General features: G+C 46.1%; 6 protein-coding genes and 3 long non-coding RNA genes across 13 annotated transcripts; 5 read left to right on the top strand and 4 right to left on the bottom strand.

Annotated features, from left to right (window-relative positions):
* Positions 1–5,519: 5,519 nt before the first annotated feature.
* On the top strand, positions 5,520–10,401 carry LOC120654926 (alpha/beta hydrolase domain-containing protein 17C-like). The gene is made up of 6 exons (XM_039932605.1): positions 5,520–6,057; positions 8,088–8,124; positions 8,200–8,436; positions 8,507–8,554; positions 9,516–9,958; positions 10,091–10,401. Exons 1-6 carry the CDS (start codon positions 5,660–5,662, stop codon positions 10,164–10,166), a joined length of 1,239 nt encoding a protein of 412 aa, XP_039788539.1. The 5' UTR covers positions 5,520–5,659; the 3' UTR covers positions 10,167–10,401.
* Positions 10,402–24,722: 14,321 nt separating this feature from the next.
* On the top strand, positions 24,723–26,598 carry LOC120654925 (lycopene beta cyclase, chloroplastic-like). The gene has a single exon (XM_039932604.1). The coding sequence runs from the start codon at positions 24,727–24,729 to the stop codon at positions 26,284–26,286; it is 1,560 nt and encodes a 519-aa protein (XP_039788538.1). The 5' UTR covers positions 24,723–24,726; the 3' UTR covers positions 26,287–26,598.
* Positions 26,599–26,689: 91 nt separating this feature from the next.
* Positions 26,690–33,775, bottom strand: LOC120654924 (protein STRUBBELIG-RECEPTOR FAMILY 8-like). The gene is made up of 16 exons (XM_039932603.1): positions 33,027–33,775; positions 32,780–32,912; positions 32,185–32,256; positions 32,039–32,104; positions 31,895–31,966; positions 31,728–31,799; positions 30,352–30,423; positions 30,190–30,261; positions 30,043–30,108; positions 29,629–29,957; positions 28,882–29,138; positions 28,258–28,529; positions 28,039–28,174; positions 27,789–27,928; positions 27,552–27,708; positions 26,690–27,208 (listed from the first exon to the last, which is right to left on the bottom strand). Exons 1-16 carry the CDS (start codon positions 33,112–33,114, stop codon positions 27,050–27,052), a joined length of 2,163 nt encoding a protein of 720 aa, XP_039788537.1. The 5' UTR covers positions 33,115–33,775; the 3' UTR covers positions 26,690–27,049.
* A 15,715-nt stretch (positions 33,776–49,490) lies between these two features.
* Positions 49,491–58,998, top strand: LOC120654923 (putative multidrug resistance protein). Its single transcript, XM_039932601.1, has 6 exons — positions 49,491–49,973; positions 50,068–50,122; positions 50,232–50,868; positions 50,978–51,518; positions 56,304–57,179; positions 57,249–58,998. Exons 1-6 carry the CDS (start codon positions 49,734–49,736, stop codon positions 58,617–58,619), a joined length of 3,720 nt encoding a protein of 1,239 aa, XP_039788535.1. The 5' UTR covers positions 49,491–49,733; the 3' UTR covers positions 58,620–58,998.
* Positions 58,999–77,058: 18,060 nt separating this feature from the next.
* Positions 77,059–82,114, top strand: LOC120654921 (putative multidrug resistance protein). Its single transcript, XM_039932600.1, has 6 exons — positions 77,059–77,328; positions 77,408–77,462; positions 77,547–78,183; positions 78,279–78,819; positions 79,502–80,401; positions 80,475–82,114. The coding sequence occupies exons 1-6, from the start codon at positions 77,089–77,091 to the stop codon at positions 81,855–81,857; spliced, it is 3,756 nt and encodes a 1,251-aa protein (XP_039788534.1). The 5' UTR covers positions 77,059–77,088; the 3' UTR covers positions 81,858–82,114.
* LOC120654922 lies at positions 77,330–83,659 on the bottom strand. 2 transcript variants are annotated; one of them, XR_005667222.1, is made up of 3 exons: positions 83,318–83,659; positions 82,112–82,440; positions 77,330–78,828 (listed from the first exon to the last, which is right to left on the bottom strand). It is a non-coding gene; the product is annotated as an uncharacterized LOC120654922 (long non-coding RNA). The 2 variants fall into 2 exon arrangements; XR_005667221.1 differs by having other exon boundaries at positions 82,112–83,659.
* Positions 83,660–85,226: 1,567 nt separating this feature from the next.
* Positions 85,227–88,408, bottom strand: LOC120654919. 4 transcript variants are annotated; one of them, XR_005667219.1, is made up of 5 exons: positions 88,103–88,408; positions 87,920–88,022; positions 86,582–86,852; positions 86,368–86,497; positions 85,227–86,142 (listed from the first exon to the last, which is right to left on the bottom strand). It is a non-coding gene; the product is annotated as an uncharacterized LOC120654919 (long non-coding RNA). The 4 variants fall into 4 exon arrangements; XR_005667220.1 differs by having other exon boundaries at positions 87,953–88,022; XR_005667218.1 differs by lacking the exons at positions 87,920–88,022; positions 88,103–88,408 and having other exon boundaries at positions 86,368–86,508; positions 86,582–87,014.
* A 10,656-nt stretch (positions 88,409–99,064) lies between these two features.
* Positions 99,065–103,831, top strand: LOC120654917 (putative multidrug resistance protein). Its single transcript, XM_039932599.1, has 5 exons — positions 99,065–99,140; positions 99,225–99,861; positions 99,949–100,489; positions 101,378–102,277; positions 102,351–103,831. The coding sequence occupies exons 1-5, from the start codon at positions 99,065–99,067 to the stop codon at positions 103,731–103,733; spliced, it is 3,537 nt and encodes a 1,178-aa protein (XP_039788533.1). The 3' UTR covers positions 103,734–103,831.
* On the bottom strand, positions 101,094–105,514 carry LOC120654918. Its single transcript, XR_005667216.1, has 2 exons — positions 105,215–105,514; positions 101,094–104,172 (listed from the first exon to the last, which is right to left on the bottom strand). It is a non-coding gene; the product is annotated as an uncharacterized LOC120654918 (long non-coding RNA).
* Positions 105,515–107,889: the final 2,375 nt, after the last annotated feature.

The raw sequence follows: 107,889 nt of genomic DNA, 5'->3' as shown, positions 1-107,889 counted from the left end.
ATGGAGTCTGATCCCCTGTCGGAACATGCCTGGGTTGTGTTGATTTCTTGGCATTAGTCAACGATGGTGGGTCCAGTTTGCAAAAAAAAAATGTCCTTCCTGTGATGGAAAACTCTTCTTGACACTCAGATCAGTGTAAGGGCAGCCGCAATGTATGAAAAAGCTGACCTTAAGATAATGTTTGCATCTATAAAATTAGCTATAAACATTGTGGAAATTAGCATTAGCTCGCGGTGCACCTCAGGCGGTCAAGCCTAAGGTCGACCACAAGCAATAAATAAAGCATTTCTCTCTCCTCCCTCTGATCATCTCGTCCTCTTGCAGTTGAATCCTAATCATACCATTGTGTGCATTGCTTTAACTATAGCCAACTATTTATGGACCCCAACCCTAAGATCACAATACACCAGAACGTCCTCTTGCCCTAAAGGGTTTAGAAGCAGCCAAGATCAATGAAATGGAATTATTTTTTAGATAAAGAAATAAACCTGTCTCTATATCCATCTGGTGGATATATACAACCAAGAGTTACATGAATTTTTAGACTCTAAACCTCGAAAGATGACATCAAAATACAAGAAAAAAGCTTTAAAATAAAGGAAGAAAACTAAAGACTAGCTTCAATTTTTTTCTACGCTCCAGTTTCATCCTTGTAAAGCGTAACACCAAACCAGTATATCTCTCGTCTTCTTAGAAATTTGATATCCAATCACTGATGCCGTTAATCAGACTAAAGGATCTCCAAGGCGAAGTTTCACGAAGAAAATGACATCGAAGGTGCAGCCGCCTCATAATCCAGCAAGCCAGGAAATGATCACTTCTCTAGATGCTTGCTGAATTCAACATGGCAGATGTTTCCATTTGCTGTGCTCCCATTTGTGCTAACCCTTGGGTTGAACCTAAGCCTCCAAACTTCTCGATCACCTGTTGCAAATGGAAGTATTTAAAGTTTATGTGCTAAAGAGGCTATTGCTAGTTGCAGTGCTGGTATGTCTAAATGAAATGAATTCCCAATTAGTGAATTTCGTTGGACTGGTAGATGTGATGTAGCAGCTAGTTGTGATCCCTGATTACTGAGTTGCATGAGTAGTTTCCAGTATCGCTTCATATTTACAGTTAACAAGCATGGCTCAATTTTCTTACCCTCCATTTTGCTGGACCCTGACAAGAAAATGATACGAGCTGGGGGGTGAGTACGAGTTTGAATTTGAGGTTTGGGAACCTAGGATATGTGGTCCGCACTCAGCTTTTGTAGGCTGAAGTTGCAACGGACCCCTACCTTGACCTAGCTCAATAGTTACAACTTTAGTACTTTGCACAGTAGGAGTTAATCATTTCACTTGACTTGGCAAGGAATGGCTATTAAGTGTGTAAGCCGTTGAGTGCCGAAGCATAAACTAGATTGTTATCGTTCACAAATATTGATTTTATCTTCTTTGGCATACTGGATCCGTAGTCCAAAACAACAAAAGGGGATGTACAGTGTTATTAGAATCAAGATCATTAATTGTTGTCATGGCATGTTCTGTTATTTGCAAGACTACTGCTCTTTATATGATGCGTGTTTTTGCTGCTACCAAGCACTGATATTTTTTTTGGTTTCATTAGGCTCGTGACTGGGAAGTGCTTTGAGATATAGAGTAATATTAGTTTCAGTTTTATTAAAAAAATGTTAGTACCACATGTTGAGTAACAACTAACACATGCTTGGCGGCTTGCAATATACTCTGACGGATAAGGGTAATAATTACTTGAAAAGAATGAATATATTTGTTAAAATTACGAGAACCATTTCCCCCCTAATCTGGCCTTTGAAATGAAAGGCGGATTATTTTCCTTTGTTGTATGGGAGTTGAACCCTCAGCAATGTTCCTTGGTTGGATTATATGGTTATTGGTTAACTTGTGTTGATATGCTGTATGCTGGCATTTGCGTTTACAAGCATCTTCCTATCTCAATTTATTTATAGAACAGTACTTAGTTTTCTTGCATGGTTCTCGATTTCAGGGGACTAACAATCAGCTAGCTCTGCTTGAGAAGATGAATGACCGCGTAGCACAGGAATACAGCAACTATGGTGATGTTGCTTCTGGTCTGCGAGTCTTTGTGGAGCAGCTGAACAAGAAAAGCCGAGGCTTTGACGAGTACGTATCGCAGATTGATGCTATTGATCAACAGGTGACTGAGTTCGAGGCGGTAGTGTCCATGCTCGACAAGCATGTTGCCCTCTTGGAAAAGAAAGTAAAATCTGCCTACCACATTTCTTCTTCTACCCAATGATTCCTAATCCAGAACTCTGGTTCTTTTGCCAGCACTTGAGCTTATCCAAGATATGTATATTATATTCTGGAGATGCTGATTTTCCAGCATTGCAATGATGCTGTCAGATCCCAAGTTGTGCACTTGTGCTGCAGTAACTTTCGGGCATTTGTTGCCATTACCACAATATAGTGGCAAGTAGCCAGCAGTTGGATTTTTGTCAGGAGCTTGATGCATGGGATCTACATACGGGTCCTGATCATTAGGCTAGTCTCAGTGGGAGTTTCATGAATACAGATATCTAGACTGGAAATTAGGTAACCGTGCCAGATAAGTTTCATGGTGATGAAACTCTCCTCACATCCCATGAAACTCCATCCTTCTCTCTTCTTGCCACGTCAGTAAAATTAATAATATTTAATGTCATGAAACTCTCAATGAAACCTCCACTGAGACTAACCTTATTGCCTACTGTTTCCACGAGAAACCTGCCCCTGTCGTGTAGTGATTTCTGAAGGACCGGGCGAGCTGCAGTTTGCAGTGTACATGCATGCTACCAAAGATTCCTCCAGATTTTTCAATCCGTGGAATCGGCTGCACGGGACCGGTCAAAATGACATGTGGAGGCCCTGGAATTGAATCCCGTGGCTCTGAAATTCTTGAGCTGGATGATTTCACATGCAGCTCGGCATCTCGGCCCTGTTTGGTTTAGGTTAGCACAAGTAGCACAAAAATTTTGACCAATAATTAAGAGTAATAAATAAAGGTAATTTACAAAATTAACTCCACAGCTGTGTTCTACTTCGCGAGACGAACCTAATGAGGCATTTGACAGCACGATTCGAGGATGGTTACTGTAGCATCACTGTAGCCAATCATCGATTAATTACTATCATTAGATTCGTCGTGAAAAATTACACTCATCCGTGAAAAGGTTTTGCAAATAAACTTCATTTAGTTCTCCATGCATTGAAGATTCTTTTCTCGGGAAATGTGTGCTAGTAGTACTAGCAGTAAACCAAACAGGGCCCTTATGCTTCTTCTATCATTGCAGATTGTGCTGGAACTTGGACCGATTACCAATTGCAAGTTTTGTCCATGTCCTCGACTAGTTTGTGATACCATACGATAGACATCATTGCTGCTGAATTTTTTTTTCTTTTTGAAACGACTCATTGCTAACGATCAAACCCGTTGTGCAACGAACTCGATTCTATCGTTTGAATCTCTTGGAGACCGTATGAATTCGAGTGAAATTTGGTCATCTCTCGCCTAGATCGGATCAAGGCCCGTACCGAGACGTCTCGGTGCCCTCCAGCACAGGCAGGTTTGACCTCCATTTGCCCCGGGGAACCCGTCGTTTTGACCTCGTGTTCGCTGCCCCAAATGTCACCAGTAGATGCAGGAGCTCAGGCCGTGTTTAGTTCTTTACGTGTAAAAATTTTGCGTTGGAATTTTGTTAATTTGAAGTACTAAACGAAGTCTATTTATAAATTTTTTTGCATAGATGAGTTGTAAATCGTGAGACGAATCTAATGATGTTAAGTAATCTATGGGTAATCTATAATTAGCGGATGGTACTGTAGCATCACTGTTGCAAATCATAGATTAAGTAGGCTCATTAGATTCGTCTCGCGATTTACAGTCCATCTATGTAAAAAAATTTATAAATAGACTTCATTTAGTACTCCATACATATGTACCAATATTCGATGTGACTTTTTTTTTTACGAGTAAAGATTTAAACATGGCCTTATTCAAACAAGCAGGTTCCTTCAGACACACAGCGAGCGAGACTCTTCTCCCAAAAGCGACACTTGCCCGCTCGACAAGTTAAATTATTAGCGAGGTGACAGCGATCGGCTTAGCCTACTAATGTAACGTGGCAGCGCCGTCGGCACATGACACGCTGGATCCCGGGTCCAGCGGCCCCTGAAACTGGGCGGTGGGACCGGGCTCAGTGTGGCCCGGTTGTCAGAGGGTGGAGTCCAGAACAATGGCGTGTCATCGTGGGGCATGACCTAAGCTGGGTTAGGCTTGCAGCTTATTATCCAGCGCGTCGACGTCGAGCTCAAGGCTGTGGGTTGCTCGCTGCAGCTGAGCATTGGTCCCTGGACTTTTGGGATATTGCGTGATGGTGTCGGCTTTTCTTCTGATGGGCATGGTCACATAAATGACTTTTCCAAAATGTGACATGATTTGTCCCCTTTTTTCCTGATGTCGAGAAATGATTGTACGTGTTAATGGTGGTACTACTAGTTTAGGACTTGCTTAGGTGTTATAGCGACTCAGTTTTTTGTTCTGAGGTTTCTCTGAGCTTTGCTAGCCTAGCATCATGGCATTGTTTTGGTTGGCATCTTTGGTTTCTGATGCTGTTTATTCGGGTATACTTTCGATAATGCCAAAGACAAAGGCATTGGTACTATGGCAGATGGCACATAAGGATATATTGCTCATAAAATAAGCAATGGATCAGCGCTCAAGTTCAACTTAAGAAGCAAAGCATGTTGGAGTAACTAGAGGTTTGATAATTCACATCTCACATATTTAAACCAACTTCATTGTACTGAAATGATTGTACTAAAAATAGTTTTCTCAAATATTAAGACTTAAGATAATGTATGTTCCATAGCATATGTTCCCTTTTTGTACTCAGTATGTATTAAAAAATCATCTTAAATCTAATGGTTTCATATTATTTCATATGGATTAATCTCTGAATGCCTTACACCCATGTACCCCACGTAAATCGAATTGTTACTATAAGATTGACGCTTTTATGTCCATGATTATAGTTAAAACAGTGCAAAGTGCATTTACCATTCGTTGAGTTATCCCCACAAATACACAAGTTAGGTGCTCTACCGAGCAACCAAAAACCATCAGTAAATACTAGGGGGCGAAAAGGGAAGTTATATAGAGTCCACTATTACTAAAGTTATACTAAAGATGAAATTAAGATCACCTTTCATCTAAACGAATAGCAGTTACAATTCTCATGCAGTTACAATTATCATGTAGATATTGTATGTGTATGTATATACCATCTCTAAGGTCTTTAGACTATAATTCGCTCCAAAATGTTACAAATCTCATTTGCACGTCATTTTCGTTCTTTTTTTTTTCCTAAACTGCTCTGGCTCTGCTGAGGTTGTTGAATTGGAGACCCGTTCTGCTTCAAACTGCCGGGCCTCTCCTGTCCTGCAAAAAAAAAAACTGGAGCAAAGATCACACACAATTGCGAGAGAACACTCTCTCTCTACAGCGGAGAGCGCCGTCTCTCTCTCTTTCCCTTCCATTCAACGACGCCAAGCGAAACCGAAAAACATCCACGCGCTCCGCCCTCCCTCTCCCCCGGCGCCCCTCCGCCCTCCGGCCCGGCCGCAAACCCTAACCCTAGATGGGCGCCGTCACCTCGACGGTCGCGGCCCGCTTCGCCTTCTTCCCGCCGAACCCGCCGTCGTACGGGGTGGAGCTACCGCCGCCGCCCCCTGCCGCCGCCGCGGCGCCGGCGGCGGGGGCGGCGGCAGCGGAGGGGGAGGAGGTGAAGGAGAAGGGAGGCGGAGGCGGAGGCGGAGGCGGCAGCAGGGTGGTGGAGCTCACCGGCGTGCCGCGGAGGGGCAACGTGGAGGCGCGGCGGCTGCGGACCAAGCGGGGCACGGAGGTGGTCGCGATGCACGTGCGCCAGGCGGGCGCCAAGCTCACGCTGCTCTACTCCCACGGCAACGCCGCCGACCTCGGCCAGATGTACGAGCTCTTCGTCGAGCTCAGCTCGCACCTCAACGTCAACCTCATGGGGTACGCCACTCGCCCGCCGCTCCGGCGCTCTCCCCCTGATTCCGATTGGGCTTGGTCTGGCCAGATTGGGACGCGATGCTTCCGCCCATGCGATTATGTGCTGTTGGGACGGTGGATTCCGTTGTTGCCCTGGATCTTCCTGATCGTGCGTCTCTGGATCGGAGCTACAATCTCGTCTCAAGTTAGGAATGAGGCTCGTATGCATAATGTTGGAACTCGGCGGATCAGTAGGGTTGCTGCCTCCTAGCTTAACTAACTGATGCAAGCTTACAATTGCCTCGAAGCATTCATCAACTGAGTATGAACTGTGCTAATGCTGGGATAGGGCTCTATCTTGTTGGATTTGCTTTCTGTAGTTTTAGTAGAAGTTCCTATTTTTTCCGCACGAGCCTCATCTGATTTCCGGGGAAGAGTTGATCACTGGCATATCTGCTTGAGGCGAGTGCTTGAAACCTATGGAATTTATTCAATCTTAGATAGCACAGTGATCTTGATTTTTAGTATCTTATTGTCATAGCCTCATAGGTTATTTCGCGATTCACTGGACTCTGCGTAGTGGCTGGGAGCCTGGTTTTGTTTGTTTGCTTACTTTTGGGGTTTTCTTTCCGCATAATTTTGTTGATTTGTTTGATGTTATAAATTGTACCTGTGTTTTCCTGGTTTACTTAGAATGGTTCGCCAGTGGAGTGCGGTGCAAACAAAGTAATTTTTTTACAATGCTGATATGACGTGCATATAGTAGTATGAAATTAATTCATACATGCATGCAGTTTTCTGTCTGGTAGTGCTTGCAAAGTTCCAATGGTGAAATTGCTAGTCAAAAGTACCATTTGAGGAATAGTTTTGCAAATCTTCAGCCATGCGCTATCTGAGGACATGTTCAAGCAGTTGAATTACTTATTGATAACTGGTAACTCTCCATAAGTGGAAAGTAGGAGACACAAATCTTAGTATTTTTGTTCTTTAAGTAGAAATGGCACATCTTTCTGGTTGGACCATTCCACGCTTTATGTTGAGCATACTTTGTTAAAGATTCTGGCTTTTAGCCCATTTGTTTTATTCTTCTGTTTTGGTGAAATAGCTCAGGTTGAGGAACCATTGTTTTTAAATTTTTATTCAACTCTACTTTAGGTCCATGTTTTAGGGGAGGAAAACAAACAAGTAAAGCAATCTTTGTCTAATGTGCCTGATGATTGGTGTCTGGTGGTTGATTGCCGATGTGAACCATTGATTGATTCCGTGAATCTAGCAGCTGTAGCTAATATAAAACTCTGTGGTTAGGAGGAATCGTCTGTTGCCTTGTCCTCCTTTTCTTTAATTCAAGCTTTTTGTTGCTTTATTATCTGGTTTATTAATACAATCAACATTTTGTTTCATCTTTTTGTTACTGTTGTCTTTTGAACCTACTTGTGTCCTCTCTATGCCCATAATTTTTGCAACAGAACATCATGTTGTGTGGTTACTTAAACTAGATGCTTGTGCTGACTGAGTAATATAAGTTCAACATCAGGACTGTTGCTGACATGGTCCGTAGGGCTTTTGTTGCTAGCCTGGGACACTAATAAGGGCCTTCGCTAAGTGCAATTCAGCAAACTGAAATGTCTTTGCATGAACTTATTTAGATGCTATCTGCTGTGAGGTTTAATTTTTCATGAAATGAAGTTTTTTTTTGAAGATTAGCTATGATTCTGAAAGAAGCATCTTAAACAAAAATGAACATGACCTTTATAAAGTTTTATTTTATCATCCCAGATCTAAGTAGAATTATTTTATATTGATTAATGACAGCATTAAAGGATCGGCATTTCTTACAGGGAAATGTGTTCATGCATAGCTTCTTAAGTGTCATACCATTAATGGTTGGATAACACTAGGCTATGCAGAATTGAAGTGATTCTATGTTGCCAATTTTACGTAGTTAAGTGTCATTCTTTGTTATTGGCGCCTTATGTTTTGGAAACCACGGGATGAACTTCTTTTCGAGCCTATTTGGATGAAATATTAATACCTCACCTATTGTTTGTTTGCAGCTATGACTATTCTGGTTATGGGCAATCCTCTGGGAAGGTACACACCTTTATGGTTCTAACTTGATCTTGATGTGCATGATGTTAATCCTTTATGTTCTTCCTAATACTGCAGCCTAGTGAGCAGAACACTTATGCTGATATAGAAGCTGTATACAGATGCCTCATAGAAACCTATGGAGCTTCTGAGGATAATATCATTCTTTATGGCCAATCGGTGGGCAGTGGTCCTACTTTGGATTTAGCATCCCGATTAACTCGTTTGAGAGCAGTTGTCCTGCATAGCCCGATTTTGTCTGGCTTAAGAGTGATGTATCCTGTAAAACATACATACTGGTTTGACATATACAAGGTAACTAATTTAGACTTGTTTTGAATCTTATTTATCACTTAATCAATCTAAATTTAATTTGTATTTGCAGAATATCGACAAAATTCCATTAGTCAGGTGTCCTGTGCTAGTGATACATGTGAGTATTCTTCAGTCTTACTCTTACAGCAATTCCTTGTCATATAGAGTTGGACTGTACTTTCAAGGACATACATGTTTTTACTCTTTCTTGATTTTTTTAACGCATGCATATGATTATGGCGATTAGGCTTCTCAGAAAAGAGTGACAATCAAGTGCCATCATTAGAAATATCTAGTGGTTAATTTATTGGCAAGCTGTGGACTATGCAGTATTTGAATGATATAGGTCCAGGGGCTTCTAGTAAGAATTCTATCCAAACAGGCCCCACTTGTTTATTTTGGAACCTAAATTTCTGGTCTTGGTGTTAGGTGATCTTTTTTTAAGACCTATTTTAAAAAACTTGCATCAGAACTTGTTACATACTTACATTTACTAGCTTCTGAAAACACTTCATTAATATGTATTTGTTGACACCAAAATTTATAGGATAATACATTATCCTCTACTTAAATAACCCCATAACTGTCCCTCCGCAAGCAAAGATCTGTTCATAAAGATCCAACCGAGCCTTTATAAGAGGAATAGAATTGTTACACTGTGACCCCTCATGGTTATTTTTGTTAATGAATTGCAACCCATAAATGTATGCTTGCTTGCCACTGTCCTCATGCAATGAAATATAGGACTATCAATGCTACTTCTTGGCTCAAAGACTTAATAATGCAGATAAAAAGTTTCTAGGTTTGGTGAGCTAAAAAGATAGTGTCCTGTACCTGGGACAATTATCGTTGTAGGTAGCAGGCTAAAATTTCCAGTGCGCAGCCTGTTCATTGTATTATGGCTGTAAACATGGAAACCTAGGCCTTTATTATGACTATTAATGGTTTGTTATTTCAGTAGTCATCTATTGAAGTAGTTTTGCTAGAATTTCCTTATGATGTACAACCTGTTCATTCCAGTCAAGATGTAGGAAAACTATGCACATGCTCGGTGGTTTTAATACAATATCTTGTCTCAGGGTACAGCGGATGAGGTTGTTGACTGTTCCCACGGGAGGGCTCTGTGGGAACTTGCTAAGGTGAAGTACGAGCCGCTATGGATCAAAGGCGGAAACCACTGTAACCTTGAACTGTACCCGGAGTACATCAAGCACCTGAAGAAATTTGTGGGGGCCATCGAGAAATCACCGCCCCCGCCTCCGATCGACGAGTCTACGGAGGCCTCGGGCCCGTCGGACCGTGCCCCGACGGAGCCCGAATGCGCAGCGGATGATTCGAGGAAAAGCATAGACTGCCGGGACAAGGCGAGGCCGAGCGTAGATCAGAGACACAGCACGGATCGGCGGGAGAAGGCAAGGGGCAGCACGGATCGGCGGGACAAGGGCAGGAAGAGCGTGGACCACCCCGAGAAGCCCCGGGTCAGTGTCGACCAGCCTGATCGGCCGAGGAAAAGCATCGACCGGTACGCCTCACCTTGCAAGCATTCCAAAATATCCTTTGCATAGCATGCTGTACAAACCTATGTCGCACGAAATACATTTCCTTTGTTTCTTGACTGTTGTGATGAACTGGTGTTTGTGTGTGTGTAAAACAGGTTTGGGGGCATGATGAAGTCGGTGAGGCTGTGCAATATCGATTGTTTCAAGGTGACAGCAACTTCCGGGAGCTGATGGGAGGAGGTAGGGAGGGGAGGGGGGCGGATAGCGACAGAGAGGAAAAAAAGGGTAGTCTTGGGAGCGTCTGTATGTATTTTCCCGTCGTGTAACTTATTCAATTGGGTGATTGGTTTGGGCTGTAGCGGGAGGTGTGCGTGCGCCTGTGTTTTTTGCATACAATGGGGGCTTGTATTGTTTCCGTTGGATTGTTCTTTCTTTTCTTTAAGGTGAAATAATAATTTGTTGATAAGTGAGGCGTCCACTGCCAAGTGATGTGACGACCCTGGTTGTCAGGTCCCAAAAATCCCATATGTTTTCCACTCGCTGGTTGGTTCTTGCGGAGGATCCTGGTAAGGCTGGTCTTTTGCAGGCCGTGGGCTTTGTCGACGCTTCTTGCCCGGCGGCCACCGCCACCAGGTGTGGGCGCGGCGACCGACGGCGAGGACGTGGGGCCCGGGAGGGAGGAAACCGGACGGACTTTTGGATCGCCGCGCGCGCCCTCGTGTCCCCCCAGCGCGTTGGTTGAACCAAGGGCGAACACGCACGCACGCGCACTCCCTCCCGGGCAAGGCACGTTCGAGTTGCGGCGGTCCCGCCCGCGCCTCACGATTCCCGCTCGGGGTTGGGGGCGGGCGCGGCGTGCGAGTGCGCGAGCGCCAGCCGCCGCCCGGGCTGCCGGACTGTTCGTGTAGTCCGTGTAGGACGTCGGGCGCGGTGCCCGCCGGCCGGCCGGCCGGCGCCAGCCGACTCACCGCCTGGCCCGCCCGCTGCCTCCTCCCCGGGTCGTCGGTGGCCGCGCCGCTGTGGCGCGGCGGGCACGTGCCGTTGCTGTGCTGCTGGACGACTCTGTGCTCCCGTGGACTGCACGCACGGCGTCTTCCTAACCTCTGTCTTCTATCCGGGTAGGTAGCAAACATTATGCACCTAGAAATATCAAAACGATCTATAATTTGAAATGGAATGGCGTACAAACTATCGGTTCTGCAAGTAGTTAAGCAAGTAGAGTACGACTAGGCATTAACGCACCGTCGCACCCAAGTGCTGCAGCAGCAGCATGTACTCGACTACTCGTGGAAGTGGAACTCCTAGCACGTACCTCTGTCGTCCCCTGTTCCCTCCTGCGGCCAGTTGAAGGCCGTCCGTCCCGGACCATCTGTCCGTCGTTATCAAGGACAAAACCATGCTCCCCTGTTGCCAATTAATCGATCAAAGGAAGATCTTTGATTGTGTACACAATCACATCATGCTACTGTCAGTGCTATCGTACGTGTTACGGGTACAAGTGATTGGCAACACGAGGCGAACGTGCACGTGCTGCTGCGGGCCTCCGGCGCCGCCTATGCACGGCCGGGGAAGACCACTGGGCGCACTTGCACGGCCAGGAAGAGGCACGGCACCACGTCGCCCATCTCGCGCTCGCGGTCGCGGCGTGCTCGTGCTTCCGGAATCATGCCGCCATGATTGGCGCGGGCAGCCACGCCCGCGTGTCCCTCTCCCGGCCGAACACCACCACCGCGTCCTCGCGCCGACCGCCCTCCCCTCGCCTCGCGCAGTCGAACTCGAACCCACGGGTTCCCTTTCAGAACCCGGCGACGGCGGCGCTCACAGCTGAAAGTGCACGCGAGCTGCGCTGGCCCCCCACGGCATCAGGATCTTCGTCCTCGGGGCTCTTTTACAACTCTGAACCCGGCCATCGGAAGACGCAGCTTGCCAAATGACAAGCGACAAGGGACAGACTTACCATCGGGCCAATGACCAACTGGCGAGCAAAGGGTTTAAAATTACAGGCGCACACCATGATGCATGGAGGAACCCGAAGCTTTGACCAATGGCGTCCGTGCTCAGTCCCCCCTTTTTAAAGCCGTCTCCGCATGCCTCTCCGCTCCTGATCGACCTCCCTCTCGCTCGCTCGCTTCCGTTGTTCAGAGCTCAGATTCGTGCAGCTAGCTAGCCAGTGTCATCAGTCATATTCAGAGGAAGAGGTTGGTACGTAGTTACAGTTACAGTTAGGGTAGTTATGCGGCGGTTGGGCTGCGCCGGCCTGATGATGCTCCTGCTCGTCGGCGTCCTGCTGGCCGCGGTCGGCCCCGCCGTCGTCGTCGCCACCGCACGCGGAGGTAAACGCCGGCCTCCATACTCATTTCAGGGTGCTTTGCCAGTTCAGACAGCTTTGTTTTTGCGTGTGATCTGAATGAAGATCGATCAAATGATTCTTGGTACCTGCTACCGTTGTGGCGTTGTGTCTGATCACTGATGCAACTTTTTTTTCAGAGATGCTAACGGCGGTGAGCCGCGAAGACGAAGGGAGAGGACGTGCCGGAGCCGTGAACGCCTTAGGAAATGCGCCGGAGCCGGCGGCGAGCGGTGGGGAAGATGTGATCGGGAGGAGGAACGGTGAGGCGGCGGTGGTGAGGAGCCACCGCCGCTTCAGGACCAGGAGGATCCCTGTCTCCTCGACGTCGCAGGTTCATTTCGGCGGCCGAATGCCCTTCACCGCCGACTACCACTCTGTCCACAGGCACCCGCCCACGCACAACTAGAACAACCAGCTCGCAATGTGCCTTTCTTTCAGTACTAAGCCAAGCCCGTCTCTGAATGTTTCTACTAAATAGGATCTTCTTCAGTTCTTTTCTTTTTTCTGTAGCTTTTATTTAGGTTTGGATCTTCAGTAGTGATATATACATACTGCCTGTGCAACTCTTCTTTTCCTTTTGCTTAGGTTTAGAATTTAGATCCTTATTGGTAACGATATATACTAGCAGTATGCAAGCAGCTGTACGTTGGGGCCATTTTGTCTGAAAACATGCAGTCTGACTGACCAGTGTTCTCTTCGGCTCTCCTCTTTTGTATGTGTGTACTGAGTACTGACTTGTGGGTTCTGACGTGAGCCCATCACCGACTGGAATACTGGAAGCAGTCGAGGTATAGTTCACTATTTAACAGGGAAAAGAACTGTAACAAAAGTGGCAAATACACCCTCTCGGGGCATAATAATAACTAGAAATTCTTTATTGGCCGTCCATGCTACTGACAACCTTTCATAATGACCTCACATAAGCCCAGTCAGATCTCCCTGTCAAAGGCCTGGATAAACATTAAGGTTGTGTTTAGATCCCTAAAATAGTGGTAAAAAAAATGACACTGTAGCACACTGTAGCACTTTTCGTTTGTTTGTGGTAATTATTGTCGTACCACGACCTAACTATGCTCAAAAGATTCGTCTCGTCGTGTACATCAAAACTATGCAATTAATTTTTTTTATTTATCTACATTTAATGCTTCATGCATGAGGCAAAAGATTTGATATGATAGGTAAAGAGTGAAGTTTGGAGAGAGAAATTTTGGAACTAAGCACAACAATGGATGGGAGCCTTGGTATCTATTATATTATTAAAGGAGTGTTAAAAGAAGTCACCACGTTCGCCGAGAGGGTCTAGAAATTCCCACATTAATCTAAAAAATAGAAGAATTTGCACCGTTGGATTTTATGAAGATCTAACGGTTCAAAATAACTCAAAAGTTCATATCAAATACGATTAATAAATAGCTAATTTCGGATTTAAAAAATTAAGGAAAATTAAGACATGGCAAAGAGTCCATGCTGAATACTATTAGTACATAGTTTAATTTGGAATTAAAAAAATAAGGAAATTAGGGCTTAATCAAAGAGTCCATGTTGAATACAAAGAGTCCATGTTGAATACAAAGAGTCCATACCAAATACGATTAGTAAATATAGCTTAATTTGGAATTAAAAAAATAAGGAAATTAGGACTTGACCAAAGAGTCTGTGTTGAATACTCAAGAGTTCATATCAAATACGATTAATAAATAGCTAATTTCAGATTTAAAAAATTAAGGAAAATTAAGACATGGCAAAGAGTTCATGCTGAATACTATTAGTAAATAGTTTAATTCGGAATTAAAAAAATAAGGAAATTAGGGCTTAATCAAAGAGTCCATGTTGAATACAATTACTAAATAGGAAAATTCTGAATTATCAAATTAAAAAATAGCATTACCACTAGATAAAAATTAAAAAATTTAAAAAAAAGACATGACAAAGAGTCCATACCAAATACGATTAGGAAATATAGCTTAATTTGGAATTAAAAAAATAAAGAAATTAGGACTTAACCAAAGAGTCCATGTTGAATACAATTACTAAATAAGCAAATTCGGAATTATAAAATTAAAAAAATTAGCATTGGCACACGACAAAAAAATTATTATTATCCAAATAGCTAAATTAAAAATTAAAAGTATAAAAAAATTTGGCATCAAATATGATTAATAAATAGATAAATGCGAGAACTAGAATAAAAAAATTATTGTTGATATGTGATGACTGTCCAACTGTTGTCAGTTGACTAATTTTTTAGTATGTCATATTGTTAGTACCTGTTAAAAGTTTTGCAAACGGATTATGCGTTCTGGACGATTGAAGAAGAGGGGGGCATGGGTAATACGTGAGCTTGATGGAAAAACATATGTTTTAGAATTAATCTGGACTGTTAATACCTCTTTGCAAAGATATAATGTTGACTTGAATTCCTAGCAACTACTGGTAGCTAGCAGCACGGTGGTCGCAGGCAACAGGCTGGCAGAGGGAGCCTCCGACGCGATGTGCCCCCGGTGTCGTGGCACTGCCCCGACGTGAAGGGATGTCGAAGATGGATGGACGGACGATTTCGTGATGATGATGGAGTAAAGAAACGCGATGAGATGTCAAATACGATTAATAAATAGCTAATTTCGAATTTAAAAAAAAAACATGACAAAGAGTCCATACCAAATACGATTAGTAAATATAGCTTAATTTGGAATTAAAAAATAAGGAAATTAGGACTTAACCAAAGAGTCCATGTTGAATACAATTACTAAATAAGCAAATTCGGAATTAAAAAATTAAAAAAATTAGCATTGGCACACGACAAAAAATTATTATTAGCCAAATAGCTAAATTAAAAATTAAAAGTATAAAAAAATTGGCATCAAATATGATTAATAAATAGATAAATGCAAGAACTAGAATAAAAAAAATTATTGTTGATATGTGTAGTGATTATGAATCATATTAAGAAGAAAAATAGCTAAATAAATAGTATCAAATGCAATAATAAAAATCCAAGTTTGAGTTTCATGGCAAATAAAGTTAATAAATAGATGTATGGGAAAAATCAGAGAGTTAGTCATGTGAGGAATCAAATAGCATAGATAATTATTAACATTATTATCCCCATCTAATCTTCTATAAGTACACACTAGGCATGGAACACAAATGTGATCGATACCTCTAAAGAAGTATAGAGAAAGAGAAGATAAAAAGATAAAGAAGCACCAAGATTGAATGGGTAAGGAAAGTAGAAAAAGGAGAATAGAAAAAGAAGGCAGGAAAAATGAGAAAATGAGGGCAAAAGAAAAGGACAAAAGTGAATTTATTAGTTTAGTCTATAAATAATATCATTAGAATGAGAAAAATATTAAATTATAGCCATGTCCTGTTGGACATTTGACATCTTTCATATATTCATGAAAAAATAGAAGAAGCGGTTCTACCGAACGGTTTTCAAAACAGCTCTATATCCATAAAAAAGTTGCTACATCAAAGAAGCCACAACTGAAATTATTTTAGCCACAGATACAGGCCTGAAGCCCTGCTAATCTATCTCAAAGTCGATTGCCTACAGTACAAAATCAAATGATTCAAACAAATGTACGTTGTCGATGCTCCTCTTCGCTCAGAAAAAAAAACTCCGAGGCACAATACTAAACAGGAAACTTCTCCATTAGATGCATCGGATGCGATACACACTAATCGATTTCAAATATACTGAGGAACAAAATAGAAGACAGAGAAATCAATAAAAATTGCTAGAGAAAATGAAAAATAAAGAAAAGAGTTAGAAACAACAACAAAGATATATATGGAACTATCTATCACCGAGATGACAAAACTCTAAAGTAGACTAATATATGCAGTCATATGGGCTAAAAACAAATAAATTGTGCAGTAACCAAAGTGGGAAAAATAATAATAGGTTCGGTTAAATAAAAAATTTAAAACATATATGCATTAACATAGCACACATATATATAAGTTTTGCATAATATTTATTTACCAAAGCCAGCAGGAGGCCTCAACTTATTTTTTAACATAACTTTTTTTTGTCTAATCCATGATCATTTTTATTTCGCTCCGATGATGAGTCAGGTCTAGATCTGCTAGATGCTACTTAAGTGCTCTAACAACTACACTAGATATATTTTCGCTAAATATTAATCAAAATATTGCAAGATACAAATCGAACTCCAACTTCTAAGTTACAGATTGTTGGCAAACATAACTATCAAATACATATAAATGTATTTCATAATTATAAAAAAAAATATATGAATATAATTATGTACAATTTGCTCCGTATTCAAGGTGATCCAAAATTGAATTCAATCCTCAAATTTAGATTTTGCAAGTTTAAGTACTAAAATATGCAACTATAATATGGAATAAAGCAACATAAAAAGTGATGATTGATATGAACTCCTATGCATAGAAAGCTGCAAGTAGTATAATATTCAACAAGTGCGAATGAGAGGTAAATAAATTACAAAATACATCTCTTCTGTCAATGTAAATATTTTTAAAGAATTAAATAAAAAACTAGCTACCCGCGCTATTAGCGCGGGCCACCTTGCTAGTTGCTACCAATTTGGACGGTTTGAAAAGTGACAGGTAGTATTCTCGAAAAAAAAAGTGACAGGTAGTGGGGGTATCCTTCGACGCTGTGCTCGTGGTGGCTGCGGAACCCATGTCTTCCCTCCACCTGTTGTCTCCTACCTCAAGAGGCCGGCGCAGGATCTACCGGGTGGAATCAGCAGCAACGTTTTCGCAAGCATACCCTTCCTCTTTCCTTGTATCGTGTCCCAGGCCAATTAGGCGCAGGATCTACCTAGAATGATTGATTTTGATCGGCTATAACGTGATGCGTCTTGGATTGAGATATTTATCCAAAAATAAAATTAAAAATTAAAACCCTAGAAAAAAAGACATTCTAAGCCACCATTTTTCACTATCCTTCACGTCCGCCACATTATACTTGTTGATCGATTGCTAACAAAACCCATCTGAACTAGCAATCAACGCTACTATGAACTTAATTGTCACACCCTGAAATTTTTGAATTTCAGGATGTGATTAAAATTAAAAATAAAACAACAATTTTCTCAAAATTTTAAAATTTTCTCAACATTTAATTTTCTTCACAGAGAATTTAGTGTAAAAGAAAATAAATATTGGTTGTTTTTCAAATTAAATGATGTTGTTCTTCTGGTGATGCATTCATGTCACATGCATAGTGTTGTTGAGTGTAACAACCTTTCAAAACGTGTTCTATCATCAAAAATTCTTCCCGGGAATTTTCCGGATTTTTCTGGATTCTTTTCTCATTTTCCCTAGAGCAAACTCTAATTTTTAGAGGCTCTTCCAAATCTTCTCATGAGCTCCAAATATTTTATTTGAGCTCGTTAGGTCCCAATATATTTCTAGGATTTTTCCTAGAATTTTCGGGCCATTTGGAATATTTTTCGGACTTTAAATATGAATTCTAGATTTTTCTAGAATTATTTTAATTTCGAAAATAATTAATTCCGAAATTTTAAATGGGCTAAGTCTATCAAAAGTGCATAAATCCCTAATGGACCTCAAGGGCCCATTCATGTGTTCCCTAATGGGCTAAAGGCACGTAAAGCCCATTAGCATGGGAGGGAGGTTTAGTACCACATTGCTAGTTGATGTGGGATGGCGAGACTTTTCTCTCTATATATTAAACCAACCTCTCATGGCAATTCCACACAAAAATATAGACTACCCGTAGGGAGGCTCCTTGTTTGGGAATCCCTAAAATAATCTTTTCCCCAGAATCCCACCATCCTCCGCATCCGTGCATCTCCGGTGAAATCCGACGCCACCCCAGTTCTCAGCTCGTTGTCCTCTTCGTCGTGGTGTCTTCCTTCTCGTGAGTCGTCGCCATTTCGCCGTCGACCCCGTGCCTTCTTCCTCGACTCCGACGATTTCCTTCTTCTCCGGTGAGCAACTTCCTCCGTCTTTTCTTCCCTCTCTCTCTCGCTCTGCTCCGCTCGGTCTTGTTCGCCGTCGCCGCCATCCGCCATGCGCCGCCGCGAGCTCCGCTCCGCCCGCTCTAGCTCTGCGCCGCCGCTAGCCCACCCCAATCCACTCCCGCCGTCCGATTTAGATCCAGCGGCCCAGATCTAATATGACCCGAGTCAACTAAACCAAATACCGTTCAACCGTGGTCATTTTTGCAAATAAACCCCTCCGTTTTTCCAAAATCAACCCTCCGTGCATCGCAGTTCAAAACTATTTCTGTTTTAGTCCAAATCTTTACGGAAAACACCCTGAGCTTTTCCAAAATAGAACCCGCCATCCTTAGTGCGTTGTTTTGCAAGCTAGCCCCTGTATCTTAGGTTAAATCTCGTTTTAGTCCCTAGTTTCTTTAGAGCTAGCCCCTGAAAGTTTAAATCTATTGCAAACAAGTCCCTAGAATCTTGTTTTAGCCATATCTTCTTCGTTTTAGCTCCATTTTTTATCGATTCTTGCGCTCACGTGATCCTTGCAACGTGTGCGATAGCTTTGTGACCTTGTTATCCTCTGTGAGCACAGTTTTCTGTGTCTTGCAAATCTTTCCGCTAGCTCTTAACTCTTTAGTTAATCGCGACTAGATCTCTGAAGCACCGTATATTCTGAAGAATCGCCGTTTTAGTTCCGTTTTCTGCGTTTCTTGCGCTCTCGTAACCATAGCAACGAGCCCTATCCTTTAGTGCGTTCTTTCAAAGCTTTTATCTTGTTTGGTGTATTGTTCTTAGTTGTATCTTTTTGTTTGCTTTGTATGGTTGCTCGTTGATTGCTCCGAGTAGAAGTATCGATGTTCGAAGTTTGAAGGTCAAGTTTTCCATGCAAGCAAAAGCTGAAGAGCAGTAAGAGTAGCTTTTCGTTGGAGAAAGGCAAGTGACCCTAACCATACTTCTATCTATGCTTTATTTACAAGAGTATATTGATGATTTAATTGGAACATGGAGAACCACCCAAGAAAACAGTACAACCACAATACTAATGGGCTCTGGTCTTGGCTAAGTAATTAGATGAACTATATGTTGTGTTGGGGTTGTTCCGCTTGGTGGTTATGAGTTTGTGTTGTGGAGCGGGTGAAGGAAGCTGCGTCTTCTGAGGGACCGCACGGCAGGGACCAACATATACATATAGGAATTCTTTGTAAAGGCCTCGTAGCGTCCCTATGCAATCACACCTCGGAAGTGTGGTATTGTGCCTGATCAGCACATATGCGTGGTTGGGTTCAAAGTTCTTCGGAACTTTTACGCGAATTGTGGTGAAAGTGTACAACCTCTGCAGAGTTAAAACTAACCGGTTAGCCGTGCTCACGGTCAAGAGCGGCTTGGACCCTCACATGATTAATAAACTTAAAGATGGATATAAATCACATTCTGGTTATTTCTTGTGGCCTTGCTGAGTACCAACCATAAGTGTACTCACCCTTGCTTACTGCTGCTCAGAAGAAGAAGGTGTGAGAAGTATTTTGAAGATGATGCTGAGTTCTAGGCGTACGCAACCCCCAGTCGATTGCCTGTGAAGTTTGGAGTCTCCGTTTCCAGGATAAGCTGTAAACTCTGATAGTCTTTTAATTGTTTTAGTTTTTCTTTTTTGTGATACTGTACTGATTATTCACTTATGATGTCTCTATATGTATGAAACTTGATCCTGGCATACATATAGTTATGCATTCGGTTTTGTCCTTAAAACCGGGTGTGACAGAAGTGGTATCAGAGCTGTATCGACTGTAGGACGTAAGCCTAGATAGCAATGGCCGTGTTCTAAGGTTTCTTTTGATATCAAATCTATTCCTACTTGTTCTTTGACCCCCTCCATTGAATATTCTCTCTCCTTAACTATTATCTTCCCTTAATCAGCATTGATAACTCACCTTCCTCACCCGACTCTCTTTTTATTTGCATGTCATTATTTTGCAAATGTTAGATCTTCAATCCTTGTCTATTTATTTTCCTGTATCAATTCTTGATTTTGATCATACCTCCATCTTGATGTATGATTTTCCAATTTCATCCAGCTCACCTATTTTTGATGTGCTGGTGAAAGGGGCTCCTTGAATTTTTTTACTTACCTTTTTGGATCTATCTTTCCTTTACTTTATTCACAATGTGCTTAGTGCCTCTCCTTTCTTTCCAAATAAATACCGCTCTGGAATCATCCTTTAATTTCTGATTCCAAAGTACCTCTTCTGATTCAAAAATACTTAGATGAACCGCGCCATGTATACTAATGCCTGTCCAAGTCATCTGAGATCCAAGTCATCTTAAGAATAGAGCTGCTAGTTCATCATAAGGAGTCGAGTTGAATTGGAAATAATACCACCTGCTCACCTTCCTGCTCATGTTGGATGGAAAATTCAAAGCACTACCAAAGAATCAAGCTTGAGCCACATGGTGACACTATCACTACTACTGCAATCACGATGGTGAAGCCAACGCTGGACAAGTTGAAGGAGGCACGTGTCATCCATGATGAAGCTGGAAGATATAATCAAGTTTAGGAGTACCCCTTCTAACTCTATTAACAACGTTTAGCATCGTTTTGACTATATTGACTGGTGGAATTCAGTGTTTGCATGATGATGTTGTCTTTATGACCTTGTCTGTTTCGTTTCTTTGTAATGATTGTCGGTGTATTGTGGGTCTTCTACCTACAATAACATCGGTTGCCTAGATGGGTTCTTATGTACCTCCCACCTCCTTGTTATCTTCTATCTTTCTACCTAATCATTTAAAGGATGTCAAGAAAGAAGTTCATGGCAACACTAGTCTACAATGATCAACAAATGAAAGAAACTGAAGACAAGAATGCTCTCTTTCCCTTTTTGTTACCCCCATGTCTTTCCCCCCTCTACCTTGATTTATTTAAGTTGCGACCACCAAGAGTTGGTGAAAAGGATGATGATGATCAACCCAAGAACCGAAGCTCCAATAGCCATACACTCGGTCAGACATCATCAGTTGATCCCCTTGCCAAGACGGATGATCAGGATATCTCTGCCAAATGAGAATGTCGTCAGTCTCCAATTCTCATGCCACCACGAGTCGCCAAGATACTAAACCAAGAAAATCATGTTTCTACAACGCAGTGGCTGCCTGAGGATGTATGAAAAGATCTGAACTATATGGTTGGCTTATCTTCGTCACTTTACTTGAATGTTATGAGATGTGTTTGTGGACTTGAGAAGTGATACCATATACTCAAGCCAGAAAGAAGCAATCAAGCTCTATTCAAATCACTTTATCAAGGTGCGAAGGAACCTCTTCGACAGATGGGTCAACGAAGTCGAGAAAAGAATGGGTAGTTACAAATGGAGTTAGACTGAGTATCCATAAAGTGATTTGTGAGTTACCATGAATCCAGGATTATGTTTGAGGAGACATTGTAAGGATGAAAGACCAGGAAGACAGTTAATGTGTGTTGGATGCTACCCACCTAAACCTTTGTCTCTTGCTAGCTTTGTGAATCTCGGGACGAGATTCCTTTTAAGGGGGGTAGTTCTGTCACACCCTGAAATTTTTGAATTTCAGGATGTGATTAAAATTAAAAATAAAACAACAATTTTCTCAAAATTTTAAAATTTTCTCAACATTTAATTTTCTTCACAGAGAATTTAGTGTAAAAGAAAATAAATATTGGTTGTTTTTCAAATTAAATGATGTTGTTCTTCTGGTGATGCATTCATGTCACATGCATAGTGTTGTTGAGTGTAACAACCTTTCAAAACGTGTTCTATCATCAAAAATTCTTCCCGGGAATTTTCCGGATTTTTCTGGATTCTTTTCCCATTTTCCCTAGAGCAAACTCTAATTTTTAGAGGCTCTTCCAAATCTTCTCATGAGCTCCAAATATTTTATTTGAGCTCGTTAGGTCCCAATATATTTCTAGGATTTTTCCTAGAATTTTCGGGCCATTTGGAATATTTTTCGGACTTTAAATATGAATTCTAGATTTTTCTAGAATTATTTTAATTTCGAAAATAATTAATTCCGAAATTTTAAATGGGCTAAGTCTATCAAAAGTGCATAAATCCCTAATGGACCTCAAGGGCCCATTCATGTGTTCCCTAATGGGCTAAAGGCACGTAAAGCCCATTAGCATGGGAGGGAGGTTTAGTACCACATTGCTAGTTGATGTGGGATGGCGAGACTTTTCTCTCTATATATTAAACCAACCTCTCATGGCAATTCCACACAAAAATATAGACTACCCGTAGGGAGGCTCCTTGTTTGGGAATCCCTAAAATAATCTTTTCCCCAGAATCCCACCATCCTCCGCATCCGTGCATCTCCGGTGAAATCCGACGCCACCCCAGTTCTCAGCTCGTTGTCCTCTTCGTCGTGGTGTCTTCCTTCTCGTGAGTCGTCGCCATTTCGCCGTCGACCCCGTGCCTTCTTCCTCGACTCCGACGATTTCCTTCTTCTCCGGTGAGCAACTTCCTCCGTCTTTTCTTCCCTCTCTCTCTCGCTCTGCTCCGCTCGGTCTTGTTCGCCGTCGCCGCCATCCGCCATGCGCCGCCGCGAGCTCCGCTCCGCCCGCTCTAGCTCTGCGCCGCCGCTAGCCCACCCCAATCCACTCCCGCCGTCCGATTTAGATCCAGCGGCCCAGATCTAATATGACCCGAGTCAACTAAACCAAATACCGTTCAACCGTGGTCATTTTTGCAAATAAACCCCTCCGTTTTTCCAAAATCAACCCTCCGTGCATCGCAGTTCAAAACTATTTCTGTTTTAGTCCAAATCTTTACGGAAAACACCCTGAGCTTTTCCAAAATAGAACCCGCCATCCTTAGTGCGTTGTTTTGCAAGCTAGCCCCTGTATCTTAGGTTAAATCTCGTTTTAGTCCCTAGTTTCTTTAGAGCTAGCCCCTGAAAGTTTAAATCTATTGCAAACAAGTCCCTAGAATCTTGTTTTAGCCATATCTTCTTCGTTTTAGCTCCATTTTTTATCGATTCTTGCGCTCACGTGATCCTTGCAACGTGTGCGATAGCTTTGTGACCTTGTTATCCTCTGTGAGCACAGTTTTCTGTGTCTTGCAAATCTTTCCGCTAGCTCTTAACTCTTTAGTTAATCGCGACTAGATCTCTGAAGCACCGTATATTCTGAAGAATCGCCGTTTTAGTTCCGTTTTCTGCGTTTCTTGCGCTCTCGTAACCATAGCAACGAGCCCTATCCTTTAGTGCGTTCTTTCAAAGCTTTTATCTTGTTTGGTGTATTGTTCTTAGTTGTATCTTTTTGTTTGCTTTGTATGGTTGCTCGTTGATTGCTCCGAGTAGAAGTATCGATGTTCGAAGTTTGAAGGTCAAGTTTTCCATGCAAGCAAAAGCTGAAGAGCAGTAAGAGTAGCTTTTCGTTGGAGAAAGGCAAGTGACCCTAACCATACTTCTATCTATGCTTTATTTACAAGAGTATATTGATGATTTAATTGGAACATGGAGAACCACCCAAGAAAACAGTACAACCACAATACTAATGGGCTCTGGTCTTGGCTAAGTAATTAGATGAACTATATGTTGTGTTGGGGTTGTTCCGCTTAGTGGTTATGAGTTTGTGTTGTGGAGCGGGTGAAGGAAGCTGCGTCTTCTGAGGGACCGCACGGCAGGGACCAACACATACATATAGGAATTCTTTGTAAAGGCCTCGTAGCGTCCCTATGCAATCACACCTCGGAAGTGTGGTATTGTGCCTGATCAGCACATATGCGTGGTTGGGTTCAAAGTTCTTCGGAACTTTTACGCGAATTGTGGTGAAAGTGTACAACCTCTGCAGAGTTAAAACTAACCGGTTAGCCGTGCTCACGGTCAAGAGCGGCTTGGACCCTCACATGATTAATAAACTTAAAGATGGATATAAATCACATTCTGGTTATTTCTTGTGGCCTTGCTGAGTACCAACCATAAGTGTACTCACCCTTGCTTACTGCTGCTCAGAAGAAGAAGATGTGAGAAGTATTTTGAAGATGATGCTGAGTTCTAGGCGTACGCAACCCCCAGTCGATTGCCTGTGAAGTTTGGAGTCTCCGTTTCCAGGATAAGCTGTAAACTCTGATAGTCTTTTAATTGTTTTAGTTTTTCTTTTTTGTGATACTGTACTGATTATTCACTTATGATGTCTCTATATGTATGAAATTTGATCCTGGCATACATATAGTTATGCATTCGGTTTTGTCCTTAAAACCGGGTGTGACATTAATCCTTCAAACATACGATAAAATCAACATAATTGTCCAACACTCTCTCTTCAAATAGATACATGCTCACTCTACTAATCCGGACTGGACTCACGTGTCAGTGACTCTACTTCTCGCACTTTTCCTAACCCAAAAGGAGCGAAAAAAAATTGGTTGAACTTGCCAGTCTTCTTTGCAAAATGCTAACATTTGAGGTGCTCGAGGTGAAGAATGCCACATTCGCCAGTGGTTCCCCCACTCAAATGAGCCGGCAGCTTATCACCACCACCTCAGGCTCAGGATTGCCCGGCTCCACCGCGCCCGAATTCCCCACCTCCCACCGCCCCATGGCCGCCGCCGCCCTCCTCCTCCGCACCCACCACCACCCCTGCAAGCCGCCGCCGCCCGCGGCGCGCGCGCCCGCCCTCTGCCGCGCCGCGGCGGGGACGTCGGCCGGGCCGGCGTCGGCCGCGGCGCTGCGGTCGCTGGCCCCGCCCACGCGGCCGGAGCTGCTGTCCCTCGACCTGCCCCGCTACGACCCGTCGCGCGCCCGCCCCGTGGACCTCGCCGTGGTGGGCGGCGGGCCCGCGGGCCTCGCCGTGGCGCAGCGCGTGGCGGAGGCCGGCCTGTCGGTGTGCGCCGTCGACCCGTCCCCGGCGCTCGTGTGGCCCAACAACTACGGCGTGTGGGTGGACGAGTTCGAGGCCATGGGCCTCTCCCACTGCCTCGACACCGTCTGGCCGTCGGCCTCCGTCTTCATCGACGACGGCCGCGCCAAGTCGCTCGACCGCCCCTACGCCCGCGTCGCGCGCCGCGAGCTCAAGTCCGCCATGATGGACCGCTGCGTCGCCAACGGCGTCCTCTTCCACCAGGCCAAGGTCGCCAAGGCCGTCCACTACGACGCCTCCTCCATCCTCATCTGCGACGACGGCGTCTCCATCCCGGCCACCATCGTGCTCGACGCCACGGGGTTCTCGCGCTGCCTCGTGCAGTACGACAAGCCCTACAACCCCGGGTACCAGGTCGCCTACGGCATCCTCGCCGAGGTGGACGGCCACCCGTTCGACATCGACAAGATGCTCTTCATGGACTGGCGCGACTCGCACCTCGCCGAGGGCTCGGAGATCAAGGAGCGCAACCGCCGCATCCCCACGTTCCTCTACGCCATGCCCTTCTCGCCCACGAGGATCTTCCTCGAGGAGACGTCGCTCGTCGCGCGCCCGGGCCTCGCCATGGACGACATCCAGGAGCGCATGGCGGCGCGGCTCAGGCACCTGCGGATACGCGTCCGGAGCGTCGAGGAGGACGAGCGCTGCGTCATCCCCATGGGCGGGCCGCTGCCCGTGCTGCCGCAGAGGGTGGTCGGCATCGGCGGCACGGCCGGGATGGTGCACCCGTCCACGGGGTACATGGTGGCGCGCACGCTGGCGACCGCGCCCATCGTGGCGGACGCCATCGTGCGGTTCCTCGACACCGGCGACGGCACGGCCGGCCTCGCCGGGGACGCGCTCTCCGCCGAGGTGTGGAAGCAGCTGTGGCCGGCCAACAGGCGGCGGCAGAGGGAGTTCTTCTGCTTCGGCATGGACGTCCTGCTCAAGCTGGACCTCGAGGGAACGCGGCGCTTCTTCGACGCCTTCTTCAACCTCGAGCCGCACTACTGGCACGGCTTCCTGTCGTCCAGGCTGTTCCTGCCGGAGCTCTTGATGTTCGGGCTAGCGCTGTTCGGGAACGCCTCCAACACGTCGAGGCTGGAGATCATGGCCAAGGGCACCTTGCCTCTGGGCAAGATGATTGGCAACTTGATACAGGACAGAGATGGGTGAGGGTATGTATGCCTGCATTTCTCACCTGAAGATCTCCATTGGATCTCTGATTTTGGCATTGCTGATGCTCAGTGTATTTGAGATTTGCAAAGAAAGATTCACGAAACACCAGTCTAGGAGCTTCTGTCAGATATAGGAATTGCTGCTGCAACGTTATTTTAATATTGGTGAGCACAATTTACAGTCACAATTCGATGACGAGAGCTGTATAGTTGCAAACTGAGGGATGTTACGACAATCCACGTATCAGATATCATGGTCTTCAAATAGAAGACCGATTTCCCACAAAATATGAAACTGATAGTTGTGTTAGGAACCATGTTCTTCATATTTCAAGAACAGGAGGTAAGAATTAGAACGAACTGAGGATAATAGGGATAAAAAACCGAAGAAATTTATCCTGTATATGTGAATGGCTCCAGTGAGGTCAACTTGATTAGAGATTAAAACTCAAAAGAGCCGAGCAGGAATCAATTTACATTTCTTTTCCTTCGTCTCTACCAATAACCAGCTATACACCGCCATCGATTTGAGCCTCAGTTTAGATCCAGCAGCAGTACACTAACTGTAAAATGGAAGGAACATAGAAGAATGAACAAAGTTGATCGATAAGTATCAAAATTATCTTCTCAAACTCATCCGGTTCTGAGTTCTCGTCATCAGCTCAACTTCTCCAATTCATATGCACGTTCCAGATCTTGCCCAAGCAAATTGAGCCTCGGAGCTGATTCGCGCTTGTATCATGGAAGGATTTGCTTCGAACTCAGAATGATATGTCTCTCAGGTCTCCTTCGCGTTCCGGGGCTCTGTATGAGAATCCTAGCTCCTCTCCTGATTGCCGCCTCACTATGCTAGCCCTCTGCATCAGGCGCACAAGTTGCTGAACCACCTCTGACATAGGCGGACGGAACTCTGGCTCAGGCTGCAGAAACAAATGATACATTCTTAGTATATGGCTCCAGGAAATAAAGATAAGCGCCAAAATGGTCCAATTAAATTTACAGCAAATGATTTTGTGGTGGTTAAGCACCCAACACATGTTAGAGTGAGCATTTGTAAAATTGGCAAATTAGTGGTACAGTGAGCATTTGAAAAATTAGCAAATTAGTGGTAGAGTGAGCATTTGAAAAATTAGCAAATCAGTCATTACTCTACATGACAGTTTACCCACACATGATTTTTTTAGATTTCTTTAAAGTCATCATGAGTACTCAATGGCCATTACAGATCAATAACTGAACATGTGTCACAAAGCAAGAATATACCTGAACGCAGAGCGCAATTATGTCTGCAAAACGGGAGAGTGATTTAGCTGGGTACATTCCATTTAATGCTGGATCAACCATCTTAGCAAGTGCATCAATATCGTGAAGCTGCGGAGTGGCCCATCTAACAAGGGACTGTTCTGACCTCTCTCTAGAACTGCCATAACCATCCAAGGGTCATTTCAACTTACTATAGGATGCAATGCACCAGGATCAGATATATGCTAGATAACATACCTGTCTAGTGGCTTCCGCCCTGTCAATAGCTCTAACATCACTACTCCAAAACTGTACACGTCACTCTTTACAGTATAAATTCCGGACATAGCAAACTCAGGGGCACTGTATCCAAATGATCCAAATACTTCAGTCGAAACCTGCAACAACAAGCTAATTAGTTAATCCATGGACAAAGTAAAAAACCACAGATTCCAAGCATGGCTATTTGCAAACAACTTCAGTAAAAGAGATGTGGTGTACTACTTACTTGTCTTTCAGTATTAGGTGTCAAGGCAGCAAGTCCACAGTCAGATAGATGTGGATTATGCTCCTCGTCTAATAGGATGTTTGAAGACTTAAAGTTTCTATGAACAACAGATGGCAAGCACACCTCATGCAGGTATCTACAAGAAGATATGGAAGACATTATATGCATCCTCTGCCATAACCTTGGAGTACACAGTGTTGTAAGATTTAAATAACTTACTCCAGTGCCCGAGCAGTGCCTAGTGCTATCCTTACACGGATGTTCCATGTAAGCTTCCTGCTCATCTCATCAGTGAAGTGCAACATATCATGCAGCGTCCCATTTCCAATGTACTCGTAAACAAGAAGCCTTTGCCCATGTTCAACACAATATCCCGTTAGTGGCACGATATTTGGATGCCTTAGTCGGGACATGCTTGATACAGCCTCAAGGAAGTTGTCTTCTTCCTGTAAAGAAAGGGCAGCGCTGTCTATCTTCTTAACAGCAAGAACCTGTAATCATGGCACACAGCTAAGGTGTAGTGCAGAGCATGAGTAAGAAAAAATAGTGGTGTACAGGGTCTAAAAATGTATAAAACACCACTACCTCAACAAACAACAAAAGCATAAGGATTTGGCTTCATAATGCATTGAATGAAGTAACAAGTCTGATATTGAACAATGATAATAAACAGATTAATAATGCATTAAATAGTTTGTAGTTGAGTATTAGCAGCAAGGGTTTTGATATTTTGATACAATAAACCCACTGTATATATTTGATTCTTCCCCCTTTTTTCTGCAAGGATTAAGGAGTATAGATTTGATTTCTTGTTACGGCAAAATTACAAAACGCACATTGTACCTTTCCATTTGGGAAATCAGCCTTGTAAACTCGACCAAGAGAACCCTCTCCTAGAAGAGAATCTTGACAGAAGCTATTAGTAGCAACTTGGAGAGAAGCAACAGCATAAGGCGTTGCAGTTATGGGGACCTTCGTCTTTCTCATAGAACCATTTTTACCATAAACCCTCTCAGGAGTCATTTTCTCAGGATGTGGCAGTTTCACAGCTGCTATGGAGGAATCTTGAAGACTCTGCTCTGGGATTTCCCTGCTGGAAGCTACAAAGCCAAAACATAGACAATAATTGAATAACAATCATCAAGGGACCGGCACATCAGGGTTCCGCGGTTCTGCAATTGTGCTGGTTATATCTTTAGAACAAGAAACTTAGCATCATTATAGCTCAATCAGACCATTAAATCTAAATAAAATTCCAAGTTTTCCAGTTTTCTGCTACTGAATTATGTCTCTCCTAACTACAAACCCATAATACACAATTATACCGATCTTGAGATCGAGCACATGCATGCAAAGGGAGCAAATTCCGATTGTTCAAGCTCGTGCCATAACTCAATTACAATAAGTGCATTAACAGCACCAATGCCTTATGTGGTTTCCAGATCAATCAAGCAGTAGTCCAATCAAAGTTACCTTTATTTACCTCTTTAACAAATAAGATCCTAGCTAACCGAACAATATCTATTTCTCTAGCATCAACCAAGAAGAGTACCGCAACATGAAGGCATGACAGCATAAGAAGTGCCATACCTCTCTCTATGTTCACTGTTAGTGGACCTACAAAATCTTTTGTTTCACTGCTGGCATCATCCTTTCTTTTCCGAACATTACGCATGCAGCATACCAAAAGCAGAAGCACACATAAGGCAGCAACTATCGATCCAGCAATTATCCCCACAAGCAGACCTGTCCCAAGGCCTTGCTTCTTGTCACTTTGAATGGTGGGGCTTTGGGACCCTTTTGGAGTATCTTCTTGCCCCTGAGGATGCTTAGGGCGATTCCGTGGCCTTTGAGGGGGTGATGGCATAAAAGGTGGTGGCGGGGGAGCAGGTCCATTGGCAAATGAGTTTCCTCCAAGTCTACGATTGCATTTACAGAAAGTCAATACAATATGTCAACGACAATTTCCACAGAAAAGTTAAATTAAACATGTTTGGAACATACGTTAGATCGGGGATTGAGCTGAATTCTTTTGGTATCCAACCACTGAAATTGTTGTTTGCAATGTTTCTGTTTTTTTTTTAAAAAAAGGCTATTAGATATCAAGCAAGTAAGAATAGAAGTCAAACTATAGTCTGAAAATCCACTTACAATGTAGTAAGGGCAGCGCTTAGGCCACGGAGAACATTGACAGAACCTGTGAACTGATTGTTCTGCATATAACTGCAAAGTGGGTAAGCATGAATCTATCATGCCGAAAAGCTAACACAGAAAAACTAGAACCTTTCTTTAAAGAGATTGTTTGATACTTACAGGCTTGAAAGATTTGATAAAGAACCAATAGAATTGGGAAGGTCCCCTGTCAATTTGTTGAAAGACGCATCTCTGTCAAGGAGTACAAAAGGCATAAGATGGATTCAAGAAACCAAATGGACAGTAATTTTGTTAGCGTCATGTAAAAAGCAATATCTCGTGACCATTATAAAGATTATATTTGTCAAGGAAGAATTGCATGAAACGCACACATCAAGTTCTCACTTAATCTATCATGGCTCACTAGTCTTTACTGGGGCCGGAAGGGATACTGGAAGTATTACTCTTATATAAATAAGATCCTGTAAAGATTTAGGTTATGCAAAAAATGCACGATCCATCCAATATATGGAGGTAGATTTTGTACAGTACAAAGACACAAGAAACTATCTAAAACTCCAATTGCAACCATCAAGCACATTGGCCATGCATTTCATCTTCTGGTCAGCTTATACATTACAGTGCTACATATCGACTATGAATCAAACTGGCACTCTATGGAGTTTTACATGAAGCATTTAAAGAAGTAATGAAGTGGATGGTTTACATGAAATTGAGTCAAAGTAGTGTTGCAAAAGGTATCCGAAAGGTGTGACAACGGCAAGATTACCTAATGACACATTCAGTTCTTTTTCATTCTGTGTTTTCCAAGGGGAAACACGTTCATCCTTATTCGATGTCATACAGCCATACGATTTCAAGAGAAGGCAACTGCATCTTCCTAATGCTTCCCTATATCATGGCCATGTTTGGTTCATTCTAATCTATTCTCTTCTAGGAGAGAATCTTGCATGCATGGAGGGTTAAATGAAGTCTATTTGCAAAACCTCTTCAGGGATGGATGTAACTTTTCGCGATAAATCTAATGACGGTAATTAATTGATGATTGGCCACAGTGATGCTACAGTAACCATTCTCTAATCACGTGGTCACAGGTCTCATTAGATTCTTCAGGGTTCCTAGCGCATGGGTTCTGGAGTTGTTTTGTAAACTCTAAACTGGCTTTGTTTGACACCGTAATTAGCGGTCAAAGTCCGTTCTAGGGACTTCTAGAAAGTAACCAAACGGGGCCCATGTGCACGCTACATTTTACAAAATACAATCTACTCCCTCCATCCCACAATATAAGCATTCCTAGCTATGTTTTTGGATGTCCAAATTCATAGCATCTCTAATGTATCTGGACAAGTATTAGTCCAGATACATAGAAGATGCTTTGAATCTGCTGAATAGCTAGGAGTGCTTATATTCTGGGACGGAGGTAGTATATGTTTGTTGGTCATTGCCTCATTGGGATGAAAGTGGGACGGTGTATGAGACAGAAATTAACGAGATAAAGATAAATTTTGCAATGAATAAGGCTTGAAGATTCTTACAGTTCTGAAAGTGAATTGAGGTTTCCAAATAGATCACCCATTTGACTGGAAAGTGAGTTGTGGCTGAGATTGCTGGATCAGAAGTTTCAGTGAATCAATACTTTGCCAGCATAAAAATACACTAGTGCAAATAAATGTAGCAAGGTTTGCCCCAGGTAGCAGCTTACAGGTACTCAATTGAAGCCATGTTTGTTATAGAGTATGGAAGATTGCCAGAGAAATTGTTGCTAGCCAGATTCCTGCATTACCATCACTATGAAACTGCAAACACTACAGAAGAAATCATATCAGGATTGACACAAGACACTTACAGATATGTGAGATTCGGGGGCAACTGATAAGGGACCAAACCATGCAAGTTGTTGTTGCTCAAATCCCTGCATGTTGTGAAATTGTGGATCAAGATAGTGCATAAAAGTATATAACTGAAGAATAAAAGGCAGGTTGAAGTTCTCACAATGTCTTCAACGAAAACAGGTTGGAGAGTTCATATCCCAGAGAACCATCCAGCCCTATCCCTGGAAGCTTGCTGTATAAGATGGGTAGAACCGTAGAAGAATGTGTTAGTGTGGTAGTTTTGCTTCAGGAATTTGAATTTCCATGGCCAGAAAGTAAATGAAGGAGCTGGCAAACCAATGAACAGAAGAACTACAAAGAACAAAGCAAGAGAAATAGGAAATGAGCTGAGAAATATCAAATTCATAGTAACCCCAAATAGTTAATACTCATTACAAAGAATGAATGCAAAGATCAAATAAATTTATACAAGATGCAAATGTGATGAGCTTGCAATACGGTCTCAGCTTGAGGCTGCACAGACAATATTACAGCAGGTGCTTCCAAACAGCAATTCCTACCAACTCCCACAAGCCACGAACTCAAATCCAACAAGGATCAAACACCGGAAACCAGACAAAAAAGCACGGGTCATCTCCATCACTGAACCCACCTAGTCGTAAGAGGAATTATGGAACTCAAAAGGCAATCAATCTACACGTTTGTGCAAGATGTCAAGATGGTTCCTTTGATGCGGGCGGGGATCTTAATCTTACATTTCGGTGACGCCAGCGCCGGAGCAGGTGACGCCCTGCCACGCCGCGCCGCAGGGGTCGCCGCCGCCGGCCGACCAGCCGGCCAACTGCGACGGGCTGTTCCAGGAAGTGTAAAGATTCCCCAGCGCCGCAGCTGCAAGGAACGAATCATCAATCACACGCATGGGGAAAAAGAAAAGAAAACCCACACCATCCCAAGAAACCAAGAACCCCAGCCGGAACCCAAAGCGCCACGCAAGGCTCTTACCGTCAGCCGAGTCGGTGTCGGCTCCCGCCGGCGCCGCCGCGAGAGCAAGGAGGAGGCCGGCGGCCAATGCTGCAGCCAGCGCCTCCATGTTTGGTCCCCACACTCTCGCTCTTGATCCTTCTCCGCGACAGAGATCGCTGCTTTCCTCGGCCACTTGCTCCCCTACTAGGACACAGCCATGGTGGCCAGCACGAGGATCACCACGGGCGCGGCCAATGGGCTCCCTTCTCTCTCCTGCTCCCTCACCAAGGATGACAGCTAACTCGCGCTACCAAGAAATGGCGGATGCCACGGCTGCCTCCGGCAGGGAGATTGGACGCGGCGTGGTAGAGATGGTGCTGGTAAAAGACTGCAATTTTTTAGCTCCCCCCTCTTAAATTTTTGTTGGGTTCTGGGCTGCTTGCAGTTCTTGAATCTTGACTCTCTCCCTCTCTCCTATGCACACACTCTTTCTCTTTCCTCCTCGAAGGAGAGGAAGGAAAGCTTTTGATCCGGTAAATTAAATCGGGGAGCAATGGGAGTAGGTGAAAGGTGATGAAAGTCCGAAGTGAGGCGGCAGAGACTAGCAGGAAGAAAAGCTGGAGTGATTGATGCTCTGCTAATGGTGACTATATATGGGCAATGGTTTATACCAGTACAGTCAACCATGAGCTGTGGTTTGACTGAGCAGGACGACACTTTCACCATCCATGTTCCATCTTCTTTCTAATCACACTTCGCCTGATACCCCAACTTTCCACACCTTTGATGCATCTACTAATCCAGCTTACATTCCTTATTATATTGCTGGGTGCCATGAGCACAGATCTGCCGGAGTCACGTTTAGACGCGTTCCCTTCTGCATGAAACTGTTCTAGAATCAGTGGTGCAATATGCATCACTATAATTACTGTACCATTTTATCTTAGAGAAATATAGCTATAATGTCGATTATTCATAAGCATCTTTCATCAGATCAGAAAAACACTTCGTTACATGACACATCTGCTCACTTCGAATTGGAATGACCCGGAAACCTGCTGCTGCGCTACATCTGCAAATCATCAAATTACATGGCTGAGAGTTCGGCACAAAAGAAAGAAAGAAAGAAACAAAAGAAAGAAAAATGAGAGCTGACACTGATGCTGTTGCTCAAAACATGTCTTCTGCTAGATTCCAAACTATGTTTGGTAGATCATGGTCCATGCCCAGCTGCCCACGTCAAGTTGGGCGTTGACCGTTGACCAACACGCAGCTTAGCGAATAGTAATCGAGCTGTCCGTTACAACTTCGAAGTACAACAATTCAACAGCATTATTCTGTTCTACAATCTACTGTTAGGCGTGTTCCCTTGCACTTAACTACTAACATGTGTGTGTGTGTGTGCTGCTGCCAAACTATATTCAGGCGAGTTCATCAACTTGCGTTTAACTATATATAGAGAGAGACTTAAAAGCCTGCCAGGAGGATGCCGTGCCGGCTCATGAAATGCGAAGTACTACTCCGTTGGATTTTGCACAGAATCTTGGCTCGTCCTCTCAGCGGGTCAACAGGAGATCAATGGGCATTCTGAAACTCCTCATGAACGGAGATGCATGATACGGCATCGACAGCTCCAAGGGGGAGAAGAAAGTCAAGAACGAACTGGGCAAGTCAAGGCTGCAGCAACATGGTTCTCATTCACGGTTGACGTACGATGTTCAGAACGACGATTGGACGAATCATGATGCATGGACAACATTTTTCTAATCTTGCAATTGCAGGCCAAACTGGGACTGAGAGGGGTCAAATTTTGGGCAAATTTGACCTTGCAAACCCCCATCTCAGCCTGACCTAAAAGTGTAGCCTTGATCCCTCACTCAGCGATCACGAACATCATGTGATCTCGTGGCAGCAGGATGTGTCGTGGCTGGTGATCCAGCAGAGGCCCAAACTGCCCACCAACCACGGTCGTTGAGCCAGCTGCTCCCGTGCTCTTTCCGCTCGAGATCTGCAGCTGCGTCCCCCCATGATCGCTGGCCTCGTGCATCCAGCCGTGCTGCTGTCCGGGACCCTGCAAATCAATTCAGATATGAAGTGGACGATCCAACTGACTCGCCTCCAAAACTTAAGCCCAGAATCATTGCTAGCTGCTGCTGCTGCATTGGATTCTTGAAGCTGGTGCTGCTGTTCAGCACTGTTGTTCAGTGCTGCATTGTGGTTGTACCAGCACTCCAGCAGGCTCAGGTGACGGTTTCTGAATGAATCCACTCATGTTCAGTCTAGCTGGGGCAGGAAAGGGGGCATGAGATTGAAGCTCATGATGGTACATTGGTTAGTTTGGTACCGGCAGATGGGTCATTGGGATGAACATGGATCCAGTCAGGCAGCAACATGGATACGCATGGATGGATCATGGATGGTGGATGCAGCTTGGGATCTGGGATGGATGGGATCCACGAAATTGCAGGCTTGCTGTTTCTGGTCCCTCTGCTGATCCAATGATCGAGACATGGCACATTGTTGGTGCTGTACCAATGTACCATCATGGAACATTGGGCCTTCAGAAACACTAGCAGCGTGTGGAAATCCCCTCGCCGGATCCAAGAACACAACAGGATGTCCCATCATTTTCTCACGGTGGCGACATGTGGTAGAAACTGGGATCTTTCCTGATTTGCTGAACACAGTTCATACTTCATAATGAGACCATTTCAATCCTGCCTGAATTTGGCGCCAGGCTAAATTTTCAGCAAAGAGGATCACGCACGGGACGGCCGTTGATCAAGATGGGTGAGAACCGCATGCCCGCCTGTGGTTAGAGACAGCCAGACAGGTGGCCCCAAGCCCAAAGGATATGTTTCTTACACATGGATTTTGGTCACTAGTGTGAGTGAGGGCAAGGGTGTCCAGCCAAACTCTGAATCCATTCGCATCAGAGCACATGCACCTTATTTTTAAGGGCTAATGCTATTTTTTGTTTTTGTAATTTCGAATTTAGCTATTTAGTGACTGTGACGTTTGGGCCTTGACTTTTGCGGGCCGAATTGGGATGAGCGATTGTAGCAATGGGCCTTCGTTCCTGTATAAAAACGAGGAGGAAGTCGTCGACTATGAAGCACCACCACCAGCCCAGGCCCGTCGTCGTGAGCGGCGGGCGCTTTTTTCTTTTTTATATTTAAAAAAAATTAAAATTTTAAAAATATATGTCGGTTTTGGAAAATTTCAAAAATATACCTCGGTCGCCCTATGGGGGGCGACAGGGCTCAAATGTAATTTTTTTTCTTCAAATTTGCAACGAAGTCCTTGGAGGAAAAAAAAAAAGGGGGGCCTGTCGCCCCCCACGGGCGACAGGCCCCTGTCGCCCGGGGGCGACAAGCCAGTGGGCCCGATAGGGGGGGGCCGGTCGCCCCTCCTGCGGGCGACAGGGGGGCCTGTCGCCCCCCCACGGGCGACCGGGTCAACGCACCTATATAAGGCCTCCCCCTCATTCCCTCCTCTCATTTGACCTCAAAAAATCCAAAAAAATCCAGAAAAAAGAGAGGGGTGAGAAGAAGGGAAGCGGCGAAGCTCTGCCGAATTCCGCACTTGTGGTCTACCGGTAACTTTCGTATAAATTCGTTGATATTGTATAACAATTTAATTTAATTAGCAGATTAGCTGAATTAGATTTGGTGCTTTAGAACACCGGTTTAGTATTACAATTTGAGTACTATTACAGACTTTTTCAAATAAAATAATTATACATTACAATAGAATTATGATAGTACCTTATTGATATTGCAGTATAAGACAATAGAATTATAACAGTACCTATATTTTCACGCATCGATTTGGTATACGATATGTGCATTGCTTAAATTATGGTTTGTTATTTGGCGCACCACACTATAGCGCCAATGTCTTCGTCAGGATCAACCTACATTCCGTGGAGCAAGTGTAAAGCCACCGTACCCAAAGGAATTGATGTGCCAATGTGCTTCTGCGGTTCGTTATGCAAGTTCATGCAATCTGAGGTTTTAGGAGATGACTACGGCATGAGGTTCTTTATGTGTGAGAACTACGAATATGATCCACCTAAGCGATATGGCAAAGACCGGGCCAAGGTAGCAGGACAACATACGCTATTTTTCTATATGACCTAACATTGAGTTATGATTCTAACTTGTGTTGGACAAAGTCTCCTCCGCCTCTTTGTGATTTTATGCAGTGGTTCGACACCGTGCAGTCGCAGCAGGCAAATGACATTGTGGAACAAAAAGCAAGATGGGCTGCAGAACGTTGGTGCCGAATGAAGCACGAGGAACAGCAAGAGGAGAAGCGCAGCAAAGAGCAAGAAGAGATCCACAAGAGGATGGAGGAGGTGGATCGTAAGGCGGCGGCCGAACGTGAAGCTGACAGGGAGAGAAAGCGAGAGAGGGCACGCCGTGCGAAGGAAGCCGGGCTCGAAGCAATTAGGAAGGGCAAATATCCTAGGTGCACTCAGTAGAGTAGTACCATGTAATCCCGGCATTTTACATTCCATAAGGCATGGTAGGTTTAGATGCAACAAGAAATTATCTTGTCGCGTGCACATGCCACTGCAATTAGTTGTTTATATTTTAAGTTGAGAGCTTAACTCTGTGTGTTGTAGTCTTTACCATTAATTTGCAGTTGTAGCCGGGAGTCTATGAAATCTTTGAACTTTTCCTTAATATTTTCGGAGCTTTTCATGTCACTAGAATACTAAAAATACACATTAATATAACGATAAGAATTAAGACTAAGAAATATATCAGGGTCTGCTGCTAAAAAGCTCGAATAGCTCAAAATAGGAACCATAGTGTATCTAGCTGCGAGTATGAGATCACAGGTTGCCACTGCTCAGCACGGCGATCACGGGTTTCCCAAATGTCGCATTCTTTGCCCAGACATACGTGACATGTTTAGCAGTGCCCTTCCACCATTTCAAAAAGATGTGACAACACGGCAACCACTCCAGCTCACCTTCAAAGCAGTCTCTCTGGCGAGGACGACGGACCTGTCATTCTACAGCGAAGGTCTGTGGCGTGTAGTGGGGAAGGCGGCATCTAGGCGCGATCGACCGAGCGGCAGTAATGCAGTGCTGTGAGTCTGCATGCACAGAGATGCATCGAGTAGTCATTTCGAGAATCGAATCTAGCCTTTTCAGTGTTAGGTCAGCTAGCCTCTTCACTGTATTGTCATGTAGGTTTTTTAGGTGCATTTACACTCCACACTCCGGGTATCAGACCTTTGTGCGCCTATAAATACTCCCAAGTTTGTGAACTCCCAGCACAACTCAAACATCAAACCTCATTGTATACCCAATGTCTGGAGGTGGGTCTAGCGGGAAGAATTACTATGGTTTTGGAAAAGGAAAAGGGGGAAGAAAGGGAGACCCCATAATATGGGAGGGGCCTCTTGGACCTGATTCCTTTCCGGAATCAGTGTTTGAGTTTCTGCCACAGCACAAGAGTGAATTTACCAATGAAACTCCTCTTCGACAATACGATAACCGTAGAGAACCGTGGCCAAAATGCAGACATGGTGAGGACTGCTTAGTGCAGATGTGCACCGACGGGATGGATGGCGGTCGGCGTTTCTTTAAATGTCCACACGCATGGGTAATACTTGGTTGTTTCATTTCTTTATCTTCAATGAGACACCTTACATGGAATTTGTTTTGCAGTCTTCCGATGCTCCAGAAAACTGTGGTTTTACTAGGTGGGTAGATCCTGCACCAATTAATTCTGTTCAGGAGTTCATCGAGTACCTCCAGATAAAGATCTTTGATCTGGAATGTAAGGTGAACCATTATGAGGAAGTGAGCGAGGGTAACAAAGACGACGAAGTTGATGATACCAGCAATGCAGCCAGTTCACAGGATGAACCATGCACTATTCCTTACTGCAACTGCCCTTGTCACAAGAAGAAGGGCCATGCGCCTCCGGCACCACCGCCTGCACCACCTGCAATGGGTGGATACTGCGGAGAAGGCTCAACGCAGTTTGCTACATGGGGGTACGGCTACTAGGACTACCCTAGTGCTAGTGACATGCTGCATCATTGTGTTTATTCTGTTTTTTTAAATTACCTAAGGCATGTTAGGTTAGTCCGGAATCTGTTTACCGTAGTTTGCAACGGGTTCTGACATGCCACTGCATGTGTGATGTGTGTTTCATTATCGTTGTATTATGATGTAAAATTTTGTGGTTCACATTACGTAATGCATTTCTTAGTTTTTATTTCTTATCATTATATTAATTACATGTGTGCTTTTAAGTTACCTGTAGATCAGGAGTACGCAATTCGGCAGAGCTTCGCCGCTTTTTTTTTCTGAATTTTTAGGCTCAAATGACAAAGGGAATGGCGGCGAATGGTGGCCAGGGTTTAAGTGAGTTTGCTTGGACTATGCTATTTCTGAATAATATTTTCTTTTTCATAGGAGATCTTGGTCCCTTATTTATAGTTCTAGCATTAACAGGTCTGGAATTAGGTGTAGCTATATCACAAGCTCATGTTTCTACGATCTCAATTTGGCATCAGGGGACCCTGTCGCCCCCCCTAACGGGCGACAGGCCCCCCTCTTTTTTTTTCCTCCAGGGACTTCGTTGCAAATTTGAAGAAAAAAAAATTACATTTGAGCCCTGTCGCCCCCCAATAGGGCGACCGGGGTATATTTTTGAAATTTTCCAAAACCGACATATATTTTTGAAATTTTAATTTTTTTTAAATATAAAAAAGAAAAAACCGCGAGCGGCGGTCAGGGCATACCCTCCTTCCAGGTGAGGTCGCCATCCACCGGAGCGCGTAAAATCTATCTATCTTCCGCAAGATTTTTTTTTCAACTTAACTTCCAGTGTTTGAGATTCGTGTAAATAATTCTAGCTCTTGGATCCACCTCAAAACCCTAGCTTCCTCTTTCCCCTTCCTCTCACCCACCTTCCATCCCCAGCGGCGGCGGCTGCTCGCGAAGTACCACGCGCGCTCGTCAACAGCGTCGGCTCCACGGCCTACGCCAACTACACCTCGCCGTCGGCCGCCACGGGCCTGACCGGCGTGTACCAGTGCCGTTCCGGCCTCCCCGCTGCCGTCTGCGGCGGCTGCGTCAAGTTTGCCTCCTCCAAGCTCTCCTCGCTCTGCAACACGGCCGCGGGTGCCGCGGTGCAGCTGCGCTTGCTTCGTGCGCCATGGGAACGACTCGTTCCTGGGGAGCTAGGACACAACGATGAACGATGATGTTCAACAAGTGCAGCGGCGAGAGAGCCGAGGACACGAGCGTCGTGGCCATGAGGGACGCCGCACTCGGCGCGCTCGTGGCCATGTTGCAGTGTGTCGGGGACCTCGGCGCCAAGGCGTACACCGACTACCGCGTCGCCGTCCGCCGGCGACAGAGAAGACGAGAAAAAAATGTTGGTTCAACATTTTTCAAATGCTGGTTCAACATTTTTTTAATGTTGGCTCAACATTTTAATATGTTAGTTCAACATTTCTGAAATGTTAGTTTAATATTTTTTTCCTAGTAAACTGGCTTTAGTGGGCTTTATAGATGAATTGCTTAACTATCTTCCACAAGATATATAGGAGTCCCCACCCGGGTGTGCTCGGGGTCACGCGCGTGTGCCTCCGATTGGACCTTTCACACCAGCATATCCCTCCGAAATTCATGTTTTGGATCTAAAATCAGCTCAACAAATCGATCCACGTATATAATCCAGTTGAATCAATTGTTGGAACAAATTTTTTTGTTCAGAACAATTTTTTAATTATTCCAGCAATACAAAATTATTCTGCAACGAAAAATTGTTCCGTAGTAAAAAAAATTTGTTCCTCCTTGCGTGATGCTTTGACTGCCTAACATTTGCCCATCCACCCCTTTTTTGTTTGAATCTGGGTCACTAATGAATGCCTGGGTCTAGATCCATTTGTATATGGTATATGAATTTTTTCTCTTTCCTAAAAGAGTTTAGGTCTAACATTTTTTTATTTTTCTCTTCTTCCGAGAAGAAAATTTAAAGAAAGAATAAAAGACTAAAGAAAAGCGTTCATTTTCTCCGTCCTTTCTCCGATCCCTTTCCATCTCTCTCCACTCTCCACACCACCTAGAGATGATCTGAAGAAGGCATTTCATGCAACTAGCAGAGATGGATCGGACATCAGAGAGAGACATCACTAGCTAAGCAAAAGCTCGGTGCGGGCAAGCCGGCCGGCCGGGCCGACGGAGGATCGTCGAAGTCCATGCAATCATGGTGTTCGGCCGGGGTGTCGGGTGTGCGCCACTGCTAGCTTTCTGCAGGTCGTCTCGTCTCTGCTCCCCGTCCTGTCCCGTGTCTAGCTATCTTCATCTAGCCTTCTTATTTCTTTTCCATTTTGATTTCTTCTTAATTTGGATGCAGATTAAATAATAATGCAGTGCTAGCTGGTGCAGTAGTGTTTAGTTAGCCAATGATTAATTGGAACCTTAGCTTCTAACACACAGGACTAGGCGCTTACTCGGGGAGTACGCATGTACTTCAATCATGCAGCTAGCTAGCTCAGGGCTACAGCCGCCACTAATTTCTTTAATTAGAGTCAAGTAGAACTTTTGGTCTCTGCATCAATACATTGGGACTAAATATGGCCTTATTTCTAATAAATTTTTAAAAAGGAAGCATATGCATGCATATAGCTTTCAGCCTTTCTTTGCACCAACGCAGCATCCTAGTACACCTCAGTACCTCACAGTCGCCAAAGCGGGACAGGCTTTGGTCATCCATTTTAGTTGTTCTTCCAAAATTAACTAAAAATGTTCAAATTGTAATATGTTTTTTTGTTCTTCTCGAAGGATCCATATATATGCATAAAAGGATTGCAAATCCTATATAGAAAAAGAACTCTCTTTGTTCTTGGGTTTCTAGGGGGGGCGGGAAAGAGTACGTGACCGACGACTAACATGTACGTGTGTGCTACCCTGTAACAGCTAGCTGCAGCAAATCCGTGTCCCTAGCTCGGAGACGCCAGAGTGAGAGCTGGCTTTTACGCAGCAGGTACGGTATAGCTGTTTTGTGGTATGTATATGTTTTTTAGTAAGTATTTTAACACATTGTCTGCTTCTAGAAAGCTGACTCTGATCTTGTACAATAATTGACTTCCTCGGGACATGCATGGCGTCGTCATGTGATGACAAAAGGTTTGCCAATGTCTGATCATCAGATCAGCCAGCTGTGCTGTGGCCTGTGGACCTGATTAGGTAAACAACAGCGCCATTCAGATGACGCCACTTGACCCTCCTGATCCCTTGTTTAACTTCTACTAAGACACGATGAGTAGTACAAGCAATGGCTTTGTTTTAATACTATCAGCTAACAGAAAGAGCTACTTTGACTGATGATGTGTGAATGTAAGCAGTGGCATTTATTCATAGGATATCGGCGAAAAGCAAGAACAACCCAACCAGTGCTGTGCAATCTTTGTGCTGGCGCACGGATAAAATATTGCCCACGTTGTTCGAACAACAATGATAATTAAGGAGATCTTTTTTTTTAAAAAAAAAATGAGATCCGATCCGCAAGATAGGCCGAAATTTCTAAGTTGGTATGCTTGTCCCGTTATTCGATTTGGTTTCCTGCTACCACAACAGTTATATATTAAAATCCCTTCTTCGAATTCTAGCTCGAACAAGCACCATATATTCGATAAAATGTACTCCCCATGAACCTAAACATTTCAAGGATCTTTAGAGGAAGGCATGCAAATGACTGTATATAGTGCCCCCTCCAAAACAAAATATGCAATCAATGCCTGCCTTTACAGAGATGTCATAAAGAGCATAAGCAGATGAGAATTCTAGAGGTAGTATTAAGATGAGGGAGGAGGGGTAGATTATGCCAAGAATGGTTTCTTTTTTTGCGATCGTGCCTGAGCAAGTATTTCATTAAGATGATATAATAAAGAGTTTATACAAATTAAACTGGTTTCAGAGAATGCCAGGAATGGTTTCATTTGTGGATAAATTTTGAACGCTAGAAAATGCCAACATTGGATGGAGGGAGTATTTATTTACTGTCACAAACGGATGCCATCGACGATGGAGGGAGTATTTCTAAATGTTATGTTTTTGGTTTTCATGGAAAAATATGAATTCTCATCAATCCCCTCTCTAAGTCGTCTCTATCCTATTACTATTTGTGATCTCTTCGTTGACATCAAGAATGGATTCTATGCCTTGTGTATTAGAATAATCTCATCCTTAGGAATCATATGCTGATGCTAATATATAGCTATTGGTATAACAATATAGATAAAAAAATCATAGTGCAAGGAATCGTATATATATCAGGCGCGCTGATTACAACAGGCATGTATCTATTATTCTCAAGCAAAGGAATGTACACCTAAAAAGGCCTAAAACCAACAGGAGTCTTCAATTTCTTTGAAAAACGTGTTAAATATGTGACCATAAAATGTGTAGAGTGACATGCAACATACAGATATTATGATAATATCATTCCTATAGAAAGCCCATTTTATTCTGACGACGGCTAGTGTCCCTAGACTAAATTTCCACGACACTATTTGCTAAACACTCACCCTACCCGGAATATGAGTTGCCTAGTCTTGAATATGCTTTTTTTCTTTAAATCGATAACCTTTGAATATAATGTCGGTAGTCATGGTATTTATTCCTTGATAGCTATAACTGTCAGCAACCCTATGCTAAGGGTTTGTGCCTCACGACTGACCATTTAGGTGCATTTCCTGTTTGGTCGTGTTACTATGGTCTTTGTGTGCTGATCGATATACGGCGGTGTAGTGCATGATACTCATAATCCATGGAAATAAACTTAGTTTCCATCGTTGGAGGAAATTCTGATAACATGTATGTACATGCATGTGTAATGTAACATAAAATGAATTTTATCATAGGTAGAGGATGATGCGGACAACATGCACTTGAATTTTAATAATTGGCTGATTTTGGATCAAACAAATAAAGAAAAAGAGAACTGGAAATCAAAATGATATGAAAGGAGAGATGAAGAAAAAGATCATGATCAGTCCTCTCTAGGGGGGAAAAAAGAGAAAAAGGCTCCCTAGTTAACTAGCTGCTAGTAGCTTTGGTACATATCCATTGCCCTTTTGCAGAGTAGTGTGTGAAGAACGGACGGCCAAGAGCATTGCTAGAGGCAGGGCTTTCTTGCAAAGTAAACTGAAGTGGAAATGGGTATGGTCCGAGGGGAACAATGAGCCGACCCTTTTGCTTTTGCCACTTCAAAGGTCTTGATTTACACATCGATAGATGGATAGATACGATCAAAGTAGCAGCGAAGAAAAAGATTCAAAAAAAGTTGATTAATCATCTGTTCATGTTTGGCTTTTGCCCATCCTAAAGCTGATGAGGATCGACGAAGGTCTTTTTATACAGTAGCCACAAACCTTGCCTCCCTAAACAAAGAGTTGGTTGCAAATAAGCAATTAGAGTATACTGTTGCATGTAGTTTGAATTTCCAGCAAATGCGATGTGAAAATGCATGGTTTTATTTCTTTTTGCAAAGAGTGAAATACAGCTTACTGCAGGTAGCATGTTACATCATTGTTGTTGAACTCTTGTTGAACCGTCTCCATTTCATGGGTACTTTAATTTCATTTTCCTTTTGGCTTGAACACCATTGATGCCTGATACAGGTGCTTTTCATTCTCCCATGCCACGTATGGGAGTGCTTCAAGGATTGTGAAGACTAAAATATACTCTCTTCGTCCCAAATTATTAGTTGTTTTGGTTGTAAATGCATAGTTTTTGCTATGCATCTACATATATATATGTTTATATCTAGGTGCATAGCAAACTCTATGAATTTGAGAAAGTCAAACGACTAATAGTTTGAGACGGAGGGAGTATCTAGTTAATTCCAATCGTATTTTCTGACTACTGCGATATAGAATGGCATCGGTTCAGTGGATATATTGCTTGCTTGGTATATTCTCCTAAGCCATGTTGCTGCTATATTAATTTTTCGAATTAAATACATTATATACAAGGGCATATATTAATCAGGTACACAAAATCATATTGATGGAGACATACGCAGAAACTCATTCTGATATAGTATGAACTAATAATCCGAGTGGCTGATGTGGTGTTTGTAGGCGCAACTAGACTTTCAACATTTTCCGAGTGCGTTCGTAAATAGCTGACAATTAATTTAGCTTCTTTCATGCACTTTTTTCCGAACCGGTAAGAGGTTTTTTAGTCTAATAATAAGGCACGCACGTTCAATTTTAGAGTCATTTACTACATGAGGATACTGATTTACTCCCTCCATTTTGAAATGTAGGGCATCCTAAGTTTTTGCGGACTGATTATGAAGGTAGAGAAAAGACGCATGCACTCCTCATTAGTGCATTTAATTAATCAATTGCTTAATTTTCAATGCCCGCACAAAAACTAAGGAGATTAGCATGCTTGTTTTACTCTCTCGACCCACTGCAATTGATTTTTTTCACAAAACTAGCATCAAAACTAAGGAGATTAGCATGCTTTTTTGTCCAAAGAATCCTAGGATGCCTTACATTTGTGTACAAATTTTAGATTCTAATATCTTACATTTCAAGACGGAGAGAGTATTTACTAAGGATTTTTGCTTGCTAGTTTTTTTTGTCACGTCCTCCGGGGATTGTACAAATTATAAGACTACAAAACCTTCAACCACTTGAGAGAAAAATTAGGAAAAAGCAACAATAACCCTCAGCTGTTTGAGAAAAAAAGTTCCAATTTTAAATATTATATGTTTCGTGATATATACACGCTGGTTTAGGGTGTCAATTTGTCCCGGGAAAAAAATAAATAGGGAGGCCATATTCATTGTTTCAATGATTATGTACTTTGTACTACAAAGAATAATATGCTGGGTTCCCGCGGTCTACAACAGAAGCACAGTGATCCCACTACCCTGGAGGCTCCAGATAATCCAGCCCGTTCATTTGCTGTTCCAGCAACACTGCAACAGTATGGGAAGCATGAGGTTCCAATCTTTCACTTTTGCGGTCTGCATAAAAAAATCTCCCAAGTTGGGCAGAATCTTCAGAGAACATGCACTTTTGTGCGTTTAGGTGGATCGATTCTTCACCGCCTTTCCATCACACGTCTTTCGCATAGATTTTATCAACGCTCTGTGTGCCTCTCTTTATTTTGGCACGGTGCATCATTAGCTCCTACACGTAGCATCTGACCTATATCCCGGCGGCTTCCTTAACCTTGCGTGCACCCGGACGAAAGTGTTGCCAACAGCCTGCTTCCGAGTTTAGTTGGTGTTGCTAGTCTTCTAGCACTTGATTTTACTCTAACCACATGCTTTAGGTAGGAGTTAAAAAATCTAGAGCATTAACCTCTACTGCGTGTCCTGCCTGGACTCGCTACTTGTCACTTAAATCTCGGGCAAGTAGAAAGTTTGTGCCTTTATTTAGTTTTTTCTAGATTGAGGAAAAGTACGATCTTAAACATTTAGGATGAATATATCTAGAGCCTGTACCTTGATTTAGTTACTCCCTCCGTCCTGAAATGTAGGATGTTTTGAATTTTTGCAGACAGATTATAGAGGTGGATGTTCTGAATTTTTGCAGACAGATTATAGAGGTAGAGAAAAGATGCATGTAACCCTCATTAGTACATTATTTAGTTAATCAATTGCTTAGTTTTTAGTGACCACACCAAAACTAAGAGGACTAGCATGCCCTTTTTACTCCCTTGTCCCACCACAATTGATATTTTTGCAAAACTAGCACTAAAACCAAAGGGATTAGCAAGAGTTTTTGTACAAAGAACTCTAGAATGCCTTACATTTGGATACAAATTTTAAACTCTTTAATGCCTTACATTTCAGTATGAAGGGAGTAGGATTTTTCCAACCAGATATAATGGCGAAACTGAGGGGCGCTCGTAGGGGCCAAGACCTCCTCAACAAAAAGAAAATCATAGAATAATTTATAATTTGTTGATAAAATTAGATCAATTTTTATAGAAAAATAATGTAAAATTTAAAAGAAAGACTGATTTTTTCTTTGGCAGTGTAGCCTATTTCATATCCAAACTTTTAGTCTAGGGTCAACTTCCTCCCTAAACTTTCAAAATGACCATTTCAGTTCTCAATCTTTTTCATGCAGCTCAATTTAGTTCTTCATTCTACATCTGTGGCCATGTTAACATGTCATGTCAGCATCCAATCGTTCATATTTTTTAGCGGCAATATATATTGGTTCAACATACTTAGACATAACACAACAAAACATTAACTTGTGTCTACATGATTTTTTTCACAAAAGGAAATAAGAAATATATTCGGCTGCACATTAGAGATGAAACTTTACAATGATAAAATTTATAGAAATGTTAAGTTTTTATGAACCATAGCTGGCTAGATGTGAGAAGACGTGCCAATATGGCAAACTGAACCATATGGAGAAGTTTGAGGATTAAAATAGTCGTTTTTAAAAATTTAGAGACTAAGGATAAAATTGACTATTCTATATTATGTTCGCCTGGCCTCTTAGATTTTCTCTCCAGTTCCACCACTCGATACGGCGAGCTAATTAAGCTAAGTGGAGATTCATTTTATTGTTGTGTCCTACAATACGGAGGGTAGTGTATTCAAGAAGAGTGGAGATTTCCAGCTACTACCTCTTTCGCGCCCGTGTCCCCCGGCCGCGAGAACCACGCAGCCAGCTCCGGTGTCAAATCACCAGCACGAGGGGCATGGCGGCCTGGACCGTGCTTTGCGTGCCGGACCCACCGACGACTAATCCTCGCCTTAAGCATGCTTGCTTACCATCAGTAGATGATTGTTTAAACTGGAGTACTAGCGATCTGTGCATGGGTAGGTGTAATGGTCCTGCTGCAGTTAACGACATCGATTCAGAGTTTCAGACGTGTGTGGCTTACCTGACCTGAGCTTCAGATCTGAGTCGGTGACTTGAGCCTATTGCCATGCGTCGCATTCATCTCCTCTTCTGCACGCCCCGAGGTGAGAGGAATCAGAGGACCAGGACTTCAGGAGAGCCGTGGTGCAGCGGAGCTAAGCTAGCACAGTCGTCAGTAGTGACGTCTTGGCCATTCAGCCGGGCCCAAAAGTCAATTTTCACTTCCTCATCCAAACTCTTTTCCGTTCTAAAACGTAACATGTTCTAGTTATGTTCAAAGTCATATATATTTTTTTTCTTCTAATTCTGATCGAGTGCCCTTTTTCCCAACCCAAGAAAACCAGTAGTCCTATAACACAATGATTCTGATGTCGAGACACACATGCCAATTTTACTTGTGTCGTGGCTCCACATTTCTGCATGCGTTGCGTACCAGTCCCTTGTCTGCCGCTAATTAAACAAACCACCATTTCAACGATGGCAATCTACAGTATTTGACTAGTTTTGGTCCTTTTCTGAAAAAAACAGTTGTTGTCTTGGGGGGCACTCCTTGAACATGTTAATGATGTTGCTGGCTTCTTTTTTTTATCGTACCTGAGCATATTTTTCGTTAAGAGGAAGAGGGTGCTGCTAGCTTCTGTCTTGAATGATTGATAGTGTGGGTTATTTGGGGATCACGCATGCATGATAGTAACACTGAACCTGAGGTATGAAGTAGGAACTAGGAAGCTTGGCATGTATAATCTCCTGTATCTCAAGCCTCGACTTGGACTTGTCAAACCATCGTACACTACCTTCCTTGGAGGCAACAGATTTGACCGTTACACTTGTTTTAGTTAAGCAATCCTAATCTTACTTCTCCCACGTGTCTAAACTGAAGTAAGTTATTTTTCTCCCTGAAAGCATGACTACATTGGCATATAGAAGTTTACCACCACGCTCGCACTCCCAACCAAAGCTATGGTTCTCAATTATTCTCGTATTCTTTACAACATATTTACACATGATCGCAAACTAGACGTGGCTTCGGTCAGTTAGATTCACTCATAATTTTTAGCTGATTATTCTTTTTCATGTCAGATGACTACCTGTCGATACTTCTATTATGACTTCGTCAGTTTTAAGATCTGCCACTCTAATCGCTCGTGTGCATGAGCAGCTTCGCGCTATGTTCCAAGAAAAAAAACATAATTGCATTGTGCGCACGGATGATCATAGCTCTAGTTCTCTCTTCACATCCAACTTCATCCTTATATATTTTTAGTTTAAAATTATATAAAATAAGAGCCCGACCATTTTATGACCCGGCTTTTAGATTGTGTAGACTAAACTTTGAGATCCTTTACCACCCCTATTTGTGCATCCACAAGCAATACGGAAATAAAGTAGTTCAAAAAAGTTGATTTTCATTATACTAAGGCCCAATACCTGGCTGTCCAAACATATTGGTATTGGTATGTATAGAAAGAAATATGGCAGGAGACAAGAGCAAGCACGCAGAGCTGGATCTTCTTGACTAATGACCACTCCTAGCAGCAATTAGTACTTGCTTGATGGCGCATGCTCCTACTGCGACCCTATATAAGAACAAGAACCCCCCTGGCCCTCCTCTTCTCCAGAGGTTCAGTCAGAGCCTACCGCCTAAACGGCCTGAAAAGGAGGCCAAGCTAAGGTAGGTTAATTGGCCACGATCGAGAGCCGTGCGCCAAGTCAATCCCCGCCCTCATATAATTGCCATCGCAATTCACAGCTTGCCAAAGGCAAGGTCACGGGCAGGCAGGACACGGCGGCGCGGCGAGCCCCGGGTGCCAGCTGAGCACGCCGACGGCCTCGATCGATCGGCGCCGGCCGGTCGACATGGGTAAGGACGACGGGCCGCCGGAGGCGGCCAAGAAGGCGGCGCCGGCGCTGCGGTCGTTCGCGTCGGTGTTGATGCACGCGGACGGTGTGGACGTTGCGCTCATGGTGCTCGGCCTGGTGGGCGCCATGGGCGACGGCATGTCCACGCCCGTCATGCTCCTCATCACCAGCCGCATCTTCAACGACCTCGGCAGCGGGCCGGACGTCCTCCAGCAGTTCAGCTCCAAGATCAACGAGGTAGGAAGAAGAATTAGGATCGGATAAAGTCCGTCGTCTGTCTCCCTCGCCTCCGTTGCTGACGTTTCCTCTCCATCTCTCGATCGGCTACCAGAACGCGCGGAACCTCCTCTTCCTGGCGCTCGGCAACTGGGTGGTGGCGTTCCTAGGTGAGCCGGCCAGCCGCACTGCACACGCCACGCCCTCCATGAATCTATGAATGCCATTGCCGTCGGCGACGACGACGGTGGCGTCTAATCTATCTATGCACGCACGCAGAGGGGTACTGCTGGGCGCGCACGGCGGAGCGGCAGGCGTCGCGGATGCGGGCGCGGTACCTGCGGGCGGTGCTCCGGCAGGACGTGGAGTACTTCGACCTCAAGGTGGGCTCCACGTCGGAGGTGATCACCAGCGTCTCCAACGACAGCCTGGTGGTGCAGGACGTGCTGGGCGAGAAGGTGCCCAACTTCGTGATGAACTGCTCCATGTTCGTCGGCAGCTACGCCGTCGGGTTCGCGCTGCTGTGGCGGCTGACGCTGGTGGCGCTGCCGTCGGTGCTGCTGCTCATCATCCCGGGCTTCACGTACGGCCGCATCCTCATCGGCCTCGCGCGCCGGATCAGGGAGCAGTACACGCGCCCCGGCGCCATCGCCGAGCAGGCCGTCTCCTCCGTGCGCACCGTGTACTCGTTCGTGGCGGAGCGGGCCACCATGGCGCAGTTCGCCGCCGCGCTCGAGGAGTCGGCGCGGCTCGGGATCAGGCAGGGGCTCGCCAAGGGGGTCGCCATCGGCAGCAACGGCATCACCTTCGCCATCTGGTCCTTCAACGTCTGGTACGGCAGCCGCCTCGTCATGTACCACGGCTACAAGGGCGGCACCGTCTTCGCCGTCTCCGCCGCCATTGTCGTCGGCGGCCTGTACGTAACAACGGCGACACTAGCCGCAAAGCCTGCGATTCGATTCCTTAATAATCCCTGCTGCTAATTATATGGATAACGACGATGACGCCATTAACGGACCATGCAGAGCTCTGGGGTCGGGGCTGTCGAACGTCAAGTACTTCTCGGAGGCGAGCTCGGCGGCGGAGAGGGTGCAGGAGGTGATCCGGCGGGTGCCCAAGATCGACTCCGAGAGCAGCGCCGGCGAGGAGCTGCCCAACGTCGCCGGCGAGGTGGAATTCAAGAACGTGGAGTTCTGCTACCCGTCGCGGCCGGAGACCCCAATCTTCGCGAGCTTCAACCTGCGCGTCCCGGCAGGGCGCACGGTGGCGCTAGTCGGCGGCAGCGGGTCCGGCAAGTCCACCGTGATCGCGCTGCTGGAGCGGTTCTACGACCCGTCCTCCGGCGAGGTGAGCCTGGACGGCGTGGACATCCGGCGGCTGCGGCTCAAGTGGCTGCGCGCGCAGATGGGGCTCGTCAGCCAGGAGCCGGCGCTGTTCGCGACGTCCATCAGGGAGAACATCCTGTTCGGCAAGGAGGACGCGACGGAGGAGGAGGTCGTCGCCGCGGCCAAGGCGGCCAACGCCCACAACTTCATCTCCCAGCTGCCGCAGGGCTACGCCACGCAGGTAAATTTCCCGAAATGCATGCGGTTTTTTGATTCAGTAGGCTTTTCTTACCTTTGCATGTCACTGTCAAGTTCATCTAAAACAAGTCACTCTCAAGTTCTTTCCTCCAAAAGAAATTATGCTCACTTTTCGTGCACACTAGCTAGTAGTAAAATGCTTATTTGGTGCATGGAATTTGATGCCCCCAAATAAATTTGTTTGGTTTCGTTGAGTAGTACTAATGTGCTTATTAGGTCCACTACATGCCGTACAGAGTCTTGCAAAATTTTAGTGAAAAGAGTAATCATGATATTCTTTCCCCTTTTTGGCTTTTCTAAATTAATCTGGAAACGTTGGCAAAAGCAAAATTTGAACCATTGGATGTAGATGGTTTAGATTCACCCATCTCTCCCCACCTTATCTCCCCTGCCGTCTCCCTCCCCTCTTCCACCTTCTTCTTCTTCTTCTTCCCTGCATCGGCACCCAGCCCCGCCGCCACCCCTCCGACGCGGGTGGGCTAGGGTTGCGCCGGAGCTCCAGGGTAGCCCTAGCCCGCCCGCGCTGGCCGCCGCGCCGGCCCATCCCGCCACCATCGCCCCAACCCCAGCCCTGCCCGGGCCGGCCTGCCGCCGCCGACCCTTCTAAGGCCAACGGTGAGCACCAGTCCCTCAGCAATCCTGAAACTCTAACCTCACCGGAATTGGAGGAGGTGTAGATGGGGAAGAATAAAATTCGAGTGAGAAGAGCCTCCAAATCACTCGGGTGAGTTATAGCTTTCCCCTTTGGGAGGAAAACAACACAAAGTACCAAAAAAAAAATTCAATGGCTCCCACATTTGAAAACTTGGGGGGGGGGGGGGGGGGCGGGGAGGCAATACTGCTTCAACAACTACTCCAGCAGTTAGCAGTTTGTCCTTAAAACTTCAAATAATACAACGTGGTTAGGTGGCCATAGCATGTGCCTGTGGGATTACAACTCATCACTAACTATATATAATACTTTCAATTTTCTGGTGAATCGTGCATCTTTTGTTGATGATTCAAAGGCACCTTTGATTATTCATAAAATAACAGAAATCTTAGAAAAAGTTAGGCTAGGAGCAAAGGTTGGTTTTAGAAGCAACAGCTTTTGTTTCTAGTGTACTACAGTGTTCCCCCTTATCTGGAAGCAACACTACCTAGTCCACTACTCCATCTGGTTATCCTCTAGTGCTTGCTAGCTATAGCTGCTGGCTCGCTAGGCACCGCATCGCTGGCCAAGGACATGGGTCTTGTCTGCCCCTGCAGTGCGCTCGAAGAAAAGTTTTCCTGGTCTGCACTGTGGTCCCAGGAAATCCATGCCCACTACTCTTATAAGATGTAGAACCATCACAGAAGAAATAATCACTTGAACAAATCTATGATTTTGATAGTGCTGGAAATGGGTTAGATAGTGCATGGTTGAATAAAGTGGCATTCAGTCACCAACATCAAATAGAAGTTCTACGGGTATGTGTCTGGCCTGCTGGAGGAATAGGGCGACTAGAAATAGGAGCACTCTGACTGGTCCAGCCGTCAAGAGTAGTATTAGGGCTCCTGAAATGGAAGAAGAGTTCAATACGCAAAAGCAAAGTCCATAAACAGCACTGAAGAGTGGGGAAACCAAACCATCAAGTCAGGAAATGGAAGCTATGATTAAGCTTGACAATTGACATCTAATGAAACACACAGGTTGAAGGTGCAACCTAGGTGCACCATTGTGTCGTTACATCATATATGTTGACTGAATAAAAGTATAGAAGAAAATAAAATTAAGATAACTATATGAAGTCATAGAAATACCTGAAATCTAGCGCATTGTCTGAATGAACAAGCTGTGGTGTAACTGTCCTTGCCGTGTGGTATCAGCATGATTCCTTCTTCAGATCATTCATTGCTTTGGCAAAATCTTCCAATCACATGGTCACAAGATCTGTTACTGCCAGCTGAAGATACATCCACATACCAACTAGAAATTTCATTAGGCTGTCCAGACATTTTGAACTGTATAATACTCTGTTATACACCTTTCCACTGGAGACTAGTAGTTGAACCCTGTAATCCTAGCAGCCGTGCCAGTATTTCTAAGGCTGTCATGTACACCACTTCATTGTGACCCTTTTGACATATGGAGGGATCAGAGCACACGCTTTGCCAGATTGCTCATGGTGGGAGTGGGACCTAGGAATCATAGAAGAGTGAGTGGTGACCCCAAATTGGGAAAGGATGAACGGTTGGCCCACCACTCAGGGCGTGTGCCTCTGTGGTCGGTGGATGCAGAAGGCAAGCAGCAAGAACCTCTTTGCAAATCTAGTAACCTTGAAAAAGGCTTGCCATCCAACAGTTTTGGGTGTGCCATCTTTCCCAGCAAACAGGATTTTACCGAGGCACTGTCACGCACTAATAATTATGACAGCAAATACAATCGGGCAGAGATTGACAGCAGAAAGTGCCCCTGCTAGTATGTCTGGGTAGTGGCACAAGTGCTTCCACCATGAAGTTTTATCTGTAAAAAGAGAAACTTGAAATGTTTCAGGAAAGGATCTTTAGTCCTGTCTGTTGCCACCAGAGCAAACTGTTATTTTAAAGATACTAATTACGAAAGGGGAAAAAGACGTACTTTCGCAGTATGCAAATATCCCTACGTAGCACTTTGTGAATCTGTCATGTCCCAGCTAATAATGAAAGATCCCTCTAATGATATCAGACTCAGTGGCAAGCATGTAAACCTGAGATGTTTCATTCATGGCCACATTCCCACCACTAGCATATTCTACTGTGTGGCAACCTCTGTGGCGCACCCATAATCAGGGGACAATAGTCTTTGATGTGGGCAAAACTCTAACAAGATGACCTGATAGGCACTCAAAATATCCTCACAGTTGGTATTTCACCAGTTCATACCTGTATTATTGTGAGTTTGACAACAATGAAGGGCCACTTTGCAACTGAACTTTCATTTCAATCGTTCATGCACCCATGTGAGACCACAGGAAAGAGTCCTAGATAATGAAAGCATTTAAATTTAGCACTGCACCTACAGTTAAGCAGTACCAACAATCAGCACTGATAAACCATGGATAATTATCAATTGAACATGGTTCAATTTCCTATAAATAATACACAAGTAGCATCTATAAATGTCGAATTAGAGAAGGGCCAAATAGACTTTTGCTGTAACATTTTTAGGGTAACTATAACAGTATTTCATATTAACATCTATAGAAATAAGAGAACACCTTATTTCATTAATGGCTGTGTTCGGTCCTCAGTCTGGCATTGGTTTGATTAAGGGGAATAAATATACAGCATGAAACAATATAATGGTCAATTAAAAATAATATAAACGATTGACTACACATTTTGAAGATAGATAGATGGGATTTCAATCCGAAAAGACAAATTTATATCCTTGTGATAATTGTGATATTAATGTTAATTATCAATATGGATAGACATCAAAGAAAAGTCCTGAAGATTTGCGCTTGCCTTCAACTCACCTTATCATATCAGTTTTCTTCAGAAACCATCATTATCTGCACTCACCTACAACTATTGTCAGTCTTGAAAAACTTGTATGAGACTACGGGTCACAGGATTGAGAGTGACCTTAGTGGAGATCAACTAAGAACAAAGATAGGATGAGTTATAACTCAAAGAATAAAATAATGTGTCTACAAAATGAACACCTGACGTAGATGAAACCTTGTATTCTTTCGAGAACACTATTTGTGTAGTAATCTTACAACCCGACTTCATCAATATCCATTTGGGGGAAGGGACAAATTATCTGGTTTAAAAAAAGCAGAGCTGTTGTGTATTACTGCTGCAGAATGACAACAGAACCACTTTAGAGATAAAATATGAGCACAAATATATACTGAGAAATCACAGCAACAATTTTGATCTGATGTGCCCATTCCCATCAGTGGTGAATATGTTTGCCACTGAGAATGACTGGATGAGCTTCAATCAGTTACAAAAGCAAACTTATTGGGGTAGCATAATATAACTTTACATGAAAGTGTGGGATTTAAGGTTCGAGAGGACAAAACATCAATAGAACTATATAAGGGAAGCAGTGTAGTGTCCTCAATAATATCGCCAACTATGTGTAGATATAACAATTTTCAACATGTTCACAATGAGAATAAGGACATCTAGCAGGTCTTCCTGAATGCTCCATCTCACTATTAAGATGGGCAATCTGATCATCTGTGAATTATAACCATCTCAGTTGGTGATTTAAGGGTAGAATGGTAACTTCAAACAATCAAACATGCATACCACATGTTTATTATTCCTTCACTTATTAACTAAGATTAAAGTTTCACCGACTGCAAACAAAGACTCTGCCTGCCAATGGCAGGTTCTGTACTAAGTTTTCTAGGCAACTTACATAGGGAAGTAAATTTGTGTGGACAGAAGAACAGGATAACCCTTTAATACAGTAGAATGTTGAGCTAGAATGCTCAAGAGAAGCTAGCTGTCCATTCCTACATGCCTGCATCACTAGAAGGATGCCATCCGATAGACTCTACATACATGTTGATTTTCATTGCTAAATAAGTTTTGAAATGGAAAAAGGAGGGGCCATCACACAACAGTTAGTATAACGAATTTAAGTTAATCCTCTACCAAACCAAAGTTGAATTATGATTTTGTCAGTAGAATGACAGATAGGTACAAGTTCAGTATAAATCTGTTGACATTGTGTAAATCAAGTTCCCTTCTGTGAAATACAAGTTGTTGTTCGCACCCTGATATTCACCATGTTTCAATAAAACAGGTGGGTGAGCGTGGTGTCCAAATGTCTGGAGGTCAGAAGCAGAGGATTGCTATTGCCAGAGCAATCCTTAAGTCACCTAAGATCCTCCTCCTTGATGAAGCCACAAGCGCATTGGACACAGAGTCGGAGCGTGTTGTGCAAGAGGCACTTGACCTGGCCTCCGTGGGTCGGACAACTATTGTCATTGCACATCGGCTCTCCACAATCCGGAATGCTGACACGATTGCTGTGATGCAGTATGGTGAGGTCAAGGAGCTGGGTTCCCATGATGAGCTCATTGCCAATGAGAGTGGCCTCTACACATCTCTTGTCCGCCTTCAGCAGACCAGCGATTCAAGGGAGACTAATGAGGTTGGTGGAACTGGAAGTGGGCAATCTAGCAGCCACAGCTTGAGCAGGAGGTTCTCTGCAGCTAGCAGGTCAAGCTCAGTACGGTCGATGGGTGATGCAGAAAATGATGATAGTACCGACAAGCCAAAGCTTCCCGTCCCATCATTCAGAAGGTTACTGATGCTGAATGCACCAGAGTGGAAGCAGGCTCTGATAGGAAGCTTCAGTGCTGTTGTGTTTGGAGGCATACAGCCTGCATATGCATTTGCCATGGGAAGCATGATCTCAATCTACTTCTTGACAGACCACAATGAGATCAAGGACAAAACAAGGACCTATGCACTCATCTTTGTTGGTCTAGCAGTGCTCTCATTCTTGATCAATATTGGGCAACATTACAACTTCGGTGCCATGGGGGAATACCTCACCAAGAGAGTCAGAGAACAGATGCTTGCAAAAATCCTTACTTTTGAGATTGGGTGGTTTGACCGTGACGAGAACTCCAGTGGTGCCATATGCTCACAACTTGCCAAGGATGCCAACGTTGTAAGTATACAAACATAAGTTAATGCTTATGCGTATTTAAAAAATAATACCTGACATTTCTTTTTGCAGGTGAGGTCACTTGTGGGTGATCGAATGGCTCTGGTGATCCAGACAGTTTCTGCAGTTCTTATAGCCTGCACCATGGGCCTGGTGATAGCTTGGCGTTTGGCCCTTGTCATGATAGCAGTGCAACCCATTATCATTGTTTGCTTTTATGCACGCCGCGTTTTACTGAAGAGCATGTCCAAGAAATCAATACAGGCACAATCTGAAAGTAGCAAGCTAGCAGCTGAGGCTGTATCCAATCTCCGCACCATCACTGCTTTCTCATCCCAGGACCGCATCCTAAGCCTCTTTGATCAAGCACAGGATGGGCCACGCAAGGAAAGCATCAGACAGTCATGGTTCGCAGGACTGGGCCTTGGCACCTCCATGAGCCTTATGACATGCACATGGGCCCTCGATTTCTGGTATGGTGGCAGGCTCATGGCTGAGCATCACATAACTGCCAAGGCACTCTTCCAAACCTTCATGATTCTAGTAAGCACAGGGCGTGTGATTGCAGATGCAGGTAGCATGACTACAGACCTTGCTAAGGGTGCCGATGCAGTCGCTTCAGTGTTTGCTGTTCTTGACAGAGAAACTGAAATCGACCCTGACAACCCTCAGGGGTACAAGCCAGAAAAACTAAAAGGTGAGGTTGACATTAGAGGAGTTGACTTTGCTTACCCTTCAAGGCCAGATGTGATTATCTTCAAGAGGTTCTCCTTGAGCATCCAGCCAGGCAAGTCAACAGCCCTTGTTGGGCAAAGTGGTTCTGGCAAGTCAACAATCATTGGGCTTATAGAGAGGTTCTATGACCCACTTCGGGGGGTAGTGAAGATTGATGGTAGAGACATCAAAACATACAATCTCAGAGCCCTGAGGCGTCACATTGGATTGGTCAGCCAGGAACCAACACTATTTGCAGGTACAATAAGAGAAAATATTGTGTATGGTACAGAAACAGCAACTGAAGCAGAAATTGAGAATGCAGCAAGCTCTGCGAATGCACATGACTTTATTAGCAACCTCAAGGATGGATACGAGACATGGTGTGGTGAGAGGGGTGTTCAGATTTCAGGAGGCCAGAAACAACGCATTGCAATTGCACGTGCCATCCTGAAGAACCCTGCAATACTGCTACTGGATGAAGCAACAAGTGCACTGGACAGCCAGTCTGAGAAGGTGGTACAAGAGGCATTAGACCGAGTGATGGTTGGCAGGACAAGCATTGTGGTGGCGCATAGGCTCAGCACAATCCAGAACTGTGACCAGATCACTGTGCTTGAGAAGGGAATTGTTGTGGAGAAGGGCACACATGCATCCCTTATGGCCAAGGGTCCCTCTGGAACATACTTTGGATTGGTCAGTTTGCAACAAGGAGGAAATCAGCATTGAGGCTTTTGCATGACAACACAGAATTACCTCCATATGTGCAGCCCATTCAGATGAAAACCATTTTGATCAACCTGCAAGAAATGGTTGGCCTACTCCAACTTGCTTGGGATTACAAGGTTTTGTTGTTGTCGTTGATCACCTGCAAGAAGGTTCAGCAGAAAATTAAAATTCCTGTGGCAGTAGGTTATTTTTCTTCCCATTGTTCTATCAGTACACAGAATTAGTCAAGCTTATACTTTCTTGATGTAACTGTTGGATATGTATTGTAGTGGTGCAACGGCCAGGGAATCTGAGATAAGATGTACATTAGATTTTTGTTGTATCTTATTCTTCTTTGACTTGTGTATTTGAAATTATTATGTTAGATTTCATTTTCATCTTTCTTCTGAACCACGTAGATTAGTAAATTCCAAACTCCATGACCCAATATGACAAGTAGCAGAACAGAGACAAACAAAAAAGAAACACAGGAAATGGTTAATATAGTACAAGCTATCTTTCCAAGTTTAAGCTTAAAGTTTCTGGGGTGAACCATTTAGGATGAGTTAAAATTAAACAGGATTTGCACCAAAAACATGTTCAACCCTGCAATTTCTGAGCGCCACAACTGGAAGTGCTGCTCAGCTGGGAAGCCTGATTAAAAGCATCAGCAAAGCACTCAACTGATGTAGCACTCCTGAATTCCCATCCACAACTCTACCATTGCTTCAGTACAATTTCGTTGATTTGGCTGTAAGCGCGCATTTAACATATTCATAAACCTTGTAATTTCGTTGCTTTCCTGAATTAACAATATTCGGGCGTGGTCCCTCGTGTGGGCAAAAAAACAACTCTACAAGTAATTCAGTACACATTTCAACAGATATGATCAAATTCTGGGGGCATGCCCAACAATAGTATTTGCAGCTGTGAAGATTATAATAATTGGCATTTCATAACAGTCAGAAGCCGAACCATGCGACCAAAAAAGACGGTACAGCTACTTCAGCAACTACTGGGCTGCCGAACAGTGATTCTGCTTTGGATTCACTCCTAGGACGTGGGGGGGGGGGGGGGGGGGGGGGAATCTGTAGCTATGATACATCCAAAATTTTCAGCGTAGTAGAAAAATGGTGGTGGACACTGGTGGTATCAGTGTATCACCTGGTCGAAGCGAGAGGGGTGGCCGACCGGCTCCCTGGTGGCGCGGTGGCGCCAGTCGGGACGTCGGGCGCGCGCAGCGGTGGCGGCGGCTGAGGGGGAGGCAAGCGTGTGGGCTGGAGATTGTCACGGGGTTATTTAACTATTTTCCATTTTACCGGTGGCACTTTTTGAGAAACCATTCTTACAAACGTCTTTATATATTTGCCACTGAACAATATATTAGTCTATATTTTACCATTTTTTTAATGTGGCGAGCCACGCCCTCACGCTAGCCTGAATTGAGCATATCAAATGACCCTTATACCCATGCCTCCCTCACGTTAGCCATCCCCTCCTCCGTCTCCTACCACTAACCACGTGGGACCTACATGTCAGGGCCATCTTCAACCTTCCTCCTGATGCTTTCCAGGTGTGCGTGGCTGAGCTCCTGGAGCTCGCCGGAATGGGGCTCCGGACACCGTTTCAGAATCTGAGGGCATGGGGAAGTAGAGGAGGGAGAGAGGGGTTTCCGTTTTGGGAGTTTCCTTTAAGGATTGAGGCACATAGGGGAGGTGGCCATGGGCAGCCATCGATGTGTTTTTTGGAGCTCGTGGGGGGCTCTGTACTGGCAAGAATAGAGAGGTGCATGGCTTAGGGGAGGTAGAGGAAGGTGCGGGGGTGCTCACCGTTGAAGCAAGCGACCTATGGTGGCCTAACGCCCGAGATCGATGACGACGTCGTAGCTGTTTATGGAGCAAGGAGAGAAACTGAGAGATGGAGAACCGGCAGAGCTACGCGGAGGTGCTTGACGCCGAGGCCGCCCATGGACCAGTGCGCCTCCTGCGCCCAGGCGAGGGGGTCGATGCGCTCGCCGGGGAAGAAGCTGGCCGCGGGAAGCTGCTGTCGGGACGTATCTGGCTGGTTGGGGAGCCTGGAGCTGGAGGTAGGAGATGACCGGTGGGTCCCACTGTTCAGAGAGACATAGAAGGGAAGAGTGAAGGCAAACTAACGCCAGTGGATAGATGAAGGGGCATTGATGTCTTTTTGTATGACCCGTCCATGCTGGCGTGAGGGCGTGGCTCGCCACGCCAGCAAAAAATGTAGATTGATTCACTGTTCCAAATATGTAGGAACATTTATAAGAGTGGCTTCTCAAGGAGTGCCATTGGTGAGGATGACAAATAGTTAAATAACCCGTCACGGGGAAGAGATCTCCACAGATAAATGATTCGGATGATGGCGGCGGCAGCGGCAGACGGCGAGAACGTGTTCCGCCTACGAGGAAGTAACCGTTACACATTTTCCCGTCGGTCAACGAATTCCACAATTTTTTTTGGGCTTGCCTGGGCCTAATTGCGGCTAATGCCCCTGGTGGCCCTCACAGGCCCACAACATTTGCAGTGTTTCTTTATTCGTCGGGTGCGATTAGGCATTGTGATTTCTCTACTCCTCCATCTCTATCTCTACTACTAAAAAATGCTAAGGGTGATATTTTTTCATCTACGTCATTGTCTCCTTCCCTATCTCTATCTCTACTACTAAAAGAGGCTAAAGATGACATTTTTCTATCTACATCGTCGCCCTCTCCCGTTGGTTAAGCCTGCGACAGTCATAGCTTGCTCATTTGAATTTCGACTTGTGATTTTCCTTCGTTTCAATCGTTTCAACCTGCCCAGCGCTCGTCCACTCGCAAATCTCGCCGCATGCACGTCATCCGCCCGCTTCTCCCACCGCCCGCACGCCCGCCGCCGCCGCCGGCCGCGGCAGCCTACGACTAAGGAGCAGGATAGATCGCGATCGCGGCAAACTCGCTGACGGGGGTGTAAACCCGGAACCCCTGACGGGCTTGACTCGCGCAGGGATAGCCCAACCAGACTCCTGTGCCGGACGCGGCGTGGCCCACCAACCAGCGTAGGCAGTTGCCTTCCTTCATAAGCCAATACGGCTGGGAGCTCGACCTCCCGGGACACGTGGAAGCTCCCCGACCTAGCGCCCCGGGTCGGAGCCGTACCGGACGACCCGGGCCGTGCGCTCCAAGATTGCCGCCCTGCCTGACAAGCGTGCCGGTCAAGACAGGCTCCCGCACAGGATCCACGACGCCTGTTCCCGTTATCTCGCGGCGTAGACATAGGCTACAGGGCTCTCTGATAGAGAGACAGCGCCGCCCGTACGGGCCCCGTGACACTACGGGAGAGGGCATCAACGGACGTCGCCTCTCGCACTGTAATGATGGTCGCCACTGCGCACCACTCCATTACACCAGCGAGCGTGACCGGACATCCCCTGCCTGGCCTCGGTAAGGTACCCCTCACCGAGCGTGCTGTCCTATGGACAGGGGCTACGCAAGGAAGACGTGAGGTAGCCCTGCAGATAAGGAGCATAGACCCAAGCGGATAAGACCAGAGGTGATCCCCGAGAGACCATCCGAGTGACCAGGCCATCCCGACTGGCCTAGGATGGTACAACGCTTGGGCAACCCGTTGCCCAAGAAAGCCAACCAGACTCAAGTCTCCCCACTCCCGACTGATCGAGTGGGCCTCGACGACTGACAAGGACGAAGGACTCCCAGACGGAGCCCAGACACCACGCTAGATATATGTAAATGGGGCCCCCACCTTGGACTATAAAAGGGAAAGCCCCCCACGTAGGAAAGGGTTGGACGCCTAGAGGTTTGACACTGCTTGACACCGTTTGTAAGCTCCCCTCAGAACTTTGAGCACCCTGGCTCGAGAGCAATAGAGCAAAAACACCACCCCCACACTGGACGTAGGGCATTTTCGGCCGGAACCAGTCTAAATCCTCAAGTCTTTGCGTGCTAGACCATATCCGATCAAGCGCACAACAAACGAGCAATTGAGTAGTTTAGTAGTCGCCCATTTACCGCAGCGACAGTTTGGCGCTGTCCGTGGGGAGCGCTTTGTGCGTTCACTGCTTCGGCGATCGGATGGTTTTGATCACTCCATTCGCCGCTCCGGCGGCGAGCCGCGGCGAGACGATCCGCTTCGGCTCCCTGGAGTTTCCCGCGATCCTCCGCGACGGATCATGGGTGCCTCCACCATTCCCGCCTTCCCAGACCTTCCACTTCGGGAGTCTGGAGTTCATTATCGACCAGCTCGGTGCGCTGCGCCTCCACGAGGAGGAAGCTGCCCCGGCGGCCGCAGAGGAGCCCGTTCTTCTTCTCAAGCTTCACAAACTGAAGCGCCGGCGATCGATCCGCTGGCGCATCAGGAAGCGCAGACCATCACAACCAACTCGTGCGGTCCTCCGCCGCATCGCGCTCATGATGGCCTCCAACCCCGCTGTCGAGGACGTCAACTTGGTCCTCTTCTCCCTGGCCAATGTCTCTCGGTAGCTCGCGGGCGGGCCTCCGCTCCAGACACCCTGCTCATTCTCGGAGTGGTTCCCGTTCGGCTTGCGCAACTCCGCGAGCGTCTATGCTCAGGAGATGCACAAGGCCGCCCAAGGGCGCTAGCCCACGACCCAGTTCATGGGCATGACTGGAAGCTACCATGACTCCGTCCACGACCTCTTGTGCTACGAAGATCCCCTAAGCGATTCCTCCAGCACAGGAGACAACAACCTGGAGGGGACATCCGCGCCGCCTCGCGTGTGCGCCATGGCCGACGGCCCCGTCGTCGACCCACCGCCGGAGGTGGTGCCGTCTCAGCAGACGCGCACTCCCTCGGACCACCGCGGACGAGCACTCGCCAACGCGCAGGCCCACGGCAAGGATCTTCGTCTTCGGCGGCAGAGCACGCCTCTACCCGTGGACCAGCCTCCGCGGGCTCCCTCTGGGTCAAAAGGGATGAATCCCGCAGGCTCCGCACGTCAGCGCGCGCGCGGAGTCAACCACGACATCATAAACGACGCCCGCATGCAACTTCCACAAGAGTTTCGCGCGGGCCAAAACATCACCACGGCCGCGATCCTCCTGCAGACACTGCCTGAGTCGGAGGATCCGGCCTAGAGGGATCTTCACCGCCAGGTAAGAAACCTGGTGGAACTCGCCGCCGTCCAGCAGGCGGAGAGCTCGTCACTGCACCGCCGACAGGCCGCCACCTCGTGCCCCGCCGGCGGCGCGAGTCACCGCGGGCGGGAACTGCCCGAAGTACAGCTCCCCCCACCGGCGCAGCAGGCCAGCGCGGGCGGCGCGCCACCCCCGGCGGCGGCATCCGCTCCTCTCCCTGTAACAGCCACGTTTTATGAGCATGGATTAACCCTAAGAAATTAGGGTTTAGAAGGACAAAAGGAGATGCAAAAAGGAAAGGAAAGAAAATAGAGTATAGAAAAGTCAAACTGAGTCAAATTTGGTCAAACTTCGACCATATTTGAAAAGTTTGAATGTTAAATTCTCTAAAGAGTATCAAACAGCAGATTTGAACAGATGACACTCACAACTCGAAGGGTGGAATTCGAATTTTCGTCAAACAGAGGTTGAATTTGAGAAGTTACATGAGAAGACAAAATGGCTACTTAGGCATATTCATCAACTTATCACGTGAAATGTTGCTAAGCCAGTCAACCCTTGGTCAGCATGGAAATACAGTACAAAGTATGTATTAAGCGATGGAACCATGATTTAAGTGTGTTGTGGATGATAAGAATTTAATTGGAGGATTCAAAGTTTAAATGAAGTTTTGAATCAGCCCAACATTTTATATTCTAGGTCTGAAATTTCAGTAAAAAGGGTCAACTTTGAAACTGAATAAAGTATCATTGCATGGTGTAACTTTCGATGATAATAACCAAAATGGAAAAATGGTTGTTCAGGATTTGCAAGCCTACAATTTGTTTGCATGGAAACAACCAGCAATGAATTCAAATTGAATTCAAAAATGCCAGTTTGTAAAGGAAGTCTGAAAAGTTCCGAACAACCGCGAACCTGTCATGATCAGAGCTATTTTTAGCTATGTTAGAATCAGAACTGGGAGATGTTCATGAAAGGAAAAATGTAGATAAATGTTAGTTCAGTAACTTTGATGTTGGGAGATTTTGGAGTTTATGAACAGAATTATGAGATAAATAGCTACAAATCAGCAGGTTTGAGACAGCTTGGCTGAAAACAGCCTGAACATTACTTGTTCAGAGCAAGTTTTGAAAAGGTTAGAGGCCAAATCAGCAAGAGCGCCTGAAACAAAAGTTGTAGATAATTATAAAACCTACAAATTTTCTTATTGGATATTTTTAAGTTTAGTGTGAGAATTTGGAGGAAAGTGCATTGCAAGTTTCAGGTACAGAGAAGTTCAGTCTGAAACCAATATACACAGTCAGCTTCAGAGCAGTTTTCAGCTATGTTAGAGGCTGAATTTGAAGAAGTGCCTGCAACAAAAATTATGGAAACATATCAGGTCTACAACTTTTATTTTGGGAGATTTCGATGTACAGTGGAAATTTTGGAGACAAGTACATTGCAAGAATCAGGTTCAGAAACATTCAGCTTTAACTCAGTGTAAACTGCAATGTTCAGAGCTCTTTTTGAACAAGTTAGAGTTTGATTCAACTCAAGTGCATATAATGAAATTTGTAGAGTTATGTACCTTATATGAGTTTGGTTTTGGGTAATTTTGGAGTATACATGCAGAATTGGGAGATAATAAGATTCAAAGCCAGCAGGCTTGGGTAACTTAATTGAAACTCTGAAATTTCAGATTAATTCAACACAAACAACCAACTTCAGGGTCAGAATTGAGTGGGTTAGAGGTTGGATCTGAGAAAATTTTCAATACGAAAAATGTAGAGGGAAGTATTCTCTACAATTTTTATTCTGGTCGATTTCAATGTTTAGTGATGAAATATGGTGATCTTGGAACTCAAACATGGCAGGTTTGAGTGATAACTGAAACACAGGATTTCATCTAAAACTGAGATGTTCCATGAACTTTTTGGATGCGATAGACCTCGAATCGAGGCAAGCTCCTGTGATAAAAATTGTAGAGGAATGCCCCCTATATAACTTTTGTATTGGATTATTTTCACATTTAACAATGAAATTGGAAGAAAGGAAGGATGCAAATCTCGGGTTCAGAAGAAGGAACAAAAGGTGCAGACTGCAGAGATATCGGAACAGATAAAACTGAGTTTGTTCTTATCCTTGCCGTAGTCCAATTCGCGCCCAATTCAAAGAATCCACGTGTGAACCATGGGTGAGGACACGAGCAAGCATGCAAGCAGGAGGTGGAGCTCAGATGGGGTCGGTTGAATTCAAATAAAAGCCGCCATGGCCGTCGTCGTCATCCACAGACAGTCCATCCCCTCCTTGCGCCCCTCCCTGTTTTCCCGAAATTCGTCGTCCTTGCTCAATCTTGGTTCAATTCCTCGCAGCCATAGCACCATTAGCCCTCCCTCGACTGATTTGAGTAGGTTTTAGCCCCCGCCGCCAACCACCACCGCCGCAGCGCCGTCGCCGTTCCCGTTCAGCCCGCCGTCGAGCAGAGAGGTCAGGTCCCTGGTCAGCTCTATGTTGCCGACGTTTTGGATCGTGTTTGAGTTGTCTAGGAGGTGGTTTATGGGTCGTGGATCGTGTAGCAAACGTGTGCTGGTCGGTTCGTGGTCGCAGGTGGCCGGAACGCGCGCGCGCCACCGTGGGCGGGCGCGGCCGCCGGGGTCGCCGCGGGGCTCTGTGCTCCGGCGGTCCCGAGGCTCGGGTATAGGCTGGGATAGGTTTAGGGAGTGGTAGAGGTTCTCCTCGGCCTTGAAGTTTTGGCCAGGAAGGAGCTGGCGCGGCCGTCCGCCGTCCGCCGAGCTCTGGCTCGTCGGGGGGGCATAGCGCCCCTGCTGCCAGCAGAAGGGAGAGGGGTCTTGGGGCCCCGAGTGGTAGAGCAGGTCGGGAAGAAGGCCGTGGGCCCGGGGTTGGTCGCTGGTGTGCTCGTCGCCGGCGAGGCTGCAACCTGCCTGTGCTGTGCGTCTGCAGGGGAGGGTCTTCCGTGAGGGAAAAAAAAAAGAAGAAAGGAGTTGAGGGAAGAAGAAAAGAAAGTAAAGGGGGTTAAGTGAAAGAAAGCAGGGCTTAACTGGAGAGAAAGAGAAGCTGGAGGGGTTTTCTTGCAAAACTACTTAAGATTTATTAGAAATTAGATTTCGATTCTGTTTTCTTCCATAATTCCTTATAGTTTGTAGAAATGTCCAAAAATAGTCAAACCAATTTTATTAGGTTTGTTTTATTTTCTTTTATGCATTAAAATATAAAAGCCTTAGGTTAATATTAAGGGTTAATATTTATTTATTTTCCTTATTCATAAGGGATTTAAATAAATACTTAATTCCTTATTCCATTTAATAGTAAAGTTTGGAGAATACTTAACCCATTGTTAGAAATAATTAGGAATAATAATAAATAGGTAAATAGGATTTTCTTAGTATAGAATAATTCAAGTTAACCTTAAATAATTGCTAAAAATTTGTTTAGGCTTAATTATTAGGATTAAATTGTGGTAAGAGTTTTTAAGTGTGTGTTAGGTGTTGGATTACAACTTTATAGGAGGTGTAAAGTTGTAATTCAATTCTTCCAAATGGTTTGCATTCATGCACTAACACTGCATATCATCACGATTAGAATTCGATCGAAGTCGTCCAAGCCGAGTTCGTCAAGTCGTTGCCTGAGACTTCAGAAGAGGAGAAAGGAAGTTGATCAGGACAAAGCTCATACAAGAACTTTAAGTTGAAACGACACCTTCAAAATCGGAGAAAGGCAAGCACCGGAGCATCTACGCCTACTAATTTCAATTAACTTATATTATTATTTATGTACTGCATTTGAATGCTTAAGTCTAGGAGATACTTGAAACCCATTTGAAGCATGTTCAACTTCCTTGATTTAAGGACATCTTTGCCACCTTCTCAACTAGTTAGATCAAACCAAAATATCTAAAAGAAACCTACACTAAAAGCAACAAAAGTCTAGATATTACTCGGAGGTTCACTTGAGGAAACCAGACAATGGTTGATGATGGTTATGGTGGTGGTTGAGTATAGAGCAGAAAAGGAGTTCTAGCTCTGTCCTCACTTCCAAAGAAAGAATAAGGAACTATGGTATGTTTGACCGTAGAGAAGCGGAACCTACCGGTCACATCCTGACATATGGAATCAGTATGCCCGGTAGCTTGGTGGACCTAAATTTTTGAACCAAGTTTTACCCCACTTGAAGGTGGGAAGTTGGCGGGGTCGTAGCCTGAAACCTGAGTTGAGATCAGGCCTGACGAGGGGTCCTTCACGGGGGTGCGAACCCAGGTCTGGGTAAGCTCGGTTCAGGGTTTAGTATCTTCCACATGAAAGGTTGCCACGTGCGATTTACGCGAAACTTGTACGTGACGTGTGATCCGGTATCCCCTGCAGGGTGTAAAATCGATTCGAATCGCCGCAATTCTTGGACATGAATGCCGCTTGATCTCGCTTAAACATCGTAACTAATTACGATGCAACTAGTATAAAAGTTGTTTCTTGTGAACCTAGAGGTATCTTGGTGCCTGTATATTAGAGTTATTATTGAACTAGTGTCTTTATGTCAGTCCTTAATTAGGTATGGTCACTGTTTGGGAGTCCAAATGTTTGAAAAATGAGCCAGTCCACCAAATACAACCTTGCATGCTCCTTGATTCTTTATATAGTTATACTGGTATAGTCGGGTCAGTCTTGCTGAGTACCTTCGTACTCATGTTTGTGCTTTAATTGTTTTAACAGTGCCGCCGGAATAACCAAAGAGGAGGGAAGCACCAAGACCCGGAGTGTATGTTGAGTCCATATACCTCCGGATGTTTTATAAACTCTTGTGAGATTAGGCCTGCATGTTATCCAACCGTACGACGGTAGGATCTACGTTTTGAAACTCTGTAGAACTGGTTTGCACTAAGGGTTGTGCTTATTGTATAATAAATCTCATCTGATTTTCTGATATACCATTAACGTCTGTGTGTAATGTCTGATGCTCCAAAGCAAAATGATCCTATATGTATATCTGAGACATGGTTGTTGGTGGTTGAATTGGGTGAAACCCGACGGACTACCGGATTTGTTCCGTTTTAAGAGCGTTGACTGGATTATTCTTGTAAAAGGTTGATTAGGCGCTCTTAAGCCGGGATAAATTGGCTGGTGCCGCCACACTCCCGCCGAGGCCGCCAATCCACGGTAGCGTCGGCCCCAACTACGATGCCCGCAGTGTGATCCAAGGCTGGCAGCAGGCGAGGCACCACGCTGATGTCGACCACGCGGCTGCTCGAGCAGAAGACGCGAGGGCGTACGCACCCAATCCGGAACGCTCACCGCTCCGGCGCAGGGGACGCCCCTGCGACCCCGACGTGGATCGCGACCGGAGCCCGAGCCCAGACCCCGCCGGACCAAGCGCCTTCTCCAAGGCGATTCGTGGGGCGCCTTTCCCCAGCGTTTCCGGCCACCGGCGAACGTCGTGAGATATACCGGGGACGCCAACCCCGGTGTATGGCTAGAAGATTACCGGCTCGCATGCCGGGCCGGAGGGGCGAACGACGACCGCTTCATCATCCAGTATCTCCCGATCTGCCTGGGAGAGAACGTCCGCGCCTGGCTGGAGTTTTTGCCCGCTAACTCCATCGGCGATTGGGCGGACCTCCGGAAGGTGTTCATCAGGCAACTTTCAGGGCACATACGTGCGCCCTGGCAATTCTTGGGACCTCAAGAACTGCCAGCAGGAGCCCAGCGAGTCCCTGCGCGACTACATCCGGTGCTTCTCCAAGCAATGCAACTCGCTCCCCGGCGTTGTCGATGCCGACGTCTTCAGTGCGTTCCTCAGCGAGACGCACTGCAAAACCCTGGTCCACAAACTAGGGTGCCAGAAGTCGCGCACCATGTACGAGCTCTTGGACATCCCCACCAACCACGCCTCCGGTGAGGAGGCGGTCGGAGCCGTCTTCGAGCGAGACCAGCACGTGGCGAAGGCGAAACGACACAACCCCGACAGGCCTTCCTCGAGTCGCGACGACAGGAAGAGCAAGAAGAATCGCCGCCCTCCCGCCGCCAGCGAGGTCGCGGCGACCGACCGCCAAGATAAGCGCCCTCCCAGAAACGATCACTTTAACCAGCTCCTGGAGAAGCCATGCACCAACCATGGCTATCCGGTGAATCACAAATTCAAGGATTGTGACATGATGAAGCGCCTCCTTCGCAGGACAGCCAAGTTCGACGGAGACGGCCGCGACAAGCAACCCGATGCCGAACAAGACAAGGAGAAGCCGGCGGAAGGGTCGTTCCCGGAGGTGAACCAGTGCCTGGTCATCATCGGCGGCCTAGAGGACGAATGCTCCAGGCGACAGCAGAAGGTGAAGCTTCGCGAGGTATGTGCCGCCGCGAGCGCTATCCCTAGAAAGTTGAAATGGGCATCCACGCCCATCATTTTCGATTAGGACGACCACCCATCCAGCATCCCTCGACCTGGGAGCTACCCGCTCGTCGTCGACCTCGTCGTCAGCAATATGCGCCTGTCCAAGGTGCTGATGGACGGGGGCAGCAGCCTCAACATCCTATACATCGACACCCTGGAAGCCATGGGGATCCCGCGAGCCTGCTTGCGGACCTCTCTCTTCCCCTTCTACGGCATCCTGCTGGGCATGAAGGCGTACCCGGCCGGCAACCTCGAGTTGCCGGTCACATTCGGCAACAAAGCCAACTACCGCACCGACACTCTCACATTCGAGGTGGTAGATTGGAAGGGGGCGTACCACGCCATCCTCGGGTGCCCCGCCTACGCCAAGTTCATGGCGGTGCCCAACTACACCTACCTCAAGCTCAAGCAGCCGGGCCCAAACGGAGTTATCACAGTGAGCGGCTCCTTTGAGCAGGCCTACGTCAGCAGCCGCGAGTACTTCGACCTCGTCACCACAGCGGCAAACTCGACGGAGCTTGGCCAGCTTCGCGCCACCACTCCCGAGTGCCGCCTCGACCCTGGCAAGCCTAGCCATGCACCGACTTTCGTCTCTATCGATGAGACCAAGTCGGTCATGGTCGACGAGGCCGATCCAACCAAGACGGTGCGGGTCGGCTCCCAGCTGTCGGCCAAATAGGAACTCGCGCTCGTCGACTTCCTCCGCGCCAATAAGGACATTTTTGCCTAGAAGCCGTCCGACATGCCGGACATCCCAAGGGAGGTCGCCGAGCATGAGCTCCGCATTTTGCTGGGATCCAGGTCCGTCTAGCAACGCCTACGCCGCTTCGACGACGAGAGGCGTAGGGCCATTGGAGAGGAAGTATCTAAACTATTAGCTACTGGCTTTATAAAAGAAGTCTATCACTCCGACCGGATCTCTAACCCAGTCCTTGTAAAGAAGAAAACTGGTCAATGGAGGATGTGTGTTGATTACACTAGCCTAAACAAGGCTTGCCCCAAGGACCCTTTTCCTCTGCCTAGAATAGATCAGATAATCGACTCCACCAATGGATGTGAGATCTTATCTTTTCTAGACGCTTACTCGGGCTATCACCAGATAGCGAGGAAGGAATCTGACCAGCTCGCGACATCCTTCATCACGCCGTTCGGCTCATACTACTACGTGTCGATGCCATTTGGATGTAGGAATATGGGGTAGCAAAAACAAAATTTTTCTACTGCATAAACCAGGATTACTGCAGTTATAGATCACGGGATTACCACTAGACGTGCGACTGCGGAACTTCTGTAGCGCGTCGGTGTAGTGCAGATGGATGCCGGCAGTGCAGTTGTGTGAACCTCCTCACGAACGACTCGTCCTTGTGCAGCAAGCGCAACACCTCCACAAAGTCCACACGTACGGGAAGAAGCGTCGCACTTCGAATTGCTAGATCCGCGAGAACGAATAGGGCCAATGCACGAGGAGGAGGAATAGGGAAAGGGGGCGCTACTGTAGCAGAAGCTACTGTTCATACGAATAGTACCATGCCCCCACCCCTCTATTTGTAGCCCCTTGTTGCGCCCCTAGGTGGGCTCCCATTGGGCTCCACCTTGGGCATTCCCTAATGGGCCAACTGAAGCTCATTAGTGCACCTAAGCCCAATCTAATGTGGATCTCATCCTCATTAGGCTTCTGGCCCTTAAGTGTGTGACCCTATGGGCTCACGTGTGAGTAGACATGGCCCAGTACTCCTACTGGCCAATAGTTGATAGCGGTCTCTAGCAAGACGTGTCAACTCCTAAGCACGCGCGATTCATATCTGTCGACCCGTCACAATCTTATACATGATGTTCCCTTTGTCTCACGATATTTGGTCTACTTTGAAGCCGACCACTCTTTCTCGATCCTGTGATTCAGAATCCTTGGTTAACTCTTAACCCCAGCATGGCCATGCATTTCCTGATCCGAATCACAGGTTATGATCAGTTCGTAGGTTGCTTTTGTTGGGCTTGCTGAAGTTACTTGCTAGTAAAATAAATTGTTCTATTTGTTCTTTCTTGCTTTATAGCATTGCTTAGTTTTTTCTAAGCAAGCTAGTAATGCTTTTTAGTAGGAAACACTTCAGGCTAAAATAAATTGAACCTGAACTCTCGTATTGTAGCACCAACTCCTTTGCCTTTTGAACTTGGTTGTTGTATTCACTCGATAAATGTTGCCCAGTCATGTCTTTTCTTTAATTGCATTGCATTTGCATCATTGTATATCATCTAGGTATACTAGATGTGCGACACGTGGAACTGGAGGGCAATGTTGAAGCCGAGCCAGAAGATGGTGCACGGGTGGACCAATCCAGAAGACGGAAGGACCGACTGGAGTGCATGCTTGGACTGGGATGATGTCAAGCCGATGCAAGACTACAAGCTAACTAACTGACTTTGCATCAAACCCAGGCAAGCTCCGGAGCATAACCCTTAATTTCGGTATTCAATGTTTATTATATAATTATTGTGCATTTCCGTTTCTAGGAGTTGATTGGAACCGTAGATGCATGATCCCTAGATTTCCTCAGTTACTCTACTAGTGTGCAGGTCGTTAGTACTGCCATGCTTAATTAGGACTCGGTAGAAGTCGAGTGATTCCTGTCACTCGTGAGCTATAGGTCCGTGTTATTTATGGCAAAGTGGTTTGAGAATGAATCTGTGAGAGAAGAAGAATGGAGACCGGGCGGAGAGGAATTGGATTATGGATATGGAATGTATGGAAAGTGGACCTCCGTCTGTGTCGATTGAGGACCGTACCGTTGTTGGCACATTGATCGAGGATTGAACAGTACTAACCATATGCCAAAAGTAGGAGGTAGTCAAAACTGGTAAGCTGTAGACCTGATTTACAACGATAGCTCGAACTGCGGCCTGCTACTCTGGGAGTGGAATGATGGTGGGTGTGTTGGAGTGTATGTCGCCTCTGGGTACTCCGGGAGTTCACCGAGAGGGGCCCTTCACCCGGGTTTTGGCAGGCGTGGTTTAGGTGTCGTGGTAATGACGAGAACAGTTGACGCGTGTGGCCCGGCGTGGTTTGCATGTGTCATGTGAGTTAGGTCCACCTTGCAAGGTTAAATCGGATCGATTCGCCGTGACTCACGGTTATGAGAGCCTTGATCTCTCTGTCACATCGTAGTAAACCAGTGGAACAAAAATGGCAATGTGATGAGATATGTTTGGGTTACTCTTGGAAAAAATATAACGTGATACGCCATGTTTGCTCTAATTGTTATGCAAACCTAGTTGATATTTGTACATTAAATTTGAGCTAAAATATTGAAAGTAAGGATCCACTATTGGTCGCTTTCCAGCAAAAATAAACTCCAGAGCCAAAAAGCTTTGCATGTCTAGATAGTGAGCTAAGTATACCCGTGTCGGGTAAGTCTTGCGGAGTATTAGTATACTCAGAGTTTGTTGTTACCCTATTTTCAGGTAGCTGCTTCTGGTTGGAGCTAACCAGTGTTCACATTGGTGGGCTCGATGTGACATCCTCACGTCTTCGTAGTATCGTGATTTTTGAATCAAACTTCTATTTAAATTCCGCTGCTTGTTGAACTCTGATATTTTAGATAAACTCATTGTGTTAAGCTCTATTTTGTAATTTAAATTTGAGAAACTTCTGTTTGCATGTAATCATCTGTGCTCGCCTTCAGGTGAGACTTCCAATGTTTTCGATCCTTAACCCAGCAGGCTTCCGGATTACACCATTTTAAGTGCGCGGTGGCTTGATTAACACTTAAAATGATAGTTAGCACATTTAAGCCAGTTTAATTTAGGCGGTTCTGTTACAGCCCGCCCGCGAGCTGCCAAGAGACGTTGGCCAGGGAGAAGAGGACCAAGTTGACGTCCCCGATAGCGGGGTTGGAGGCCATCATGAGCGCGATGCGGTGGAGTACCGCACGGGTTAGCTGTGATGGTCTGTGCTTCCTGATGCGCCAGCGCATCGATCGCCGGTGCTTCAGTTTGTGAAGCTTGAGAAGAGGAACGGGCTCCTCTGCGGCCGTCGGGGCGGCTTCCTCCTCGTGGAGGCAAAACACACCGAGCTGGTCGGTGATGAACTCCAGACTCCCGAAGCGGAAGGTCTGGGAAGGCGGGAATGGTGGAGGCACCCACGATCCATCGCGGGGAATCGCGGGAAACTCCAGGGAGCCGAAGCGGATCGTCTCGCCGTGGCTCGCAGTCGGGGCGGCGAATGGAGTGATCGAAACCATCCGATCGTCGAAGAAGTGAGCGCACAAAGCGCTCCCCACGGACGGTGCCAAACTATCGCTGCGGGAAATGGGCGATTACTAAACTACTCGATTGCTCGTTTGTTGTGCGCTTGATCGGATATGGTCTAGCACGCAAAGACTCGAGGATTTAGACTGGTTCGTGCCGAAAATGCCCTATGTCCAGTATGGGGGTGGTGTTCTTGCTCTATTGCTCTCGAGCCAGGGTGCTCAAAGTTCTGAGGGGAGCTTACAAATGGTGTCGAACAGTGTCGAACCTCTAGGAGTCCAACCCTTTCCTACATGGGGGGGTTTCCCTTTTATAGTCCAAGGTGGGGCCCCCATTTACATATATCTAGCGCGGTGTCTGGGCTCCGTCTAGGAGTCCTTCGTCCTTGTCACTCATCGAGGCCCACTCGGTCAGTCGGGAGTGGGAAGGCTTGAGTCTGGTTGGTTTTCTTGGGCAATGGGTTGCCCAAGCGTTGTCCCATCCTAGGCCAGTCGGGATGGCCTGGTCACTCGGATGGTCGCTCGGGGATCACCTCCGGTCTTATCCACCTGGGTCTATGCTCCTTATCTGCAGGGCTACCTCACGTCTTCCTTGCGTAGCCCCTGCCCGTAGGACAGCACGCCCGGTGAGGGGTACCTTACCGAGGCCAGGCAGGGGATGTCCGGTCACGCTTGCTGGCATAATGGAGTGGGGCGCAGGGGCGACCATCATTACGGCGCGGGAGGCGACGTCCGTTGACGCCCTCTCCCGTAGTGTCGCGGGGCCCACACGGGCGGCGCTGTCCCTCTGTCAGAGAGCCCTGTAGCCTACGTCCATGCCGCGAGATAAGGGGAACAGGCATCGTGGAGCCTGTGCGGGAGCCTGTCTTGACTGGCACACTTGTTAGGTGGGGCGGCAATCTTGGAGCGCACGGCCCGGGTCGTCCGGTACGGCTCTGACCCGGGGCGCTAGGTCGGGGAGCTTCCACGTGTCCCGGGAGGTTGGGCTCCCAGCCGTGTTGGCTTATGAAAGAAGGCAACTGCCTACGCTGGTTGGTGGGCTGCGCCGCGTCCGGCCCAGGAGACTGGTTGGGCTGTCCCTGCACGATTCAAGCCCGTCAGGGGTCCCGGGTTTACACCCCCTTCAGTTGGAGTGTACAATTTGACTATCTTCTCCGAGTCGTAATCCTCACTCTATCCCAAAGCTTCGGAGGCACCTTCGGGTTCCATCCTTGACCCTCGGGTTCCTGGGTCAACCTTTGGGTCTTCTCCGCCAACTTCGTGAGCTTGTGCTAACCTTCGGGTCTTTGTTGACACCTTCGAGTGTTGGCGCTAATCTTTGGGTTTCTTAGCTAACCTTCGGGTGCTTGGACTAACCTTCGGGTCATCTGTTCCTTTAGCTTTGTATCTTCAAGGGACCTCCGACCTCCGTGATGGTGATCCCCAACCAACCTCCGTGATGGTGATCCCCAACAGCCCCCAGAAAACTACGATATAGGAGCAGGTTGGATCTCAGTCGTGGCAAACTCGCCCCCAGAAAACTGGGGTATGGGAGCAGGTTGGATCGCGATCGTGGCAAACTCACCAATCCCATCCCCAATGCGTGTGGCGATCGACTCCCCCAGGAGGCGTGCACAATGACAGCCCGCCCTCAAATCTCGCCGCCTGCACATCGCCCGCCCGTTTCCCCCACCGCTCGTACGTCCTCCGCTCATTCGCACGCTAGCCGCCGCCACCACCGCCTCCCTAGCCCAGGAGGAGTGCACAGCGACTCCGGCGGACTGACGTCGGACACCCTACCAGCAACAGCCGACATCGCCGCCCCCGCGACCGCCGGGGTCGGCACCATCACCGTTGCCATCTCGTCATAAGCTAAAATTTAAGGAGTATGAAACAAGTCCTCTGCCGTTGCACGAAGATATTCCTCATACATATAGGTAGTTTCTATAAATTTGAAATTGCAATTAAAATTATGATGTATCTAATAACGTGACTTACAGCTGGCTTATTTGTAGGTTATTTTATGGATAATTGGATGTCATTAGATCAACTTATAGGATATTATCATTATTTAATATGGAGCATTTTTAGATGAACACATTGCCTTCGTGCTTCTAGAAGTTGACTCTTCTTTATAATTACTAACGACAAGAAGAGAAATGGCGTCACCATGTTGACGTGACGAAGCTTCGTGGGCACTAATAATAATCCGATTAAACAGGCAGACCTATTGACCTCGAATTTCCTAAACTAATCCGTCGCTTAGCTTTCAGGGATGACATGAGCACGAGGATGCAATTTATTTCCTGTTTAATTAAACTAAGAGCTTTCTCAACTGATAGGCGTTGATGAGTCCTATTTTGCATTTTGCATCATAGGACCCAGAGTACACAAGCACCGACGGAATTATGGGAGGTTTCAGGAAGAAGTTAACCAGGGGTGCCTGCATTGTGCATTCTATTTAGATTTCTGACTAAGCAAGGTACTCGTATTTTAGGCTAAATAAATTTTTATTTCTTACATAGGTTCACAAACTATGAAAGTGAGCATCTAAATCTCCAAACTTTTATTATGGTTTACTATCTAATTGAGGATATGGATTTTCACTTGGATTGGAATGATCCACTTGAAAGCATTAGAACCCCCTTTATGTTCCGATGATCTTTATATATATACCACACCAAATAAACTGGCGAAAAAGATAGCCAACCTAATAACTAGGAGACCAGTGAGCTGAACTCCGGCGTGGCGTGTGCAGTTGCCCAGCCATTGCTCGCCGGACATGGGTAAGGACAGGCCGCCGGAGACGGCGGAGACCAAGGCAGCGCCGGCTCTGCGGTCTTTCTCGTCAGTGTTCATGCACGCAGACGGTGTGGACGTTGCGCTCATGGTGCTGGGCCTGATGGGCGCCATGGGCGACGGCATGTCGACGCCGGTAATGATGCTCATCGCCAGCCGCATATTCACCGACGCTGGCAGCGGCCCTGGCCGGCTCCAGCAATTTCGTTCCAAGATGAACGAGGTACACGAATCGCATCTCTGACCTCCAATCGTAGCCATTTAGCCATGTCACAACTCACATGAACACCATCACTGACCAGAACGCAAGGAATCTCCTCATCTTGGCAGCCGCCAACTGGATCTTGGCGTTCCTGGGTGAGCTCGGTTTGCAATTACGCCTGCACGCCAGTGGCGGCGCTTGTGACTGCTTCTGACGACACCCCCTGTGTGCGCGTGCAGAGGGGTATTGCTGGACGCGGACGGCGGAGCGGCAGTCGTCGCGGATGCGGGCGCGGTACCTGAGCGCGGTGCTCCGGCAGGACGTGGAGTACTTCGACCTCAAGGTCGGCTCCACGTCGGAGGTGATCACCAGCGTCTCCAGCGACAGCCTCGCCGTGCAGGACGCGCTGAGTGAGAAGGTGCCCAACTTCGTGAACAACACCGCCAGGTTCCTCGGCAGCTACGCCGTCGGCTTCGCGCTGTTGTGGCGGCTCACGCTGGTGGGGCTGCCGTCCTCGCTGCTGCTCGTCGTCCCCGGCTTCCTCTACGGCCGCACCCTCATCAGCCTCGCGCGCCGGATCAGGGAGCAGTACACGCGCCCGGGCGCCATCGCCGAGCAGGCCATGTCGTCGGTGCGAACCGTGTACTCGTTGGTGGCGGAGGGCAGCACCGTGGCGCAGTTCTCCGCCGCGCTCCAGGAGTCGGCACGGCTCGGGATCAAGCAGGGGGTCGCCAAGGGAGTCACCCTCGGCAGCGAAGGCATCACCTTCGCGATCTACGCCTTCAACCTCTGGTACGGCACCCGCCTCATCATGTCCCACAGCTACAAGGGCGGCACCGTCTACGCCGCCTCCACCAGCATCATCATCGGAGGCTCGTACGTAGTTCCAGACTTCCAGCTACCTGCAACTCCATGCTTAGTTCACAACATCATGACTAGATCCCGACGCCATTGACAAACCTTATATACAGAGCGCTGGGGCAGGGGCTGTCGAACATCAAGTACTTCGCGGAGGCAACCGTGGCAGCGGAGAGGATGCTGGAGGTGATCCGGCGGGTGCCCAAGATCGACTCGGAGAGCAACGCCGGCGAGGAGCTGGCCAGGGTCGCCGGCGAGGTGGAATTCAAGGACGTGGAGTTCTGCTACCCATCGCGACCCGACAACCCAATCTTCAAGAGCTTCAGCCTGCGCGTGCCGGCGGGGCACACGGTGGCACTTGTTGGGAGCAGCGGGTCAGGGAAGTCGACGGCGATTGCCTTGCTGCAGCGGTTCTACGATCCATCGGCGGGGCAGGTGACCCTGGATGGCGTCGACATCCGTCGCCTGCGCCTCAAGTGGCTGCGTGCGCAGATGGGGCTGGTCAGCCAGGAGCCGGCGCTGTTCGCGACGTCCATTAGGGAGAACATCTTGTTCGGCAAGGAGGACGCGACGGAGGAGGAGGTCGTCGCCGTGGCGAAGGCGGCCAACGCCGACAGTTTCATCTCCCAGCTGCCGCAGGGCTACCATACGCAGGTACCGATCCTGGACAATGTGTTAAACAGTAAACACTTAATGTTGTGCCCCGATGATTCAACGAGACAACGACTGTCACTAAACACATGGCGAAGTAACAAGAATCGAACTATAAATTTGAGAAACAATTATATAAAACATGATTTCAAATTCAAAAGTATAAAAAGTTATTGTTTAGTTGGAATTCTAAAGCTAGGTAGCTTCCAGATAACAAAACATACTCGGAAAAAAAAAAATCAAGGGGCGTTTGTGTTCTTGCCCCTACTTTACGGTGCAATTGTGATTTTAACCTCACCTTTCGTAACTTTGTGATTTTGCCCCTAGTCAACAGTCAAAATAGAGCCAAAATGACGTTAAATAGGGATAAATTCTCGTTGACTTGTAATTCCGATATATTCTTATATAAAAACTTACAAACAATCGTCACAATTGTAATGCACAAATTAACTTGTTGCCACAACTAATTTTGGTTATATTTTCGTCACTATAAATTACAGATGGTTACAACTTACAACCTATAGCATTAGCTAGCTTTACACGATAATTTTCTGTTTTACATTCACCAAACCAATGACCTTGAAACTAGATATCTTCTTCTAAAAAAATATAAAATGCTACTCATACTTGGACGCATATAAAATACGACTCATACTTGGACACTAACCATGTATAACTAAAACAGGTGGGCGAGCATGGTGTCCAAATGTCCGGAGGACAGAAGCAAAGGATTGCTATTGCTAGAGCAATCATAAAGTTACCCAAGATCCTTCTCCTTGATGAAGCCACCAGTGCATTGGACACTAATTCAGAGCGTGTTGTGCAGGAGGCGCTTGAACTGGCCTCCATTGGTCAAACTACTATTGTCATTGCCCATCGCCTATCCACCATCCAAAACGCAAATACGATTGCGGTCATGCAGTCTGGTGAGGTCAAGGAGCTGGGAACCCATGATGAGCTCATTGCCAATGAGAATGGCCTCTACTCATCTCTTGTCCACCTTCAACAGACCAAAGAGTCAATGGATTCTGAAGAGGTTGATGGAAGAACTAGAAGTACATCTCTTATGCAGCAATCAGGCAGCCATGGTATGAGCAAGAGGATATCCATAGCAAGCGGGTCAATCATAACGCCAACGCTATCCCTGGGTAATGCTGAAGGTAATGACAACAAAACCGAGCCGCTAAAGCTTCCTGTGCCATCCTTCATAAGGCTATTGATGCTTAATGCACCGGAGTGGAAGCAAGCACTTATGGGAAGCTTTAGTGCAATTGTGGCTGGAGGCATAAAACCTGTGTCTGGATACGCCATGGGGAGCATGGTCTCAATCTACTTCCTGACAGATCATGAAGAGATGAAGGATCAAACAAGAATCTACTCATTGTTCTTTGTTGGTCTTGCATTGGTCTCAATCCTGCTTAATATTGCACAACATTACAACTTTGGTGTCATGGGGGAATACCTCACCAAAAGGATAAGAGAACAGATGATTTCAAAAATTCTCACTTTTGAGATTGGGTGGTTCGACAGTGATAGAAACTCTAGTGGTGCCATATGCACCCAACTTGCCCAGGATGCCAATGTTGTAAGTTCAAATTCTGAAACGAAGTTTATCAGAAATCAGAGAAGAATAATTCCTGATCATATTTCTTTTGTAGGTGAGATCGCTCGTTGGTGATCGAATGTCCCTTGTCGTCCAAACAGCTTCCGCAGTGCTCATTGCCTGCATCATGAGTCTTGAAATCGCTTGGCGTTTGGCACTTGTGATGATTATAGTGCAACCACTTGTCATTGTTTGCCTTTATGCTCCTCGTACCTTACTAAAGAGCATGTCCAAGAAATCATTACAGGCACAATCTGAATGTAGCAAGCTAGCTGTTGAGGCAGTCGCTAATCTTCGCACTGTAACTGCTTTCTCATCCCAAGATCGCATCCTACACCTCTTTGACAAAGCACAAGAAGGCCCACGCAAGGAAAATATCAGGCAGTCCTGGTTTGCTGGTCTGGGGCTCGGTACCTCCATGAGCATTTTGAGATGCGAGTGGGCCCTCACCTTTTGGTATGGTGGAATACTCATGGCTCAGCACCGCCTTACTTCCAAAGCCCTATTTCAAACCCTCTTGATTTTGACAACCACAGGACGTGTGCTAGCAGATGCAAGTAGTATGACAACAGACCTTGCCAAGGGTGCTGATGCAGTCACTTCACTTTTTTCTATTATTGACAGAGAGACAGAAATTGAACCTGACAACCCTGAGGGATACAAACCAGAGAATCTCAAAGGCAAGGTGGACATTATAGAAATTGATTTTGCGTATCCATCAAGGCCAGATGTGATCATCTTCAAAGGATTCTCCTTGAGCATCCAGCCAGGTAAGTCAACAGCTCTTGTTGGGCAAAGTGGGTCTGGCAAGTCAACCATCATTGGGCTTATCGAGCGGTTCTATGATCCCCTTGTTGGGACTATAGAGATCGATGGCATAGATATCAAAACATATAACCTACGAGCCCTACGAAAACACATTGGACTGGTTAGCCAAGAACCAACACTTTTTGCAGGTACCATCAGAGAGAACATTGTATATGGCAGTGAAACAGCCATTGAGGAAGAAATTGTGAGTGCAGCAAGGAATGCCAATGCACATGATTTCATTACTAGCCTCAAAGATGGATACAACACATGGTGTGGTGAGAGAGGTGTTCAGTTATCAGGAGGTCAAAAGCAGCGCATTGCGATTGCCCGTGCAATCTTAAAGAACCCTGCTATCTTGCTATTGGATGAAGCAACAAGTGCATTGGATAGCCACTCCGAGATGGTGGTGCAGGAGGCACTTGACAGAATATTGGTCGGTAGGACTAGTTTAGTGGTCGCGCACAGGCTCAGCACCATCCAAAACTGTGATGTGATCACTGTGCTTGAGAAAGGGATTGTTCTAGAGACAGGCACACATGCATCCCTCATGAGCAAGGGTTCTGCTGGAACATACTTTGGATTGGTTACCATGCAACAAGGACGCAATCAACATGTAGATTTTGCATGACTACAAATATATGGCACCACTTTCGAATCTTGCAGCTCAATTAAAATATGATTAACCATTTTGGGTTAATTAGCAAGCAAGAATGTTCAGCAAACAAGACTTCCTGCGATAATTGATTGTGTTGATATTGTCCCTCTCATTGTTCTACGCATATATGATATGTGTACCTAGCATCTCAAAAGGTGTGTGTAGCTATTGTTTTCTTGATAAAATGCTGGATGCACAAAGAACAAGAAATGTGAGGGAAAGTTTACCTTTGTTTGTATCTTTTATATAGGGTAAGATATCTTCGAAAATTGTTTTTACGAGGCTCAGACCGCCGTAGATAATTTCTGCAAGGGAGCACACTGGTGAGGTAGCACAGGCGAAGGCCAACAGGTCATATCTATTACCACCGGGGTATGAACACGGCTCTTCGCTGAAAGTGAAGGACTCAAGGCTGCACCATATCATCATTATCTGTTAAAAACCTTCAAATGAACATCAAATGGGGTACGGAAATCACAAACTAAAACCTAAGTGGATTACCTCAGGGAATTGCGTAACTAGACAGCACCACAGTGTTATAAAGGAATTGCCATATCTGGTTTGATTACAAGAAGATGAGGTGTTTATTCTGAAGCAAGATCTGAGTGCCAGGAAAAAGAACAGGCTAACAATGCATGCTAGTGCATGCACAATGGGAATATGATATATGTACAATAAAGTAGTTCAAATTATCATTCTGCGACTTTTACATTTGAAATTATAAAGCCTATTGGTCGAGTAGATAACTAAATTCTTAAAACCAAGAACCTGAAATTGCAGGTAGCAAAATGGACACCGGTAATAAATGAATTAATGAAACACGAGAAAACAAGGTGTTAAGGGGCAGTTACATTTCCAAGTGTTAGCTTATAGTTTCAGGGCGTAAATTCTAATATGCAAGGATCTGTGTACTTTGAATGAACTGTAGTTAAGCAGCTGCTGCATAAAATATGCGTCGAGTGTTGACCACTGCAGGTTCTGAGCAGCTCTGTTACTGTATTTTGGCTGAGAGGCCCAAATAAAGCATTGGCAAAGCAAACAACTCGAGTAAACTTCCCCAATTCCCCCCGACAACTCTGTTCCCTCCATACTCGTGAGATCAATTTGCAGTTCAATGAGTTTTTTATTTTTTTAAAAAAAAGCAGTCCAATGGATAAGAAGTATTTGCAGGAGAAGCAATTCAGTAATTCACAATTTGGTATTTGTATTAGTAAGATGTCCTTGTTCCTAGACCAATTCACTCAAGGAAACTTTTAGCAGAGGCGATTAGAATGTGGGAATCCGAACAACCCTAAAGCAATTCCCGGGGGGGGGGGGGGGGGTGGAGCCAGCGTCCGGCGAAATGTGTCATGCTGCTCTGAATTTAATCGTACGGGAAGATCTACAACAGTACGCTAATACACTTGCTAGTGCAGTAGAGTTGGAGGCCATACCAGCTCATCACCGAGTCGAAGAGAGGTAGGAGCCGGTGTCCCCTGGTGCCGCCGGACGGCGTCCCATCCATCGCGCGGCGTCGCCGGCGCGGAGGCAGCCGGATCGGGTGGGGGATGCAAAAGCTTTCACCCCGATTGCGACCCTGTGTCGCTTGAAGGAGGCGGGAAGCCGCGTCAGGCACCGCCGCGCTACCTCGCGTCGGGTACGTCGGATTCGGCCGCCGCGGCGCTAGGGCGCTGGGAGGCACTGCGCGGTGTGGCGGTGGCAGGCGCGGTGTGCGTTCTCCGCGTTCGAGGGGGTACGAACTCCAAATTTTGGGCTCGGGGTCAAGATGGCAACGGTACAGCCGCAAATGGATACCGAACCCGTTGGTGTGGATTCGGGTTTGGGTTCATACCCGCGGACACGGGCACGGGTATAATTTCAAACCCAACAGGTATTTTCTAAAGGATTTTAAAATTTGAAATTGGAACGCTGACACCTGGGTCCAAATACCTAATCCCGCGTCCACCACCCACTCCTAGGCTCCGCCACCCACACCGAGTCCCAGACCGGCAAACCCAGCGTCCCCACCCCCTTGGCATCGCTCCCCCTCCGGTCGCCGCTCTCCCTGGCGGGCACGGCGGCCAGGTCTCCTCAGGTCTGCGGTTCGGCGCTTTCCTGGCAGGCGTCCCTTCCCCAGGCGACCAGGCCCCCTCTGGTCAGTGCTTCCCCAGGGCGGCTCGCACCCCAGGACCCTGCATCGTCAGTGACGGGCGTGCCGGCGCGCCCGCACGGGATCCGCCGGCGACCGGCGCGGCAGGTGGGTACGGAGGCGGCGCTGTAGGCAGGCACGACGGACGGGCGGACAACCGCGAGCGGATGGCATCTCCGCGTCTGGAATTCTGGCCGCTGGGGGTTGGGCAGATAGGCGCTAGGCGCCTGAACCGCAGGCCGTAGCCCACTCGGCCGGACGACCCAACAGGCTCACTAAGTCCTCTCGCGATCTCGCCCAATCCGAGCCTCCAAGAGGCGCCGCCGCACCTTCGTTCGTCCTGCGCTCGCCAGAGTTGAGCTTGACTGCTTGAGAATGGAGATTTTCTATTGATCTCGCTCAAAGGGACCTAGGGCGGCCGCTCTAGCTCGCCCTAGTAGCGGCTCCGCCTATGTCCCCAGGCGGCTCGCACCCCAGGACCCCGCATCGTCAGTGACGGGCATGCCTAGGCCCCTGCGTCGGCGATGCCCGACGGCAGCGTCCAGGCGCCCGCGTGACGACACCCGAACCCCTCACCGGCGGCGACGGCGCGCCTAGGCCCCTGCGCCGACGGCGCCCGACGCTTGAGCCGGCGGTGCCCAACGACAGCACCCAGGCCACACGCCGGTAGCGCTTGCACCCAGCGATGGTGGCCTTCGTCCTGCTGTTGCACACAGGTACGGGTATCCACAGGCAAACAGTTATCCGCGGGTGGCAGGTATGTGCATCATTTTCTACCCGTTGCGGGTTGCGGGCATGGGTACATATTTTAGTGCACGGATACGGATTTACAAAATTGGTATCCGCGCAAATTTACCTGTTGTCATCTTGACTCCGGAGACCTTTTTTATCCCTCCGGGGACCTAGTTTTGATTACAGGGAAAATTGGTTCCGCAGTATTAAAAGATCATTGTTTTCGGAAAATACCACCAAAATATAGCTGTTACGTAAAATACCACTGGAACAAAATTCCGTTCCTAAAATATCATTACACTAGGATCATGCCCGTGCGTTGCTACGGGCAATTTAATTATATGTAACATAATTGCCATTCTTAACCACCACAATTATCCCAAAAAAAGAAAATTTATATTTGGTGATAAAATGTCCATAGCAGCAGTAAAAGACATTGCCATTTTACTCTTACATGCACTTGAATTGTGCAACCAGAAAAATGGTGCCAACTGATCCTTAATAAAAATGTTGATAAAATGCTCGTAGCAGCAGTAAAAGATATTCCCATTTTACTCTTACCTACACTTGAATTGTGCAACCAGAAAAATGGTGCCAACTGAACTCCTTAATAAAAGAACCCTAATAAAAAGTATCATCTGAGTAACACAATTGGCAACGCTCAGTCTACAGGGGAACATACACAGTCCTTGAGGCATGCTCTTCTCAACCAACTTTGAGACTCCAAGAAATGTATTATCACACCAAATCATTGGCACTTCTCATAATATATACAAAATCATTTAACTGTGAGTGAAGGAACAAGTCTGTAGCATTGTTCAGCAACAACAAACCTCTTACTATTGTTTTTTTAGAAGTAAATCCATTCAAATAAAAGACTAAAGTGAGTAATGTTGCAAGTAGGAGTAAAAATACTCAGGGAATATTTGTCGTAGTTGCTGCATGATATTGCCATTCATTTCCCACCTTTTTATTATGCAAATTGACTGGTTAAAAATATGCCTTCAAAAGCAGATTAATCTAGAAGGATATGAACAAAAGATTTAGCTCATGATGCAAGATGTATATCCTTGTAGGGATAGCATATTGGATATTTATTCATAACCTTTATAATTTAATAATTAAACAAACAATACTGCTAGATGAAGGTCTCATCTCATTCTTGATTTGATATCAATCTCAAAGTTGCTAGTCAGACACGAATTTAGAAACATCATAGACTCACCTTATCATTCATTGTGTTAATAGGCTAGAGTAGCTGAAAACATCATAATAACATCAGCAGAAAGGGCTATATTAAGTTATCAGTTGCTCCTTCCCTCGCCAAAACATGGATGCCACCCAGACAGAAACTGAAAAGCTCCAAAGGGACATCTTTCACACCGAATATTTAAAGCACTGCAGCAGATTAAAAAAATTACATTGAATCAAGGCAACATTGCATACAAAGTCCATCTTCTAGTGCTGCGAATGAGACCACGACACAATTGAATACTCAGGAACCTACCCAAATATATGAAATGCAACTATGGAAGAGATAACAAATTAACAATTAGCACATCTAAAGGTTCCTGTCACAAATGCTGATGCTGTATTTGAGGGGGCACCGGAATAAAGACAAACCTAGGATGATGAATGCATCATGTATCTTTCTCTGGAGCTAACGATTTCACCTTGCCATAGTTCCCAAGTACAATTGACCAATTGTAACAATTATGCATCAGTGTACGCAAAATGTAGCTCTTGAAATCTTCTGAAATTAGCCTATTGTTACAGATGGAAATGGTTCTTATCTGCACTGAACTATACATACAAAAAGAAATTAGCCTATTGTTACCTCTTTTCTCAAGGTGCTTTGTGCTCCCCTCCCAGGTTGCACATCCTCATTTATATCGCTTTTCACCTTAGCTTTTACCACAAAAATAAGAAGTGAGAAAACACTCAATTATGCACCCTGCAACCTCAGAAGCTTGAACTGTCCTCTGATCCAGTAAAAGTTTTTGGTAATAGAAGGTAATAGAAGGTAGCACCCTCTTTTCTGTTGAATCAAACTATATAATCTAATTATTTTCTCTTACCAGTAATTGCACAAGAATGATGGTTGCCAGCTGAAAATCAATTTGAACCAAAAATCAGTTTATCTGCCTTAACTCCTGCAATTAGCTGCTTATTGAGAACACTTTTTTCAGAACTAACTGGTCAATAACATTTCAGCCATGGGTACAGAATGAACTCCCCATACACTTGAACAGTAGCTAATATTATTTACTCCCTCCGTTCTCGTTTCTTAGGCGTGCGCCAATTTTTTTGCTTTTTCGTAAATATTGTGCGCAACGTCTCAGTACTTCAGCTGCTTAGTCTCGGTACCCCCGCGTCATTAATTTGCTGCAGCTGTTTTGACAGCTGTTTCCCGGGCGGCCGAGGAATGAAGCGTCGATGTTGCATGTGGCCATGCAGTGCTGTGACGTGGCTTGCGTTGATTAATCTAACAATGCAGCGTTTAAAGTTAGCACTAGCTGCAGATTTTCCCTTGGTCTCTGCGCTCCATGCCTGGGCGCCTTAGAAACGAGAACGGAGGGAGTACTTGGTAAGCCTAAGCACTAATCGAGCAATACCATAACTATTGTTTCCATGTAAATCATATTTGGGTACAGCATAACTATTTTTTCAGTCGTGATGCATGTTTCTCTGAATGTTTGAACCGTTCTACAGCCAGTAACATGCATGAACAAAATTTTTCTTACAGGAACAATGAAATGGCTTTTAATACTCCATCAGTAAAAGTAGTGAGAAGAAGTCAGACAGCCTCAAAATAGTTATATCTATACAACTACAAGGTTTCTCTGAATGTATGGGGTACAAGAAATGATAATGCAATTGTGCAGACAGTAAACAGGTACATAGCAAATTCAGGTGCATTGAATATGAAATTAAGACAATCCCTTTTCATCTCCAACACATTTCTAGCATGCATATGTACGAGAGGGCCAAAGTCTTGCAAGTGTGAGTGGGCACCATGTATACAACTGTGTTCCTGATTTCTGATAGGAACAAAGATATTGGTTATTGCTGTGCACAAACATCCCAATTGTGCATTCCAAACATCAATAACATAGCATGGCAATGTGATAATGAAATGCAGGCATGTAAAGGGAGACTCCAGGAGAACCCTTACGTCTAACTCTTCAAGAACTCCCTGGCAAATCACCTGAAATAGCAGCACCAAAGTCTGGGACCAGGGATGGCCGGCGATGGCAAAGAACTCCCTGGCAAATCACCTGAAATAGCAGCACCAAAGTCTGGGATCAGGGATGGGCGGCGATGGCATAGCCTCTGGCTTGAAAGCAAGTGCCAATACCTGAAAGCATGAAACAGTGAAGCTGCGCCGCCAGTTCGTGATCCCAACTCCCGTCGCAACGATGCCAGCAACAAGCCGTGGAGCTGCGACGCCCGAACAGAGAAGTGGAGACGCCTTCGCCGACACCGGGGAAGGAGCAGCGGCCGATGCAGGGAACGGAGCGGACCTGGGCGGCGGCGGTGATGCGTTCCGGGGCGCCGGCGTCGATGCCGCACCCTGCGATGGTTCTCGATATAGATCCCGCGGGAGCGAGCAGCGGGGGGGGGGGGGGGGGGGGGCGACGGAGGCAGGCTGAGAGGGAGAAAGGCGGCGGAGGCGGCCGCGGGGAGGCAGAGAGCAGAGAGGGAGCGTGAGAGAGGGTGGCGGCGGGGAGCAGGCGAGGGAGGGAGAGGGGCGTGCCGAGATGGGGAGGAGGGCCGAGGGCGACAGGCGAGGGAGGTAGAGGGCGGGGGCGGAGGCGGAGGCGGAGGTGGAGGACGGCGGATGGACTGATGGAGACTGGAGAGGAGGGGGTGGGCGAGGGGAGGGGTGGATCGGACGGGAACGATGGTAGTACGGAAGATCTGCCATCGTCCGAGGCAGGGCGAAAGCGGGGAGCGACGACGGGTCGCACGGGTGACGGACGACGGAAAAAAACGTCCCTCTTACTGAATTTTTAGTAGTAGATAGATAGATAGAGATTAACTTTTTCCAATGAACCGGTCATCTCTCTAGTAGATAAAGAATGATTCCATTCCTAAAAATATCATTCTCTTAAGTTCTTTAGATCACGAGCCTCTCGCGATAGGCCTGAGAAGGACAACGGAAGTTGGGCCAATATCGTTATCTTTAGTTAGCAGTATTGTTCCAAAATTATCAAATACAACATTTTGTGAGATTCTTTCCCCTTAGCTTGCTACAGTTTTGAAGTGGCGACTCACCAGCAATTCTAGTCTCCTCCGTCGATTCGTCGGCCTCTTCGCCTCTGGCGCCCTAGGTATCAGACGGATCAACAATGGATCCATTTAATTCTAATAATAAATAGCTTAGCTAAATATCTTTTAGATCTTCCCGGTGGCGATCATGTGTTGCGCGCTGGTTCTTCTTGTCCCTCTGTGGTGGCGCCGACGTGTACATCGGTAGAGCTACTGGCGGCTACATCGGCATCTCTGTCTGCATGTTCACAGGCGACGATCCTTGGAGGTTTGTTTATTCCCTGCTTGAAAAATCGGTTTGGTTTGTTTCCCTTTGGTTTCCTTCATCGCCGGGAGGTTCGAGGTCGGCTGCAGTGCTTCTGGCGTCAGATTTCGTAGCTTTCGCCGAGGATATGTGCATATGGCCCCTGGCCATGATATGCTCGGGCGTTCAGCGATTCATGTGCATTATGTTTGGTGTGCCAACCGTTATAACATCAAAACTGCGTGTTGCTACTCTGGAAGCTTCCTCATTGAGGTGGGATTCGGCTTCAAGATGCAAGGTCGTCGTCTGTCTTGGCATCGTGTGGTGGCTCCAGTCTCCGGCGACCAAGCTGAAAGGGGAATTCTTGCAAGGCCTAGAATGTAGTTTCTATTTCCTCATGTGTACCTTTGTAAGGATGTTTGTGTAATCCTTTATATGAACTAGTGGATATACACGTGCCTGTGGCACGTGTTTAAAGAACAATTATATTTAAAAATATTACATGTAGAAATTGATATAACAAAATAAATTCTGGTAAAACAACTAATTTTTCTTTATTAAAAACATAGCGACGGCATAATCTTATATATACGACTACTACAATGCCCAACAACACCAAGTCTGTGAGGTCATAATTGCCAAGTCTGTTACCTGCAGGAACAATATATATGTTTAGAAGAGAATGAAAGCACATGACTATATGATTCTATAAATGAATATTACTACATCCGACGGTTATATAAAAGTTGTTGCATAAACACACCTCACGGTTCCAAGACATCTCTATATACAATATTCTTCGTACTCTTCCCAGTAGGATCGATGTTCATGTTTCTCTTTGCAAGAACCCACGTACTCTCACGAGATACACCTCTTGACGGCGTCACATACAACTGTCCATGTGAAAACACAAGCTCGAGGAGGTAGATACCAACATTAGGTATGGTTTGATCCTGGCCTTGTTAATTGTCATCGCAAAACTCAACCGGATGGGGCCAAGTCTGTTACCTGCAGGAACAATATATGTTTAGTCTGTGAGGTCATAATTGCCAAGTCTGTTCCCTGCAGGAACAATATATATTTAGAAGAATGAAAGCACATGACTATATGATTCTATAAATGAATATTACTACACCTCCGACGGTATATAAAAGTTTGTTGCATAACACACCTCACGGTTCCAAAGACATCTCTATATACATATTCTTCGTACTCTTCCCAGTAGGATCGATGTTCATGTTTCTCTTTGCAAGAACCCACGTACTCTCACGAGATACACCTCTTGACGGCGTCACATACAACTGTCCATGTGAAAACACAAGCTCGGGGAGGTAGATACCAACATTAGGTATGGTTTGATCCTGCGCCTTGTTAATTGTCATCGCAAAACTCAACCGGATGGGAAATTGCTTCCTCTTAAAGTTGAACGGAAGTGTCAGACCATACCTAATGTTGGTATCTACCTCTTAAACATCCGGTTGAGTTTTGCGATGACAATTAACAAGGCCTAGGGTCAGACCATACCTAATGTTGGTATCTACCTCCCCGAGTTATATAAATAATTTTGATTCAAATCATGATTATACCATGGTCGCCAGCAGCAACATTTCTTCCTTCAACTAATGATGTTTCTGTTGACCCCCGCTCTTGGCCTCTTATGCCTGAGATCATTCTCATGGTTGATTACATTTGTCACATCTCCAAGTCAAACTTGATGAGCCATTAGGATCAAAGGTTTCTAGCTCTGAAAAAATATGAATATTGATTATCATAAGCCATGGGACCTCACTGAAATAGTGAACTACAAATAATTGTTCAAAAGATATCTTTTGCAGGATAAAAGCTAATTACATAGCAGATGTCCTATGCAATGATTAGCCTTATTTCTTAGATACTGAGTTATACACAAACATGTCTATAATAAATATCAACTCATTTTTTGTTAGATAAAATTAGGGATTAATCTCACTTATTTAGCAATAAGACAAATGCGCTAAGATATAGATGATGTCGTGCAACCTATATTTTAGATGAATTCATTTTACAATTGCATTGCATAAGCTCATAAAAGAATTATAGAGTCATGGATCAATTATGGGAGTCAGAGAAGAAACATGCAAGAAAAAAGATAATAATGTACTACTAAAAGTAATTGCGCGCACACCTTGGCACTCCTAATGCTAACGCAAGAAGAATATATGTAACTACTACTACTGCAGTAACAACATGTGACAAGGAATTCAAGCAAGCCAATACCCTAGTTACCACTGAGGCAATGATGACGATGCCCTTCTCCAGGTAAAGGGTGAGGTGGCTGTTGAGGTTGAAGCTGCCGGTGAGCCAGCGGCCCTTGGGCACGTACAGCTGCACGCCTCCCAGACGGTGCCGAACTCGGTGGGCGGTGATGGTGATCGTGCCGTCGAGCGCCCTGCCGGCGTGAGGCTGTGGCGCAATTGCTTGGCGTGGTCGCCGATCCGGCGACTCGGCACTGCGACCTTTTAAACGGCGGCGATGGTGATCCTGCCGCCGGGCGCACTGCCGGCGTGAGGGTGTGGCGTAATTTCTTGGCGTGGTAGCCGATCGAGGCGGAGGTCGTGGCGCGCGACGAGGACGCCCTCCGAGGCAACGCAGCTGATGTCGGGCTGGCTGCCACGTAGTGCTCGAGAGCGTCGTTGATGTCGCAGTGATGCTACTCGCTGTTTTGGTCGAAGCAAGCAGGCCCTAGCAATCCATTGCCTCTCGTAGTCCTAGATCAAGCAGCGCATGGGATTGGGATTGGGACTAATCACCGTGCACGCAAGAGAGAGATTTGCAGATTCTCTATGTGCAAATTTGAAAACAATGATCACCGTGCATGGAAATATTTGTATCAGGGAAGGACATGCATGAATAAAGGCTGCGTATGCTAACTGTTGATAGTAGCTAATTGGCTTTCCATATGAGATCCATAGGTGGGTACGGTGGGTGCATAGGAGAGCTATGGTGAGAAAAGTTGGAGTTTTTGAGTGGAAACATTTTAGAAATAGTTGTTTTCATTTATCCACCATCTATCCACCATCTTGGGACCTGCGGTGTGGGGCCATCTGTGAGGGGTAAGGGTGGTCCACTTTGGGTGAGAATTGTTTTCAATTGTTTCAACTTTTATAGTATAGATGAAAAAAATGTTGCAACATTTGTTTACGGCAAGAAGCAGAATCAAGTTGTGCTATTTAGAGCTGTAATAACATGACTTAGAGCTTGCTTATTTGTGCGAACAGACCTCTAGCTAAATTGGATGGGTTTCTCTAGTAGCACTTCTAAGATCTGACTTCCTCGGCGGAGCGAATTTCAGGCTGGTGTTAAAAAAAAGTCTTATGTTCAACCCTGAACTATCACGATCGTCCGATTTTCAACCCTAAACTCCAAAACCAGACAGCTTGCGCCCTCTAACTATCGAAACCGTGCAAAATACCCCCCTAAACCAAATCCACCCCGGTTTTCAGCCACGTTACCCGTCCACGTGGCGCCAATGGCCACGTCAGCTACCCTCTCCCCTCTCTTTCTCTTACAGACAGGTGGGCCACCACCACTCCTCTCTCTTCTGTCTTCCTCCTCGCACCCCCTTCTCTCTCGGCGCACGCCCTCGCCGGCGCCGCTCCTTGCACCCCCGTCGCCGGCACCAGGCGCCGCCCTCACTCTCCTCTCCTCCCTGCGGGGCCATGGCGGGCCCTCACTCTCCTCTCCTCCCCGCACGGGCGGCGGAGCCGGCTCGCGTGCCTGCCGCGGGCCACGGCGAAGCTGGCTCGCTGGCACGCGTGCCGGCGGCGGCGCCAGGCGTGGCGGAGCTGGCTCGCCGACACGCGTGCTGGCGGCGGCCGGGCGCGGCGGCCAGATCCGGCCCACCGCCGCCTCCTTGCCACGCAGAGGGGCACGCAGAGCTCCGCCATGGCGGGGATGGAGGCGCGCGGCGGAGGACCATGGCGGGCCCGGCGGCGGCAGTCCCATGGGGGCCTCGGCGGGCCGCAAGCTCGAGCGCCATGGCGAGGCGGAGACGCGCGGCGGCGGCCATGGCGGGGGCGGATGCACATGGCGGAGGACCAAGGCGGGCCGCAAGCTCGAGCGCCATGGCGAGGCGGAGATGTGTGGCAGTGGCCATGGCAGGGGCGGAGGCGCGCGGCGAGGGACCATGGTGGGCCCGGTGGCGGTAGTCCCATGGGGGCCTCGGCGAGCCGCAAGCTCGAGCTCGGCTCTGGTGCGGCGGCTCGCACCTCCATCCTTCCTCCCCTCCCGCGGCTCGCGCGCGGCGGCGGGCTCGAGCTCTCGCGCTCGCCGGCGTGGCGGCGGAGCTCGAGCTCGCGGAGGTCATGGCAGAGCAGGTGACGGCAACGAGCAGTGAGAGGAGAGGTGGTGACCCACTTGTCTGTGAGAGAAAGAGAGGGGAGAGGGTAGCTGACGTGGCCATTGGCGCCTCGTGGACGGGTGACGTGGCTGAAAACCGGGGTGGATTTGGTTTGGGGGGGTATTTTGCACGGTTTCAATAGTTGGAGGGTGCAGGATGTGTGGTTTTGGAGTTCAGGGTTGAAAATTAGACGATCGTGATGGTTCAATGTTGAAAATAGGACTTTTCCCTTAAAAGAATCTCGTTGGCGTGGCCAGGTTTCGGGAGTTCTCTCGCCCAGAAAGCCCTCCGGTCAAGTTTTTTGAGAGCTTGATTATTTGTAGGTCATTTTATGGACAATTAGATCTCATATCAACCTGTAGAATATTATTATTTAATATGGAGCATTTTTGTTCTTGCGTGGAGTACTTTTTTTGCTTAAGCACACATCATTTTTTTCCTTCAGTAGAAACATTCACAAATATGTTTCCATGGAATGTGAATCTTTTAAGACTAGAATCTATCTACTGGATGTTTCTTGGATGGAAAGCAATACTACTACGAAACGGTTTGGGGGGGGGGGGGGGGGGGGGTGAAAGCCATTTATAGGGGCGGGTGTGGTACTCCCTGCTGCTTCTTGCAGGTAAAAATGTTGTTTGTAGGGCGGGTAATGCGTCCGCCTATGAAAATCTATTTCCAGGGGCGGACCATGGGATTTTCAGGGTAGATGATCCCATGGCCCACCCTTAGACATGCTATTTGAAGGGGCGGGGTCTGAAAATCGATTTGCTAGGGCTGGTAAGCTTATGATCTGCTCCTGAAAACATCCTGCCCACCAAAAAAATCACTAATTTAAATTTAAATTTTCTGAATCTAATTTGAATTTAAATAATTAATCAATCTATACAAGATCACACACACTCCCACAAACACAGATATATACAAATATTTAAAGTGCATGCACCAAATCTTCAATTAAGGAGATACATATTATAATTCCTCCTTGTCATGATTTTGGTTCAAGCATAATTGTAAGCATCGTGTTCAAGTTTGTTCGTACATATAGCTGCCATCTAATAAAAATAATTATGCCTTCTAATTACTAAATGTCAAACCACCTTAAGTACCATCTCCATCGCATTTTCAACTGCGGCAAAGTACAAACTCTTCGCGTCTCGCCTTGCATCATGCCAGCGGAGCTTTGTAGGGTCGCCGCGCATGCAGGAGGGGAGGAGGAGCAGTGGTGCATGGGGAGGAGCGGAGGTAGCGTGCGGGGAGGAGGACCGGTGGCGCGTGCAGGAGGGGGATGAGCAGCGGCGCGTGGAGAGGCTAAGTTCCGGTGTCCTCAAGCATTGCTTGTATAGAGAGGTATTTGTAGGGGGGCGGGTGATCCCACTCCTACAAATTGATTTCTAGGAGCGGGTGGGGTGCAACCCGCCCAAGAAAATGGATTTGTAGGGGTTGGTTGCGCGCCCTCCCGTCCCTAGAAATTAATTTGCATGGGTGGGGGCATCATCTGTCCCAACAAATAATTTTCTAATTTATTTCAAAAACTTGCTTAACTCAGAAATATAGTAAATTACATAAAAAGTGAAACTTGTACGCTAAGACTATTGTGACTAATAGAACCAAAAAAATATGATATACATATTTCAGTATATATAATAATTAAAACTGTGGAAACCACATTTATAGCTCTTCCACTCATGCCATACTTTGAGATTGCCAAGCTCTTAAACATTATATATACTGAAATGTGCTTGGTATACTTTTTCTTGTTCTATAGGTCACAATAATCTTAGGGTACAAGTTTCACTTTTTTATGTTCTTTGCTATATTTTATGGGTTAAACAAGTTTTCGGAATAAATTTGAAATTCATTCGTGGGGGGCGGATGATGTCCCTACCTGCCCTTGCAAACCAATTTCCATGGACAGATGATATCATCACCCGCTCCTGAAAATATTTTTCCAGAGATAGGTCACCTTTTACAGGAACCTGCTCAGGTTACCTTTTGACCTGCTCCTGGAATCTTGGAAAAATAAAACATTCCTACAAAATTGTTTTTAGTAATGCAAAAGACAGGTGCACATCCATATATGATGCTACATCTTGCTCTGCAGCAAATCCGTGCCACTTTGGAGATGCCACTATTCGCTTTGTTCGTTTGGCTTGTCAGCCAACCAGCCAACAATATTGTTCTCTCGTACTAAATCAGCACCAGCCACTTCCTACTAACCAGTCAGCAGTATTGTTCTCTCATAATAAATCAGCACCAGTCACCAGCAATATTGTCGTTTATGCAACAGAAGTAAGTTGACCTCGGATTTTAGATGAACATGTTGCCTGCGTGCTTCTAGAAGTTGACTCTTCTTTAATTACGAACGACGAGAAGAGAAATGGTGTCACTATGTTAACATGACGAAGTACTCTTATTTTAGGCTAATTAATTTTTTAGTGATTGGCGGCGTGTATGAAACATATGTTTGTCATAACTTTGCGATCAATTTCAAGATACGCCGGCTTAGTCTCTAGAGGTAAGGTGTATGTGTATGTGAGCATAGGGTTATACATCTATGTATGTGAGCGTTTGCGTCTGAATTGTGTTTAGAAAAACAGAGAGAGGGGTACAAATCAGATTTTGAAAAACAGGTAACACCCGATCTTTGTATGATATCCTGGATTGCTTATCAGTACTGCAAAAACAATTTGTATAGCTACGTCCAGGTTTTTCAGGGTGAGTCAAAATGTATCGGTTGCTACAAATGAAGCAGGGTTACTGTAGCTATCAACATGCTCCTACAAATATATTTTTGTGACGCTATCACCCCGCCTAGAAAAATGAGCTCTATTTTTAGGGACAGGTGATGGCACCACTCACATCTAGAAATGCACTTTTACTGGCGGGTGACAGCGTCACCCGTCCATAAAATGCATTTCTAGGTGCTGGTGATGGCAAGACCCGCTCCTACAAATATTCTCACGCAAAAGAAATTCATAATTTTTTTTCATATGATCTCGGATGACAACAAATTTTATACCAAAATTGTAGAGATTGAAAAGATCTACAATTTTGTAGTTAACAATTTTTTCATTTAATGTCATTTATTATTCCGAAAAATTATTATAAGTTCTCTAGTTTAAAAATCTACATGTTTTGATTTTTTTTCAAACAATCTCGGATGGAGAATGTAGAGTAGTTCCATATTAAAGTTTTAGTGGTAAATTTAAAATTTTATAGTTTATGTATTATTCATTTAAGAACATTAAGTATCACAAGATCATTTACTAGTTGTGTCCTACATATGGCAATGACTGTATAGTAGTATCTTATACAACTCAAGTCATATTTTCATGTTTCCACAATCTTAATATTTATATATACTTAAATATATTTGTTATATCTTTAAGCACTAGACTACGTGCCCTCTCGCATTTCTAGATGAATTTGATTGAAGTCCTAACTAAAATTAGGTTCACGTGCTTCTCGCGGGAGTAGCATATGATTTTTTTAAAAAAAAACTTTTTGGAATTTGGATTCTCACTTCTTCCTTGTGTGCTGAAGATGTTGCTTCTTTGCTGCAACTTGTGTGCTGAAGATTGTGCCAAGGACAAATGCTCATCCATGCACGATGCTACATCCTGCCGACCTTCCCTGCAGCAAATCCGTTCCAATTTGAAGATGCTACTGTTGTCGTTTGTGTATGAGAATTAAGTTGACCTCAGATTTTAGAAGAGCACGCAGCCTACTTCTAGAAGTTGACTCTTCTGTTCTCTTTAATCTTTATTAGCTCATCTTCGAAGGCTAGAGAAATGACATCACCATGTTAACGTAACGAAGCTACATTTGCACAGTTATCCGATTAAACAGGCAGCACCCATTGCGACGCCGTGACCTAATTTCCTCACCTAATCCCTCAGTAAGCTTTTAGGGATGACGTGCCTACAATGCAATTTTATTTAATTAATTAATTAATTTATAAAAAAACTCGTCCTGCGAGGGGTTAGCCGCCGAGTACTAGTGAAAGAAGAAGAATTAATCTATCGGCTGAAAACTAATAGCTTTTTCGACTGATGGGCAGAGTCAAATTTTGAATTTGGCAACATAGGATGCAAAACATGTATACTCTGACTCTCATGGAATTATAGGATGTTTGAGAAACCAAGAAGTCAACCAGCAGTGCTTGGATTGTGCATTCTATGCCCTAGTGCACTAGGGACCCCCTCAGAAGAAAAATGGAGTATATGTATGTAATAATGTATCATCACTTTGCAGAAAATTATTGTTCTGGCGGCCCAAATATTTTATGATTGATGTAAGTCAACATTGTTTGTGTTTTTAGTCCATCATTTCAAGGGAAAGAAACTTACTCTGTTCAAATTTCTTTTTTTTCTTTGCAGGAATTCAAATATCTGACTTAGCTAAGTATATATACTCGCATTTAGACTAATTAGTATTTTTCAGTGATTGTACGTAGAGGTGAGGTGTGCGTTTATAGGGTTTAATGTGTGTCTAAATATGTGAGCATCTGCGTCTGATTTATGTTAAAAACAAGAGGTACAAATTAGGTTTTGGAAGACTGGTAAGATCCTGCCTTCTTATGATACACCCTTACTCCTTAGTTCACAGTGTTGAACATCCCCTTCCGATAGTTCCAGTGTTGAACATCCCCTTCAGAAGAGCGTCAGCATTCCTAAACTCAGTAATGGCTGAAATAAGACTGCAAAATTTGGAGTAAAATGTATATGAGCTCCTTAGACTTTTTGGATTTTCCACCTAGGTCCATAAGCTCTCAAAGGTGAGCATTCTAAATCTTTATAAACTTTTAACATGGTTTACACTAGGTCCAATTGCAGAGCTGGACTGTACTTTTACTTGGAATGAATCACTTGAAAACTTTAAAGACCCGGATGTTTGAATTATGAGTCTAGTTGAGAATTAGGAAAAGTTTGAAGACCTCGCATGCGCTTTACTCGATCGCTCTAATTTTGATGTGTACTTTTCTTTAAATTATGTGGTTTATTATCTGGTTGTAGATGTGCCAACGATTGAGTGAGACTAATAACTAGGAGAGCAGTGGGCAGAGTCAATATATATACTCCAGCGTGGCGCGCGTGTGAAATTACCCAGCCATTGCTCGCCGGAAATAATGGGTAAGGACGGGCCGCCGGAGACGGCGGAGACAAAGGCGGCGCCGGCGCTGCGGTCGTTCGCGTCAGTGTTCATGCACGCGGACGGTGTGGACGTTGCGCTCATGGTGCTGGGCCTGGTGGGCGCCATGGGTGACGGCATGTCGACACCGGTAATGATGCTCATCGCCAGCCGCATATTCACCGACGCCGGCAGCGGCCCTGCCCAGCTCCAGCAATTTCGTTCCAGGATGAACGAGGTATACGAATCGCATCTCTGACCTCTAATCGTAGCCATTTAGCCATGTCACAACTCACATGAACACCATCATTGACCAGAACGCAAGGAATCTCCTCATCTTGGCAGCCGCCAACTGGATCTTGGCGTTCCTGGGTGAGCTCGGTTTGCAATTACGCCTGCACGCCAGTGGCGGCGCTTGTGACTGCTTCTGACGACACCCCCTGTGTGCGCGTGCAGAGGGGTATTGCTGGACGCGGACGGCGGAGCGGCAGTCGTCGCGGATGCGGGCGCGGTACCTGAGCGCGGTGCTCCGGCAGGACGTGGAGTACTTCGACCTCAAGGCCGGCTCCACGTCGGAGGTGATCACCAGCGTCTCCAGCGACAGCCTCGCCGTGCAGGACGCGCTGAGCGAGAAGGTGCCCAACTTCGTGAACAACACCACAATGTTCGTTGGCAGCTACGCCGTCGGCTTCGCGCTGCTGTGGCGGCTCACGCTGGTGGGGCTGCCGGCCTTGCTGCTGCTCGTCGTCCCCGGCTTCCTCTACGGCCGCACCCTCATCGGCCTCGCGCACCGGATCAGGGAGCAGTACATGCGCCCGGGCGCCATCGCAGAGCAGGCCTTGTCGTCGGTGCGCACCGTGTACTCGTTCGTGGCGGAGGGCAGCACCGCAGCACGGTTCTCCGCTGCACTCGAGCAGTCGGCACGGCTCGGGATCAAGCAGGGCCTCGCCAAGGGAGTCGCCTTCGGCACCGAAGGCATCTCCTTTCTGATCTTCGCCTTCAATATCTGGTACGGCACCCGCCTCATCATGTCCCACGGCTACAAGGGCGGCGCCGTCTATGCCACCTCCGCCAGCATCGTCATCGGAGGCTCGTACGTAGTTCCAGCTACCTGCAACTCCATGCTTACTTCACTGCAACATGACTAGATGCCGACGCCATTGACAAACCTTATGTGCAGAGCGCTGGGGCAGGGGCTGTCGAACATCAAGTACTTCGCGGAGGCAAGTGCGGCGGCGGAGAGGATGCTGGAGGTGATCCGGCGGGTGCCCAAGATCGACTCGGAGAGCAACGCCGGCGAGGAGCTAGCCAGGGTCGCCGGCGAGGTGGAATTCAAGGACGTGGAGTTCTGCTACCCGACGCGGCCCGAGAACCCCGTCTTCAGGACCTTCAGTCTGCGCGTGCCGGCGGGGCACACGGTGGCACTTGTTGGGAGTAGCGGGTCAGGGAAGTCGACGGCGATCGCCCTGCTGGAGCGGTTCTACGATCCATCGGCGGGGCAGGTGACCCTGGACGGCGTGGACATCCGGCGGCTGCGGCTCAAATGGCTGCGTGCGCAGATGGGGCTGGTCAGCCAGGAGCCGGCGCTGTTCGCGACGTCCATTAGGGAGAACATCTTGTTCGGCAAGGAGGACGCAACGGAGGAGGAGGTCGTCGCTGCGGCGAGGGCGGCCAACGCCCACAACTTCATCTCCCAGCTGCCGCAGGGCTACCACACGCAGGTACCGATCCTGGACAATGTGTGAAGACTTGCTGTTGTCCTGATGCTTCAACGACTGTCACTAAACACATGGCGAAGTAACAAGAAGCGAACTATAAATTTGAGAAACAGTTATATAAAACATGATTTTAAATCAAAAAGGATAAAAAGTTATTGTTTGGTTGGAATTCTAACGCTAGGTGGCTTCACAGATAACCAAACATAATTGAAAAAGGAAAAAAAGCATCAAACTCAATAATATATATGTAGATACTGTAAAAAGAGGTTTATAGAAAAGAAAAGGAAATATACCTGGTCTATCCTCATGCCCTATCTCGCCTTACCATTTATTCATCGTAACGAAGGTAGAATGATCCCTTCAAACAACATGAAACATGGAGCCAAGATGCTTATTCCTTGCGCTGTTATGGAAGTCTCTACCTGCCGTTGACACTTGACAGCTTATGTACTCAGTTTTCCAGGCAGCAAAAACCATTCCATTTCTTGTCAAGAAAACATTGATAGCTACAACATCGATGGAAGGATGCCATTAAGCAGTTTGTCCTGATAAAATTGATATTAATTTTAGCTGTAAATATGTTAATCTTGTATAAGTATCACACAAATATTCTGATATATTCTTATAAAAACATATAAACAGCTGTCACAATTGGAATGCACAAATTAACTTGCTGCCACTGCTAACTTGGGTCACTATAAATTACATATGGTTACAACTTACAACCTCAAGCGTTAGCTAGCTTTACATGATAAGTGTCTGTTTTACATCCACGAAACCAATGACCTTGAAACTAGATATCTTCTTCTAAAAAATATAAATGATACTCATACTTGGACACATAAAACGCTACTCATACTTGGACACTAACCATGTATAGAACTAAAACAGGTGGGTGAGCATGGTGTCCAAATGTCCGGAGGACAGAAGCAAAGGATTGCTATTGCTAGAGCAATCATAAAGTCACCCAAGGTCCTTCTCCTTGATGAAGCCACCAGTGCATTGGACACTAATTCAGAGCGTGTTATGCAGGAGGCGCTTGAACTGGCCTCCATTGGTCGAACTACTATTGTCATTGCCCATCGCCTATCCACCATCCAAAACGCAAATACGATTGCGGTCATGCAGTCTGGTGAGGTCAAGGAGCTGGGAACCCATGATGAGCTCATTGCCAATGAGAATGGCCTCTACTCATCTCTTGTCCACCTTCAACAGACCAAAGAGACAGTGGATTCTGAAGAGGTTGGTGGAAGAACTAGAAGTACATCTCTTATGCAGCAATCAGGCAGCCATGGTATGAGCAAGAGGATATCCACAGCAAGCAGGTCAATCATAATGCCAACGCTATCCATGGGTAATGCTGAAGGTAATGACAACAAAACTGAGCCGCTAAAGCTTCCTGTGCCATCCTTCATAAGGCTATTGATGCTTAATGCACCGGAGTGGAAGCAAGCACTTATGGGAAGCTTTAGTGCAATTGTGGTTGGAGGCATACAACCTGTGTACGCATACGCAATGGGGAGCATGGTCTCGATCTACTTCTTGACAGATCATAAAGAGATGAAGGATCAAACCAGAATCTACTCATTGTTCTTCGTTGGTCTTGCATTGGTCTCATTCCTGATCAATATTGCGCAACATTACAACTTCGGTGTCATGGGGGAATACCTCACCAAAAGGATAAGAGAACAGATGATTTCAAAAATACTCACTTTTGAGATTGGGTGGTTCGATAGTGATAAGAACTCTAGTGGTGCCATATGCTCCCAACTTGCCCAGGATGCCAACGTTGTAAGTTCAAATACTGAAACCAAGTTTATTAGAAATTAGAGAAGAATAATTCATGATCATATTTTTTTTGTAGGTGAGATCGCTCGTCGGTGATCGAATGTCCCTTGTCATCCAAACAACTTCTGCAGTACTCATTGCCTGCATCATGAGTCTCGCAGTCGCTTGGCGTTTGGCGCTTGTGATGATTGTAGTGCAACCACTTGTCATTGTTTGCTTTTATGCTCGTCGTATCTTACTAAAGAGCATGTCCAAGAAATCATTACAGGCACAATCTGAATGTAGCAAGCTAGCTGTTGAGGCAGTCGCTAATCTTCGCACAGTAACTGCTTTCTCATCCCAAGACCGCATCCTACGCCTCTTTGACCAAGCACAGGAAGGCCCTCGCAAGGAAAGTATCAGGCAGTCCTGGTTTGCTGGTCTGGGGCTCGGCACCTCCATGAGCATTTTGAGATGTATATGGGCCCTCGCCTTTTGGTATGGTGGGATACTCATGGCTCAGCATCGCCTTACTTCCAAGGCCCTATTTCAAACCTTCTTGATTTTGATAAGCACAGGACGTGTGATAGCAGATGCAGGTAGTATGACAACAGACCTTGCCAAGGGTGCTGATGCAATCACTTCACTTTTTTCAATTATTGACAGGGAGACCGAAATTGACCCTGACAACCCTGAGGGATACAAACCAGAGAATCTCGAAGGCAAGGTGGACATTACAGAAATTGATTTTGCGTATTCATCAAGGCCAGATGTGATCATCTTCAAAGGATTCTCCTTAAGCATCCAGCCAGGTAAGTCAACAGCTCTTGTTGGGCAAAGTGGGTCTGGCAAGTCAACCATCATTGGGCTTATCGAGCGGTTCTATGATCCCCTTGCTGGGACTATAGAGATCGATGGCATAGACATCAAAACATATAACCTACGAGCCCTACGAAAACACATCGGACTGGTTAGCCAAGAACCAACACTTTTTGCAGGTACCATCAGAGAGAACATTGTATATGGCACTGAAACAGCCATTGAGGAAGAAATTGTGAGTGCAGCAAGGAATGCCAATGCACATGATTTCATTACTAGCCTCAAGGATGGATACGACACATGGTGTGGTGAGAGAGGTGTTCAGTTATCAGGAGGTCAAAAGCAGCGCATTGCGATTGCTCGTGCAATCTTAAAGAACCCTGCTATCTTGCTATTGGATGAAGCAACAAGTGCATTGGATAGCCACTCCGAGATGGTGGTACAGGAGGCACTTGAAAGAATACTGGTCGGTAGGACCAGTCTAGTAGTCGCACACAGGCTTAGCACCATCCAAAACTGTGATGTGATCACTGTGCTTGAGAAAGGGATTGTTCTAGAGACAGGCACACATGCATCCCTCATGAGCAAGGGTTCTGCTGGGACATACTTTAGATTGGTTACCATGCAACAAGGACACAATCAACATATAGATTTTGCATGAATACAAATATATAGCACCACTTTCGAATCTTGCAGTTCAATTAAAGTATGATTAACCATTGTGGGTTAATTAGCAAGCAAGAATGTTCAGCAAACAAGACTTCCTGCGATAATGAATTGTCTTGATATTGTGTCTCTCATTGTTCTATGCATATATGATATATGAGTGTACCTAGCATCTCAAAAGGTGTGTGTAGTTATTATTTTCTTGATAAAATGCTGGATGCACAAAGAACAACAAATGTGAGTGAAAGTTTACCTTTGTATCTTTTATATCGGGTACTGCATCTTCGAAAATTATTTTTACCTGGCTTGGACCGCCATAGATAATTTCTGCAAGGGAGCACACCGGTGAGGTAGCACAGGCGAAGGCGAATGGGTCATATCTACTACCGCCGGGGTATGAACACGGCTCTTTGCTGAAGGTGAAGAACTCAAGGCTGCACCATATTATCATTACCTGTTAAAAACCTTCCAATGACCATCACATGGGGTACAGAAATCATAAACTAAATCCTAAGTGGATTACCTCAGGGAATTGTGTAACCAGACAACACCACAGTGTTATAAGGGGTGTTAGTGTTATAAGGGAATTGCCATATTTGGTTTGATTACAAGAAGAAGAGATGTTTATTCTGAAGCAAGATCCGAGTGCCAGGAAAAGAAAGGGCTAACAACGCACGCTAGTGCATGCATAATGGGAATATGATATATGTACAATAAAGTAGTTCAAATTATCATTCTGCGATTTTTACATTTGAAATTATAAAACCTATTGGTCGAGTATATAAGTAAAATCCTAAAACCAAGAACCTGAAGTCGCAGGTAGCATAATGGACATTGGTAAGAAAGGAAACATGGGAAAACAAGGTGTTAAGGATAAGTTACATTTCCAAGTGATAGCTTATAGTTTGAGGGCGTAAATTTTAATATGCAAGGATCTGCGTACTTTGAATGAACTATAGTTAAGCAGCTGCTGCATCGAATATGTGTCGAGTGTTGACCACTGTAGGTTCTGACTTCTGAGCAACTCTATTAGTGCATTTTAGCTGAGAGGCCCAATAAGGCATTGGCAAAGCAAACAACTCGAGTAACTTACCCAATTCCTCCCGAAAACTCTGCAGTCCCCTCCATACTCGTGAGACCAATTAGCAATTCAATGGATCAGATCCATGTTTGCAGTGATGGCCCCCAACAAAATAAAATCCACGATTGATGTTATCAAAAAAAAATCCACGACTGAGATTAGCGGATTCACTTTTTTTTTTGGTAGGAGAAGCAATTCACGATTTGGTATTTGCAGGAGTAAGATGTCCATGTGTCTAGACCAATTCACTCGAGGAAGCTTTTAGCAGAGGCGATTAGAATGTGGGAATCCTAATCACCCTCAAGCAATTCCACCGTGGGGGGAAGCCGACGTCCGGGAAGATCTACAGGAGTACGCTGGTACACTTGCTAGTGCAGTAGAGTTGGAGGCCGTACCAGCTCATCACCGTGCCGAAGAGTGAGAGGAGCCGGCGTCCCTGGTGCCGCCGGACGGGGTCCCATCCGGCGCGCGGCGTCGGCGGCGCGAAGGCAGCCGAATCGGGTGGGTGTTGCAAAAGCTTGCACCCCGATTGCGATGCCGTGTCGCTTGAAGGAGGCGGGAAGCCGCCTCAGGCACCGCAGCGCTGCCTCGCGGCGGGGACGTCGGATTCGCCCCCCGGCGACGGTGGGCCGCGGCGGCGCTGGGACGCTGAGAGGCACTGCGCGACGGCCGGTGGCAGGCGCGGCGGCGGTGTTCTCTGCCTTGGAGGGGTACGAACTCCAAATTTTGGTTTTGGGCTCCGGTGAGGGCCTAGTTTTGATTATGGGCTTCATGCGACAAGCCTGAAAAGGCCAATGGAAGTTGGGCCGATATCGTACATTTGCATTAGTGATACCCAATAATCGTTATCCTTAGTTGGCAAGAATTGTCAAGTTGCGTTCTCAAAAAAAAAAAGAATTGTCAAGTTGCAACAATTTTTTTAGAAAAGTTGCAACAATTTTTTTAAAGGAAAGTTGCAACATTTGTTTACGGCAAGAAGTAGAATCAAGCTGCGCTATTTATGTATAAAAAATCTATAAAACTGAAGAATAATAATGCGACAAGTGGCGGGGCCATATGACATATTGACATGGCATTTTTTTTTTCTGAAACAGAATGCGTCCTCTTTGACATGCCAGTTCTTCGACGCACCGATCAGATTTCGCGGCCGCCAACGTCGTCGTGCGTACACGTGCGGTGAGCAAGAGCGACTACGATACGCTGTTACACTTTCATGATCAGCACGACCAGGCCGGACGTGCTCTGCTGGCCTGGAACGATAAAAGATGGTGGTGCTCTGCTCTGCTGTTTAGTTGTTCCAACCACACACACGCCATGTCTGCTGATTGTTATATAGAACCACCCAGGCGAATCGAGAATTAGTGGTGGAGTGGTCGAGACGATCCATGACGAAGACGAACTTACGTACTGATGATCGATCAAACGTCCACGCCCGCTGACATTTTAGGAGGAATGAAGGCGTTTTTACTCTTTGCTTATTTGTCTACTTCTTCACTTGTAAACTGTCTAGCCTAGATAATTTAAGAACGGGCAATGAAAAAAAATAGAATGAACATATTATATAATTTTAAGCTAAGAAATTATATAATGAATTGGCAAAGAACAGGGCCGGCTGCCGGCTCTCAATTCTCACGATGATGATGCTTGATGCGTGGTCGTCTCCCTCTTCTCTCGCGCCGGACGCAAGGAATTGGGTGCGCCGGCCGGCAACCCGGCAGGTCGCGCGCGTCGGATCCATCATTACCTTTATTACCGCGCATCATCGCCCATCATGCTCGCGGGCGGTACGAGCTACAGTAGGCATCATGTACGCGCAAGACCGCCGGCATCACCCGTGCTGTGCCGTGCAAGTTAATACTACTGTGACGTTATTATGGAGTAGTCACACGCAGATCATGCTTTCGTGATGATGGCACGTCGGCATGGGCTTCCATTTGAACGGGTGCAAAAGAAAAAAAAACTGAGGGGTGATTTAGTTTCTAAAAAATTTCTACAGTATCCGTTACATCGAATCTTCGGACACATACATAAAACACTAAATGTAATTGAAAAATAATAACTAATTACGTAGTTTAACTGATTCATACGAGATGAATCATTTAAACCTAATTATTTCATGATTGGATATTAATTGCCAAATAACAATGAAATATGCTATAGTACCAAAACCCAAACTTTTCACCAACTAAACACCCACTGAGCAGGGTTACAGTGCGCTCGTCAGGTAGAATTCTTGTTCAATTTAATGATTTCTCAACTTTCGTAATTGAACCATTTTTGGGTCTATTATTGTTCAATTCAACCTCCTCTCTGATTCGAGCAGCTGGGAGGCATGGCTCAATTTAGGCCAGATTTGGTTTTCTAAGTTTAAATTATAAGTCCCATCACATCATATATTTAATACCAATTAGCAGTATTGTCGGTACCCAGGACTGGGTACCCCTCTTGCTGTGTCTAGACAAGAAGAGCTTTGTAGTTATCTTTAACTACGTCCAGCAGTCGAACTCCTGCAGTCCGGAAGCCCTGTTCACCCGACAACGGTCCCGGACCCGTCCTCTGGTTGGGAAAGGTCCGGGAGCTCCACGTGTTCCGGAAGAAACAGGCGCTCAGCCCGAACAGCCGGAGGCTCCGGACCTCCCGTGGAGGTCCGTATCCCCGCGGAATCCCGGACCCCCCTTTAGGGTCTCGGACCCCCGGTATAGTAACCGGACCCCTCGCCAAGGGAAGGAATCGACACTCCGCCTCGGGGTGGTCCGGAGCCGCCACGTGTCTGCAAGTACAGACACGTATATAAAGCCGCTTGGTCTCCATATTAAGGTTCACCTACTGCTGTATTCAATGCGGTAGGAGGACGTCTGCATTGATGTAGCAGAAGCCGAGGCGATTCTTTGACCAGGGGGCACTATTGATCGCGTATTACCAAGATGCATAGTGGGGCTGTTGGCGCCGCCCACGCCGCGCCTGTCAGTCTGCCATAACAGATGGATACGACGGCTCAGCTTCACCCATTATGACGCCTACATAATAGCCTCAACAGGTCACGCCGCAAGCTACGTTCCCCCAACGGGCA

This window comes from Panicum virgatum, chromosome 1N (genome assembly GCF_016808335.1).
Source record: "Panicum virgatum strain AP13 chromosome 1N, P.virgatum_v5, whole genome shotgun sequence".
NCBI classification, from domain to species: Eukaryota; Viridiplantae; Streptophyta; class Magnoliopsida; order Poales; family Poaceae; genus Panicum; species Panicum virgatum.
This window is presented reverse-complemented; position numbering and strand designations above follow the sequence as displayed.

Excerpts from the sequence above, each read along its gene's own strand:
- LOC120654926 (XM_039932605.1), top strand. The coding sequence starts at position 5,660 with ATGGGCGCCGTCACCTCGACGGTCGCGGCCCGCTTCGCCTTCTTCCCG. Across the intron at positions 8,125-8,199 it reads ATGGGCAATCCTCTGGGAAG|CCTAGTGAGCAGAACACTTA; the intron begins GTACACACCTTT and ends CTAATACTGCAG. Across the intron at positions 9,959-10,090 it reads CCGAGGAAAAGCATCGACCG|GTTTGGGGGCATGATGAAGT; the intron begins GTACGCCTCACC and ends TGTGTAAAACAG.
- LOC120654925 (XM_039932604.1), top strand. The coding sequence starts at position 24,727 with ATGAGCCGGCAGCTTATCACCACCACCTCAGGCTCAGGATTGCCCGGC.
- LOC120654924 (XM_039932603.1), bottom strand. The coding sequence starts at position 33,114 with ATGGAGGCGCTGGCTGCAGCATTGGCCGCCGGCCTCCTCCTTGCTCTC. Across the intron at positions 27,929-28,038 it reads CACCTAATACTGAAAGACAA|GTTTCGACTGAAGTATTTGG; the intron begins GTAAGTAGTACA and ends TTGTTGTTGCAG. Across the intron at positions 27,209-27,551 it reads TAATTGCGCTCTGCGTTCAG|CCTGAGCCAGAGTTCCGTCC; the intron begins GTATATTCTTGC and ends TTGTTTCTGCAG.
- LOC120654923 (XM_039932601.1), top strand. The coding sequence starts at position 49,734 with ATGGGTAAGGACGACGGGCCGCCGGAGGCGGCCAAGAAGGCGGCGCCG. Across the intron at positions 50,123-50,231 it reads CTGGGTGGTGGCGTTCCTAG|AGGGGTACTGCTGGGCGCGC; the intron begins GTGAGCCGGCCA and ends GCACGCACGCAG. Across the intron at positions 50,869-50,977 it reads GCCATTGTCGTCGGCGGCCT|AGCTCTGGGGTCGGGGCTGT; the intron begins GTACGTAACAAC and ends CGGACCATGCAG.
- LOC120654921 (XM_039932600.1), top strand. The coding sequence starts at position 77,089 with ATGGGTAAGGACAGGCCGCCGGAGACGGCGGAGACCAAGGCAGCGCCG. Across the intron at positions 77,329-77,407 it reads TTCGTTCCAAGATGAACGAG|AACGCAAGGAATCTCCTCAT; the intron begins GTACACGAATCG and ends ATCACTGACCAG. Across the intron at positions 78,820-79,501 it reads CGCAGGGCTACCATACGCAG|GTGGGCGAGCATGGTGTCCA; the intron begins GTACCGATCCTG and ends TAACTAAAACAG.
- LOC120654917 (XM_039932599.1), top strand. The coding sequence starts at position 99,065 with ATGAACACCATCATTGACCAGAACGCAAGGAATCTCCTCATCTTGGCA. Across the intron at positions 99,862-99,948 it reads AGCATCGTCATCGGAGGCTC|AGCGCTGGGGCAGGGGCTGT; the intron begins GTACGTAGTTCC and ends CCTTATGTGCAG. Across the intron at positions 102,278-102,350 it reads TTGCCCAGGATGCCAACGTT|GTGAGATCGCTCGTCGGTGA; the intron begins GTAAGTTCAAAT and ends TTTTTTTTGTAG.